Source organism: Chiloscyllium plagiosum, unplaced genomic scaffold, assembly GCF_037043375.1.
Source record: "Chiloscyllium plagiosum isolate Xiang-an unplaced genomic scaffold, Cpla_swu_hap1 HiC_scaffold_40, whole genome shotgun sequence".
Lineage (NCBI taxonomy): Eukaryota > Metazoa > Chordata > Chondrichthyes > Orectolobiformes > Hemiscylliidae > Chiloscyllium > Chiloscyllium plagiosum.
The window spans coordinates 67017076-67161254 of record NW_028270178.1 but is presented as its reverse complement, the minus strand read 5'-3'; positions in this window follow the sequence as shown (position 1 = coordinate 67161254).

The window sequence follows — 144179 nt, the reverse complement described above, 5'->3', positions numbered from 1 at the left end:
GTTCCTCATCTGAATCAGCACTCCTCCATGTTAAACAACACTTGGAGAAAGCACTGACTGTGGCAAGTGCACAAAGTGTATTCTGGCCAGGAGATTTCAAAGTCGACCATCAAGAGTGGTTTTGGCAGCAGTACGACTGATCACGCTGGTCGGCTCCGAAAGGACACAGCTACTAGATTGGAGCTGCAGCAGGTGGTGAGGGAAAGCATGAGAGGGTAAAAACAATACCTGACCAATCTACTAACTGCAGATGTATCTGTCCATGACAGTATTGGTAAAAGTGACCATCACACTGTCCTTGTGGAGACAAAGTCTATTGTCTCCAGAAACTCTATTGTGTTGTGTGGCACTATCACCATGCTAAATGGCACAGACTTTTAGCAGATCTATCAACTCAAGACTGAGCGTCCATAAGACACTGTGGACCATCAATAGCAGCAGAACTGTACTCCAGCACAATCTGTAACGTCACAGCCCAGCATGTCCCCCGCTCAATCATTACCATGAAACCAGAGGATTAACCCTGGTTCAATGGAGCATGCAGGAGGGCATGCCTGGAGCAGAACCAAGAATATATAAAGATAAAATGTTCATCTGCTGAAGCTTCCAAACAGAAGTACTTGCATGCCAGACAGCTTAAACAGCAAGGGACAGACAGAGCTTAGCGATCACAGAACCAATGCATCAGAATTAAGCTTTGCAGTCCTGCCAGTCCGATCGTGAATGGTGGCAGATGATTAAACAACCCACCGGAGTAGGAGTCTCCACAAATATCCCCAAACTCAATGATGCAAGAGCCCAGCACATCAGTGCATAATAAAAGGCTGAAGCTTTCGTTGCAATCTTCAGTCAGAAGTTTTGAGTGGAAGATCCATTCCGGCCTCCTCCGGTGGTCCCCATCATGACAGATAGCAGTCTTCAGCAAATTCGGTTAACTGATGTCAAGAAACGGTTGAAGGCACTGGATACTGCAACGGCTATGGGTCCTGATAACATGCTGGTGATAGTCCTGAAGACTTGCACTCCAGAATTTACCGCTCCCCTTGCCAAGCTGTTCCAGTATGTTTACAAACCGACAATGGGGAAAAACTACTCAAGTATGTTCGGTACATAAAACGCAGGACAATTTCGACCCGTCCAAATACAGCCTCATCAGTCTACTCTCCATCATCAGTAAAATGATGGAAGGTGTCATCAACAATGCTATCAAGCAGCACCTGCTCGGCAATAACCTGCTCAGTGACGCCCAGTTTGGGTTTTGCCAGGGTCATTCAGCTCCTGAACTCGTCACAGCATTGGTTCAACCATAGAAAAAGGAAATGAATTCCAGCCCTTGACATCAAGGCTGCATTCTGCCAAATGGAACATCAAGGAGCCCGAGCAAAAACGGTATCGCGTGCCAACACTCCATTATTGGTGTCATACCTGACAAATAGGAAGATTGCCATTGGTGTTGGAGGTCAGTCATCTCAGGTCCAGAACATCTCTGCTGTCGTCCCTTCGGATAACGTCCTAGGTCCAAACACCTTTAAGCTGCTTCAACAATGACTTTCCTTCCATCATTAGGTCAGAAGTGGGGATATTCGATGATGACTGCACAATGATCAGCACCATTCGCAAATGCTCAGGTACTGAAGCAGTCCATGCCCAAAACAGCAATATCTAGGCAATATCCAGACTTGGGCTGGCAAGTGGTAAGTAACATTTGGGCAACATAAATTCAGACAATGACTGTCATCAATAAGAAACAAAATAACCTCTTTGTATTCAGCAACATTATCATCACTAAACTCCGCCATTAGCAATATCCTGGGGTGGGGGGGGGGGGGGTGTATCATTGACCAGAAACTCAACTGGACTCACCACGTGAATATAACAGTAGATCAGAGGCGAGGAATACTGCAGGAGAAACTCACCTCCTGACTACCCAAAGCCTGTCCATTATCTACAAAGCAGAAGTCAGGAATGAGATGGAACATCCTCACTTGCCTGAATGGGTGCAGGCCCAACAACACTAAAGAAGCTTGACACAATCCAGGACAAAACAGCCCATTTGATTTGCACCACATCCACAAACATTCACTCCCTTTACCATAGTCACCAGGAGCAGCAGTGTACACAATCTACAAGACACACTGGAGGAATTCCCCCAAAGATCCTCAGACAGCTCCTTCCAATCTCACGAACACTTCCATATGGAATAACAAGTAGACTTTTGAGAACACCACCACCTTCAAATTCCCCTCCAAACGAGTCAACATCCTGATTTGGAAATGCATTGACGTTCCTTCACTGTTGCTGCCTGAAAATCCTGGAATTCCCTCTTTAATCACGAGTGGGTCACCGCACAGCGGATAGATTGCAGCAGTTCGAGAAGGCAGCTCAGCACCACCTTCTTAAGGGCAAACGGCCACGGGCAAGAAATGCTGGGTATTCCATCGATGCCCACATCCAATAAAAACTTTTTTTAAAAAAATAGTTCCAAGTTGAGCATCTCGATGGGACAGGTTATCTGATTTGAACACGAACAGGAAAGTAATGTTTCTGATAGTGAACATTTTAGACTTTCCTGTTATTAGAAGGGGGTTCAATATTTGATGACTTATTGTTGCTGAGTGCTGTAATAGATTGCACCTGATTTGTTTAAATCAACAATACTGGCGTAACAGGAACAATCCTTCTAAAATACCAGACAGAAAATGACAATCACCGTAGAGAGAATGTACTCTCGCAGATGAGACTCTCTGATAGCAGCTCATATTCAAAATATTAATGGAGTCCTGGCTGACACTGAATCCTCCCACCGTCCATATCACAGGGGTTAACATTGACCAGAACGTGAAGTCAAATCAACATACAAATACAAGGGTTACAAGAGCAGGTCAGAGACTTACAAGTCTACACTGAATAATAGATCCTATGACCTAAACGGCATGAGATATAGCAATAGATTTAGGCCATTCAGCCTATTCGTTCACTCTGATACTGTGCCATTTTGTCATTGTCTCTCTGAAAAGTGGAAATAACTTCTACATACTGACTGTATCAATCTTTGCAGTAATCCATTAGTTTCAATCAGACCCCCCAACCCCCACAATTTTTCTAAATTCCATGGAGTACAAACTGCCGCTCATGTAACAAGCCATAATCCCTAGGATGGATCACCTCCAACACCAGCAGATCTTTTTCTAGAGCTAGTGTCCAAAACAGCTCACAACTGGCCAAATGCCGTTTGTCCATAGCCCATTACATTCTCAGCAGTATGTCTCCCGTCTTGCATTCTTGCTCTCTTGAAATGAATGCGAACATTGCTTTTGCTTTCCTAACTGCCAACTGAACATGCACGTTAACCATAAGAGGGGACGAGTTGCTTCAAAATCCTTTTGTGCTTCAAATTTAATGGATCTTATTAGAACATAGTGTCTCCTCTATTCCGCCTAACAAAAGTGAATATTCTCACACGTTCCCATATTGTGTTCCATCAGCCATGTGTTTCCCCACAGTCCTAAACTGTTCAAGCCTTTCTGCAGTTCCCCACTTCCTCAATGTCATCTGGAAACTTAGCAAAACTGCCCTCAAGTCCTTTTTTCAGTTTATTCATATATAATACATTTCCTGGCTCCCGAAGGACCGTCCACCACCTACAAGGCACAACAGCCAAGGTGCTTGACTCCATTCAGGTTTAAGCAGTGACTTGACTTGAATTACACCTGTAAAGCCTTCACTCCCTGCACCACCGACTCTCAGTCAGAAGCACACCCTACCCCCTTTTGTTGTGAGTTTACTTCATTATGGCGCACAATCCCAGTCTATTGATGTCACTCCGTCTCAACACTAACTGAGTGGTGCTCACACCACCCAAGTCACTGTGTATTGATGACGAGAAAGGGAGGTCGGCGAGGGGATGTCTATGATGAATAACTATGTGATTGCCAGGCTGAAACCTGCCCCGACAGCCTCGAATGTATCTGTGCCCGCTGTCGCCGCTGCACACATGGTCAGTCTTCCTGCAGGTCAAACCAAGGAAAGCGCTGGAACTGGATAGTGTTCCCGGCTGAGCACTCAGATCCTGGGAGGACCAACTGGCAGAGATATTCACGTACACTTTCAGCATTTCCCTCCCACAAGCTGAAGTCCCAACCTGCTTCAAGAACACCACCATTTACCTTGTAAGTGATAAAGCTCATGCTTTAATGACTTAATGATTACCGCCCAGTAGCTCTAACCTCAATAAACATGGAGTGATTTGAAAGGCTGGTTATGGCCCACATCACCTCCAATCTCCCAGCCTGACTTGATCCCTTATAATATGCCGACTGATGTAACAGGTCCACAACAGATGCCATACCCCAAGCTCTGCACTCATCCCTAGGACATCTGGACAACAAAGATACCTACACGAGACTCCTGATCATTGACGATAGCTCCACCTCAAACATTATTATAACCGCCAGACTGATCTCAAAATTCCATGACCTTAGTCGTGTCTCCACCCTCTGCAACTGGATCCCACGGGTTCTGACACACAGACTACAATTAGTGAAGACAGGTCTCTGCACCTCCACCACAATAACACTCAGCACTGAAGCTCCTGAAGGATGAGTCCTCAGCCCCCTACTGCACTCCCTGTACATACACGGCTGTGTCCTAAGCCCCCTACTGTATTTCCTGTACACACACGGCTGTGTCCTCAGCCCCGATTGTACTCCCTGTACACCCACAGCTGTGCTCTCAGCCCCCTACTGTACTCCCTGTGCACACACGGCTGTGCCCTCCACCCCCGACTGTACTCCCTGTACACACACGGCTGTACCATCAGCCCCCAACTGCACTCTCTGTTCACACACGGCTGTGTCCCTCAGCCACCTACTGCACTGCCTGTACACTGAAGGCTGTGACCTCAGCACCCTACTGTATTCCCTGTACACCGATGGCTGTGTCCTCACCCTCGACTGTACTCCCTGTACATCAAGGGATATGCGTTAAGCCGCCAACTGTACTCCTTGTACACACACGGCCAGTGGTGCTCATTTAAGATGTTTCCGGAAAGATACATGAATGGGCAGGGAGCATATGGATACAGACCTTTAGAAAATAGGAGATAGGTTGAAATACAGGATTTGGAATGGTGCAGGCTTGGACCACCGAATGGCTTGTTCCTGTACCGGAATGTTCTCTGTTCTAACATTATCAAAGTCCCATCATATACCTGTAAAGATCTCCCACAACCTATTCTATCAGGCGAAAAGATACAGACGCTTGAACACACAGAGCAGCAAGTTCAGGAACAGCTTCTTCCTAGCAGTTATTAGACTGATGAATGGACTCTCTAATCTCAGATAATGCTGATTTTGTTCATATCGATCTCGCCTAGCGCACGCCCTGTGAAGCGTAACCTATATGCCTCTCAGACATGTTTTACAATCATCGTTCAGTATATCCATGCTTACCATGATCTACCTGGACATCTTGACACAGCACAAAATAACTCGTCACCTCCATATCCCCAGCTCCCTCCAGTGCTCATGCCGAGGTCTTTCCAGTCATCACCCCCAACTCTTCCCATTCCGCTGAGCTCCCCTTGACCCGAACCCCAGCTCCCTGTGACCATTGTCTCCCACAGTTTCTCTCACACTGTCGAGTTCCTTGTGTTTTCCTTTTCCCTATCGTCTGTTTCTTTCTCTGAACCTATTACCTTCCCTTCGCCCTGCACATGCGACTGTTTATTTCCTTGTTTTGTTTCCTTTCTCTCTTTGACTGACTGTCCATCTGTTTCTCTCGATGTGTTCTCTCTCACCTTCCATTTGTTTCTGTCTCTTTCTCCTTCGCTGTGATGGTGTTGGCTTCTCTATTCATTTGAAGCATGTGATGGCTCATTGCTTCGATGTTGGCAACACAATACACTCAACAAGGTTTTGGTATAGAGGACATAATTTAAAATAATCAGTTAAATTCCAGTCGTTATCAAAACTGCAGCCAGAACGTGGGTATCCATTTAACAGCCAATTGTTACATCTAAATATTTTGAAATCGCCCGTCTCCCAGTGCTCTGCACACTGGGAACTAAAAGCATTCTATTCGGGTGCATAATGACCTGACATGGTAACTGCTCTGCCCAAGACCATAAGAAACTACAGACAGTTGTGTGCACAGTCCAGATCATCACGTAAGACAACCTTGCGTCCATTTGTACTTGTCATTGCCGCAGTAAGGCTGGCAACATCAAAGATGTCTCTCCCAAAACAGTAATGATCTCCTACAACCTCTTCCAACAGGGAGGAGACACAGAGGCTTGAAAACATGGACCAGAATGCTCAGGAATACTTCCTTCCCTAACATTATTAGACTGACAAATTGACATCTCTCACTTTTCAAATAATATTAATCTTGCTAATGTCGATTTTACTTTGCACACCTCCTGTGAAGCTGTAACCTTGTATGCCTCACTCTGTCCAAGGACGCTGTGATCTCTGTTTTCTTGTTTAGGGTTATGTGCCTGCACTACAATAAAAACAAACATTTCCATTTACATTTGACTAAAATAAACGAAACCAAATCAGATCAAACACGTGGAATGCAGTGGCTCAAAGTCTTCTCAAGGGCAACTGGAAAAATGAACTAATGCTGCCCCAGTCAGAGATACCCATATCCCGTTAATGAATATAGAAGATGACCACACTCAGGGAGGACAGACAGAGGGAATCAAATCGCTTGAAACATGATCTTACATATATGCAGGTTTTCCTCAATATTTGTAAGTAGAGTGTCCTACAAAACCGTTCGCAATCTGATATGGTGTAAAGTGCAGTAGCACTGATTTATATGGGAAATATTTCGGCTTTCTTCGTAAAAGTGAACATCCTGTTCGGATTTCTTTTGGTTAGCGAAACAATGTCATAATGTAAGTCATTCGGAAAGGGAAGATACGAAAAGCGAACTTTTGAAAAGCGGGGGATACCTGTATTTACAAGGGCATGATATTCAGGAAGATGGGAAAGGCGAAAAATAAATGACGTGAATCACACATTTTATCTCCAGCCCGGCTGATCATCATTCTCTTTGTTTGCTCTTTATCTTCTATATCCCTCTTTCTCTATTGATTCCTCCTCCCCTTCAAAACAGACTTCCATGTCAACGATATTAATCACACTCCTTTCCAGCTGCTTTTAGGTCAGGAAAGTTTCCCAGCACTTTCTGTTCGTTTCTTTGCGTTTCTTTCTATAATTTGAGATTTTCAGTATCTTCCTTTATTTGATTTCACCTTCAATTTTGTTATTTCGTGGGATGTTGACATCTCTGCCAAGGGCAGCATTTGGTTATCATCATTAGTTGCCCTGACTCTTGAGGCCATTCCACAATCCAATATAAAGTTAAACATATTGTCATGGGTCTAAAGTCACACTTAACCCAGACCATGGGTAATAACATTAGATTTCTTCACCGAAGGTGATCAGTGAAAGAAGAAGGTTTCCAGTCAACATGTTGGTTTTATATTTGTTTTTCGTGAAATTCACTTTTATTCCAATTCTTATCATCTTTATTTAAGTTCTGTCATCAGCTGTTGTAGGACTTAAAACAAATCACTTGAAACAATATCTTTCATTTAATTAGCTTTGCTTCTGAATTACATCCAGTGACATTCCTACATTCATACATTGTCCAAATTATGAATTAACATCCGAGGCAAGGACAATTTTGTGATTGAAATATTTGTAATTGGAAAAGTGGTCAGAAGAGAGTTTGAAACATTAAGTCTGAATTTTACCAACGTGCGGCCAATGGATTGTTCAGCAACAGCACTGACGCAGAGATAAAGATTGAGGATTTTAGGAGCTGGGAGTGGACAGGTTTGGTGACAGAGAGAACACGGGACATAAATCATTTTATGGCAAAAATGGATCTTGAGGTTGTGCACAGTTTTGTTCGCAGATGTTTGTGAGGGAGTGGTCTGCAATTCATGGGTAATGAATGGAGACTGCAATTGAAACTGAAGACAATAGTTTCTTTCTATGACAAATATAGATAACAGAAATTGCAACGAAATTCAAACTTGTTTATGGGATTAATGCATGGAGAGAGGTAGAGAACACAACAATAGCGATAATAGGTTAGTAGCACACCCTCCCGCCCGCCGAGAATAATCATCAGCACTGCTGATATCCGATATGGTAGAAATTCCTAATAGGGCAAAATCTTGAAAAGACTCAAGGAAAACCACCTCTCAATTGTTGTAATGTTCCAGTCCGCTATTCACCGATTCAGATCAATGCAGCTATTGATCTCTGTTACTGTTGGAGCTGATGCATCTGTTACTACAGTGGGATAGCGCACTGAATGAAGCCTCTTACTAATAGGAGATGGAAAGCCTCCAGTGACACAGTTGTATTGCATGGAGACTGACATCAATCACAGTCAGAGCAAACAGTCCCAGCTTTCAATTAGCACATTCAGCTCACAATATATCTGGACTGGACTACGTGTTGACATTGTCGGCTATTGGTTACATCTCTCATCACGAATTACTCGAGTGAAGTCAGTTGTGAGGGAGAATAAGAATATTTTCTTTTCGTAGGCCACATGATTCTGCTCTGTTGTCCGTTTACCATGCTGTAACCATCTCTCCAAAAATCCCTCCATCCCTAAAAGAAATCCAATCAGGATGTTGTTACTGTGCTGATCTCTCCTCCACGGGAACAAACGCTAAAGAACAGACAGTCACTGGACACAATTGCCCTGAACATAGACAGGAAGGGTGGACTTCTCTGAATGTTCCTCTCACTGCTCTAAAATGGCAACTTTGGAACTTCCATGCAGAATATGGTACAGCAATTTATTTATATAAATTAACAGACTTCTAAATGCAGTTTTAGTTGCTGTAAACCGTATTTTTGACGCATTTTAGCCTCAGCCCAAAACCAAAAATGATAATTACAATGAGCTTATTAATTTAGACTTATGAATTAATGAGTCAGGTTCGAATGAACATGATACTGACTCGTAGATAGGGCGAAATGGGGGCAGTGGCTGTGGAGACAGCATGGGGAGTACAATGATATTCCCCAGTCATCATCACTCTTTCTGACAGACAGAATTAAATCCAATGCATATCAAGGAAACAGCCAACATTTGGGAAATGCAATGCTGAATGATAATTTGAACTAAAAGGATACTATTAAATGTGATAAAGTGAACTATATTGTATATACACACCATTTAATCATTGCGAACACAGATTGAGTAGGGTCACCACACCTGAAGCATTAACTTTGATTTCTCTTCCCAGATACTGCCAGACATGCTGAGCTTGCCCTCTAAGTTCTGTTTATCTTTTTGTTTGAGATTGACCATATTGTTCATATCTGGCAGGAAACTTGCATTTAAAAGCAGACACTAATAGCAAAATGGGAATGGCAATGGGGACAATACAAGAGATGAACTGTAGAGATAAAGTCATTCCAAGCTGGAAGAGACAATGGGCTGAATTTCTTACACTTTTGCTGTAAATAATTCTGTGATATGTAATCAAAGCCTTTGGAGAGCGGGTAGACAAGCCGGTTCAACCAAGGTCACAGAGTGCTCCACCATCAATAATCTATTCTTATTATCTCATGAAATTTCAGCTGCCTCTGAAATGTCTTTTCAAACAAAGTGCAGTTCCTGAAATTTACAGAATGTTCAGAAAAATATTCTTTTTTCCTTTGAATCTTAAAGAAGAAACTGATTTAGGTCGTAATACAGGTGCCACAGACACACCAGCTATAACAGGAGCAGGAAAGGACATTGTCCATATATAACCAAATTCAGCATGTAGCCCTGTCAAGAAACATGAATTATAGTGATACAGAAACATGAAATACAAACAGAAAATGGTGGAGAAATGCAACAGACGAGGAAGTATCTGCAGAGAGAAACAGAGTTAATATATCGTACATGATGTGACACTGTTCTGAAAAAGTCATATTGGAATCAAAGGTTAATTATGTGCATCTCTGTTCAGAGGGTGCCAGACCTGTTGAGTTTCCCTCCAACTCTTTCGATGTTTTTTTCTTTCTGAACTCTGATAAATTTACTGACTGGAAGATATAAGCAAAGCTGCTATCTCAATTGAATCTCGAGTAATTTGTAATGGACATTAAATGAAAAATCACAAAGTTCCTATGTTTGACAGGGCTCTAAATATCGATGATGTATTGCATTGTGGGACAAAATCATTGTGAGACATTGTTGAAACAAAAACCGAAGTTGCTGCAATAGGTCTACAGCCTCTGTGCAGAGAAATCAGAGTTAACGTTTCTGTTTCGGTGGCCCTTCTTCAGAGCGGATGGTAGCCCTGAAAATGTTGGTTTATATATAGCAGAGGCTGAATAGCTGTTAATGGAGACAGTTAAAAGCTAACAATAGGGGGTGAGTAATGGAAGGCGATGTGAGAACTAGGCCTGGTGTATGGGTTGGGGACGAGGATATTGGAGAGTTCTGTCGCTAAAATTATTGAACATTATTTTGAGTCTGAAGGGCTGCAAGGTCTGTCTGCAGAAAATGAGGTTTGTTCTTCCAGCTTGTGTTGAAATGTCCTGGAACACTGCAGTAAACCTGCCACAGAGATATTGGCCAGGGAACAGGATGGGCTATTAAACTGTTAGGCAACTGGAAGCTCAGGGTCTTTTGTATATGTACAACTTGGATATTGATCACATCTCCCATCACCCAGACTACTTTTAGTTTCCCCAAAGTAGAGCAGACTACATTGCGAGCAGCGAAAGTCATAGATTAGATTGTGGGAAATGTTGGTAGGATGCTACTTCTCCTGGGAGGTATGTTTGGGCCCTTTGAGAGTGAGGAGGGGGAGGTAAATGGGAAAATGTAACACCTCTGGCAGGGGAAGTAAAGCAGACCTGTGATGGGAGGTGGGGGAGATTGGGGGGAAGTTTTGGCAGTTATTAAAATGCGGACTGGGGTGTCCTGGAGGAAATGGTCCCTTCAGAAGGTGGAAACGGAAGAGGAGGCAAATATGTGCCTGTTGGTGGCATCTCGCTGGAGGTGGGGGAAATGCAGACTGATGATCTTCTGCATGTGAGCGCTGGTGGGTTGATAGGTAAAGACAAGGTGAACTCTAACGCTGTTGCAGGAAGGCAGAGGGAGGCTGAGTGTAGATGTGCAGGAAGTGGGCCAGAACTGATTGTGGCCTCTTTCGGTTGAGGAAGAAGGTGGACATTTTAGAGGCCACATTTTTGAAGTTGACATCATCAGAAGCAATGCAGTGGAGACGGAGGAACTGGGAGAATGGAATGGAGTCATTGCAGGAAACACTATGTGAGAATGTATACTCCATGTAGCTGTGGGAGTCGGTAGGTTAATACTGGATATCAGTGACCGGTCTATCCATAGAAATAGAAGCAGAGATGTCGAGGAAAGGAAGGGAGGAGTCAGAGATAGACGCGGTAAAAGTGAGGAAGGGGTGCAAATTGGAAACGATGAACTTTTCCACCCTTATTGGCACAGGCTGAATAATACATTCAGGGTTGGATCGAAGCATACAGCGTAGTCTGTTCAGAGGGTGATAGGTTGGATAGGGTGAGGGGGATGTAGAGAAATTAAAACAACCAGTGTCACATGGAGCGCTGTACACGAACAGATTGAGTTCAAGTAAACGCAAGAGAAATTAGCCCAGGTGAAGGGAGTGTTGGAGCAGGGCGAAGGGGCTATGGGATGGGGAGTGGACTCTTGCCAAAAGAAATGGACACCGAGGAGAAGACGGTGGAAGCGGAGTTCAACATTATGTCGTGCTTGAAATTCATTAAAGGGAGGGCACAGAGAGATAAAGCTGATACCTTTTCATAGTACAAAACATTCAGCATTTGAGCGTGGAAGGTTAGATGGGATGGTTAACACATGACAGCAGGTGGGCTTGGGGGAGGGGATGGACTCAGAGTGCATGACATGGGTGATGTGGCATGTCCAGAGGCTCATAGGCATCTCTGAGTTGTGGGCCTCGTATATCTGGCGAGCACGGCGAATGAACTGGAGAATGAAGTAGAATTGGGGAATGGTGCTGACTTGAGCCAGTGTGATGTGACGCTGTTGAACGAGAAAATATTGATCTCAACGGCACTGACATCGCACGATCAGTCCTCAGAAAGTAACTGATTGAAAATAATCAGAATCGTTATCTTATTGTAATACTCTGATTTCATTGGGATGACACTCAAGCAGCAAGGTCTTACTTTTCTGAGACATGAGACCAAACTGTAAAAACAGAATGAATCTTGATATTATTAATAAGACAAATCCATCCATGGTTTTCGAAGGCACTAGCAAAGGCAGCGTTTATTTGTCATCCCCAATAGCTCTATGGAAGGTGCCATTGTTTATTGAGGAAATTCCCAGCAGAGAATTGCCTCTGATTCCCATTGACCATAGTTTGCTGAGGGTCAATGATGCTACATGAGTCAAATATTACTTTGATGCAAGGGAAGTTACTCTGATCTCACCTCAAATGACATTGGAAAATCAATTAAAATAATAAAGAGCAAAACGATAGAACACGGCTTGTTCGAACAATGTGGTCAATGTGCTCACAACGTTTAGGGAAGAACTGATGCAGGGACATCTGATTCTGAGGAGAGGTTTGTCCTATTGGGATGAGGCTGTTCAGTTAGCACTGTGACACAGAGACAGAAAAAAAGTTCCACTCTGTATGGGGAACAAAACCACCCTTTTCACGTTGTATTGGACAGTGACAGACATACACCATTGTCTGTTCCTATTGGACATTGATCATTCCCAATCTTATCATTCAATGATGACCAATAGGAGCACAGAAGCCAGCAGTTCCGATCACCCCAGCTGGAAAGCAAAAAGGGAAAGGAATGGCTATTGGAAGTGGGAGTAACTAGGGAACTGATGTAACTTACAGTGGGAGTGGGAGAAGAAAGATGTGAAGAGATATCACCAGTGGAAGAGTATGTAGTAGTAGAAGAGTTAATGCAAGGGAAGTAGAAGTGTAAAAACAGAGTAGGAAGGTGGAGGAAGAATGGCTAATGAAATTTTAGTGGCTGGGAAAATACTTGCTTTAGCAGAAGTGAGCTTGGGTGAAAAACGTCAATGTTCAGGGAAATTGAGATCTAGTTCCATTGAAAATTAAGATTTGATGTACTTCTTTTTCTATCACTTGATTCTTGTTCAGATTGCACATTCACTCTGTATTTCTGTATCTCCAACAAATGCAGATGACATGTTTTTTTTCCTCTTGTATGGTGTCTCAACATTTTTGATTTTTTTTTAACAGTATGTATTTGCTTCCAATTCAAGATAGACATGAGCAAACGATTTGATCTCCTGCAGTTTGTCCATAACGTAAAATTTAATTGAGTGTTAATCCTCATCACATTAGCTGATTAAAGCAATAAGTCTGTGTCCATCCTGCAGATGAAAACTTCTTCAGTTTGACTATTGTTACCAAGAAAAGTACCACACAAAAGACTAATGTTCCAGTACAAGGTGCCAAACCCTAGTTCATCCTAAATTTGGTACACGCTTTATGAATAAGTCATGCTAAGTGGCAGAGTGTAAAAGGTGAATTCACCTCTATGTCGAAAATGCTATTTGCAGCTCCCTCATAATAGGTGTTAACTACATCACTTTGTAAATTCCTCAAAATAGGAATAGCAAGAGACTGGAATTCTTAATTCTTCTTCTGTGAATAACATCTGGAGAAAAGAAAGGAAATCAAGATTTCTTTGTGATATTCGTAACTGATGATGGTGAGAATGTGGAAGATGGATGGAAGTGGAATGATAACTAATGCTGGGGATGACACCAAGATGAGCTGGGTGGTTCACAGTGAGGAGGAAAGGGTTAGCCTCAGGACGATATAAACAGATGATTTCTCTATCCAGATTAATGGCCGATGAGTTTTAACACTGATAAATGTGAGATGATGCACATCTGAATGAACAAGACAAGTGAGTACTCAAATTGTGAAGGATGAGGGCTACATTTGCTCCTTTTTTCATTGCAGCAGGGAAGTTGAGGAAGGAACCTGGTACAGATATACAAAAGCATAAGGGGAATGGAGAGGATGAGCAGACGGCAGCTGTTTACCTTACTCGAAGGGTCAAAAACAAAGGGATACAAACTTAAAGTGAAATGCAGGAGATTGAGAGAGCATTTGTGAGTCTGTTGTGAGTCTATTTTGAACTGAGAGGGTGGCACACACATAGAATATAAAATTCCTACGGTGTGGAAATAGGCTCTCCGGCCCAACAAATCCACACTGACCCTCCAAAGAGTAACCCACCCAAACAAGTTCCTCCTATATTTATCCCTGACTAATGCACCTAACCTACACATCCTGAACACTATGGGCAATTAAGCATGGCCAATTCACCTAACCTGAACATCTTTGGATTGTGGGAGGAAACCGGAGTACCGAGAGAAAACCACGCAGACACAAGAAGATTGTACAAAATCCATACAGGCAGAGACCCGAGGCAGGAATCAAACCTGGATCCCCAGCGCTCTAAGGCAGGAGTGCTAACCAAGGAGCTTCAGTTCTTCCCCTGGTGACATGTGTCTGGAATGCATTGCCTAGGCGGGTGATTGAGCAGGTAATCACACAAACCTTTTAAAAAAGCCTTTGGATATTCACTTGGTGGTGCAGGCTTGCATTTTCATTCAATGATTCTATGTGGTGGAAGCCATGAAAACTCTGCTGTATTCTGAAGTAATTTTCTGAACCAGTAATGGTAGTTCCTGGTTTGTTCCATTGAGTGATCAGTAAGTGAGTCTCCAGTGAAGTGCTAGTGTTATCTCCCACTTTCTATTCAGGTTTTTCGGTTTCCTTGAGTTAGTAATCTAATTTCCTGTGTCGATGATGTCATTTTCTGCCCTTTCTCTCAGAGGTTGGTAGATGGAGTCAAAATTGATGTCTTTATTGATGGAGTTCCGATTGGAATGCCATGCTTCTAGGAATTCTTATTCTTGTCACTGTTTGGCCTGTCCTAGGATGGATATGGAGACCCAGACAAAGTGGCGTACTTCCTCATCAGAACGTAAGAAATTAGTGTTGGGATCATGTCTTTTGTAGCTAGTTGATGTTCATATATCCTGGTGATTAGTTTTCTGCTTGTTTTCCGTTGTAGTGTTTGTTATAGTTCTTGCAAGGCTTATCGTTCCTGGAGCAGAACAGACAAAGATGTGAATTTATTGCGGTGTTCAAAAGTATGAAAAAAGTTGCAGAGTAGAAAAAGAATGCTCTATTATTTGGTATCACATCATCAAGGACTTCTAATTTCAAGGTTGCCAGCAAAGAGTTAGGAGTGAAATAAGGAAAAATCTCCTTATTTAGAGAGTTGTTACGAATTGGAATTGACTTGTTGGGAAAGTTGTGGATGAAGATTTAAAAGAGAACTGGATATGTATTTGGAAATGATGAATGCAACGGGCAATAGAGAGCGGGCTGGCAAATGGGAGACATTTTTAGAGCTGATTCATACATATTAGCCAATGAGCTCCTCCTGTAATTTAAAGGGAGACCGTGTTAGGGAGTTGGAGCTGGGCAACACAGTGGCTCTGTTGTTAGCTCTGCTGCCTCACAGCACCAGGGACCAGGGTTCAAAACCTGCCGCGGTCTGTGTGGAGTTTGCACATTCCCCCCGTGTCTGCATGGGTTTCCTCTGGGTGCTGTGGTTTCCTCCCACAGTCCAAAGATGTGCAGGTTAGGTGAATTGGTGATGCTAAATTGCCCATAGCGTTGGGTGTGGGGGAATGGGTCTGCATGGGCTGCTCTTCAGTGGGTCAGTGCGGAGTTGTTGGGCTGAAGGGCAAGTTTCCGCACTGTAAGTAATCTAACCTAAGATGCAGTCAGGGTCATCCGAAATACTGAGAACTTCATAGATAAGTGCTTAAGTGTGGTGGCCATACCCAAGACACGCCCCTAGTTATGTTCCTTTAATGTCTGTAATATTCCAGTCTAACGTTCATCACCCTGAGTTAATTCGCTGTGTTCCTGATGAAGGACTTTTGCCCGAAACGTTGGATTTTACGGCTCCTTGGATGCTGCCTGATCTGGTGTGCTCTTCCAGCACCACTAATCCAGAATCAGGTTTCCAGCATCTGCAGTCATTGCTTTACCCAGCCTTACCTGTCAGTCCTGTTGTATTTAAATAAACACAATTTAATCCAACAGGCGTTCCTTGCTTCCTGTCGTGTTTCAGGCAGAGAGTAGAAGGGCGACCGCCAGGAATGGCAAAAGGAGAAGGCAGGGAGTGCAGGAATCTCCTGTGGCCATTCCTCTCGAAAACAAGTAGACCGTTTTGGATTGTTGAGGGTGATGACCGTTCAGGGGAAAGCAGCAGTAGCCAGGTTGGTGGTAATACCACTGGATCTGGGGCACAGCGGGAAAGAGTAAAGGTAAACAAGACGTTCAAGATAGGAGGGTCGATTGTTAAAGAGGGACGGATCAGAGATTCTGTGGCCACAAATGGGAATCCAGGATGGTGGGTTACCTCCCAGGTGCTAGGGTCCAGGATGTCTCCAAGTGGCTGCAGAACACTCCCAAAGGGGAGGGTGAGCAGCCATAAATCGTTATGTACGTTGGCACAAATGGTACCTGTAGAATAGGGACGATGTCCTACAGCGTGATTGCTGAAAGCTAGGAGAAACATTGTTGTGATGAGCTAAAATCTGTAAATGCAACAGGAATGTGTCCTCAAGCAGTTTATCGAGTGTCCTACTCGGGAAGTGACAAAACTCGAAATTTTCTGAGGAAATCGGGCAGGGCAGGTGATTGAATTAATAGTGGAGGAGCACTTTGGGACAGTAACCACTGTTCTATTAATCTTCAAATAGTATGGAGAGGGACAAAACTGGTCCACAGGTTCATGTTCAAACTTGGGGCCTGGCTCAAGTCCAGGCAGCTGCGATCAAGGGAATCCCTGGAGGTATATAAGAGATACTAGAGTCTATGGAATGAGGAAATCGGTAGGTTGAAAAAGGGGCAAGAAAGACCATTGGCTGAGAATATTAGGATGAATCCAAAAAGGTACTTGAAATATATTAAAAGAAAAACAATAGCTACGGAGAAAATAGGACCCCTCGAAGATCAAAGTGGACAAGTATGTGTGAAACCATAAGAGACGGGTGAAGTCCTCAACGAATATTTCTACTCTATGGTTACCGTGGAGAAATACATGAATACTTGGGAACTTGAGGAAGTTAGTAGTGATATCTTAGGGACAACCAATATCATGCTAGTGAAGATTTGGGACGCAATTTCTCTTTCATGTCCAATTCTTTGTAGCGCTCCACTCTCTGATGTGTCACAATCCATTGACACCCGCTCGCACCCCCCCAAATATTTCAGTGATGTAGCCTCCTCGAACTGTCTGGTCCCAACCATCACTATCCTCTGTGAGAAGGTAACACACCCCATACACATAGCTTGGCCTATTGACATGGATTGAACATATGAACAGAGCGTAAAGTGAATGGCCCTGATATCACGGCACTATATGATTGAGCAAGATGTCAAGGAGACTGATTAAAATTGAACTCGATGGGAATCAGTTGTAAACTCCCCGCTGGTGGGGTCATTCAGAACACCATGTGGCTGGTGGACATGAATACTCTCAGTCCCTGGATATCTCTGTGGGCAATCCTCAGGGTAGCTTCTTCAGCACAAACATCGTCAGTTGCTTCATCAATGTTTTTTCCCTCTGCCATACTATCAGAGGTAGGGATATTCTGTAAAGCTTATACAATGTTTATAACAATGAGTCACCTCCTCGGGTACTAAAGTATAATATCCGGACAACATTCAAGTTTGTGCTGTTAATGTATTGGTAACATTGATCAAAAGCACTGCTGGGCACTAAACAGTTCCATGGTTTTAAAAAAGGAACCCCTAGAGCAACTCTAGCTGGTTTCACAGTAATGTAATATAAGAAAGCCATTCAGCCCATCAGATCTTTGGATAAAAACAGGCTCAATGCATTCCCTCTCTCCGGCCGATCCCACAAGAAGACAATTAAAAAAAAGTAGCTATTGTAATCCAAAATAGACATACGGGAGACTGTAAGAACAGAATAAGCAAGGCAGCGTCAAGACGTTGAGAAATCAACATCTAGGATATAACCCTTCATCAGGACTGTGGTTAGGAGTAAGGGGGTCTATAGATCCCAGGTGAGGGATGAGGAGGCAGAGTGGCGAGATGGGCATAAGTGAACGCAGATAAAGGGTATCAGCCGGTTGGTGATGGGAGGACTGAATACAGTTGGTAGCTGGTTGAAGGTTTGATCAGAGGAAGGGAATGGAGGGCAAAGCCTGGGAAGGGAGTCGGAGAATTGGAAGGGACGCTATTTGAAATTGGAAAATTCAGTGTTGAGTCGCCGGGGTGGATGCTACACAGGTGACATATGAGATCTTATTCCCCTCATTTATGGTTTGGTTCATTGTGGCAATGGAGAAGGTCAAGGATGGCCATGTCAGAAAGGGATTGGTAGGGAGAATTGAAATACGAAGTGATTGGGAGGTCAGGTCAGCTCTTAGAAGCCTGACTGCAATACTCAGCAAATCATTCACTTCATTTACATTTGGTCTTCCTGATGCAATGAAGACCACATCGGGTGCACCAGATGCAGTAAACTAGGTTTGGATCCCACCACCTGGCACATCTCCCACAAGACTGTCCCCTTCGTTATCCTGCCACACTCCCCACCAATCACCGCCATCACCCTCAGATACCTTCTCCTGCAACTGCAAAAGATGCATCACCTGCTGGCACGCCACCTCCTCGTCCTCCTTATAGGGCTTCAAACAGTACTTGCAGGACAGACAGAGGTTCACCTGCCTCTCTTCCAACCGAATGTACTGCATCACGTGCTCCCAATGTGGTCTTCTCTACATCGGGGAGACCGAACATAAACTAAAGGCACATATCACCGAGCATCACAGCCGGGCCTGCAGGAGCCAACCTGACCTCTCAGTTACTGCCCATTTGAATTCCTCTTCCCAATCTCTTTCCGACATAACCACCCCTGGCCTCCTCTGTTGCCTTGGTGAGGCAGACCGTAAATTGGAGGAACAACACCTCATTTGCCTGGCAAGCCTACCACCTGGAAGTCGCAACATTGAATTATCCAATTTGAAATAAACTTACTACCCTTGCCATTACTCCTTTTTCTGCCTATAATCCTCCCTTCCATTCCAGCTAACGACCCCGCCTTCCAACTCCCAACTGGATTCATCCCTCTCATCGCCCAACCAGGTTGCATTCACCACTTGTGTCCACTTATCCGTACCTCACCATCCCACTGCTCAAAGTTTGTGTGAAGATTTGTAGCTCAGGTGCTCGTTGTTGTAGTTCTGTTCGCCGAGCTGGAAGTTTTTGTTGCAAACGTTTCGTCCCCTGTCTAGGTGACATCCTGAGTGCTTGAGAGCCTCCTCTGAAGCGCTTCTGTGGTGTCCCACTGCTCTCCACACCCCAACCACTCCCTTCCCTCTTTATCTGCACTCCCACGAACTCCCACTCCCAGTCCTGAAGAACTGTTATACATTAAATGTTGACTTTCATACCTCATGATGCTGCCTGGCTTGCTGTGTTCTTCCCGCCTCCTGTTTGTCTCCTGTAACTCAGGAAGATAGAGTCGAGTCAGCACAACATGCTGGTAAGCAGGAACCATGGGTTGCCCAATGAAGTCCTTGAACGTCTGCCCTCGGGCCAGAAGGAAGACATCTAGTCCCTCGAGACACTGATACGTGAGCAGAAGAGGCCATTCAGTCCCTCCTAAAAGTTACACTGAAATACGAGGATGTCTTTGATGCTACAACATGACAAACCAATGAAGCAGATACTGCACAGACAGATTGCTCCATGTTGTTCCCCTGGTTCCATTGCTATTGGTACACACGTGTTATGTTAACATGGTTTGCTGACCATGAGGAGGGAAAGTAATTGGTTTGTAGCAAGTCCCAAGGAGGCATTTTTCATCTTCGAGATATTATGAACTAGGCTAGATCACTCAAAACATTCTTAAGCAGGCAGCCCAGAGCATAACTTTGCAAATTGTTTCGGTAAGTGTACAATGAAAATTACCTGGAGTACTTTAGCTAGGTTGACTACAGATTTGAAAACAGACAATAACTTTCTTCATAAAATTACGCAATGAAACACAAAGAGCAGAATAAAGAACCCCGACAGAATTCAACCTATTCAGCTAGACTTAATTATATTGTTTTGGAATATACACAACTGTTCCAATCAGCAAACTCCCAATAAAAACCAGTATAAATGGAACATATGCTTCCAGGTTGAATTTGAAGGTCAGAAAAGAGAAGGAGTTTCCACATAGCTCCCTGTTGAACTTCCCAGTTCAAGACTCAGCTGAAAAGTGCTCAATTCAGCTCAGTTAGTTCAGCTAAAAGAGCTCACCACTCCCCCGTTCATCATACAATTCACTTATAAAGCACAACCAATTTGCCCTGAAGTCTCACCTGTTTATATTTTCTGTCAATAGTCCCTCGGGGTGCATATCTCCTCATCCCTCAGCATTACAGACTGAGAAGATCCTGTGTCACTTAATATTGGAACCTCCCAAACCAATTACGACTGACCTATGTGAATAAACTTTACCCTTGCATGTATATTTGTTAAGCAGATATAGCACGTCTTCCTTTATCAACCTCTGATCATCCTGTACACTCTGAGGCAGTTGTCTGACTTCCCTTGTGTTTTTTCTTATTTTCCAACAAAGCTCCCAGGTCTGGCTGGTTTTCCTACATCAGGTTTTCTCCTAGCCCACCAACACTGTGATTTTGTGTCGTCCACTTTATTACAATGAAAGCACCAGAGCTTTTGAACTTCTTTGTTCCGGACAAGAGTTTCTTTTTTGACCCTGTGGTAAATGATCCTAATGATCTTCACTGTGATCTTCTTTTCCCTTTCCACGTGAGGATATCTCTTTGCTCTAATTTGTATTCTGCATGGACTGAAATTGAGTCTAGAATTGCCTCTGGCCACTGCATTTGTTTAGCTACCTTTTCAAATGAGTTGAAAAAGATTTCCACATCCTTCTCATCAAATTAAGGCAATGCTTGCTCAGCCTTACTCTCTTCCTGACTAAGTATAACCTCAGCCTTTAACTCCAGACTTTTACGCTGACTTACCTTTTTAAGTGTCAGTGTTTTTTTGCTGTTCAAAAGCTCTGTCTTTCTTTATCCTCTGATGCTCTTTTTTCTCTCTCTTCTCCTGTTCTCTTTTGTCTCTGTTCTGCTGCTCTCTCGTTTTCCCCCACTTCTTTCTTTAATCGTAATTCAAACTGTTTCATTTCTGCTGCCCTTTCCTAGTATCTCGCCGCTAACTCATGCTGCTTCTTTTGCAATTGAACTCATGCTCGCTCTGTAGATTCTGATGGTTTCTTCAGCATGTTTATTTGATGATCTCCTGCTGTAATTATCTCTCGTTTCCTCACAGAAGCAGTCAGTTCCAATTCCAGCTTCTCTGCTAATTCTTTGAACGTGTGTTATTAACCTGTTGTAAAACTTCCAAAGTCACTGCGTCCACATCCAGAAAAACTTTTGGCGAGTGAAAGAGCCATTACTATCCCAAGCTTTGTCTACTCAACGAAACCAATTCCCGAAATAAAGGCACTAGCACCTATCACTCGCTGTTTAAAAACCCACAAAGAGCCCTCAAACTGTTCTGGACTGGACTAGACCACTTAAAACTTTCTTAAGCAGGCAGCTGCGAGCATAAATGTGCAACTTGTTTTGATAAGTTTCAATGAAAATTACCCGGAGTAAGATAGCTAGGTTGTATACTAGATTTTAAAACAAACAATACTTTTATATTCACAAAATTATACAAGAAACACAAAGAACAAATTAAAGAACCCCGACAAAATTTAACCTATCCAACTACACTTAATTTTGCTGTTCCGAATACACACAACAGTCCCAATAAGCAAATTCCCTTTAAAACCGGTAGAAATGGAACACACGCTTGCAGTTTGAAGTTGAAGAGCAGAAAAGAGAGAGAGTTTCCACACAGCTCCCTGTTGAACTTCCCAATTCAAGACTCAACTAAAAACGGCTCAGCTCTGCTCAGCTCAGCTAGTTCAGCTAAGAGCTGACCACTCCTCTTTCATTATCTCGGTCATTTAAAAGGCATGACCAATTTGGCCTGAAGTCGCACTGTTTACATATAAACAGAAGGCCTCTGGAAATCCTTTTCATCGATGTACCAAACTAGACTGACTGGAGTTAGGTCCTGTTTTATTGCCCCTCTGGAAAAAAAAACAAGGACACTGTCTCCTTGAACCAAGGAACACCTTTTATATAAAAAAAAGACTAGCTTTATGATAGAGAAGACAGGCTATTGTTCTGTATGGAGGTCAGAAGCTGGTGGGAATGGTTAACAGAATCAGAGGGTGGCGACTGACAGATTTGTGAACAACTTCACGTTCAATACAGGGGCACACATCAACTGCACTTTGAGATGATGAGAGTTCATTCAGAACAGGGAGCTCTCTCGCAACCAACATGGGGGCTCGACAGAGCTACATAAACTATCATAGTTTCATCGAATCCTACAGCATGGAGACAGGCCCTTGAGCCCAAACTGGTTCATGTGGACCAAAATGTTCATCCATGCTCACCCCGTTTCCCTGCACCTGGCCCATATCCTTCTAAACCTTTCCTATCTATATCTTGCCCAAATGTAAAGGCATGTGTCGCGCAAAACATGTTATAGTTGTTTTCGAAATAATGAATGTTGGTCCACAACGCTCAATTTTAATGCAATCAGCTTTTACGCTTTTGTAGCATTACAGATTAAGGTGTCTTCACTCTTATGCTTTAATCACTTTGCATGAAGGGCACCACACATTTACTGTGCTGATTATTACTGCTCCGTATGAATTCTGTCAGTTACTGATGGCCAAGGACATTCAGATTCTTCTCACAAAGAGAACTTCCCACTTTTTCGCCTTCTCATAAATACAAAATGAGAAGGATGGTATGTTTTGTCAATATATTTCTTTGCCTTATGAAGCAAAGCCACACGAACGGCAACATCACTGTTGCCAGTGGAGATGGTGGGAGATGCTGAGGAGGTGATGGCTGAGCTGTATTGTCTCTGGAATATTAATCCCGGGACCCAGGTGATGAAACCCACCACAGCAAATGTTGGAATTTGAATTCAATAGACTATCAGGAATTACGAATCAAATAAAACAATGAAAACATTGTCGATTGTCATACCTGGCACCCTCATTCCCTCCAGGGAACTAAATCTACCATCTTCACTTGGTCAGGCCTACGTATTACCCCAGACCCACAGCAATGTCATTAACACTCAGTTGCAGTTTGAAATGGCCAAACCAGCCACTCAGTTCTCTCACTCATATAAACTCTCAAAGAAATGAAACTAGATTGAAGTAAGCATTGACTACTCACAGTCCACAGACTGCATTGGGTCAGGAAGGCAGCTCACCAACAACTTGTCAAGGACAATAAAGAAAGGTAATTAAATACTGTCAATGCATCCGTTAATAAATAAAAGTGGATTATTACACACAGTGAAGGCAGACAAAAGGACATAACTCACTTTAAGCAGTGACTTTGATGTATACCCTGCATGGTGACGATTTTCAGCAATATGGAAACAGGAGAAAAATAAATAAGATTAATCTCTTTTTTTTAATTTCCATCCCAGCTGATTATCAACAATCCCTTTGTTTGCTTCTTTCTCTATATCTCTCTCTTTCGCTCGACCCGGGGCTGCCAAATCTGCTCAGTTTAATTAGCACTTCCACGTTCTTTTTATTTCTGAACTCAAGCATCATTCTTTGTTTTATTTAACCTTTAATGGTGTTATAAAATGGGATGTCTGCATCGCTGAAAGGGGCAGCATTCTTTGACATCACTAAATACCCGTTACTGTTTGGTCATTCTTTCAAGTAGTGTAGAGCCAAATACATTGCTGTGGGTCCGACGTCAGTCTTAAGCGAGACCAGGTAATAATGCTGGATTTCATTAGCAAAGCGCATCATTGAGATGATTAAACTTATTTACGAAGAGTTGGTGATGTTATGGTTGATATAAGTGAAATTCGCTTTTATTTCCAATTCCTGTCATTTGGATTTAGGTTCTGACGACTTCTGTGGTAGGGCGTGAAATAGTGTCTTTCTTATAAAGCCTGTGGCTCTGAATTGCATGGCCAGCGACATTAATATTCTATCACAGTGTCGCTATCATGAATTTACTTCAGAGACACGAACAAGGTTGTGATACAAATACTTTCAACTGAAAGAGTGCTTAGAAGAGAGCTTCAAGTATGAACATGAATTTAGCAAGGCATAGGTAATAGTTTATTTACTAATAGCACTAACACCAGATGGGGACTGGGGATATTATGGAGCGGGTAGGGGATATTATGGAGCGGGTAGGGGATAGATTTCGTGATGGAGTGAATACCGAGACACAAAACAATTCAGGGCAAAATAGGAAATCATGACTGTGAACTGTCTTGTTCTCAGATGTTTGTGAGGATGGAGTTTGGGGGTGCAGTGCTGGAGTTCTGATAATGAATGGAGTTTCCATTGAAACTGAAAACAATAGTTTCCGTATTTGCAAAATATAGGTAACAGAAATAGGAATGAAGTTCACCATGGTTTATGAGATTAATATTTGGAAAGAGATGGGGACACTTACCAGGAGCACCAACAATAGCGAGCATGGGATAGTAACCTGCCTGAATAATCATCAGTACACCTAATATCCGCCACGGTAATTTTGACCAATACACAGAGAGATAATAAAAGCCATTGGACAGACCCCTGTCCATTGTTGGAACATTTCAGTCTAATGTTCTCAGATTCTGATCCATTGTTGTAAAATTCCAGTTTAATGCTCTCAGATTCTGATCCATTGTTGTAAAATTCCAATCTAATGCTCTCAGATTCTGATCCATTGTTATAAAATTCCAGTCTATGGTTCTCAGATTCTGATCTCTCCTCTCCCTGTCTCTGTAGCTGTTGATCCCTGTTAGTCTCAGATTGATGCATCTGCCGCTACAATGAATACACATTGAAATAATGCCCTGACTAATTGGAGAGGGAAATCCTGCAGTGACATAATTAGAATCCATGCAGACTGACATCAATCAGTCACTGAATAAACAGTTCTAGTTAACCCCTTTAAGTATGGTAACTGGACTGGATTGAATGCTGAGATCGCTGGCGATTGGTCTCATTTCCTATCATGAATTGCTGTTATGAAGTCAGTTGTGAGGGAGAATGCTAGATTTTTTCTTATTGCAGGCTAGATAATTCTGCTGTTGTGTCTGTTTGCAATGTTGTAACAACCTGAACCCACATCCCTGCTCCCACCAAAAATAAACGCAATCAAGACGTTGTTACGATGCTGATCCCTCCTCCAGTAGACCAGGCACCAACCAATAGATTTACAGTGGGCATATTTGCATTCGAATACACAGGAGATGTGGATTTGCCTTGGCATTTCTCTTATTGCTCTAATAAGGCAATGTTGTATCTTCAACACACAATGCGTTTCAGCACTGCTTTATGTAAATTCACAAACACATTAAAGCAGTCTTACATTTTTTTGCATTCAGTCCAAAGCCAAATGTGATTTTTGGTCACAAAGCTGGTCCTTTTACAAGGTTTTATTGTAATTGATTTTTATTTTCCAGAGAAGTTTGAAACGATCCACGGTTCCAACATGCCTGAATTTTGAATATTTCATTTGTGCCCTTTTATTTATACCTAACAGATAATTCTTCAGGCAGAAGGATTTCAAGTCTTTAAAATAAACTGATACAATCAAGGGCGCGTGGCCAGCTTTTTGGCTGCACAGATCAGTTCAGTTCGGGGGTTAGTTGAGTCAGTTTCACTGTTGAAGCTGGACGCTGCCCCTTTATTCTGCCCTTTGAATTTGTAACATTGAAGTTTTTTGTGTCATTTTTACTATTTATGCTAAAGAGTTTCTTTATTGGGATTGTTGCAAGTATTTTGGAACAGTATCTTTAAGTCGGGATAGCCTGTCGATTTCAGATAGGATGAATCATTCGGTACTCTGTTCACGGTTCATTGTGTTTCATTCTGTAATTTGTAAATAAATGTTGTTTGGTTAAAACTCGGCAGCGTGACCAGCAAATTCCCTCATTGAATATGCACCATTCACCTATCTTCAAATATCACAGTTACGGTCTGGGATACGTGTTAAAAATGTTTTCAGGGGTCTGGCCTGGTCCTTAACAATGCACAAGAACCTTGTTCATTAAAACCCAAGGATTATAGAGTCAGGGATGGAACGAGTCTGATATTGGCTGGGAGGCAGAAAGGACTGGAACAAGTGGCTGAGCAGACTTGAGGGGAGTACAGTAACATCGACCAGTCACGATTATTCAACCTTCACTCTTTCTCACAAATGGAATGAACTGCAATGCAGAGTGAGAGAACAGGTGACACTTGGGAGATGGAAAGCTGAAAAACAATGTGAATAGAAAAGGCAATATTAAATGTGATGGATGGAATTATATTTCACAGACAGACTGTTTAATTACAGGCGCTACAGGTTGATAAGATTGTTTATATCTGAAGAGGATAATCAGAATTTAAAAACAAACACATAACAAAATGAGTGGGGTTACAGGGAGTTACATCAAATAAGACTGGGTATGTTGCTCATTTCGAGCTTTTAAGACTAGAAAGTAATATTTTCCTCTTTTCTGGCCAATGGCTCATCTTAATGTTCCAGGTGGACCATTTAAGCACATCATTACCCAGAACACACTGTAGCAACATTTGAACTCGAGAGAGAAAGAACTCGAATTACTTATCATTAATAAACAAAGTCTCATAGAGCTTAAAAACGACACAAACTAAGACTACTGCAACTGCCAACTCTCAAAACTTTCCAAAACTAAGCATTTTAAGTAAATGGATGGAATGGAGTGGGTTAGGGAACCACTTTGCCCGTGCTGTGATGCAGAGCACAACAAAGCAGACCTTCCAGATCGCCACCATCTTGGATTTCCCCATAACATTTCATCGATATCATCATTTCATTTTGCATTGTATTCCTGGATGTGCTGAAGCAGTGTGATTTTTTTTTTACCACTGTCAGCATTCCCCCAACACTGCACAATCCTGCCATTCCCCAATAATCCTTGACTCTGTTATTCTTTATGAACCTTCTGTCCATGCCTCAAACATATTCAATATCTCTGCCTCTATGATCTGCGGGGAAGAGAGTTCCAAATACTCTCACCACTGAGAAAACAAAAAAATAAGCTCATCTGTGTGAGAGATTATTTTTGCCTCCTTACCTGAGAAAAGATATAATTAAATTGGAAGCAGTTCGGAGATGTTTCACTTCATGTATTCCAGGAATGATGGTCTTATATTATGAATGCTTTAATAGGTTACTCTTGGAATGAGAGGTGATCTTACTGAAACATACAAAACCTAGAGGAGAGTGGATCAGATAGATACCCACTGGGTGTTTGTATCGTCCAAACTTCTTGTTGTTCTTATAGAATCTCTACAGTGTGGAAGCAGGACATTCCGTCCGTCAAGTCCACATTGACCCTCGGAACAGTATCCCCCCGGACCTGTCCCCCTACTCAATCCATTTAACCCTGCATTTCCCATGACTAACCTATCTAACCTCCACGTCCCTTGGCACCATGGACAATTTAGCATGGCCAATCCGCTCTAAGCTGCATATCCATGGAAGATGGGAGGAAAGTAGAACACTGGGAGGAAATCCACACAGGCATGGGGAGAATGTTCAAAACCCACATAGAGGGTTGCCCGAAGTTGGAACTGAACGCAGCTACTTGGTGACGGGAGGTATCAGTGCTAACCACAGATCCACCATGCTCATCCGTTAGTTCTCTTAGTTACTTGTGGCTAACTAAAGAAATCTGCCTGACTTATTCCTGTCACTGAACCTGACTCAGCCTGAGAACTTTATCATCGGCCGTATCACCAACCTGGTTACATTTAAAATTTAGTGTGAGCAATGGAGGAATGGGACGAGAAAGGAAACAATGACACCCTCCAACATCCGTCAGAGCAGGAATTAGGAGTGCTCCACAAAGTGGGATTTCAGTCAAGTGGGAATTCTCTTTCCTAGAAGTTTGGGATGGCTGGACCTTTATATTATATCGAAGCTGGCTTTGTCTTATTTTCCATGGACAGGTGAATCAGGGATAATGCTGCATGGAAAGAAAAGTGCAGCTGGGATCACAATGAGATTAGCCATGACCTTATTTACTGGTGGGGTAGTGTGAAAGGGCCGAATGGCCCACTTGTGTCTCTCAGCCCAATGTTCTGATGTTCCATTCAGCCCTCGGACATGCTAAACAGGGACAGATCGAGGCCACTCCGATGGTTAGGTGTAGTTTTGGAAATGTACTTGGAAAATCCAGGCTGGATCAGGAAGTGACAACCATCCCCACCCCCCAGTCCCTGTTTCCAGGCTTCCCCGTCACTGTAACTTCTGCTCCAGATGTGGGTCATGTTGCAGACCCAGATACGCTGAGAATACAGCCACATACCCCACCCAGGGTTAAAACAACAACTCCTCTGCTCTCCCTGAATGCAACATTTTACAATATGATTTCCAGCAAAATAACCTGTTACTTTCCAAAAGCAAAACATGTGAAATTAATAAGTAGGAACAAGATTAGGTCAATCGGCCCCTCAAGCTAACCCTGTCATTTAATAAGAACATGGCTGACCTACTCCAGGGCTAAACTCCACTCTTTTGCCGACTCCTTGTATCCCTCCACACCTCTCTGGGTTAGGTAATTCCAGACATTCACTACCTTTCGAAGAGAAGCCATGACTCTGCATCTCAGATTGAAATCGATGTTCCTTATTCGGTATCTATATCATCGAGTTCGACACCTTGCACAAGAATGGAAAGAAACTTCTCAACATCTACCTTCTCCAACCCTTTCTGTGTCTTGTAGGTTTCAGCAGAATCACTCCTCATTCATTTAAACCCCAATGCATTATCGCCTCACCATCTTAGACATTCTCAATAACACAACCCTTACTTCCCAGGAAACCGCCTAATGTACCAACCAAGTTACTTGTTGCATCAGCATGCTGACTTTATGTTTAATACACAGGAAGACTCCAATGCCTTTACTGTTCCTTTTCTGGAAGTCCTCTCCATTAAATAACAGCCTGCCTTTTGATTCTCAATGTCATCCGCAAACTCGGATGTATATTGCACTCAGCTCCCTCCTTCAGGCTGTCAGCATAGATTGGGAATACCTGATGCCATCAGACTGATATTTGTGGTACTCCAGCAGATACACCTTTATCATAAAGATCCATTAATCCCGACTCTCCGATTTCTGTGTTAACTCATCACCATCCCATGTTAATACAGTATGCGACGTCCTGGAGCTTCTGTTTTGTGTAAGAACTTTTGTTTTGTAAAACCTTGTGGAAAATCTCTGGAAAGCCTCGTGTCCACCAGATCACCTTTATCAAGTCCGTTGTTACATTTTCAGGCATCTCCTGAAATACTTTGCATGATTTTACAGGGCAAAATATCATTTCCCTTTCACAAAACCACACTGATTCTGAGTGAAGCTTTTCTAAATGACTATGCTTGCCAGGTTTTCCAAACTATACTAGTCATATCTGTTTTCATTAGGTCCATGCGCCTGTCAATGTTTCCCATTCATATGTTTGTCCAAATGAGTTTTAAATCTTGTAGCTGTCCTTGCATCTCCCACTCTTCCTCTGGAAGCTCATTCCATACCCACACCGACCTCTGTGTAAAAAAGCTGCCCCTTAGTCCCTTTTAAATCTACCCTCTTTCACCTTAAATCTATTCCCTCTGTGTTTGTGTTCCCCTACCCTTTGGAAAAGACCTTGGCTATTCACCCTATCCAAACCTCTCATGATTTTATAAGTTTCTATAATGTCACTCCTCAACATCCTACACTCCATCTGAAGCTAACTTCAAGAACAAACGTTTAAAGATAAGCACGGCAAAATTGAAACAATATTAAAAATGACAGGTAACCAACACTCAGCCCAAACGTCATACTGTGATTTGTTTTTCTCCATATTACAATACTAAAGCAGCATGAAACGCTTACTAGTGCCAATAAGAAGTCAAGCATCTGAATTCCTTTATCTAAAGGGGGTGATGATCACGACAGTGAAAACGTATCTGTGGCCAGATCTATATAATACCACATGGTCAACATTCTCCCTCCTGTCCTCCGTATAACTTTGTGTGGTTGTGTCTTTTTTATCTTGCATTCAATAGACAGAACCCCTTTCCCCCATTCACACCTTAAATTCGACCCTTTAGACAGAATCTTCTCATTCACCACTTCTAAAAGACTGTTTATCTTTTGCCACACCCTCTTTTCCCTGCCACCCATCCTCCACCTCTGGCAAAGGATTAAACGACCATTTGCAATTGTATTCAGTTTTGAAGAATTGTCACACTGGACTGGAAACACTAACTCTGTTTCTCTTTCTCTGCAGATGTTGACAGACCTGCTGAGTTTCTCCAGAAATGAATAGTCGCAGAACATTTTTTTCAATTAAATAAATAATTATGGATGCTGGAAATAAAAATAAAAACAACTTTATAGAAGGTTCACTGGACCTGAAAGTTTAACTCTGCATTCACTCCAGAAAATTCTGCAACAGCGGCACGGTGGGCACAGCAGTTAGCACTGCTGCCTCACAGCGCCAGAGAACTGGGTTCAATTCCCGCCTCAGGCGACTGACTGTGTGGAGTTTGCACGTTCTCCCCGTGTCTGTGTGGGTTTCCTCCCACAGTCCAAAGATGTGCAGGTCAGGTGAATTGGCCATGCTAAATTGCCAGTAGTGTTAGGTAAGGTGTAACTGGAGGGGTTTAGGTGGGTTGCGCTTCGGCGGGTCGGTGTGGACTTGTTGGGCCGAAGGGCCTGTTTCCACACTGTAATGTAATCTAATCTAATCTTTCACAATTTCTGTTTATGAACAATTTCCAACGACATATTATCAAAGATGCCCAAACATCCTGACAACATGGAGCGCCGTACACTGGGAACTGAATCGTTACGCATGGTGACAAGTTCCTTGACTCTGAAACTGCAGACGGTTGTCACCACTGATACTGCAGAGCTCTGAATCATGGTCAGGGAGAAAAACAGAAGGAAACACATTCACTTCAAATACAGAATATGACATTACTGAAATGAAAAGATTCAGATTAGTACCTTAACTGGATATTGTTTATGTAACAAATTGGAGGCGTGACGGCAAGGAAAGACTTCCAGCAGAATGAGAATATGAAAATAGAAGTGTTTCCGCATCAGAAATCAGAGTAGGCCACTGAATACAGGGCTGATGGGTGAATAGGTCTCGGTGTGAACTGGGGGGATTGGGGGGGGGGGGGGGGGGCAGTCAGTAGAATTGAATTGTGAATTGTAGATATTGCAGCTAAAACTGAGTTATCATCTGATACTGTAGATTTCAATGACAATCTGTAACTTTTCCCCCAGGATAGTCCGTCCATCTACCATTTCCATCAAGCCGATCCATGGGTCAGTGACGAGTGTGGGTGAACATGGTCGGGTCGGAATCACGTGCACCTACACCTATGACAATCCATTAAAGCTACCGCACTTGACTGGTTACACTACGAAAAGCAGGACTGACATCTGATACAGAGAGAGAGATGATCCCAAGACTAACAAATCAGATATAAGCTCTCTCGTCCTGTCAAATCCATGCATAAAAGTCGATGGACCATTAAACAACTTACTGGAGGAGAGGACTCCACAAATATCCCCATCCTAAACAATGGAACAGCCCTGTGCATCCATGTAAAAGATGCAGTATCTGCACCATCCTCAGCCAGAAGTGTTGAATCGATTACCCACCTCACCCTCACTATGATACCCTCAGAATCACAGATGCCCGTCTTCAACCAATTCAATTCACTGCATGTGACATGAAGCAACAGCTGGACACTGTAGATACGACAAAGGCATTTGGCCCTGACACCATTCCTGCAATAGGACTGAGGACTTTTGCTACAAAACAAGCCGTGTCCCTGAGGAAGCTGTTTCATTCCAGCTCCAACTCTGGCAACTCACTGGCAATGTGGGTAATTAGCAACTGCAGACCTCACTTTCTCCGAACGTGGGTAATTACTCAACTATGTCCCATACCCTAAGAAGGGAATAATTACAATCGGACCAATTACCACGCCCTCAGACCCATCACGATAGTCATATTGGTTGGGGTTATTTTTGATAGAGCTGTCACACAGCACAGAAATAATCGGTTCAGTGTGGTTTCCGATAGGCCCCCATGTGGAGATGGTGCTGTTGTGGAATTGTCATTGGATTGCTAATCCAGACCAGAATAATTCTCTGACAACTGGTGCAAGTTAAAAACAATTAATAAAATATCGAAATCTAACACCTGGTGTCAGTAATAGTGATCGTGTGTTCAATGTCGATTATAGATGTCCATCTCCTTCCCCAGTGTATTTTCAGGAAGTGAATCCCCCATGCTTTCCTATCTGGCCTAAAAGTGACTCCAGATACACAGACATGTGATACACTCTTCAATGGTCTCTGAAACGGCCAAGCAAGCCACTCAATTGTATCAAACTGCTCCGAGGTCTTAAAGGATAAACCCGGAGAGAACAGCCGGCACCAGCCTCGTTATCAGAAAAGGGAACGGGAAACACAATCCTGTCAAGCCTGAAGAGACCTCCTTCCTAACTGCTGAGAGCTTGTGACAACATTTACAGAGCTTTCCCACACACCGCAGAGAAACATCGGCAAAGGAATACTTCATACAACACATTGAGCTTTCCCTATTCTAGTTAATGGCCGAACATCTCCTCAACGCAGTTTTCCCCATACAATATTCATATCCTTAATATGTTTAAACATTGTGAAACATAAAATGAGAACTGCTGTAGTCCATTCAGCCCATCAGTTTTGCGCCTCCATTCTATGTACAGGCAGTTCACTGATAACGCATATTGATTAAATACAATTTGGCTGCAATGCAATTCATGAACCTTTTTCTATAAAGTGAACTGGCGTTCACTGTCGGGCACCAGCTGAACAGCAAATCCTGCCCCGGAAACCCTCGACCGACAAAAGGTACAATCAATGTGTTCAGCAAGAACAGGAGTGCAATTGGCTCTGCAGGCCTTGAATCTGAGCGGGAAACTGGGAATTGTAGTCTATATTTTAAAGAACTTTATTTCATACTGTGGGGAGAATCTTGGAGAGAACTGGAATTCGGTATCGTCATCACATGGTCAGTTAGTCCCCGCGCGCTTTCTGGTGAAGATTGTGGTGAAAGGTACACTGCTCCAGTGAGGGACTGTAGTGTGAAAGCGTTACATTTACAGCACTGTTCCATTACAACATGAAATTTGAAGATTTATTTAGACTGTTCTATTGTGAGTTAGATCAAATTTAATTTTTGGTTTTTACTGATATTTTTGGGGGTTCGCCACTTACCCTCTTTTTTCCATAGACCCCATTATTAATGTTGCACGATTTTGTACAACACAGTGTTGCACAGGAACACAGTTATTGCGTTATTGGAGAACAACCTGGAATGGCAGCTGATTTTCTGTCTTCATACCATACTCCTGCTCTCTCCCTATCCCTTTCGCTTCCAGAAATCCTTATTTAGAATCAGCCCCTTGACTTCCACAGCCTGATCTGGGAGAGAGTACCCCTGGTTCGCCAGTCTCCGAGTGCAGGCATTTATTCTCATCTCAATGCAAAGTGGCCTGTTTTTACCTAATATTGTGGCCCCTTGTTTTAGACGTCCCAGCCAGGGGAATTACCATCCCCGCTTCTAATCTGTCTCACCCTGTCAGAGTGTTATATATTTCACTGAGATTTCCACTCATTTTCCTAAACCCCATTGAACACAGGTCCAGTTTCCCCAAACTCTGCTCCCACAACAAGTCTGTCATCCCAGAGATTAGTCTGTTAGGAAAAGAGACCAAACCTGCACACAATCCCGCACAATGTTCGAGAGGGTGTCGCACCAAGGCCCTGTACAGCTGCAGTAAGATACATTTACTCCTGTACTCAATTCCCCCTGAAATGAAGGTGAATAAAGCATTTATCTTCCTTCCTGCTTTCTGCTCCTGCAATATTGCTTTAAGTGATTGGTGAACAAGGGACATCCAGATTCCTTTCAAAGGTACAGTTCCCCACGTGCTGGGCCTACATACAATGGTCAGCGTGCCAATGCCATTCCCAGTATTGACTTCTGGCTTCAGAACTCACTGCCACACATGGACTCGGAGGGCTACGCAGAAATAAACAAAAATGCAGCTTAAGTTCATTTATAGTGCAACATTTTTCAACCACTCCTTTTTCAAATGAGAGGCTGCCAATCCATTGTTCCCATCAAAGTACACAACATCTCATCTCCCCCATTACTCTCCATCTGCCAGGTATTTGCCCAGTCACTCCACTTGTCTCAATCACCTTGGAACTTTTTTACATCCTCCTCATCCACTCACAGGCTGAAATCGTTTAGTGCTGTCAGCAGACTTGGGAATATTGCATTTGCGCCCCTCACCCAAAGATATGATGTGTATTGGGAATAGCTGGAGCCCAAGACACGATCCTTACAATATCCTCCAAGCCTTCCATCTAAAAATAAAACATTGTTTTATGCCTACTCACTGTTTCCGGCCAGCTCTCCTATTCTAAATCTATGCCCATATATTAGCCCGAGTCCCATAGGATTCGAATTTGCACAATAGGCTTGGGGCTTTAACAAAATCTTTCTGATAATCTACTTGCATGGCATTATACTTCCTACATAATTTTACTAAAAGCCACGTTCTCAAATATGATTCTCATTTCATAAATCTCTGTTGACTTTGTCTATGCCCATTAATTTCAGTCCAATACTTTCTCGAACCTGTTTAGTTGCTATTTTCATTCTCTTCCCTTTTTCTCACAAGACTAAAGTTCCCTAGTATTTCTAGAAAATTTTCTGTTTTGTTTTGTTTTCTTCTGTGAAGGCATACCTAAAGTATTTGCTCCATAGTTCTGCTATTTCCCGGTCCTCAATTATCTGGTATCAAACTGTAAGAAATCTGCAACTTTTTTCTCTTAATTTTGCCATTGACATATTTCCAGAAAATATTACAAGTTCTCTCTTATCAACTTTGTTAAGATAATCTTCAGAAACCCATCAATTCCTACCTTAAGTTACCCAATGATTGACCTTCCACAGCCATACAATCACAGAAGCACAGACTTTGTACTACCAGAAATACAGCAGTCTACATTCGGCCCACTTTCCAAAACATGACCGAAGCCGTGAATCTTAAAGCATTTGAAGTGCACAACCGTGTCGTTTCTAATGGTTTGAGGTTACCATGACAACTCCACTCTCAAGAAGTGCATTCCAGACCCCAACACGCTCTGGTTAAAAAACAATTCTCAAATCTTCATTAAACCGCAAATCCTTCACTTTTAAAGTGTGGCCTTTTGAGTAACAGCAACAGCTGCTGTCTATCCACCATGTCCATGTACCTCGTAATCCTATCCTCTGAATCACAGACCTCGCAGCCTTCTCTCCTCCAAACTAAATAACCTGAGGTTATCCAGCCTCTCTCCATAGGTGATATGCTCCATCCAGGGAACATCTCTGCACCCCCTTCACTACAATCACATCCTTCCTGTAGTGTTGCTCTCAGACCTACACACAGTATTCCATCTTGCCCTCACCAAAGTTCCGCATAGTTCTTATAATCTATGCCTCGATTAATAAAGGCTATGTTTACATTCCCCTAACCTTTCCCAGATTGGGTCGTAACCTGTGCAGTCACATTCAGCAATGTCTGGAGAACAGCCTCTGAGCTTTCTAGTGTGCTTCCATTCATTGAGTACTTCCCTGAAACTATTGTTCACTACCCTCCAGTCACACAAACAGCCTTCTACCACTACCCTCTTTCTCCTACTACTAAAGTTGATTTGGATGCAACTTGGCAAGTCACTAATGAGTCCTACGTGTTCACTGTTTATTCTGATCCGCTTGACACACTTGTAGGTTATCTGGGATTCTCTGTAATCTTGTCCATAAGACCATAAGACCATAAGACATAGGAGTGGAAGTAAGGCCATTAGGCCCATCGAGTCCACTCCGCCATTCAATCATGGCTGATTGCATTTCAACTCCACTTACCCGCATTCTCCCCGTAGCCCTTAATTCCTTGTGACATCAAGAATTTATCAATTTCTGCCTTGAATACATTTAGCGTCCCAGCCTCCACTGCATTCTGCGGCAATGAATTCCACAGGCCCACCACTCTCTGGCTGAAGAAATGTCTCCGCATTTCTGTTCTGAATTTACCCCCTCTAATTCTAAGGCTGTGTTCCGTTTCGCCTAACGGAAACAATTTCTAGCGTCCACTCTCTCCAAGCCATGTATTATCTTGTAAGTTTCTATTTGCTATCCCCTTAATCTTCTAAACTCCAATGAATACAATCCCAGGATCCTCAGCCGTTCCTCATATGTTAGACCTATCATTCCAGGGATCATCCGTGTGAATCTCCGCTGGACACACTCCAGTGCCAGTATGTCCTTCCTGAGGCGTGGGGACCAAAACTGGACACAGTACTCCAAATGGGGCCTAACCAGAGCCCCATAAAGTCTCAGTAGTACAAAAGTGCTTTTATATTCCAACCCTCTTGAGATAATTGACAACATTGCATTCGCTTTCTTAATCACGGACACAAACTGCATGTTTACCTTTAGAGAATCCTCAACTAGCACTCCCAGATCCCTCTGTACTTTGGCTTTATGAATTTTCTCACCGTTTAGAAAGTAGTCCATGCTTGTATTATTTTTTCTTTATTTCTTTTGTCCTGCCTTGTCCCTGTGTTAGTCAGTCCCCTCCACGTGCAGAATTTCCTCCTTATTGCAGTCTTCAATGATCTGTCCTTATCCTGCCATTATTTGCATGTGGATTAGACAGCCTCATAAACATCCTGTTAATTTCCAACTTATCGTATGTTTTGTGAGTTTTATAAAGTTCACAGTTACCCACCGCTGATTCGTTGAAACTCGAGAGAACATAGGCCGAATTTCCTCGTCACGCAATCTCGCCATCTGAGGGATTTATCTGGATAATGTCCATTACACTTCCTCTGTGGTCAGTATATTCTTTCTTAGATTTGGTCACCAAAACTGTTCTCATTACTCCAGGTACAGTCTCACCAACACTCTGTGAAACTGCTTCAACATGTCTTTACAAATATATTCTGACTCCCTGAAAGGAAGGCAAATCAAACTTTAACTTACCACTTACATATATTCGTCCAAATACCCTTCACATCATTGCATTTTCGAACTCACTGTTAATTAATGTGCATTTATCTACATCAGCTTCCAGACTCTGCAGAATGTCGAGGAAAATAGAACGCAGTCATCGACAATGCAATCAATACTGCTATTTGTGATTTATTTCTGAAGATTTTGGTATGAAGTACATCTGGTTTGTCAAGCTTTGCAATGTTCAATCCAGGTGCATGATCAATATTGCCTTGTTACTGATTTTATGTCTTTACTTCCACAAGTCCTATATGATCACTTCGTATTTCTGGGTGTTTTTCTGGATCTTAATCCATTAAGACAAATGTAAAGTAGCTGGTCATTTGCTTTGCCATTTCCCTGTTAACCACCATAAACTCGTCTCTCCCGATTGCAAATTTCCACATTTGACAATTTTTTTTTCTTTTGAAATATAGATCATAGATTTTTGCAGTCTTTCTGTTTCTGTTTATTTGCATGAATGTTCGCTTTTTGATTTCCTGATCAGTTTCATGGCCCTCTTTTTCTGGATTGCAATTTTCTGAGAATTCTTAGGATTCCACAACGTCTGGAATTCTTCTGATGTCACTTCCTGTGATTAATATATTCTTTAATTTGTTATGTTAATTATCATTGAGTCACTTAATCACTCTTCGGTGTTTTCACCTGAAATAAGTAGACATATCTTTCACACTATGCAGTATTTCTATAAATCTCCTGGTCCTGATTCTATAAATCTTCAGGAACACTGCAGGAGGACAGAAACGTATTAGTGGGTGCCCTGGTTGGTACTTGTGTATCATCAGTAACCAGCGGGGGAGGTCCCGGAGGACTGGAGGGCAGCGAATGCTGTGCCCTTATTCAAGAAGAGCTACAAAGAAAAACTGGGACCTATAGATCAGTAAACCTAACATCTCTAGTAGGTCGGTTTCTTGAGAAAATTCTGAGAGAGAAGATATACATGTATTTGGAAAGGCAGGGTGTGATTATGAGCAGTCAACACGTCTTTGTGCATGGGGGATTATGGCTCAAAAATTTGTTTTTGAGTACTTTGGTGAAATGACCAGTAACTTTGACAAGGGCATGCTGGTGTACGTAGTGTATATGGATTTCAGTAAGGCTTCAGTAAGGTTCCACATGGTAGGCTGCTCTGGAAATTTAGATCATATGGAATTGAGGGGGAGCTGGCAAATCAGATCCAAAATTTGCTTGATGGTAGGAAACATCGAGGAATAGTGGAAGGATGCTTGTCGGACTGGAGGCCTGTGAAGAGTGGAATGCCTCAGGAGTCGGTTCTGGGACTATTACAGTTTGTTTTATGCATGAATATTGTATATATATATTTACATATTACACACATCTATGGTTTAGCTGAGAATGTACAGGCGTGAATTATAAGTTTTAGGTGACACTAAAATAAGCGGTATCATGGACAGTGAGGAAGATTATCAGAAATTTCAGAAATTACAGCAGTGCATTGATCAGGTGAGGAAGTGGGCCGAGAATGGCAAATGGAGTTTAATACAGATAAGTGTCAGTTTTTGCATTTTAGAACGGCAAGTCAAGGTAGGAGTTTCATGATGATTGGCAGGGTCTTAAGGAGTGTATTAAGACAAAGTGACGTTGGGATTCAGGTTCAAGATTCCCTGAATGTGGGATCACAGGTAGATAGGGCAGTGAAAAAGGCATTTGGCACACTGGCCTTCATCAGTCAGAGTAATGAGTATCGAAATTAGGGAGTTATGTTGCAGTAATACAGGATGCTGGTGAGGCAATATTGGCAAGCTAGGAGTTTTTACTTTAGAGTGTATGAGACTGAGGGGGATCTGATAGAAGTGTATAAGATCATGGGAAGCATGGATAGAGTGAATGCACTCAGTCTTTTTTTCCACAGGATTGAGCAACCCACGGACTAGCGTGTATCAATTTAAGATCCGAGGGGAAAGAGTAAAAGGGAACCTGAGGGGCCATCTCTTTTACACACAGGGTGGTATGCACATGGAATGAGCTGCCAGCAGAGGTGCTTGAGGCGGGTACATTCACAAAATTTAAAATGCATTTGGACAAATACATGGATAGTAAAGAATAAGAAGGATATGGGGCAAGGGCAGGGATATCGGGTTAATATGAATGGACATTTTGTTCGGAATGAACCAGTTTGGGCTGAAGGGCCTTTCTCCGTGCTGTCGGACTCTTTGACTCTCACAATCATTGCTTCTCCCATTGAATGTTACATTATACTTCCCTAATTCATTGGAGCGTACTTGACCCTCTTGCCTCCGGGCTTTCAATTGTTTGACCAGAATGTTCAAACATTCGATATTGTATTCAGAAGCCGTGTAAAAATGCAACATATTGATGTCCCTATTCCTCCAAAGCTGCTTCAGAGCAAGGTTATTAATTAGTCCTCCTGACCACACAACACCAAATCTGAAATAACCTGCACTCTAGTTTGGTTCACAACAAACTGTTCAACCTACATAATACGCACTTATGGAAGTTATCCTTCACAGCATTAGTAGTCACATAGTTAATGTAGTTTCGGTGCAACTTGAGACAATCCATTATTACTGCAGCACCCCCGATTATTTGTTACTCATTCGCATGATGAGGGCGTCGCTGGATAACCAGTATTTATTGCCCATGCCAGAGGGCAGTTAAGAGTCAGCAGCGTTGTCTTAAGTCTGGAGTCACTTGCAGGCCACACCAGGTAAGGCCAGCAGTATCCTTCCCTCAAGGACACCAGTGAACCAGATGCGTTTTTCCAACAATAGACAATGGATTCCTGGTCATCATAAACCCTTGATTCCAGATACATATTGAATTCAAATTCCACCATGGCAGGATTTTAATTCATGTCCCCAAAATATTATCTGGGTCTCTGGGTTAAGAGCCCAGCGATAATATCACTGTGTCATTGCTCCCCCTTGCATATATTTGCATACCTAGTTTCCAGAGCATATGATGTAAAGTATTTATGTGACAGATTTGGTTTTGATATATAACACATTAATGTTTGCTTCACCTTGCTATTTGGAAGTCCCACCCAAAACGATTCTGTGGGAAATGATGGAAAGGGTATGTGGCGTTATTACCAATAGACTTGGACAAGACGTTCAGGGAGACTCACATCAACGCTGAGATGATCTGAAGAATTGGTCAGCAATACAGGACAAGCATCAATATTCTTCCCCCCCCCCCCCCCACTTTGCCAGGATAAGTGTCACCATATTCTTCTGCTTCCTCGCACTCACTGTATATCTGTTATAACACCTACACCCGAACAAGGCTAACACTCTATCTCCAAATAAGGCTCAAGCACGACCACACTCACTGTTGAATTCAGCACCTTCCTTCCCCTACTTTTTCTGAGCCTGACGCAATAGCCCCGTACACTGATACCACTGCATGGATACAACACTGTGGTCAGACTCCATCCGGACACCTCACCCTTCCCCCTTCCCCTATACCAGCATTAACAGCAGGGACACCCACTCCCACCCTCACTCCGTCCCTACTCTTCTCCCATTCCAGGAGAAACATCCTGGAATAGGATATAAAGGGCCAAGCCGGGTTTTAGAGTGCCCGATATCCGTTCCCTCACCCTCTACCTCGAGGTGTGGGGAGGATCCTGGAAAGAGCCAGAGAGGACCAGGACACCTTGTGTGGAGATTCTGAAACATCGACGTCCCACCAACCAAGTAAGCAGCAATGTTCAGTAAAGAGCAATTCTCAATTTAAACTCGCTGGCATTTCCAATCTCATCTCTCTCACTTTTCAAGCTTAGTTAAAAGCATGAATGAACGACAAAAAATAAAAATAATGTTTATTCTCTTCAGTAAAAATGATAAAAAGAAAGAAATTAACGATACAAGTTCATGACGAAAAATCTAAACCATGACGTTCATTCAAAATTATGGGCAATCTTCATAAATACTCGACATCATTTCTCTCACTAAATCTTCTTATGAGTGTTTGTATTCTAGCATCTGCTTCTTTAATTTCAACGGAATATCGTGCCCAGCTATCAGATGCTCATAATAAATGTCCCTTCCCCTCTGAACTTTTCGGAAACTGTCAATATATTTCCAAATAACTGGATGTTCCACATCAAATTCGCTTTGTCATCTCCTGTGGGCAGCTTCTGCATTATTGTTTGTTCTGTCCTCATTGTTTAAAGTTCTTTCATATAAATTCCACATTCCAACTGGGAAAAGCGGTGAATGCCCACCATTTCCTCCGTGTAATCTTCTACCTCCATAGTTATCATCGAACCAGTCGAGCAGCGGCTGCAGTTCATCTGGAAGCGCATCAGTCAAATGTTCAATAGCTTCAGGAATGTTTTCAATGTGAATAAATGCAAGGCCAATTATCATTTTAGCTCTGAAAGGAAACTCTGAGTCAATGTTATACTTACTCAAGTGTCTTTTTAACATTTTTACTGAAGGGAATAAACATTATTTTTATTTTTATTGCTTTGATTAATACTTTTATCGAAGCCTGAAAAGGAATAACTATGAGCTGCGCTGAAACAGTTCTGCCCTAAATGGGTCTGCGGCAAAATGGGCTGCACCAAACAGGCCGCATCAAACAGAATGAAGTACTCAGTAAATTACACAGCACAGGGGAACGTCATATAACCATCCCAGGCTGTTATGCAGAAGCAGCGGCGCCCTGGGTAGCTGTCAGGAAATGCAGAGTAGAGATTAATACTCATTTTGTGTTTCGAAAGCTGTAACGAGTGGAATTCTTCAAGGATCTGTGTGAGCTAATCAACAAATTACAATCTATTGGAATGAACCGGATGAAAGAGATGGAGCTCAGTTTGCTCATGCACCAGGATAGTCATTCAATAAGATGTCAAGTGGAGTCAGAGCTTCTGCAATGTCATACAGACAGGGGGAGGGCAGAGCGTCTGCAATGGGATACAGACAGAGGGATTGCAGAGCGTCTGCAATGGGATAGAGACAGGAGGAGGGCAGTGCGTCTACAATGGGATACAGACAGTGGAGAGAAGGCTGTCTACAGTGGGATACCGATGGGGGAGAGAATAGTGTCTGCAATGGGATACTGATGGGTGAGGGCAGAGCGTCTGCAATGGGATACAGACGGGGGAGGGGAGTGCGTCTTCACTGGGATCAAACGAGGGAGGGCATAGGATCTGCAATGTAATACGGACAGGGGGAGGGCAGAGTGTCTGCAATGAGATACAGACAGGGGGAAGGGCAGACCGTCTGCAATGGGATGCTGATTTGTGAGGGCAGAGCGTCTGCTATTGGATACAGATGGGAAGGGCAGAATGTCTGCAGTGGGATACAGACGAGGGCAGAGCGTCTGTAGTGGGATGCAGATGGAGAAGGCAGAGAGTCTGCAATTGATTCTGCAATAACACACTGACCTGGAGTCGAGAATGTGATGGAGCTGAGGGTAGTGCGTCTGCAATGAGATACAGCCAGGGGAAGGCAAAGCGTCTGCAATGGGATACAGACGGGGGTGGGCAGAGCGTCTGCAATGAGATACAGACAGGAGGAAGGCAGAGCGTCTGCAACGAGATACAGACAAGGGGAAGGCAGAGCGTCTGCAATGAGATACAGATGGGGGAGGGCAGAGCGTCTGTAATGGGATACAGACGGGGGAGGGCAGAGCGTCTGCAATGAGATACAGACAGGAGGAAGGCAGAGCGTCTGCAACGAGATACAGACAAGGGGAAGGCAGAGCGTCTGCAATGAGATACAGATGGGGGAGGGCAGAGCGTCTGTAATGGGATACAGACGGGGGAGGGCAGAATGTCTGCAATGGGATACAGACTGGGGGAGGGCAGAGCGTCTGTAATGGGATACAGACGGGGGAGGGCAGAATGTCTGCAATGGGATACAGACTGGGGGAGAGTAGACCGTCTGCAATGGGATACAGACAGGGGGAAGGCAGAGCGTCTGCAATGGGATACAGACGGGGAAGGGCAGATTGTCTGCAATGGCATACAGACTGGGGGAGGGCACAGCAATAAGGAATGGCATACAGATAGAGGATGGCTGTGAGCAAAGCTTCGCAGAGAAAAAGAAACAGTACAATTATATATGTGATGGAAATTTTCTGTTTTGGGGAAAAAACAAAACAGCAGAAATTTATTTAAATCCAAGAAGAATGCAGAACTCAGTGTTACAGAGGGAATTGTGTCTCTTAGTACATGAATCACATCAAATTAATCTGAAGATGTTGCAAATGATTTGGAAGGTAAATGTAGTGATTTTGTTTCGTGCAAGGGGTGTTGGGTATGATCTGAGCGATGTTTTCTGCATCAGTACAGGGCATTGCTGAGATTACATCTGCTGTATTATGTGTACTTATAATTGCCTAAACTGAATTAAAAAAACAAAATTTCCTTCGAAACATTTCAAAGATGTTTCTCTTTACTCATTCTTGGGATGAAGGCATTACGTTATGAAGAATTAACAGTTCGGCCTGAGAATGATGGATGTTTTATTGACCATACAACATCTTGAGAAGAGTGTAGTTGGTGATTACCGGATGGATATTTCTTCTTGTGTGGGAGAATAAAATTGGGGAAATACTTTAAGAATAAGTCAGGTTCAAAGGAAAGGTCATTGAACTGAAATATTGAAATGTGAATTTTGTTCCGACATGCTGACAGATAGGCTGAGCTTTTTCCAACAATTACGATATATGTTTAAGAATATTCATTTTAACACAGATATTGTGAAGACATGAAACGCTTATTTTTACATTATGCAAGCACATATTAGCACATCTTCAAAACAAGTTGGACCATTTATTGTTAATGAATTGATTCTGCAATAACACGCTGACCTGGAGTCGAGAATGTGATGGAGTCATATAGTTCGGACAATGTTCAAGAAGAGCTCACAGAGTCCAGTGTGAGACTGATAACGTTACTGATTTAACTTACAGATGGAAAATGTAGCCTATCTGTGGAGAAACATTCTATTGCTCCCTTTCTGTTTCCCTGTCGCTCATCACAGCAATGTGTGCGAGTGAAAAAAAAGTCCAGTCTCTTTCCCACTAATGGAGGATTCCTGATAGGATTCATTGGAATCTCCCCATTGCCTGAAGCAAAACAATTCAGCCAAATTCAACTGTTTCAAGAAGAAATCCCATTGTCAGAAGGCTGTGCAAGCAGAATAACTACAGACATAATTGACCAACCCGATAGTGAGGGGAACAGACAGGAGATTCTGAGGCTGCAAATGGGAATCCGGAATGGTGTGTAGCCTCCCACATGCCAAGAACCGGAATGTCTGCGTCTGCAGAACGTTCTCACCGTGGGTGGGAATGGGGGTGGTGGGGGAGGGAGGGGGGGGGGGAGGGTGGGAGGAAGCAGCCAGAAGTCATTGTGCACATTAGTAAAAAGGACAGAGTGACACAGATAGAAATAGTGATGACATCCTGCAGAGTGATTGTAGAGAGCTAGGGAAAAGAATAAAAGACAAGACCATTACAGTAGTAATATCCAGTTTACTTCCCGTGCTCCGTGCTAATGAGGGTAAGAACTGGAGGATATGGCAGATGAACGGGTGGCTCAAGAATTGGTGCAGGGGGCAGAGATCTTTGAATTACTGGGATGTTATGTGGGGCAAGGTGACGTGTTCAAGAAGGACGGGTTGTACCTTAACTGGAAGGGGACCAATATCCTGGCAGGCAGCTTTGAAACTGCTGCAAGGGATGTTTTCAACTAGATTGGCTGGGGTTGGGGAGGGGTGGGATCCTCAACGGCAGGGAGGCAAGTGCGAGGCTGGAAGGGGATACAGTAATCAGAAACAGTAAAGTGAAGAGACAGGTCAGGCTAGACAATGACAGGGAGCAAGGGATGCCAGTTGGATTAAATTGCAACTGTTTCAATGCAAGATGGCTGACAGGTAAGGCTAATCAACTCAGAACATGGATCGGTACGTGGGACTGGGATATTATAGCCATTACATATACATGGCTAATGGAGAGACAGCACTGACAGCTTAATATGCCAGCGTACAAGTACTTTATGCGGGACAGAGATGGTGGAAAGAGGGGATGGGGAGTTTATTTTTGATTAAGGCGAGTATCACAGCAGTGATCAGAGATAAAATAACTGATGGATCTTCCTGTGAGCATTTGTCTGGGGAGCTAAGAAATAAGAAGGGAACGGTAATAGTATTTGGATTGTACTATAGGCCCCCAAATAGTAAACGAGGAATTAGGGGAACAAAAATATGTAGACAGACTGGGGACACTTGCAGGGCTAATAGGATTTCATTAGTAGGAGGTTTTAATTTTCCTAACATGGACAGGGAATAACATAAATTAAGGACAGAGATGGGGTGTATCTATTAATTGTGTTCAGAATCGTTTCCTCAAGCAGTAAGTAGAGGGTGCAACTCGGGAAGGGACGAAACTTAACCTACCCTAAGATCTAGGGCAGGACACGTGACGGAGGTGACGGGGGGAGCACTCTGGGAACAGTGACCATAGTGCTATTAATTTTTAAATAGTTATGGAGAAGGACAAAACTGCTCCACATTTTCAAGTTCAAAATTTGGGCAAGGCGAACTTTGATGGAATTAAACAGGAGCTTGTAGGGGTTGGTTGGAGGAGTTTGTTTGCAGGCGATGGGACCTCCTGCAAGTGGGAGGTCTTTAAAAGTGAAATGTCTTCATTTTAAGGTCTATATGTTACTGTGAGGGTAAAAGGCAAGGTTGGTAGGAAGAGGGAATTTTGAGGCTTTGAACAACAAAGTGGAGGCGTGGCTCGGGTCCAGGCAGCTGGGATCGAGGTAATACCTTGAGGTATACAGGGGATACAGTAGTATACTGAAGAAGAAAATCAGGAGGGCGAAAAGGGGGCACAAGATAGCTTTGGATGAGAAGATTAGGGTGAATGCAAAGAGGTTATTTAAGTATATTAATGTAAAAGGAATAACTAAATGAGAGTATGACCCCTCAAATTCCAAAGTGGACATGCATGTCTCGGACTGTAGGAGATTTGCGAGATTCTCAATGGATATGTCTCTTCTGTCTTTATCGTGGAGAAATACATGAAGACTTGGAAGGTTAACAAAGGTTATGGTGTTATCTTGGGGTGAGTCAATATCACAGGAGAAGATGTGTTGGATGCATTAGAATGTATGAAGGTGGAGAAATCTCCTGGTCCTAAACAGATGCATCCAAGAACACTGCAAGAGGCTACAGAAGAATCTATGGGGACCCTGGTTGATATTTTTGCATCATCGTTAGCTACAGTTTCGGTTCCAGAATATTGGAGATTAGCAAATGTTGTGCCATTATTCAAGAAGGGAAGCATAGAAAAATCAGGGAACTAAGGTCCAGGAAACCTAACATCTGTGGTAGGTAGGTTACTTGAGAAAACTCTGAGGGATGAGATATACATGCATTTGGAAAGATAAGGTTTTTTTTAAGGAATAGCCTTTTTGACAGATTCCCTACAGTATGGAAACAGGATATTTGGCCCAACAAGACCACACCGACCCTCCAAACAGTACCCCATCCAGTCCTATTCCCCTACCCTGTATTTACCTCTGACGAATGCACATAACACTATGGGTAACTGAGCATGGCCAATTCACCTGGCCTATGCATCTTTGGATTGTGGAAGGAAAATGGAGCACCCAGAGGAAACACACACAAATACAGTTTACTGTGTGCAAACTCCACACAGAGAGTCACCTGAAGCTGGAAGCAAACCCGGATCCATGGCACTATGAGGCAGCAGTACTAGCCACTGAACCACCATGCCATCTTTTCATTTTTCAACACAGTTCAATGACACAGGTACAAAATCTATTCTGCCCTTCACCCATGATACACGTTCCAATATCACATACCATAGATAATTTATTCTTCACTGAAAATGTGATATTATTATTATTTATTCGTTTGTTATTATTAATTTTAATAATTATTATTAATAGTTGTTTTTAGACTGGAAAGATTGAATGGCTTTGTGAGTGGGAGATCATGCCTCTCAAATTTGTTTGATTTCATTGATGAAGTGACCAGGAATGTTGAGGAGGACAGGGCAGTGGACATAGCCTGTATGGTTTTCAATAAGGCCTTTGGGAAGATTACCATTGATAGGCTGGTATGGAAGGTTAGAATCGCGTGGAATCCAGAGGGGGCTGGCAAAAGTGGACACACCATTGGCTTCATGGTAGTAAGCAGAGGGTAATAGTGGAAGGATCTCTCGGACTGGAGGCCTGTGACACATGAAGTGCCTCAGGGGTCGCTGCTGGGCCCATTGTTGTTTGTTATCTTTCACAATGATATTCTTGCGAATATGCAAGGCATGATTAGGAAATTTGAAGATGACACTAAAATAGGTGATATCGTGGACAGTGAGGAAGTATATCAGAAATTGCAGCAAGACCTTGATCAAACTGGAGAAGTGGGCCAAGGAATGTTTTGGCAACGGTAGATCAAGGTAGGAGTTTCGTTAGATCAAGGTAGGAGATCAAGGCGATTGGTAGGACTTTAAGGAGTGTAGATGAGTAGAGGGACCATGGAGTTTAGGTCCAGCGTTCTCTGAAAGTTACGTCATAGTTAGACATGTTAGTGAAGAAGGCTTTTGCCACACTAGCATGCATCGGTCAGGACATGGAGGAGAGCAGTTGGGAAGTTATGTTGCAGTTACATAGGATGTTGGTGAGGCTGCACTTGTAGTGCTATGTTCAGTTTTAGTCACATTGCGATCGGCAGGATGTTTTTAATTTGGAATATATGCAGATGGGATTTACAAAAAGGTTGCCAGGACTCAACAGTATGAATTATAGGGAGAGGTTGGACAAGCGAGGACGTTTTTCTTTACAGAATAGAAGACCGAGAGGGATCTTACCGAAGTTTACATGGATAGAGTGAATGGATGCAGCCTTTTTTTCCTAGAGTTAGGGAATCGAGAAGGAGAGGGCAATATTTTAAGGTGAGAGAGGAATGAATAAAAGGGAAACTGATGGAAAATGTTTTCCACAGAGAGTGATACACAAAAGGAATGAGCTGCCAATGGAAGTGGTTGAAGCATTTTTATTAAAGATATTTAAACGGCATTTGGGCAAATATATGGACAGAAAGGACGAGAATGCTATGGGCCAAGTGCTGGGAAATGAGGTTAATGTGGTTGGATATTTGGATCAGTATGGACGGGTTTGGGCCAAAGGGACTCTCTGCCTCTCTCCATCCTGTAGGACTTGATGACTCTACAAATAGAACAGCATTTGGGTCAAGCTCTCATTTATTCTTTGGTCATGAGTTCGAAATATATTTGGACAATGTTCTCTCAAGTTAACTTTGCACATATTTTGCTTTTCAGTTTGTTATCGACAATACGTGTGTGTGTGCGTGTGTGTGTTTCTGTGTCTGTGTGTCTGTGTGTGATACTCAGTATTTTTTAAAGGAAAATATCAATGTACATATTTGCAATATCCTCTCGTCATTCCTCTTTCCATCATAGATTGAGCAACTTTGTTTTGGTCATAAACGAGTTGTTTTTGCAGATTAAAGATATCTGCCTGACTTGTTCCTAACACTGACCCTGACACACTCTGAGAACTATATCATTTGCTATATTGCCAACATAGTTATAATTATTTATTGTGGCCAGTGGAGGAGTGGGGCTAGAAAAGGGAGCAGTAAGCCAAAACAACACAGGGAATTATCGACTCAATCAGCCAACGTCAGTGTCGAGGAGTTCATTGGAGGGGATTCTGAGGGATATGATTTACATCTATTTAAAAAGACAAGGACTGATTAGGGATAATCAATATGGATTTTTGTGATGGAAATCATGTCTAATTAATGTGATTGAGTATTATGAAGAGGTGACAAAGAAGATTGAAAAAGATACTGTGGTATACATTGTTTACACAGACTTCAGCAAGATATTTAATACGGTACATCGTAGACAGATTACTAAAATTAGATTATATGTAATCTAGGAAAAAACTAACCAATTGGATACAAAATTGCATTGAAGGTAATGGTTTGTTTTCCAGAATGAAGCCCTGTGGCCAGCGGTGTGCTGAAAGAATCAGTGCTGAGCTCACTGTTTTTCATCATCGATTTAAAAAAAAAACTTTGATGTGATTATCGGGAGGCATAGTTAGTAAGTTTACAGATAACATCACCAAAGTGACAATGAAGAAGATTATCTCAGAATATAACGGGATCTTTGAGATCAATGAGCCAAGGACTGGCAGATGGAGTTTAATTTAGATATTTGTGAGGTTTTGCATTTTGGTAAGTTAAAGCAGGGAATGAACAAAGAGGCCTACGGGTGAAGATTCATAGTTCCTTGAACGTGGAGTTTAGGTCGATAGAATGGTGAGGAACGTCGTTGGCATGCTTGCCTTCATCAGTCAGAACATTGAGTATAGGAGCAGGAGTAGCGTGTTGCACTTGTACAGGACGTAGGTGAGGCCACTTTAAGAATATTGCGTACACGTCACTTGACTCTGCTAAAGGATGGATGTTGTTCAGCTTGAAAGGGGCAGAAAAGATTTACAAGGATTTTCTGGACCCTGAGGGTTTGAGCTACAGGGAGATGATGAACAGGTTGAGGCTTTTTCTTCGGACTGTCAGAGGCTGAATGGTGACATGACAGAGGTTTAGAAAAAGTCCTGAGGGGCATGGATAGTCTGAATGGGCAAGATCTGTTCCCAGTGTAGGGGCGTCCAGAACTGACGGAATAGGATGAAGGTGCAGGGCAAAGACTTAGAAGGGACCTGAGGGGAAACTTTTTCATACAGAGGTTGCTGGGTGCACTGTCAGAGGAAGTGGTGAAAGCGGGTGCAATTACACGTTTAAAATGTATCTGTATATAGGTACATAAATAGGAATGGTTCAGAGGGTTGTGGGCAAATGCTGACAAGTGGGACGAGATCTGATTCAGATGCCAGATTGGCATAGACAATTTGGACAAAAGGATCTGTTTTCACGCTGAATGACTCACTTATTCTCACAACAGGATGAGGGAAAATTCTGAAAGGGCCATTTGAATGGCAATTCTCTTCCCCAGAAGTTTGTGGTGCTTCTCTGATTACAAGTATTCACAGCTAAGTTAGTTAAAGATTTGACAGAGAAGTGTGTCACGGATAATGGGACACAGGCAGGAAATGAGGCTCAGACCACAATTTGATCAGTGACAATCTTAATACCTGGTGGAGAATGCTCAAATTCTCTAATGACCCACTCCTGCTCCTCAGTCCCATGTTTCTGTGTTCCATTCCAGCTCTCTAACCTGCTAGACAGGAGCAGTTAGAGTCCACTTACTGTTATAGCATGGTGCACAGAAATAGAGGAAACAATTTGGTCCTTCGAGACTGTCCCACTCGGTTTGAGAGATTTGGAAAATGTAATTGGAAAACCCAGGCTGGATATAGAAGAGGTTGCTCATTTCTCTTTACAGAGATTCCCCTCTCTGCATCTTGTGCTTCATTTGTTGATCATATTGTAAACCCAAATTCACTGTGAATACAGCCCCAAATCTCACCCAGTGATGGCTCACAAAATCCACGGGTCTTCCGGATTGCAACATTCCATAAAAGACCTTCCAGGAAAATAAAACCAACTAACTTTCCAATAACTGAACGGGAGAACATCAGAAATAGGGGCAGGTCATTCACATCCCAAGCCTGCCTTACCTTCACGAAGATCAAAGCTGACCTGCTCCAAGTCTCACATCTTCCTTAATGTCCAAGTCTTCTGAGCATTTCCATAGAGTACAGATCAAAAAATAGTACTGATTTGGAGATGCCGGTGTTGGACTGGGGTGTATAAAGTTAACAATCACACAACACCAAATTATAGTCCCAACACCTTTAATTGGAAGCACACTAGCTTTCTGAGCGTCACTCCTTCATCAGGTGATAGTGGAGGGCTCAATCCTAACACAGAATTTATAGCAGAAATTTGCAGTGTGATGTAACTGAAATTATACATTGAAAAAATGATTATTCAGCCTTTCATCTGTTAGAGTACCATGATAGTTTCACTGCTTTCATATGTAAATCACAAAACTTTTTTTTAAAAGTTGCATTCTCAGGTTAGCTGTAAAAAATGGTGGTTGCTAGACAATATGGTGAAGGTGTTGCCCCCTGTGTTCTTTGTCTATGCTATAATGCTTAGATTGATTCTAATCTAAAAAGTGAGATAACGCAGTTTTACATGAATTCATGCAGTGTTTGAGCTCAGAGTTCTACATGAAGGCATGCAATTAGGACCTTCAACCCTCGACCTTGTGCCGTTTATCCTACTCCAAGATCAGACAAACCTACATGCTTCCGTTCACTTTGTTCAATGTGCCTATCCAAGAATCTCTTAAGTTTCCCTCAGACATTTGACTCTATTACCACCACTGGCAGTGCATTCGATACACCCAACACTCTCTGTGTAAAGAATCTACCGCTGATATCTCCCCTAAACCTTCCTCCAGTTACCTTAAAATTATGCCACCTAGTCATAGACATTTCTGCCCTGGGAAAATGCTTCTGGCTAATCACATTTCTCTATGCCTCTCATCATCTTGTACACCTCCAGTGAGAAAAGCCCTCGCTCCCTCATGGTTTCTTCATAAGACGTGCCTTCCAGTCCAGGTAGCATCTTGTTAAATCTCCTCCTAGTAAATCGCACTTAATGAGAATTAGTTATGACCTCTACACTTTTTTGAGTCATTCACGGCACAAGGGAAGATGATTATCATAGGTGGGCATCAATCATCTCAGCCGTGGGACACATCTGCAGGAGATCCTCAGCGTAGCTTCCTCAGCCCAGGCATCTCCAGTTTGTCATCATAGAATCCCTACAGTGTGGAAAGAGGCGATTCAGCCCTTTCAGTCCAAACTGAGCAGATTAGATTCCCTACAGTGTGGAAACAGGCACTTCGGCCCATCCAGTCCATACTGACCTTCCGAAGAGTAACCCACCAGGCACATTTCCCTCTGACTAATGCACCTAACATAATGGACAATTTAGCATGGCCAATTCACCTGGCCTGAACATCTTCGGACTGTGGGAGGAAACCGGAGCACCCGGAGGAAACTCATGCAGACAAGTGGGGAATGTGCAAACTCCACACAGACAGTTGTCCAAGGCTGGAATCGAACCTGGGACCCTGGTGCTGTCAAGCAGCAGTGTAAGCTACTGAGCCACCGTGCGTGTAGAAGAGGGGGCATTCACTGAAGTTTACAAAATTTTCAGGACAAGTTGTCCCTCTTCAGCTCTTGAAACAGTCTGTGACCATGTACAGCAAGACCTGGACAACATTCAAGACCGTGCTGTTAAAGTCTGGGTAACATTTATGTAACAGCACAGTACATTTCCACAGTAAAAGGAGGAGTTCATTCAGCACCTCAATCTGGTTTCATAAAAATGTGGGGAAGCCATTCATCCCATCAAAACTACTGGGCAAGAAGAAGGATAGCCCATTCAGTCCCTCCTGCCCATTGCACATGAAGAAAGGGAGTCTCCTTTCTCCCACATGTAACATACATGGGATCAGAAAGAGCCATTTCACACCCGGAGTAACTTACAAAGGAACAGGAAGAGGTTATTCAGCTTGGCAAGTCACAAACGCAAGAACAGGAAAGTGTCAGAGATGCTCCAACATCACAAACAAATGGAACAGGGACTGCACAGACAGACTGCTCCAAATTGATCCACATGGCTTAATTACTCATGGTACATATGTATTACTTTAACATGGGTTATCTGGCAGTCGGAATGAAGCCAACATTGTTTAGCCATTTTCCAAGTTATCTTCCATCTCCAAGAAGGCATACACATGGTCTCCGTGGAGGTCAGAAGCCATTGGGAAATAACTAATTGTTTCAGAATGACGGTATTTTGGCTGATGACAGGATTGTGTACAAAGTGACATTCAATGCAGTGTCACACAGTAACTGTGCATTAAAGTGTTCAGAGTTCATTCAGAGCCTGTGCCTCTCCGTCAATCGACATGGGGGCTCTGCAGATGCATGTAAATTGTCGTGAATCAAACATCTAATGAAAAGTATGGAATTTTCACCCTATTCAGCTGTTTCGGACATAATGAGTTTCTGGCCATACCCATCAAGCTTCAACTTCTTATTCTCTCACAGCGCGACAGATTAAACACATAGTTACTGCACTCTCTCCTCATGGTAACATCATGCCAGTGTTTAGTCTGGTCAATCTACTTTGCACTCTCTCAGTGACAAAGCGATCATTGTTTATAAAGCAGACCAAACCTTTACACAATGCACCAAATACTCTCTCAAAAAACACGATCAGTGGGAAAGATATTCTAACATTTGTACTTCAATCATTTTGCATGAAGAACCACATAGAATTTACTTCCTGCCCCCGTATGAATTCTGTCAGTGACTTATGACCAAGCACATCCAGGTCCTTTTCAACAAAAGCAATCGCCAACCTCTCTACCATTAAATAAATATAAATGTACATGATGTTATTTGTTGTTCACATCTGAATTATTTTTATACTTTGTAAACAGCTATTGCCCAAACACTGATCCTGCTGCCGTCCATCAATCCTTCAGTCCAGAGAGAAACAGTATTCTTCTCGTAGCTCCATTCCTCAATGTTTAATCCATGTGGCATATATTCCACCCCTACCTACCCATGGGCCCTAACATTGCCCATTCATCTGTATTCAAACATGTCAAGCGTCTTCTAAAAATACAAATACTCCACTCCCATTGGTTCTCAACTGTCGATGTCACAACGGACAATCTCCACACACAGGTTTATCAAAGATCATTTCCCTTTCCTGAATCTAGGCCGAATGTACCAAATCATATCATTATTCTCCAAGTATCTAGTTGAGAAACGTACCTTATAAAACGACAGGTTATCCTGAAGGAGGGGATACAGCTCAGTGACAACCTCAATTTTGAGACAAGCTGGTTTTACACTTTACACCTGAATGGGTGCAGCTTAGACAAATGTTCCTGGAAATCTCAGAGAGTATGTACAGTGCCCTGCTCCTCAAAGTTTACACAGCTTCCCTTATTTGTAGTCTCAGCTCCATTTGTTTACCATGGACCCAGACACACTGAAAATGCCATATTCACAGTGGGGTCCCCAGACCCTCGGGGCTCCCTGAATGAACACAGTAGCTGACATCACAATCCTGAGAACACCATCCACAGAGCCTCCACTGACTTTCTAGATGACAGCAGCAAGTCAATTCCCCACACCCATAGTGCATCTATTCAGTGTTTAAAATGCCTCAGTTTCCTCAGTTTCTCTTCCTGGCTGAGAAAGCTATTTCATCTCCACACAATCGCACAGTAACAGTTCCTCTCTCCAAAGAAGCAGCTGACAATGGAACATTACGTTTCTGTATATCTCAGCGACTATACGTATTACTGATGGAGTTGATCGCCACACTCAGAGACGAGAGATAGAGGAATATAACTCACGGTAAGCAGGGACATCCCGTAATAAATATGATATTCAGGAATATGTGAAAAGGGGAAATGTTAGAATAACTTCCCATTCTGTTTTCCATCCAGTCCATCATCAGCAATCATTTTTCTTGCTTTTCCTCTCTCTCTCTCTCTCTCTCTCTCTCTCTCTCTCTCTCTCTCTCTCTCTCTCTCTCTCTCTCTCTTGCTGGACATCATCCACTCAACACAAACCGCCCGCTCACCCTTCCAACCATCCCTGATATAATAATATTATTTCTCAGTTGCATTCAGTTTCGATAGGTTCACTGACAGACTGCCATACCTTCTGTTTCTTCCGACAGACTGCCATACCGGCTGAGATTCTCCAACATTCTTTCAGACGGTGAGAATTTTATTTCAGATCGCCAGCATCCGCATTTCCTTGGTTATTTCACTTTTAATGTTGTTGTTTCGCGGGATGACAGCATCACTAGCAAGGGCAGCATTTGTTGTGCATCCTAACTGCCCTTGACCACGCGGCCATTTGTCAAGGCAATATGGAGACAACCATATTGTTGTGGATCTGAGGTTACACTTAGTTCAGACAGGGAAAAAGTGTTCGGCTTCTTTACCAAAGGTTACTAATAAAATAATAAAAGAAATCCTGATGGTTTATTGTTGCCATGATTGAAATTAGGTTTCATTCCAAATGTTGTCATTGGAATTGAAATTTCGTCATCGGGTGTGGTAGGATTTCAGACAATGGTTTGAGAGTCATAATGTGCGCTTCTGAATTACAGTCAGTGACATTGTTACTCTGTTTAAGAGTCCATGTCGTGAATGAACTGTAGAGACAAGAACAAGTTTGTGGTCAAACTATTTGTAACTGGAAGAGAGGTCAGGAGAGAACTGGAGCCATAAAATCTGTCATTAATGAAGGGGTAGCTGATGGCGAATTCAGCAACAGAACTCAGGCAGAGCTGGAGATTGGGGATATTATGAAGGTGGATGTCAGCAGGTTTGATAACATAGAGAATATGGAGACATAAAACAGTTCACGATAAAAAGGGACACAAGGTTCCAAACAGTCTTATTCCTTCGCCGATGTTTATGAGTAAGTAGTTTGGAAATGCATGAGAACGAAGTGGCGTTTGTGACTGAAAGTTCATGCATTTGTTAAATATAATCAACCAGAATAGCAATAACATTCAGCATCATTTATAGAATTGCCAGAGATAGACTTACCCGGAAACCAATAATAGCGAGGATGGGATAGTACCCAGCTTGAATAATCATCAGTACGGCTAGTATCCGCAACTCTAAATATGGCCAATCCAGAGAAAGCCAATAAAGACCCAAGGATAAACTCCTGTCCATTGTTGGAACGTTCCAGTCTAATGTTCTCAGATTCTGATCCATTGTTGGAACATTCCAGTCTGATGTTCTCAGATTCTGATCCATTGTTGGAACATTCCAGTCTAATGTTCTCAGATTTTGATCCATTGTTGGAACATTCCAATCTAATGTTCTCAGATTCTGATCCATTGTTGGAACATTCCAGTCTAATATTCTCAGATTCTGATCCATTGTTGTAAGATTCCAGCCTAATGTTCTCAGATTGAAATCCATTGTTGGACCATTCTAATGTTCTCAGATTCAGATTTCTCTCTCTTTCTCTGTCGCTGCTGATCCCAATATTGTTGAGTTTGACTCTGCCCCGAATATTATGGCATAACAAGTTGAAAGAAGGTCCTAATTATGGAAGAGGGAAAGCCTCCAGTGACCCAGTTAGGTCCAGGAAGACTGATATTAATCACAGTCACTGAACAAACAGCTCCAGTTAACCCATTTTACAGCAACTCTGATATATCACAAAAATAATTGGTGTGGCTGGGATTTTGATATCGCTGATTATTGGGCTCATGGCATGTCTCCAGTTGTAAACATAGAGGTGAGGGAGAGAGATAATTCTTTCTGTTCACAAGCTCGATGACTCTGCTGTGTTTTGGCAGTATGGAAATTGCTGGGCTCCCGAAGCCGTCTGTGTCTAATCACCAGGCCTGCTGCATCTTTTCGTTTTATTTATTTATGTTTAACTTTGTCTTTTGTCTGTCCAGCATTTAACGGCTTAGGTGGGTTTAGGCATTTTTGAGAGACACCTACAGAGCCATAGACGATGCAGATACAGTCCAGTCCTTGTGTTCTTGCAGCCACGGCCTGGTCCTGTGGAGTGATGGTCAAACTCTCAGAGGACCAGGATTCTTAGTTTTACATTTCTTCCGTTAAGACTGGGATCTCTGCAGAGTTTGAAAGCAGGAAATCTCAACCCGCTTCTACACATTCTCTCTGTGATTTCTCTCGGAACTATCTTTTGATTGGATTGGAGAACTGCATGTGAGACAATCTGTTTCCTGCATTTGTTTTTTGACATTTGTGTGCTTATTGGATGATACCATATTGGAGCAGTTACTGTATACCTGTTAAATAAATTATTATTCTGCTAAGTGTTCCAATACAATTAAGTTATTGCAAATTCCTCTTCCTTTTGTTGTCTTTTATCGACAGTATTCGAATAAATAGTGTTTTGCTTCATGACGAATATTTTGACCAAGTAAATTCTATCTCAAACACAGCACCTCACATTTACCAGCGGAATGGGCCGAGCTGCAGGAGTGATAATCATGTCAGGAATTACATCGGATACTCAATCCACCTCTCAGATCCAGCCCGGATACGTATAAGCCCAGATGAGTTACCTGCTCAGCATGAAGTACTGCATAGACCATGCTAGTGTACTGCTCAGCAATCCTCCCAGGATCGAACACTGTTTAGAGCTCACCAGTCTACTACGTATCTGTCCAACAGTGCACTGATCTATGAATAGGACTCGATGATCGGTTCAGCAGAAGGAGCTGTTCAGAACACACAAAGGCATTGTTCTATACACACGGACTGGATATCCGTGCAGCATTGGGAGCTGTGCAGTGAATAGCAATGAATTTATCCATTAATCTGGAGAAGTTACCTTCCCAGTATAGACAGCTGTGTGCACCAATCACTGCATTACTGAGTAACACTGTATCAGATCACTGCCCAGCGTGGGGAAACTTGCAGATCATGATGGAAGTGACAGGATGTGCAGCTCCCTCCATTTACAGCTCCATATCTCCATTGTGGCATGGCACTGGGGTGCTGTGGGTGTGAAACTCACTGTCAGAGAGAGATGGCGGGGGAATCAGTTTAAATACCAACACATGGGAGGAGTTTGGTTAAAAGAGAGGGGGAGATTGAGAGAGAATTTCAGAGAAAGATCTGATGGTAGGTTTAAAAATTGTGAAATGAAAACATTCCAAAGCAGCTTGCAATATAGGCCACTGTTTACAGGAATGGTGGTTGAGCAGGATATTGGTGTAAGTTAAGATGATGGAGAGTTTTGGATAAGTATTTGTCCTGCAGCGTTGTAACTGGGAGTAGGATCAGCAGAGCCTTCGATTCATTGGGCTGAAAAGAAGAATAATTTGTCTCAGTGCCATTTTCATTGAATGTGACAGAAGGAATGTCTGCACGAGGCAGAGCTAGTTTCCTGGTGTTATCTTATCGAACTCACCTCATTAACAATAAGTTCCTGAAGAAGGGCTTATGCCCGAAACGTCGATTCTCCTGTTCCCTGGATGCTGCCTGACCTGCTGCGCTTTTCTAGCAACACATTTTCAGCTCATTAACAATCCACCCCACTCCATGATATCCCTCTCATTCAATACCAGCCCGAATCTCCCACCCATCATGGCTGGAGGTACACACCATCCCCCGGATGCCCCTGATAGTCAGTGATCCCTGGTACTGTTGCCATCATTAAAAGGCCAATGGGCACACGGTTGAGCTTTCTCAGTTTGGAGCTGCCCTGCACAGTTTACCCGAGCATGCCAGATAAGGAGCAATTACACCACGGTTTGTCGACAGGGGCACGGACGGCCTGGTGAATAGTCTAGTACAGAGGAAGACCATTCTCTTTCCAGAGGGAGCCGCACCACCAGACCAACCGAGCATGGGATGAGCTCCCCACCCAGCTCAGTGCAGTATCTGCGGTTCAACGAAAAATCTAGAAATACAAAAAAAGCATCAATAACCTTCCCCGCTCTGCCAGGATAAGGGTCACCGTATTCTCTCTACTCTCTCACACTCACTGTATATCTGTTAGCGCCTTCCCCAGAATAAGGTTCCATCACTCTCACCACTGCAGTGCAGCTCTCTCTCGCTCTCTCTCTCTCTCTCTCTCTCTCTCTCTCTCTCTCTCTCACGTACGCAATACTCCCACATGGTTATAAAATGTCCTTAAGAGTGCAATTTCTAGAATTCTCTGGATGATGTCGTTTGTACAATGTTCCAGATAATTTTCAAAATAATTCAACTTTTGCAAAATGTTCATCCCCCGGTATGTGACACATCAGAGGAAGGAGCAGAGTTTTACTTTTTTTAACATCACTCAGGATGAAAGTGCATCATGAGGCCATTAAGCCGCTCAAATATGCTCCACTACTCAGACAAAGGGAGCACCTAAACACTTGAAGACTCACTCCCATCTTGAAGAAAAACGCCACATTGGAGTTTCGCCAGTTTCACTGGAACACTCCTTTAATCCCGATAGTTGTGGAATATTTCACAAAGTGTCACCAGTCACTCTGTAACCACTTCTATCAAAGCAAGCTATGAATTGCTGATGAGTTGTTTACCCTTGGTCTTTTATGTTTGAGAAAAGCCTTATTCGTTTTGTTAGAAACAGTGCAAAACTTTCATCTGACTACAATTTTGTTTATAATATTGAAACTCTTTGTGCCTTCCCCTGTGATGAACGATGTAAAATTCTGTTTTAAATTCTCTGCCTGTTCCCTGAAACCAGTTGCCCAGTCACATCCTCCCGGTGACCCACATATTCTTTCCTGCCTTCCTTCCAAGGGTCACACACACATTATGAACGTTTTATTCGATATGGGAAAACTCTTGCGGTTAGTTTCTTTTCATATTTCTTGCCAGTTTTGAAATGTTTTTCTTTGTATTTTGTTTTACGCAAACTTCCCAAATGTGGCCGACGCTAGTGCTCGCCAATCTGAATTCTTTAGTTTGTAATTGATTAGTATCTTTCACAGACTTTGTGCATCATTTGGGGAGGGGGGGGGGGGGTTCATCTTCACATCTTCATGACATCTTCGTTATGACCAGAGTCAATCATTACTGAGAGTTATTAAGCAGTACCTGCTTAAATGTTACCACCCCCCTCCCCCCATACACACACATCTGCTGACCTTCACCTGTGTCTATTTTCACACTCGATATTTGACCAGATATATGACATAAATCTGCATTTGAAATGCCTGGCTCTTTTCAATCATAAAGGGGGAACCTACATATGTGGCTGAACACATGATCAACTGAGGGTGACTCCATTCTCCCAGTTTCCCTGGCTCTGTCATTTCTGTTCAATGATGCCACACTCCATTGGGAAGCTTCCTACATGTCATACTTTTCTCTCAAACGAGAAATCCTCTCACTTTGATGGACTGACCCTTCAGCTGTGACTGTCCCGTCTCCCTCACTTCTGCCCTCACTCCACCCCTCCATCCCAGAACAATGATAGATCTGCCCTTGCCCTCACTTCCTACTGCACTAGAATCAGCATTCACAGAATCATCCTCCCCCACTTCCACCACCTCCAGCAGGACAGCACCATCAAACACATCTTCCCCTCCCGTCTATTGTCAGTATTTCACAGGGACTATTCCCTCTGTGACACTCTCCATCATCCTGAACACTTCCCCACACCCCCATGGCACCTTCTCATGTAAATGCAGAAGCTGCAAAATTTGCCCATTCACCTCTTCACTCCTCACTGTCCACGGCCCTAAACACACCTTCCAGGTAAACCAGCATTTCACTTGTACACTTTCAATCCAGGATCCTGTCATTGCTGCTCACAATGCAGTCTCCTTTACACTAGTGAGCCAATCTGAGCTTGCTTTTGAGGAACATCTCCATTCTGTCTGTAGAAATGACCCTGGCCTTCTGATTGCTCCCCATTTCAATAACCTACATTGCTCTCACGATTATGAGAATTCTTTGAGGAGTTAATGCCGGGTTGGACCAGAGAGCGTTACCTATCTGAACATCCAGAAGGCCTCTGATATGGTACCGCCCAGGAGGCCACAGAGTAAGATAAGGACCCATGGTGTCAGAGGCCCAGTACTAGCATGGATAAAAGGTTGGCTGTCTGGCAGGATGCAGAGGGAGGATAAAATTGTCCCTCTCAGGATGGCAGCCGGTGACTACCAGTGTTCCAGAAGAGCCAATCTTGGGACCACAACATTTCACTTTATAGGTTAACGATCTGAGTGGCGGGGCAGAAGGCATTCTGGCTACGTTTGCAGATGATGCAAATATAGGTGGAGGGGCATGTAGTATTGAGGAGGCAGGGAGCCTGCAGAAAGATTTCGAGAGTTTAGGAGAGTGGGAAAAGGAGTAGCAGATGGAATACAATGTGGGAAAGTTTGAGATCATGCACTTTGGTGTGAAGAATACAGGCATGGACTATTTACTAAATGGGAAAAAAAAAATCAGAAATCTGAGTAACACAGGGACATGGATTCCAAGCGCAGGATTCGCCTTCGATACACTTGCTAGTTGAGTCAGTTAAGAAGGCAGATACAATGTTGTCATTCATCTCGAGAGCAGTAGGATATAATGGTGGGGATTCTGAGGCTTTCTAAGGCTCTGGTCAGACCATATTTCCTGTATTTTGTGCCTCATACCTCAGGAAGGATGTATTAGCCTTGGTGTCTGTCAAGAGAAGGTTCAGCAGAAATGAAAAACTTAACATATTAGGAACGTTGGAGGACTCTGGGTTTATACTCGATGGAGAATAGAAGGATTGGGGGGATCCAATTGAAACTTATAGAATACTGAATGACCTGGATACAGACAAAATTGGGAGGCAGTTTGCACTGGCAGGAGGGCTCAGGCTTCGAGCAAAGGGAAAATCCATTAGAACAGAGATAAGATGAAATGCCTTCAGCCAGAGTGGTGAAATTGTGGAATTCCTTACCACAGAAGGCTGTGGAAACCAGATCATTTGGCACCAACGATACAGCCAGGAAAGGGACTGAGGATCTGAAAAGTGACTACAGAGAGTTAGTTTGGAAGCAGAAGACCACGACGAGTAGAGTAGTGATCTTAGGTTTGCTACCAGTGCCACGAGCTAGTGAGATGAGGAACAGTTAGTGAATGCAGCTTTACACGTGGCTGCGAGGCTGGTGCAGGAAAGAGGGCTTTAGACACCTAGACCATCGGGATATCCTCTGGGTAAGGTGGGACCTGTACATGAAGGACGGGTTGCACCTAAACTGGAGGGCCCCAAATGTCCTGATTGGGAGGTTTGCTTGTGTGATTCTGGCGGGTTAAAACTAGTTTGGCAGGGAGGGGTAGGAATCAGACCACATGTCTGAGAGGGCGTTAGTTGCAGACGGGACAGTGACAGGGTATATTGAACCTATCAGGAATTTTTCTCACGCGATGAAACAAAAAGATCAAGTAAAGCGCGTCTGCTTTAATGCAAGGAATGTCTGAAATAAGAGTGATGAACTTAGAGCTTGGATTAGTACTTGGGGCTATGGTGTGGCCATAACGGAGACGTATGTTTCACAGGGACAGGGATGGTTGCTTGATGTTCCAGGGTTTAGAACGTTTAAAAATCTTTAGGGGCAGCGCGGTGGCACAGTGGTTAGTACTGCTGCCTCACAGCGCCAGACAACCGGGTTCAATTCCCACCTCAAGGAACAGTCTGTGTGGATTTTGCCATTTTCCCCATGGGTTTCATCTGGGCGCTCCTGTTTCCTGCCATAATCCAAAAATGTGCAGATTGGGTGAAGATGTCGTGTTAGATGAAGGGGTAAATGCAGGGGTGGGTTGCTCTATGGAAGGTTGGTGTGGACTTGTTGGGCCGAAGGCCTGTTTCCACACTGTAAGTAATCTAATCTAAAAAAGAACAGGGTGGGTGGAAAATGGGGAGCTGGTGAAGCATTGCTTATCAGAGAGTGTGTCACAGCTACAGAAATGAAGGTTGTTGAGGAAGATTTGTCTACTGAGTCAGTACGGGTGGAAGTTAGGAACAGCAAGGGAACAGTCACCGCATTTGGGGATTTTCTACAGACCACCTAATAACAGTAGAGAGACTGAAGATCTCATAGGCGGGCAGAGTCTGGAAAAATGCAAAAGAAGCAGGATTATTGTTATAGGTGATTTCAACTGGAACCTTCTAAGGTGCAGATGGTGTGGATAAAGCTGTTTTTGTCAGGTGTTTTCAAGAGGGTTTCCTTACTCAGTATGTAGACAGACTGACGAGGGGAGAGGCTATTTTGGATTTGGTGCTCAGCAATGACAGGTGTCAGAACTCAGGGTGGGAGAGCACTTTGGTGAAAATGATCATAAATGCCTCACATGTAGCATAGTCTGCGAGAGTGAAAGGAGCAGTTTCCGAGGGACGATATTTAATTAGGGAAAAGGAAATTATGATGCTATCAGACAGGAGTTGGGAAGTACAGACTGGGAGCAATTGTTCCACAGAAAGGGCACACCAGACATGTGAAGACTGTTTAAGGAGTAGTTGTTGCGAGTGATACACAACTGCGTTCCTCTGAGACAGGTAAGAAGGGGTAAGATTAAGGAAACTTGGATGACGAGAACAGAGGAACGTCTCGACAAAAGAAAGCAGGCAGCTTACGCAAGATGGGGGAAGCAAGGATCTAGCACAGCTTTAGAGGATTGCAGGCTTGCTAGAAAGGAACTCAGAAATGGACTAAGGCGAGCCATGATGGGGCACGAAAAAGGCTTGGCAAGAAGGATTAGGGAGAATCCAAAGGCATTTTTCTCATACATGAGGAATTAGAGAATAATCAGGGAGTAGGTAGGGCCAATCAGGGATAGCGTAGGGAACGTATTCGTGGAGTCTGAGTAGATCGGGAAGCCCTAAATGAGTTTATTGCTTCGGTTTTCACCAAGCAAAGGGAACTTGTAAATGAAAACTTAGAGGAGCTGGGCCAGATCAGTCTTGACCAGGTCAAGATTGATGAAGTTGATGTGCTAGAAATTTTGGAAAACATTATGATGGATACGTCCCCAGGGCCACATTTATCCTAGTCTGCTCCGGGAATCGAGAAAGGCGTTTGCTAAGCTGCTTTTGAGGATATTTGCCTCCTCACTCTCCACAGGAGTGGTACCAGAGGATTGGAAGGAGGCGAATGTTGTTCCTTATTTCAAGAAGGGTAATAGGGAAATCCCTGGCAATTGCAGACCAGTCAGTCTTATTTCTGTGGTCAGCAAAGTTTGGAAAAAATTCTGAGGGATAGGATTTATGACTATTTGGCAAAGCATTATGTGATTAAAGCAGTCAGCATGGTTTTGTGAGGGGCAGGTCATGCCTCACAAATCTTATTGATTTCTTTGAGGAGGTGTCAAGACAGGTCGACAGCGGTCGAGCAGTGGATGTGGTGCATGTGAACGTCAGCAAGGCATTTGATAGGGTTCCCCATGTAAGGCTCATTCATAAAGTCAGGAAGTATGGGATACAGGGAGATTTCGCTATCTGGATTCAGAATTGGCTGGCTGGCTGGCAGAAGGCAGTGGTTGTAGATGGAAAGTATTCTTGGAGGACAGTTTTGAGAGGGATCCCACAGGGCTATGTCTTTGGGCCTCTGCTTTTTGTAGTTTTTATAAATAACTTGGATGAGGAGGTTATGGGGTGGGTTAGTAAATTTGTTGATGACACAAAGGTTGGAGGTGTCGTCGATAGAATAGAGGGCTTGTGTCGGCTGCAGCGCGACATAGACAGGATGCAGAGATGGGCTGAGAAATGGCGGATGGAGTTCAATCTGGGTAAATGCGAAGTGATGCATTTTGGAAGGTCAAATTCCAATCCTGAATATAGCATTAAATACAGGATTCTTGGGAGTGTGGAGGAACAGAGGGATCTGGGTGCGCAAGTTCAAAGTTGCCACCCAAGTGGATAGGGTGTCAAGAAAGCATATGGTGTTTTGGTTTTCATTAACAGGGGGATTGAGTTTAAGAGCCGCGAAGTTTTGCTGCAGCTTTACAAGTCCCTGGTGAGACCACACTTGGAATATTGTGTCCAGTTGTGGACACCCTACTGTAGGAAAGATACAGAGGCTTTGGAGAGGGTGCAAAGAAGGTTTACCAGAATGCTGCCTGGACTGGAGGGTTTGCTTTATGAAGAAAGGTTGAACAAGCTTGGACCTTTCTTTCTGGAGACAAGGAGGAGAGAGGGAGATCTGATCCAGGTGTACAAAATAATGAAAGGAATGGATAGAGTCAATACACAGAGACTTTTCCTCACGGTAGGATTGACTACTACGAGAAGTCATAGTTTGAAGATATTAGGAGGAAGGTAAAAGGGAGACGTCTGAGGTAGGTTCTTTACACTGAGAGTTGTGAATGCATGGAATGCATTGCCAGGTCTGTTTGTGGAAGCAGAGTCATTGGGGACATTAAGCGACTGCTGGATATGCACATGGATAGCAGTTAGTTGAGGAGTGCGTAGGTTAAATTACTACATTTTACATTAGGATTAAACCTCAGGACAACATCGTGGCCTAAAGGGCCTGTTCTGTGCTGTACTGTTCTATGTTCTATTTAGTATATTTAAAACGGACTCAGATAAGTTTTGATTGACAAGGGGATCAAAGGTTACTGAGAGGAAGCAGGAAAATGGGGCTGAAAATCTGTCAGTCATGATCGAATGGCGGAGCAGACTTGATGGTTCGAATGGCTTCATTTCTGCTCGTATAGAGTTGTGGCCTTATAATATTTCGGTCCTGGATGGCACGGTGGCTCAGTGATTTGCACTGCTGCCTCACAGCATCAGGGAACTGGGTTCGATTTCCTCTGGGTGTTCTAGTTTCCTGTCACAGTTCAAAGTTGTGCAGGTTAGGTGAACTGGCCATGCTGAATTGCCGATTGTGTTCAGGGATGCTGATGTTAGGTGCAATAGTCAATGGTCTATGTATAGATTTAGGGTTGAGAATGGGATTGGTTCGCATACTCTTTGGATGGTCAGTATAAACCTGTTGGGCTGAAGGGCCTGTTTCCTCACTGTAGAGATTCTGTGAAAATGCAGGCTGCTGCAAGGTTCCAATGGAGCACAACCCAAGCACGAGTAACACCTCACTTTACACTTTGGTACGTTACAGTCTGTAGGAGTTAATATTCAATTCCATAAATTCACAGCCTGAACCCATTATGGCTGTTCTCCATTTTCTGTCCACTGTCCCTCCTGGGCTCCCTAAGTTCGTGTCTTGTTTATGTTGCATTCAACAGAGAAAATCAATTTCTAATATTTGCACATTAATTTACACCCATTATATATCTGTGTCTCTTTCACCACAATTTCAAGCCCATTTGTCTTTCACACTAGGCTTCCAAACACACTTTCCCACCTCTGCCAAGATACTAAAGCGCTCATTTTCCAATCCTTTACACGTCTGAAGAAGATTTACACTGGCTTGAAACAGTAACATTGTTTCTCTGACCCACTAATTTCCTTCAAAAATGAAAAGTTACAGAATACATTTTCAATATAGTAAAGATCATTGGATACAGGAAATCTGAAACAAAAACAAAAATGGTTGGACTTACAGGATGCTTTGAGGAACAGTCACCGAACCCGAAAGATTAACTCTGCTTTCACTCCACAGATGCTGTCAGACTTGTCAGTGTCTTCAGCAATTTCTGTTTTTGAACAAGTTTCAAATATGTGTATCAAAGCTGCTCACACTCCTGAACAACATGGAGCGCCATACACTGGGAAGTGAATGATAATGCAAGGTATACAAATTCATTTGTTCTGTAACTACATAAGGCTGTCATCACCGACACTACAGAGCTCTTAATCATGGTCATGGAGAGAAACAGGGAAATGCATTTGCCTTAAACAGAAGATGGCATTACTGGAGGGGAAAATATTCAGGTGAAAACGTTAAATGCTTTTGAGGAATGCGACAAATTGGAAGCATGGCATCATGAAGATATCCTAACAGGATGAGATTTTTTTTCTTAAAAAAAAGGAAGCGTTCCCACATCAGAAACCAGGATAGGGAACTGCGTACAGGGGGGAAAGGTGACCGGGTCCCCGTGCGAATTGAGGACAGGCAGCAGAATTGTATTGCAGATATTGCAGCTCAAACTGGGCATTCATGTGATGATGCAAATCATAATAGCTGTAGTAGCAGCAGCAGCAGTAGAATTATATTCAACCACAATATAATCTCTGAGTCTACCATTACCATGAAGCCGATCTACTGTTCAGTGATGAGTGTGGGTGAACCTGCCACGGTCAGGACCGTGTGAACCTAAACCTGATGGCAACCCATCCAAGCTACCGCACTTACTGCTTACATTAACAAACAGCAGAACTGACATCTGATAGAGAGGGTGCAATGACTCCAAGACTGTGACCACTTCTTTTAAAACCAGCTGTGAATTACTGCTGGCCTGTCTACTCTTGCTCTTATCTGTTAGAAAAATCCTTGTTCCTTTTGTTAGAGACTGTTCAATAACTCCCCTCCTATTACCATTTTGTTTACATCATTATAATACTTACTGTGCCTTCCCCTGTGAGGAAAGATGGAAAACACGGGTGTAAATTATCTGTCTGTTCCCTGTTGCCAATTCTTCAGTCACACCCTCCAATTATACTCAATATACTTTCCTGACTTAATTTCTACCTAAGGTCACAAGCTCATTTTGAACTTTTTTTTATATGCTCGAAAAAGCTTGTGCTGCTTGTTTTTGTATTTCTTGCCAATTGACTACATCATGTCTTTTCTCTCCTTTTCCTCGCTTTCTAGATTCATACAGTCATATAGCGCTCAAACAGACCCTTTGTCTAACTTGTCCATGCTGACCAGGTTTTCCAAACTAAACTAGTCCCATCTGATTTCATTTTGTCCATGTGCCTCTAAACTTTTTCCATTCATATGTTTGTCATAATGAATTTTAAATGTTGTAGCTGTACTTGCATCTCCCACTCTTCCTCTGACAACTCATTCCATATGCACACATCACTCTCTGTGTGAAAACATTGACCCTTCGTCCGTTTCAAATCTTCCCTCTTTCACCTTAAACCTATACCTTCTCTGGTTGAACTCCCCCATCCCGTGGAAAAGATCTTGGCTTGTACTCTATTCATACCTCTCATGATTTTATGAACTTCTACAATGTCATCCCTCAACCTCCTACACGTCATCTGACACTAACTTTACGAACAGGCATTTAAAGATAAGCACTGCAAATTTGAAACAGTATTCAAATGACAGGTAAATAACACCCAGCCCAAGCTTCATACTGTGATTTGTTTTTCTCTATGTTATAATACTAAGGGAGCTTGATGCTACTGCTGAGTAGGTAGACTAGATCAAACAGCTTCAGGTGAAGTGGGTAGGGACCATAATGTGAGAGAATGTACTCTGTAATTTGAGAGGAAGAACCTAGAATCAGGAAGGGGAGACGAGCAGGGAAGAGGATGGAGTAGCAATGGCAGTGTTTTCTAGGGAGTAAATCAGGAAGCACAGCTGATATTCATGCCTAACATCAGCTTATGGTCCCTGAAATAAACATTACAAACCTGGCCATCCACTAATGCTCATCAAGAGTACCCTTGAGAGCTTTTGTCAACCTGATTATCGAGTTCTTCTTTTGAACAGAAACAATAATTACTGAGCAGTTTGGGATATCTGCTTGAATGTCTGCTCACGAATAGTCACTGACCTTCCTCTTTTTCACATTTCGCTTCAGACGGGATGTGAGGCAGAAATCCTTAATTTACATGCCTGGTTCTTTTCAATCATTCAGGAGGAACTTCTGCATGTGGCTGAACACATTATCAGCAGAGGCTGACTCCATTCTCCAAGTTTGTCCATCTCTGTTATTTCTGTTTGATGATGCCACATTCCTGTGAGCTGCGTCTAACGTGACCTCATTTTCCTTCAAACCAAAAATCCCCTAATTCTGGTGGCCAGGGACTTCTGCTGTCACTGTCATGTTTCCCACGGTGCTGCACACAATCCGTCCCCTCCATCCCAAAACAATGATAGATTCCTCCTTGTCCGCACTTCCTCCTGCACTAGAATCCACATTCACATAATCATCTTATGCCATTTTCACCATCTCCAGCAGGACAGCACCATCAAACACATTTTCCCTTCCCACCCACTGTCAGTGTTTCACAGCGACCGTTCCCTCTGTGTCACACTCTATCACCCTGAACGTTTCCCCACTTCCCCATGGCACCTTCCCATGCAATTGCAGAAGCTGCAACATTTGTCCATTCATCACTTCCCTCCTCACTGTGCAAGGCCCAAACATACCTTCCAGGTGAAGCAGAATTTCACTTGTAAACTTTCAATCTGGTCTCCTATCATTGCTTCTCACAATGCAGTCTCTCTTTATTGGCGAGACCAAACATAGATTGCTTTGAGGAACTCTCCCACTCTGTCTGTAGAAATAACCCTGACCTTCTAATTGCTTCCCATTTCAATAACCTACCTTGCTCTCATGCCAGAATTTCGGCCCTGGGCTGCTGCAATGTTCCAAGGAAGCAGAACCCAAGCTCGAGTAACAACTCACTTTACACTTTCGTACGTTACAGCCTTTAGGAGTTAATGTTCAATTTCATAACTTCACAGTCTGACCCCATTATAATTGTTCTCCAGTTTCCGTACAATCTCCCTCCTGGCCTCCCGATGATCTTGTGTGGTTGTATCTTCTTTACTTTTCACTCAATAGAGAGAACCCCTTTTCCCCATTCACATCTTAATTTTAGGCAAATTCACGTGATCTTCTCGTTCACCACTACAAAAAACATGTTTATCTTTTGCCTCACCCTCTTTTACCCGTCAACCCACTCCCAACATCTGTCAAGGGGTTATAAAACTAATTTTCCAATCCTTTTTGGTTCTGAAGAAGTGTCACGCTGGACTTGAAACGCTAACTCTGTTTCTCTGTCTCTGCAGATGATGCCAGACTGTTGAGTTTCTCGGGAAATGACTAGGCTCTGAAAAAAATGTCAATTAAACAAATAACTATGGATTCCGGATACAAAAACGCAAAACTTGCTAGAGAAAATGGGAGCTTTGTAGAAGGGTCACTGGCCCTAAAAGATTAACTTAGTTTTCACTCCACAAGATACTGCCAGAACTGCTGAGTGTCGTCAGCAATTTCTGTTTTTGAACAAGTTCCACAGTTAAAGCTGCTCAAACGCCCTGTCTATCATGGAACGCCGTGCACTGGGAAGTGACCGATAATGCAAGGTGCACAAATTCTTTGATCTGAAACGTCTTAAGGCTGGCACCACTGACGCTGCAGAGCTCTTAATCATGGTTAGGGAGGGAAACAGAGGAGAACACTTTCACATCAAACACAGAAGATGGCATTGGGGGAATGGAAAAGATTCAGATGCATATGTTACAGGGTTTGAGTAAAGTAAAACATTGGAGGCGTGACACCAGGTAGAGACCCCCAGCAGAATGAGATTAGGAAAATGGAAGTGTTACCACATCAGAAACCAGTTTAAGACAATGAGTACATGGCTGATGGTGAATGGGTCTTGGTGTGAACTCGGGGACAGTCAGTAGAATTGAATTGTACATATTGGAGCTCAAACTGGGCATTCATGTGGTGCGGTAGAATCACAGCAGCAGCAGAATTGTACTCAAGTACAATCTGTAACATTTTCCCCAGGATAATCCTCATCCTACCATTACCATCAAGCTGATCTATGGTTCAGCGACGTGTGCGGGTGAACATGATAGGGTCGGTACCATGTGTACCTAAACCTGATGACAACCCATTTAAGCTACCGCACTTGACTGGTTACATTCGAAACAGCAGAACTAACATCTGATACAGAGGGCTAAATGATCCCAAGACTAACAGATCAGATCGATGTTCTGCAGTGCTGCCACCTCCAGACATAAATGTGGATGGACTATTAAACAACTCACTGGAGGAGAGGACTCCATAAATAGCGCCATCCTAAATAACTGGACAGCCCTGTACATCAGTGTAAAATACATGTTTGTATTATCTGCACCATCCTCAGCCAGAAGTGTTGAGTTGATGATCCACCTGACCCTCGCCATGCTGCTCGCAGAATCACACATGCCAGTCTTTAATCGATATGGTTCACTGCACGTGACATGAAGAAACAGCTGAACACAGTAGATACGACAAAGGCAATGGGCCCTGACCCCATTCCTGCGATAGGACTGGAAACTTGTGCTGCACATCAAACCTATCCCTGGGGAAGCTGCTTCATTCCAGCTCCAAATCTGACATCTTCTTGCCAATGTGGAAAATTACTCAACTATGTTCAATCCCATAACAAAGTAATAACTACAGTCTGACCATTTACCACGCCCTGAGTCCAGTCATGATAGTCACATTGGTGGGAGTTCCATTTGACAGAGCTGTCAAGCAGCAAAGAAATAACCTGCTCAGTGTGGTTTCAGATAGGTCTCCATGTGGAGATGGTGCTGTTGTGGAAATGTCACTGGATTACTAATCCAGACCAGGCCAATGTTCTGGCAGCTGGTGGAAGTTATAATTAATAAAATATCGAGATGTAAAACCTGGTGTCAGTCATAGTGACTCGGAATTCAATGTCGATTGTAAACACCAATTTCCTTCCTCAAAGCACTTTCAGGAATTGAATCCCGGGTGTTTTCCTGGTCTGGCCTAAAAGTGACTCCAGATACACAGATATGTGGAAAACTCTACAATGGTCTCGGAAACGGCCAAGCAAGACACTCACTCTATTGTATCAAACTGCTCCGAGGTCTTAAAGGATAAAGCCGTACAGATCACCCGGCACCAGCCTCAGTATTGGAAAGGGAAACACTATCTTATTGACCCTGCAGAGCTCTCCTTCCTAACATCTGAGAGCAGGTGGCAGGATTTACAGAGCTTTTCCACAGATTGCACAGAAACATCGGGAAAAGAGTAGGTCATTCAACACACTGAGCATCTTCCATTTTAGTTCATAGTGAAAATCTCCTCAATTCAGTTTTCCCCACACAGTGTTCATATCCTTTAGTATGTTTAAACATCGGAACATATAAAATAGGAACTACTGTATTCGCTTTGGTCCATAAATTTTGATCCTCCATTCAATATACAGGCAGTTATCTAATAAGGTGTGTTTATTAAACGCAATTTCGCTGCAACACAATTAGTGAATTGGGCCCCTTTCTTTATAAAGCGAGCTCCCGTTAACTGTTGTGGGAGTCCGTCTCTGGCACCAGCTGAACAGCAAATCCCAGCCTCAGGATCCCTCTGTTTCCCAAATTCACCCTCAGTGTGTTCAGATAAAGTAGGAATGTAATCCGCTCTGCAAGCCTTGAAACTGAGCCTGAATGTGGGATTTGTGGTCTACATTTAGAAGGAATTTTATTTCAAACCGGGAGGGGAATATCCTGGAGAGAACTGGAATGCCGCATTGGCATCACGTGGTCAGTCAGTTCGCGCGATTTCTGGTGAAGATCTTGGTGAAAGATACAATGCTGTAGTCAGTGTCTGTCGTGTTAAAGTGTGACATTTACTGTACTAACTCCTTACAATACACAGTTTAAATATTTATGTGCTAAGGGTGTCTTACTGCAGCTGTACAGGCCCTCAGTGAGACCCCATCTTGAACGTTGTGCAATATTGTGTGCAGTTTTGGTCTCCTTAGCCTGTGCTATTGTTTGTGTTGGCTGACTATTATTTTTGTTTTGATTTTACTGGTAATTTTGGGTGTTCGCACCGAAGCCTCTTTTTCCCATTGCCCCATTATTGATATTGCACCGTTTTCTATAATACGGTATTCCACAGGAACACAGCTGTAACAGTATTGGATCACTGCGTGTAATTATTACTGATTCTATTCGTCCAAAACCAAACTCCTGCACTGTTCCTCCCCCCCCCCCCCCCCCCCCCCATTTCTGTGTCTTGAAATCCTTATTTATATTCAGTTCCTTAGCTTTCACAGCCTGATCAGGGAAAGAATTGCCCAAGTTCACCAGTCTCTGAGTGCAGACATTTAGTCTCATCTCAACGCAATTTGGCCTGTCTGTACCCAACACTGTGAGCCCATGTTTTGGACATCTCACCCAGGGGAATTATCATCCCTGCTTCCAATCTATCTCGCCATGTCAGAGTTTAATATAGTTCATCCATTTTCCTAAACCTCATGGAATTTCAGGAACAGTCGCCCAAACTCTGTTCCCACAACAAGCCTGTCATCCCAGAGATCAGTCTGGTCATCCTTCGCTGCTCTCCCTCAATGTCAGGTTTGTCCTTTATTAGGTAAGGAGACCAAAACTGCACACAATACTGCACAGTGTTCAAGATGGGGTCTCACCAAGGGCCTGTACAGCTGCAGTAAGACACCCTTACTCCTGTACTCAAAACATCCTGAAATGAAGGTCAGCACACCATTCATTTTCAACAAAATTGTGTATTCCCGTGACAGCTGAGCCTGCTCTAACCTGAGTGGGAACCTTACAACAAGCTCGTAAAGTGTGGCTGCTGCTGTACAGGGTCTTAGTGAGATCACATCTGGAGTAATGTGCACACATTTAATCTTCACACTAAGAAAGGGTATTGGTATTAACTCAGATATTATTCCCTCAACTGACTTCTGCAATGAAGGTGTTAATCATAGAATCCCGATAGTGTGGAAGCAGACCATTTGACCCATCGACTCCACGCTGATCCTCTGAAGGCCATACCATGCAAACCCCACTCCCTAACCCCCTTCCCAACCCAATCTCTGCAACCTAATATTTTCCATGACTAATGCACCGAGCTGGCACATCTTGGGACTTTGGGAGGAAACTGCAGTACCCGACAGGCATCCTTTGCAGGCACAGGGGGAATGTGCATAATCCACACAAACAGTGACCCGAGGCTGAAACTGAACCAGATCACTGGTGCTGGGAGGCAGCAGTGCTAACCATTGAGCTACCCACTGTGGACAACGCAACCTGCCTGCTCAATGCAACACTCAAAACGTGGCATAACAGCAGGGAGATTGCATAAGTCTCCTAAATTGTCATTGTGCAACAGGATGAGGACAATGATATCTTTAGTGGCTTGGTCAGGAACAGGCGCAGGACATGCAAAACATCGAAGCTATAGTATAGGAACACCAGGAGGACATTCAGCCAATCGTGTGTGTAAAGCAGGAACAGAATGAGTCCAATCAGCTACCAATGCCCCTTACACAACAATTGGAGCGGATCTTTCACAGCCTCGTGCCTATTTCACAGGAATTCAAACGGACTGTCGAGATTATGGAAAGGGAAGAACTTAGAATAACCAACTTCACTCGGGAGTGGAAAGGTATGAACAAACGATTGGGACTGAAGGCAAATTGTTCAAATCTATTATTAAGGAATTAACAACAGGAGACTTTGAGAGCCAAACCACAATCCATCAAAGTCGACATGATTGTATGAAGGATAAATCATGCTTGAATGATTTTCCTAACTTTTTCGTATTAAGAAGTGTGACAAACAAGTTGAATAAGGGGGATCTGAAAGATGTATTATATCTGGACTTCAAAAAGGCAATGCATAACATGCTTGACGAAAGATTAATATGCAAGACAAGAGCACATGTGGTTGGGACAATTTATTTGCTTGGAGAGAAAATTGGCTAACCAATAAAAACCATGATATGGAAGTGCTAGCTTTGGACTGGGTTGATAAGGTCAATAATCGCAGGGCACCAGGTTATAGACTGACGGCTTAATTTGAAAACACAAGCTTTCATTGTCCTGCTCCTTCGTCAGGTGTTAGAGAGAGAAGACCTTAGGCACAAAAATTATTAGGAAAAGATGAATTGAACACATCTAAGATGGCTGCTAAATCTTAATTCGGTTAGAATGGAGATGCAGGTTTTGATTGATGAATATGCAAATTCCAGAGTTCCTTTCAACTCCTGCCTGGAGATCCATCAGGTATTATCAATGTAAAGGAGGTGACCCTTCCATTAAGACAACGTATTTTAGGCATGCAGTCTTGTTTGGGGCCTGTATGTGTCTTCAAATGGAATCAGACTGGGTTTATTTCCAAAGTAGGAGTTCATAAAATATCACATTGACTGACTGTCCACAAAGTGTATATTTTTTGAGAAAATATAATGCATCTGGAAATAAAAGCCCACAAATGAAAATTCATCTTACATATTAGATGTGTGTATGTGCGTGTCGATGTGTCTGTGTGTTTGTGTGCACGTGCATGTGCGTGTTTGGAAAGAATTTGGAGTGTCTGTGGGATGGAGAGAGAGTGTGTGTGTTTGTGAGAGAGTGAGGGTGTGCATTAGAGTATTTGGGAGGGAGAGAGAGGGTGTGCGTGTGTGTGAGAGGGGGGAGTGTGTGTATGTGCATGTGAGAGAGGGCGAGTCTGTTTGTGTGCGGGGAGGAGAGGGTGCATTTGCATGGGTGTAGTTAAAGGGGAGAGGGAAAGGATGTGTGTCTCCTCGTTACAACACAGGCAGATTTAGCAGATCCATTTCCCCACACACACTCTGTGGTTTCAGAGCTTCCCGTCTCTGCAGTCTCTGCTCCATTTGTTGTCCATGTTGTAGATGCAGATGCTGTAACAACACTCCCCATGCTCCATCCAGAGTTGGATCATCAAATCCTCAGGTCTCCCTGAATATCTGAGGCAGCTCACAGTACAACCTCCAGAAAACCATCCCCAGCCCCTCCACTAACCTTTCCATAACAGGAGTCAGTCAGAAGCCCCTCATTTCCAAGTAAGAGACATGTTACTTGAGAATATTACTCGAGGGATTTCCTCGTGTGATGAACCGCACAATCATGTAAGAGGGCCAAACACAGGCTTTAAGTGGCCAGGCACAGACCAAGTTTCAAAGACGTGTCTCAATACTGCTGGGACCCCCTTTTCAACTTTGAGAAACAGCCCGCCACACGCCATTTCATTGTTTCTGAGCTTCACAGTGGCAGCACTCGATACACTCGGGAGCCAAAAAAATAACACCAGGGAAAGGTACAGAAAAACAAACAATTAATTAACTGATAACATGTTGTGAAAATATGGATAAGGAGACAGGGGAGTGCGAGTAACTGGAGAAGTGAGAAAATGGTGGGTCCAATCACAAGAATGAGAGTATTCAATAAAATTATTGCCAGATCAGTTGAATTGGTTAGTTACATCAAATTGTGAATCTGCCTCACAGAACCATCCAAGACACCAGAAACTGGGACAAGGGACTAGCCAGAATGGCAAGCTATGCACACCATGCTCGTGGACTACTCTATAAACTGTTCTACCTGCCCAGCATGGGGACCATTGCAAATCTTTGCCAGTATATTGCTACTATACTTGCACTACAGAAATGTCTTGCACGGGAAGATTTGTAACCCATGCAGTGAGTGACAGTAAATGGGCTCCCACAAATGTATGGCTCTGTGTCTCCACTGCCGAAATATAAGGCAAGAGATTGTTTGTGTGTGTGCGTGTGTTGGTGGCAGTAGATTTGTAAATTGCTATTTGAGAGAGAATAGACATAGAGGAAATCAGCTTAAATGTGAAAAACTGACAGGGCTTTTTGTCATTAACAGAGGGAGACTGAGGACCGTGTCATAGACAGAGGTGACGACGCGCTTGTGAATATTAAAGGAAAGGCTTTGCCAGACCCAGCAACAATATAAAGCAATCCGTACGGGAATGATGGGATTTTGGTCTGCGTTTTGATAAAAGCCATGGAATACCGACTCAGATTTGGTTAAGCAGCAGCAGATCATTGGCTTTATTAAGACTGTGTTTCATAGCTGAAGGTTCAAACAGCAGATGGGATGAACCAGTGAAGTATAATCTGCAGTTGTCAATAGTTAAAATAAGGAATGGTCAGGATATAGTGTCAGTAATCAGCTTGTGGTCAAAGGGACCACCGTAGTTGTGACTCGTCTGGTTCAGCCTCAGTTATTGGCCAGGAATGAGATGGAGTCAGAGGAAGGAGATGGAGTTTGCATCCAGAACAGAAGACAGTGACCTCCAAGCTCTCAATATTTAAATAGCAAGGGCAGTGATGCAATGAATCCTAGTTCATACTGAAAGTGAGTATGTCAAACAACATGGCCCAGTGCCAGAACTAAAGAAGGAGAGAAAGAATGAACAAGTTCACTGTTGTTTGTTGTGGTTTGGAGCGTGAATACTTACAGAGTAGATTAAATGAAAAGAACAGTAATACAGTCGCACATGGTTAATGCAAAAAATTAAATCGACAGTGAAACTTACCAGGGACACCAACAATAGCCAGGATTGGATAATAAAAACATTGGATAATGTAAAGTGCATATTTGATCCGCGATGTTAACGCCCACCAATAATATGTGGAAAGAATCCAAACATAATAGGATAGCCTCCTGTCCATTGTTGGAACATTCCAGTCTATTGTTCTCAGATTCTGATCCACTGTTGGAACTGTCCAGTCGAATGTTCTCAGATTCTGATCCACTGTTGGAACTTTCTACTCTAATGTTGTCAGTTTCTGATCCCTCCCTCTCTCTGGAGCAGCCGATCCCTGTTAGTGCTATCGGTGATGCTCCCGCCCATATCATGGGATAACATATTGAGCCCTTTTATCATGAAAAGATGGAAACCCTCCACTGGGATAATTAGAATCCATGGAGGCTGACATTTGTCACAGTCACCAAACAAACAGTTTCAGTTAACCAGTAACTTACATCATTTTACATAACACAATAAAAGGGAACATTTACTTGGTTTGGATGGAATGGATGAGGGTTGCTGAGGGACAGACCATAAATCTTTCAATCTTTATAATCTGTCTTCCCTGCACTGTTATATACGTTTCACCCTGTTTATAAAAGGAGACAGGAATAAAATAACAGCTGCATAAAATGTTTGGTGGAGACGTTTCTAGATATCGTTGTGTAATGCTGCTAAAAGTTTGAAATTCCCTGTTATCAAGTCCTTTCTTAACCTTGTGACATCATTCAGAGCATTGAAACTGCTGTTCAGGAACAGGGAGATACAGGAGGTAGTCACTCAACTGCTCAAGACTGGGAAACAGGGACAGGAGGTAGTCACTTAACTCTCGAGACTGGGACACAAGAACATGAGGCAGTCTTTCAACTGTTCGAGACTGGGACACAGGGACAGGAGACATTCTTTCAACTGTTCGAGACTGGGACACAGCACAGGAGGTAGACACTCAACTGCTCGAGACCGGAACACAGGAACAGGAGGCAGTCACTCAATTGTTCGAGACTGGGATACAGGGAAATCTGGAGGCTAGTGAGGCCTCAGATTTCTGTTCCCCAGGAACAGGAGGAGGCGACTCACTACCCACCAGTCTGGGACACTGGGAGAAAAGGGAAATTGGCTTGTTACTAACAGGAATATCTGAATAAGTTGCATCAGCGATCCATTCAATCCTGCTCCAACATTCTTCAAAACCATGGCTGATCTGATTGTAATTCCCTCATCCCATTTTACAGAGATTCCCCTCTCTGCAGCCTCCTCTCTATTTGATGGTCATGTTGCAGATCCAGATGCTGTAACTACAGTCACCATGTTTGATCTAGAGTTGGGTCACGAAAGCCGCTGGTCTTCCTGACTTTCCACTGCAGCCTCCAAGAAACCAGCCCCAGCATTTCCACGAACGTACAAAAACTAGAGTTAAGTCAAATGTCAGTCAAATGCAAGTGAGAAGCCTGATCTAAATCACTAACATGTTACTGAGCACATGAGCAGCAGAGAGTGATTAACACAGGCTTTCAATGGTTCGGCACAGAGCAAGTTACAAAGGTGTGACTCAAAACTGCTAAAACCCCACTATCCAACATGGAGCACAGGACAGGACACTAGGAAGTCAAAGAAAATGCAAGCAATGCTTTTTGAACATTGTTTCTAAGCTTCTTAGTGTTGGAAGCTGATGCTCTTGAGTGAGCAACATTCAAGGGCAGGAAAAGATATAGGACAGTTATTCACATTAAACTGGACAATTAAAACTGGATGGCGGGGAAGCAGTTTAAACACCAACAAATGGGAGGGATTTGGGAAATAGACAGAGGGAGAGAGACTCTGAGTCAGTGTTATGGAAGGATGTGTTTGCAGGCTTCAGAATGCTGAAATGAAGACATTTCGATCATATCTAGCAATATAGGTTAGTATGTCCGGGAATGACGAATTAATACGATATTGGTGCAAGGTCAGATAGAGTCAGAGTCTCGGAGGTGTACAACATGGAATAAGACGCTTCAGACTAACTCGTCTATGCTGATGGGATATCCCAAATTAAACTAACCACATTTGCCAGCATTTGGCCAATATCGATGTAAACCCTTCCTCTTAATGTACCCATCCAAATTCCATTTCGAAGTCGTAATTGTAAAAGCCTCCACCACCTCCTCTGGCATCTCATTCCAAACATGCACCACCCTCTGTGGGAATAAATTGCTCCTTAGGTCATTTTAAAATCTTTTCCCTCTCATCGGAAATCGATGCCCTCTAGTTTTGGGGAAAAAGTCCTTGGCGATACATCCTATACATGCTCTTCACGCCACAGGAATAAAAGATTCGCACGCTCTCTATAGCTCCAATCCTGGCAACATCCTTGTATATCTTTACTGACTCTCTTCAATTTTCACAATATATTTCCAAAAGGAGGGAGACCAGAATTGAATGCAGTACTCCAAAAGTGGCCAAAGTAATGTGCTGTACAGCAGCAACATAACCACCCAATTCAAATAGTCAAAGTACTGCCAATAAAGGCAAGCATACCAAATGCCTTCTTCACTATCCGATCTACCTGAGATTCCACTTTCAAGAAGCTATGAACCCGCATTCTAAGGTCTCTTTGTTCAGCAACACTCCCCAGGACCTTACCATTAAGTGTATATGTCCTGTCCTGATTTGCATTTCCAAAATGCAGCACCTCCCATTTATCTAAATTAAAAACCATCTGCCAATTCTTAGCCCATCTGCCCATCTGCCCATCTGATCAAGTTTCCATTGTACTCTGAGGTAAACCTTCTTTTCTCTCCATCAATTTTGGTTTCAGCTGCAAACTTAGCAACTATTGCTGCAATTTTCACATCCAAATGATTTATGTGAATAGTGAAAAGTAGTGAAATAGTGAAAAACAATCCTTCACCACCACCCTCTGTCTCCTGCCTTCGGGCTAATTATGTATACCTATGGCTAGTTCTCCCTGTATTCCATATGAACTAAACTTGTTAATCTACCTACCATGCAGAAAGTTGCCAAATGCCTTACTGAAGTCCATATCAACAATATACACCTCTGCCTCAATGAATCCTCTTAGTCAGTTCTTCAAACATACTCAGTCAATTTAGTGAGACACAACTTTCCATGCTTCGAGCCATGTTGCCTATCACTTATCATTCTTTGCTTTTCAAAATCCATGCAAATCTTGTGACTCATAATCCTTCCAACAACTTGCCCTCCACTGAAGTCAGGCTCACTAGCTTTTCCTTACCATCCTTCTGAAACATTGTCAGTAATCGCACCAAGTTCGCAAGCCTCCTATCTTACAGCATCTCATCTGTGACAATTGACGATACAAATATCTCAGCAATGGGCCCATCAATCACTTCACTCGCTTCCCACAGAGTTCTAGGGCACATCTGATCAGGTCCTGGAGATTTTCCCACCTTTACGTGCTTTACGAACTCCAGCATCTCCTTCGCTGTAATACAGGCACTTCTCAACATGTCACGCTTTATTTCCAAAGTTCTTTAGCTTCCATATCCTTCTGCACAGCCAATACTGACGCACGATGCTTGTTTAGTATCACCTCCATCTCCTGCGGTTTTGCACATCGGCAACCTTGCTGATCTTTAAGTGGCCCAAAACTCTCCTGAGTTACTCTTTTGTCCTTAATATATGTGTAGAGTCCCTTTGGATTCTCCTTAACCCTATTTGCCAGAACTATCTCATGTCCCCTTTATGGCCTCCGGATTTCCCTCTTATGTATACTCCTACTGGTTTTAGACCCTTCTCGACAGTCACTTTAAATCTAGAATTAAGAGCCAAATGACGATGATGAATCCATTTTCGATTTTTGGAAAAACCCATCAGGTTCGCTGATGGCCTTGAAGGAAGCAAACTGCCTCCTTACCAGGCCTGGGTTACATGTGACTCCAGACCGACAACAACGTGTTTGTTTTGGGTAATGAATGCAGGCCCAACTAGCGATACCCTCATCCCATGAATGAGTCCTGAAAAAAAACCTTGACTCCTGCTCTCTCTCTCTCTCTCTCTCTACCTGACATATGCTTCCCTCTTATTTGCAACCTCACACTCAATTTCTCCAGTCCTCCAGCTTTCCTTACACACCAGCCTTACCCTTCACTCTAACAGGAACAGACTGTCTCTGTGATTTTGACATCTCATTTTTGAAGGTTTCCCTTTCTCAGCTGTCCCCGTAACTGCGAATATCTGTTCCAAACCCTTTCGGAAGTTCGTGCTAATATCATCAAAATTGGCCTTCCTCCAATTTAGAGCATTATCTTTTAAACCCAGTTCGTCCTTTTCCATCTCTATTTTAAAACTAGTAGAATTATGATTATGTGTCCAAAAGTGCTTCCTCACTGATACCTCAGTGTCCTGCCCTGCCATATTTCCCAAGCGGAAGGTGACATTGAGTTCCTTCTCTGTGATGGAGAGCATTGGTCAAGCAGCTGCAGCGTTGTAACTGGGATTGGGGTCAACATTGTCTTCGTCTCATTGGGCTGAATCGAACCATAATTTATCTCATTTTCATTGAGTGTGACAGAGGGATTGTCTGCACAAGGTCGAACTACTTTCCTGGTGCTACCTTATCGAACTCACCTCATTACCTACCTACCCCACCCCATGGTGCCCCTCTCATTCAATGCCAGCCCTATTCTCCCACCCATCACGGCTGGAGGTACTCACCATCGCACTGATGCCCCTGGGTATTCCGTGATCCCTGGCACTGGTGCCAACTTTAAAAGGCCAGTGGGCATACAGTTCTGCTTTTTTGATGTCGGAGCTGGTTTGTACAGTTTACCCCGAGCATGGCAGATAAGGGGCAATTACACCACGGTTTGTCGGCAGGGGCACGAAGGTACTGGTGGATAGGCTAGTACGGGGGGACCATTCTCTTCCCAGAGGGGGCTGACACTATCAGATTCACCTGGCATGGTCTGATATCACCACCCAGCTCAGTGCAGTATCTGCGGTCTGAAGAAATGCCCAGCAATACAGCACAAACATCAATAACCTGCCCCGTTCTTTCAGGATAAGGGTCATCGTATTCTCTCTGCTCCTTCACACTCACTGTATATCTGTTGCAACAGCGACCCAGAACAACGTTCATGCTCCACCACTCTCACTGCTGCTTGCAACACCTCACCCCCCCCCCCCCCTCTCTCTCTCTCTCTCTCCCCATTATCCTCCCCGCCCCCAACACGCACACACTAATTTCATTGCATGGATACGCCACTGTGGACTGACTCCGTCCATATCTCCCCCCACCTACACCAGCACTAACAACAGGGGTACCCACTCCCACCCTCCCTCCCTCCCTCCCTTTCTCCCATTCCAGGAGAAACAGCCTGGAAACCATCCACGTCCTACCTACTGAATAAGGAGCAATATTCAGTGAAGAGCAATTCTCACTTTAAACTCACCGTCAGTTCCGTTTCCCCCCGGCACAATTCGAAGCCGTGGCCCTGATGCCATCTCCCTTTTGTGTCGAGCTGGTACAAATGGAATCCCCACGGTCTCGATAGGCAGGAAGGTGGACTCACATCACATCGTCTCCATCACATCTCAGGAAGGGAACATGGAAGCTCCCTCGTACACATCCTCCTGTAAACAGCTCAGATGCTAAAACTAATCTGTGAGATTTACTGCACACCCCACCTGTCCTGACATCTTCAATAATCTGTTCTCATATATACCCCGGGCCCTCTGTTCCTGCACCGCCTTTATAATGGTACAACCTGTTTTATATTGTCTTTCAATGTCCTTCCTACTAAAGAGCATCACCTGCGCTGCTTTGATCCTCATCTGCCATACACCTGAACACTGCACCAACATATAACTTTGCTGTTGGAGTTCCACACCGTCCTCAACAAACTTTACAATTCTTTCAGGTATCTGCACATATTGAAATTGCCCTACAGTCACACTCCACCCAAAAATAATGACACACACCAGACAAAACGAGTGAAATATTGACACACTCTCCATGTCTGTATTACTGTAAATATATAGTGAGTGCCTCTATGTGTCTGTATTCGTGTGTGTATCTGTTTGGGGCGGGTCCGGCAGTCTCTGTGGTGTTTAAAGTGATGTAATATCCCCCGATATGAGTTCTGAGTAAGAGTCAATAGATCCATAACGTCAACTTTCATTTTTGTCCAAAGATGCTTCCAGAGCTGTCAATCTCTGTTGCACCCCCACCCCGATGCCCCACCCCACTGTAGGCGTGGTGCTGAAGTGTGTAAACGACCAGGGATTCAGTCTGAGAGGGAGAGAGGGAGGGTAGCAGATCACATGACAATCCAACCTGAATTTTGATTGCACCAAACACACACGCACGCGCAAACACGCGCGCTCGAAAATACATACACGCACATGCACACACTAGGTTGGTTTGGAGAGGATTGTCATTGCACTTAGGCCCTCAGAGTGGAACACGATCATGTGGAGAAATGTCTGCTCTCTTTCTGCAATGTGGAAATGGTTAGTCACTGGGTAGTATTTCCAACACACAGTGTACACATTAAAGCATATTTCCATTCAATTATAACCAAGCAATTCCGAGTAAGCCATTTTCCAAGGCGATGAGATTAATTTTAATGCACTTCCTTTAACCTGGAATTATTAATGTTATACTCTTACAAGTAATCTTACCTTTGAGAAAGAATTGAAAAGACTAAACCAGACAGGCAGATTGCGGGCTTGTATCACTTTAAAGAAAATAGGGAAAGGGAGAGGAAGGGAGAGTGGTTTTGATCCCGTTTCAGTGATTCACAACAAAAACAAGAAGAGTTCCCATTGCACAGAGATGCAGAGATAGAGATCCACACACTAACGCAGGAACACATGTAACTAGCACAGAGGGATAGACATGCACACAGTGGTTGACAGAGACATTTCTAGACACACAGGAATAGACAAACACGAACAGAAATATGCAGATACATACTTGGACATACAAACACACATAGACTCATCGAGTTATACAGGGTATTGACAAACAGGCCTATCGGCCCATAAGTCCATGCTGACTATAATCCCAAACTAAACCAGTCCCACCTGCCTGTGCTTGGCCCAAATTTGTCCAAATGTTCTCTTATTCTTATGCTTAAACAAATACGTTTTAAATGCTATAACGTCACCCACAATCTATCACTTCCTCAGGAAGTTAATTCCCTTCACGAACGACATGCTGTGTAAAAAATGAATCACCTCACAGGTCCTGATCAGGTGGACCCAAGACATTCGTAGGAAGCTAAGGAAGTGATTGCTGGGACCCTTGCTGAGATGTTGTCATCATCAATAGCCACAGGTGAGATGCTGGAAGTCATGAGTTTGACTAATAAGGCTGTTAAACAAAATAGAAAGAAAAAGTCAAGAACTATAGATTGGGGAGCCTGACATCAGTGGTGGGCACTGTGTTTGAGGGAATCATGAGCTACAGGATTTAAATTCATTTGGAAAGGCAAGGACTGATTAGGGATAGGCAAAAGTGAGGATTGCAGATGCTGGAGATCAGAGTATAGATGAAAGTGGTACTGGAAAAGCACCGCAGGTCAGGCAGCATCTGACGAACAGGAAAATCGACGAGCTGGACAAAAGCCCTTTATTTGGATAATGAAATGGGGGTGTGCGTGGATAATCATTTCTCACTAATTTGATTTTGTCTTTGTTGAGAAGTCACGGACAGGATTGATGACGGCAGAGCGCTGGATGCGATCTATATGGACTTCAGTAAGGCATTAGACATAGCTCCCCATGGAGAATGGTTAGCAATATTCGATCACATGGAATACAGGGAGAATTACCCAGTTGGATACAAAACTGGCTCAAAGGTAGAGAACAGAGAGTGTTGGTGTAGGGTTGTTTTGCAGACTGGGGGCCTGTGACCAGTGGAGTGCCACAAGGATCGGTGCTTGGTCCGTTACCTTTCGTCATTTATATACATGATTTCGATATGAACATAGGACAGTTAGTAAGTTTGCATATGACATAAAAATTGGAAGTATAGTGGCCAGCAAAGAAGGTTACTTCAGATTACGACGGAATCTTGATCAGATGGGCCAATGGACCGAGGAGTGGCAGTGTTTAATTTAGATAAATGTGACATGCTGCATATTGGAAAGGCATATCAGGGCAGGACTTATACACTTACTAGTAAAGTCCTGGGGAGTGTTGCTGATCAAAATGATCTCAGAGTACAGGTTTATACTTCCTTGAAAGTGGATTTGCAGGTAAATAGGACAGTGAAGAATGTATTTGATATGTTATTGGTCAAGTGCATTGTGTATATGCGTTAGGAGACTGGATTGCGACTGTACAGGACATTGGTTCGGCCACTTTTGGAATTCTGTATGCAATTCTGATCTCCCTGCTCTGTAGGAAGGATGTTGTGAAACTTGAAAGGGTTCAAGAAGGGTTTACACTGAGGTTGCCATGTTTGGAGGATTTGAGTTACGGGAGAATCTGAATAGGCTGAGCTTGTTTTCCCTGGAGAATTAGAGGATGAGGGTTGATGTTAGAGGTTAGTAAAATCATGGGTGCAATGGCTAGATTGAAAAGCCAAAGTCTTTTCCCTAGGGTAGTGCCGTCAAAACCTAGAATGCAAAGGTTTAAGGTGGGATGGGAAAGACAAAAAAGGGCTCTAATGGGCAACATCGTCATGTAGAGAATGGTCCGTGTGTAATGAGCTGCCAGAGGAAGGTATTGAGGCTGGCACAATTACAACATTTAACAGGCATCTGGATGGACAGATATATGGGAAGGTTTTAGATGGAAATTGACCAAATGCTGGCAAATGGAAGGAGAATAATTTTGGCTCTCTAGTTGGCATGGACACGTTGGACCAAAGGGTCTGTTTCCATGCTATTCAGCTCTATGACGCTCTGTCTTTTAAGAGACTTCCTCCTCTTATCTCAAAACAATCCCCCACTCGAGTGAAAAGACACCTACCATTCAACATTACCGATACCTCTCATGATATTATAAACCTCTACAAGGTTACCTCTCAGCCTCCTATGCTGCAGTAAAAAGTGTCCGAGTCTGTTGAGCCTGTCCTTATAATTCAAACAGTCCATTCCCAGCAACATCCTGATAAATCGTTTTGAACTCTCCCCAACTTGATAATATTCTCGATAAAACAGGGGGACCAGAACTGCACACAGTCCTCCAGGACATGCCTCATGAATGTCCTGTGCAACCTGAACGTACCGCCCCAACTCCTGTACTCAAAGGACTGTCCACTGCTATGCGTCATTTATATAAATGATTTTGATGTGAACATAGGAGATATAGCTACTAAATTTGCAGATGACACCAAAATTGGAGGTGTAGTGAACAGTTAAGAACGTTACCACAGAGTAAAATGGAATCTTGTTCAGGTGGGCCAATGGACTGAGGAGTGGCAGATGGAGATATATTTCGAGAAATGAGAGGTGCTACATTTTGGAAAAGCAAATCGGAGCAGGACTTATACACTTAATGATAAAGTCCTGGAGAGTGTTGCTGAACAAAGAGCCCTTGGTGTACAGGGTCATATTTCCTTGAAAGTAGTGTTGCAGGTAGAAAGGATAGTGAAGTAAGTGTTTAATATGCTTTCCTTTATTATTCAAACCACTGAGTACAAGAGTTGGGAGGTCATGTTGCGGCAGTACAGGACATTGGTAAGGCCACTTTTGCAATATTGTGTACAATTCTGGTCTCATTCCTATCGGAAAGATATTGTGAAACTTGGAAGGCTCAGAAAAGATTTACAAAGATGCTGCCAGGACTGGAGGATTTGAACTGCAGGGAGAGCCGGAATAGGCTGAGGCTGCTTTCTCTGAATCATTAGCGGCTGAAAGGTAAATTATAGAGGTTTATAAAATCATGAGAGGCATGCATTTTGTAAATAGACAATGTCTTTTTCCCGGGGTGGGCGAGACCACAATTAGAGGGCAAAGGTTTAAAGTGAGAGGGGAAAGATTTAAAAGGAACCACAGTGGCAATTTTTATGCATAGGGGGTTGCATGTGTATGGAATGAGTTGCAATAGGCTGGTAAAATTGAAGTATTTAAAAAACATCTGGATTTAGTATATAAATAGGAAGGGTTCAGAGGGATATGGGGAAGTGTTGGCAAAATTGACAAGATTAGGTTAGGGAATCAGGTCGACATGGACAAGTTGAACCAGAGGGTCCGTTTCCGTGCAGTACATCTCTATGAATCTATGTCTATATAATGAAGGGCATCAAGTGAAACACCTTCATAACCGCCCTGTCTATATATGAAGAAAACTTCAAAGAATTATGCATGAAACCCTAGGTTGCTCCGTTCTACAACACTACTAATGGCTCAACATTTAATTATATATGTGTTTTTTTTTAAGAGAAAGTGAGGACTGCAGATGATGGAGAACAGAGCTGAAAATGTCCCCCCACCTTGTCTCAGTCCCAACCCTCGGACTCAGCACCACCTTCCTAACCTGCAGTCTTCTTCCTGACTTCTCTGCCCCCATCCCCACTCCGGCCTATCACCCTAATCTTATCACCCTCACCTTAACCTTCTTCCACCTATCGCATTTCCAACGCCCCTCCCCCAAGTCCCTCCTCCCTACCTTTTATCTTAGCCTGCTTGGCACACTTTCCTCATTCCTGAAGAAGGGCTCATGCCTGAAACGTCAATTCTCCTGCTCCTTGGATGCTGCCTGACCTGCTGCGCTTTTCCAGCCACACATTATCAGCTATGCGTTTTTTTAGTTTGTTTTACCAAAGTACAATATCTTGCATTTATCAACATTAAACTGCATCTGCAATTCTTTAGCCCGAAGAGTGATAATAATGGGGAAGAAAGGCTGGAAAGTAATCAGTTGCCTTGTATCATTTAATGGTTTTAGGAAGAGGGAAGTCACACGTTAGAGATGGGAAACAGCGATCGGCGTTTCAGGCCAGAAAGTATGCTCAGTCTTTGTCTCTGATGTTCAGTATTGCTATCTATTCGAGATCCTTCATAGTGCAGTGTGTGTCTGCAGGATTTCATTCCCTCATATTGCAGATTACAAACAATAGCCATTTAAACTGGGAATAATAGCCAAGTATTTAAAGATGTTCATAGTTTATCTCGAAGGCAGAGCACATAAACTCGATATCCTACAGTTGAGGCAAGTACCTTGCATTTTTTAACAACGTTATTATTTTTACTGGGTAATTCAGTAAAGTGAACCAGATTTCAATAAATGCATACCGATCTGAAAGCTGGCATTTAATGTTAAACATTTGGGCATGGTTTAGATCTTGTGTAGTCGGTAGTATCCCTGCCTCTGAGGCAGAGCTCTGGATTCTATTCCAATTCCTGAACTTGTGTAGGAGTGTCCCTAGCTCGAGACCAGATTGTCTGGATTCAGGTGCAGCATGTCAGAACAGGCTGATGAATGAACACACAGGAGAATAATGTTGCAACTTTTGGGGCTATTGTGGAGTGGTGGTAGTGTCCCTACCTCTGGCCCACTAAGTTCTAATCCTACTAGAGGTGTTTGATAATATGTCTGAACGCGTTGATTAAAATGATTTTAAAATCGTGGTTTGATCGAGATGGAAGAGGTGTCAGTATTGAATTTCAGAATTTAAGCGCCGGATGACTGAAAGCATAGACCCTGGCTGGGAGGCTCATTTGCGCCATCTAGAGGTTTATAAATTGATGAAGTGCTTGGATAGGGGATGAGTAGTCAAGATCTTTACCCCATGCTTAGAAGTCCAAAATTAGAAGGCATAGGTTTAATCTGAGAGAGTAAATATTTGAAAGTGACGTCGGGCAACTTTTTCACTCAGAAAGTGGAGCGTGTAACTAATGAACTGCCAGAAGAAGTTTTCGAGGTTGGTATAATTACAACATTTAAAAGGCGCCCAGATGGGTATATTAATAGGAAGGATAGAGAATGATATGCTCCAATTGCTGGCAAATAGATTAGATTCCCTACAGTGTAGCAAAAGTCCACATCAACTCTCTGAAGGGTTACCCACCCAGAACCATCTCACCACATTTCCCTCCTGACTAATGCACATGGCATTATGTGCAACTTAGCATGGCCAATACCCATAACCGGCACAACTTTGGACTGTGGGAGGAAACCCACTCAGACACAGCAGACTCAGCTCAGCCAGCAACCAAACCCAGGTTCCTGGTACTGTGATGCAGTAGTGCTAACCACTGAGCCTCTACAGCACCCCAAGTAGGGCACGATTATTTTCAGAAATCAGGTTGGCATGGACGAGTTAGTTAAAAGCGTTTGCTTCGGTGCTGTACAACTCTTAAGATTCATCAAGCCATTTGATTTAGGTCCCTATGCAACCTTCATTGTCCACTATATAGCCAAACTTGGTTTCATCCACAATCTTTCTAACCACGCCTTCTATAATTCTCATCTGAATCAGTTGCATAAATGTCAAAGAAAAATGGATTGAGCACAAGTCCCTGTGGAACACGACTGTGCACAGTGTCACAAAGCTGGTACCTTTACTCTAAAAGCTTCCTTTTCTCAAAGATACTGCGTCCTTTTTTTTCAGAGGGGTCGTAAATAGTTCCCGGCTCCAAGGTGACTGGTTTGGTACAGAGATTAAACGGTTTTTTGATTAAAGGTATATTAAAAGGGGAGTGGTTAGCTTTCGCGGTAAGCAGTTCAGTTCTGAATCAGTTTGGAGTTCAGCTGTGTGGACAGTCTCTCTCTCTCTCTCTCTCTATCTATCTGTCTCTCTCTCTGTCTATCTCTCTCTCTCCTTCTGCCCTTCTAACTTCAACCTGAAAGCATTTGTTCCATTTTAACTGTGCTTAAGGAGGGTTGCTTATTGGAATGTTTGTGTACTTCCAGAACAGCTAATTAAGTCTAGTTTGAATAGATTGAGTTCTGTAGGGTTTCTTTGTTCTGTTCTTTGTGTTTCATTGCGTAGTTTTGTGTGAATATTTTTTGTCTATTTGAAAACCTGATAATTTTCACTGTGCACTTACTCAAACAAATTTCAAAGTTATGGTCAGCGCTGCCTGACTAAGAATATTTTGAGTGGTCTGGCCTAGTCCATAACAACAAGCCTCCAGTCTGAAAAACAACCCTGCTCGTTAATGCTGTCTCCTGCTATTAGGTAAACTCACACACACATACACTGACACGTACACAGACATACTCACGCACACATACACACACACCCAGACACACACCCAGAGACACACACAAACGCACAGATGCACATACACAGATACACACACGCTCAGATACACACACAGAGGCAGACACGTGCATGCGCATACCGCACACACACATCTTAGCGTCTTTAGGATATAACTCGACAAGTTATGATTAAAGATGGGCTCAAGGCTTGTTATGAGAGGGTAGTAGAACTGGTTTAAAAAACATGTCAGCCATGATCAATAGTTCAGTAAACTGGATGGGCCAAATGGCCTTTTTTCTTCTCTAATTTTGTACGCTGTATGGTACGTGCATTTGTCTGTGCTGATGTGTGTATTTGCTTCTGCATGTGTGTCTGTGTGTTCATGTTTTTATGTGTCTGTGTTTTTGTGAGGTTGAGTGTGACTGTGTGTGCACTTCTGTGTGTGCGTGTTTGAGTGTGTCTGTGTGTGCATGTCTGTTTATGTGTCTACATATGTTTGTGCTCATCAATATTTTTAGAAATGGAAATATCAATGTATATTTTTGTAATTGTTATACTGTTTGTCATTCATCTTTTCATCATAGCTTGAGGAACATTGTTTTCGTCATGAATTTATTATTTTAACAGACGAAGGAAATCTACATGACTTCTGCCTATGACAACACGGACCCAATGTGAGGCCTATATCATAGGCCATATCATCAAACTGGTTACACCGATAATTTGCTGTGACCATTGGAGAAGTGACATTAGAAAAGAAAACAGTTACTCAACAACCCATGGAACTCTGGATTGGTGAGCATGACATCAGTGGTGGGTCATTGGAGGGGATTCAGAGGGATAGCCAATTGCATGCATTTTCAAAGGCAAGGATTGATTGGGGATAGTCACCATGGCTTTCTGCATGAGAGTTCGTGTCACAATAACTTGAATGGATGTGTTAAAGAAGTGACAAAGCAGATTGATGAAGGCAATGTTGTAGATGCTTTCCATATGGACTGGAGCATGTTCTTCGATAAGATTCTGCATATTAGGCAAATTAGTAAGGTTAGGTCATATGGGAACCAGCGCACCCAAGCCAATTGAATACAAAATTAGATTGATGGGAGACGACAGAGGTTAGAAGAGGATTGCTTTTCAGACTGGAGGTCTGTGAACAGCAGTGTGCCTCAAGGATCAGTGCTGAAGCCACTGTTTTTCTTCATTTATATAAATGAAGTGGATGTGACCATAAGTGGTAACGGTAGCAAGTTTGCAGATTACACCAAAATTGTTGGTGTTGTGGGTAATGAAGAAAATGTTCTCAGAGTGCAATGACACCTCGATCAGATGTGCCAATGGGCTGACGAATAGCAGATGGTGTTTAATTCAGATAAATGTGGAGTGCTGCATTTTGGAAAGCAAATCCGGGTACTTAATGGAAATTTCTTGGAGGGTGTTGCTGAGCAACGAGAGAGAGAGAGATGCAGGTGCAACGCTTCATCAAAGTGAACAGGATAGTGAACAAGGTGTTTGGCATGTTTGACTTCATTGGTCAGAGCATTGAGTTTCAGAGTTGGGATGTCATGTTACAGCTGTACAGGATGTCAGTGAGGCCACAGTTTGGAATACTGTGTGCAGTTCTGATCTCCCTGCTGTACGAAGGTTGCTGTGAAACTTGAAACACCCTCCTCTAGCTTATCTCTCCACGCTTCAGGCTCTCTGCCTTTATTCCTGATGAAGGGCTTTTGCCCGAAACGTCGATTTTGCCTGTCCTCGGATGCTGCCTGAATTGCTGTGCTCTTCCAGCACCACTGATCCAGAATGTTCATGTAAAGTAATGCCTATGCTCGCTCTGCAATGAGGAAGTGGTTTGTCTGAAGATTATTCATGACACAGAGTGCACAAATTAGAAAGTATTTCCACCACAAATGCTTCCAAGCAAGGTTGACGCAACCAGTTGTAGATTGATGCAATGAATATATTGTACGTTCATTATCTTGAAATGTTTTATGATACACTCCTCGCAAATGATAATTGAGACAAGATTGAAAAGTCCTGAAACTGACCCAGTGGTTGTGGTAATATTTCAGGAACGATATCGCAAGGTATCAGATGAAACTGCTCTGTGCTTCCAAAGACGTTAGTTGAAAAACCAAACAGCCATGCAATGTGAGAGATTGACAATACTTGATGTCCTCTGAAAGCAACAAAAAAACTGACACTAGTGCAAAGGCATGGGGAGGCGAACAGAGGGTGGCATTGTATAACTATAAACTTAACAGGGACAGATGTAGAGGTGTGGGTGGTGAGGGGTTGATCGCAATTTGAATGGATTTACTCCTAAAAACGGCAAGACCTCATCTCACGGAGATACACACAAACATACACAGACATGTTAGTTCTTTAAGATAGAGATGAATAAACTTCTCATTACTTCAGGAATCAATGATCATTTGGCGACGACAGGAGAATGTAGGTGAGAAATATTTCAGCTGTAATCCAATGGCACAGCAGATCCAATGGGATAAGTGGCCTGATACTGCTCCATTTTCCCATTTTCAGGAGAGAGTCGCTTTCAAAGGTTAAAGGTAGGATACTTGGCAGTGTGGAGGAACAAAGGGATCTTGGGGTCCATGTCCGTAGATTCCTCAAAGTTGCCAAAGCCCTCAAGGTGATAGGGCTGTTAAGAATGTGTATGATGTATTGGCTTTCATAAACTGGGGGATTGAGTTAAGAGCTATGAGGTTATGCTGCATTTCCATAGAGGCCTGGTTAGTCCACACTTGGAATATTGTGTTGAGATCTGTTCGCCCCATTAAAGGAAGGATATGGAAGCTTTAGAGAGCGTGCAGATGGGAGTTAGCAGAATGTTGCCTGTTCTGTAGGGCATGTCTTATGAAGAAGGGATGAGGGAGCTTTAGCTTTTCTCATTAGAGAAAAGAAGGATGAACGGTGACTTAATAGAGGTGTGCAAGATGATGAGAGGCACAGATAGAATGGATAAATAGAGTCTTTTTTCATAGGATGGAAATGGCTAACACGAGGGAAACATAATTTTAATGTGATTGGAGGAAAGTTTTGGGGAGATGTCAGAGGCAGGTTGTTTACACAGGTAGTGATAGATGCGTGGAATGCACTGCCAGCAGTGGTAGTAGAATCAGCTACATTCGGAATATTCAAGTAACTCTTGGATAGGCACATAGATGATAATAGGATAAAGACTCTGTAGTTTAGTTTAATCTTAGAGTAGGATAAAGGCCGGCACACCATTGAGGGTTGAAGGGCTCTTACTGAGCTGTACTGTTCAATGTTCGCTGTTCTAATTTCTTGAACTCTTGTGAACATGTTGTACCTGGAATTCCCTTAACTTCAGTGGAGGTTAATCTGGTCAGTGTTTTTTTGTAGAGGGTTAATGGAAATTTGGGGAGGTTTGAGGGGCTGAATGATCTATATCTGTTCCTAACCGTTGTGTCCTTGTGACAAAAGAATGATGATTGGTTTGAGGGGATCTCATTTTGACAATAAGGGCATTCCTATTTAAAGGGATGTTCCTTTCTCTTTAGGATTGTGTGGTCTGTGTCTTCTCATGCCCAAGGAGCAGTGAAGACTGGGTTACTGTAAACACTCAAGGCAGAGTTATATAGATCTTTGATGAACTAGAGAATCAATATTTAGTGGGAACAGACAAGAAATGGATGGTTAGTAACAATCACATCAACAATGAACATTCTGAATTGTGCAGCAGGCTTGAGGGGCTGAATGGCCACCTGCTGCTCTTGTTTCATGTGCTGTTCGCTCACTTAACCCCTCGATGCTGTCACAGAAAGTGAGGAAGATCGCACTCAGTCATTCAGGATCGATTCAATGAGACACGAGGAGACCTTTCTGCCCTTCTAAGGATTTACAACGGATTAGGATGAAGTTCTTCAGCCATTTCAGTACATTACGCAGCACAAGAGGAGGTCACACCTACTTCCTAGGTTGCTACACAGGAACAGGGAGCCCTGTGTAACTATCAGAAAATAGATAGTCGGGAGAAATATTTATTTTCGGGTTGGAAATCTTTAACTTGGTGAAGTGCCTCAGAGATCAGTGCAACATCAAAAGCTATGTAGAATCTGTCAATGATTTGCGTGTGGGAACTGATTGGATGGAACTCAGTTGGCTCAACCACTAAAACAGTCATTCGATAAGATGTCAAGTGAAGGTAGAGAGTCTGTAATGTGATATAGATAGGGAAGGTTAGTGTGCAAACATTCAGCAGAAACAGGATAACAAGGGCTACCGAAGTTTGTGCTGTGGCAGAAGGGTAAAACAACAGTAAACTAATTAAAAGAAGAGAGAGAACAAAACTCAGTTGTACAAAGACATTTGTTCACCCTGGAACATACATCACACGGGGTTAGTATGCAGATGCAGCAAGTAATTAGGAAGATATATTGAATGATTACTCCATGAAAAGGCTATCAGGATGTTTTACTGCATCTGTACAGGAGATTTATGAGTCAACATCTGATGTATTGTGGGCTGTGATGATTCCATGAACTGAAAAATAAATATACTCAATAGCTTTAGAAGATTTGCGAAGATGTTTCACTGTACTTGCTCTTGGAAAGAAGGCCTTATTCTGTCATACAGCACGGAAACAGACCCTTCGGTGCACCATGTCCATGCTGACCAGGTGTCCTAAATTAATCAAGTTGCATTTGCCAGCACTTGGCCTATATCCCATAAAACCTTCGTGCTCACTCAAATGGCTTTATTCAAATAGCTTTAAATACGTAGCTGTCCCAGCCTCCAACGTTTCCTCTGGAAGTTCATTCCATGCACTCTGTGGAAAGTTACCACTTTTGTCCCTTGTAAATCTTTCTCCCCTCACCTCCAATCTATGTGCTCTAGTTTTGGACTGCCCTAAGCTAGGAAAATGTTCTTGGATCTTCACTATTTCCTTGCTCCTCATGATGTTACAAACCTCTATAAGGCAAGAGGACTTCAGGGTTGAGAATGAGAGGCGTTCGTATTGAACCGCATAAGATATTGAGGAGAGTGTATCTGGTGCATAGCCTATGGACATTTTCTCTGGTATGGGAGTCTAGAACTGAGGATTCAAATTTAAGAAAACAACATGTATATGTTATATAATCTTTTCATAGTATAAGAAAACAAATACTATGAAGACATGATTTTATTGGACAAAAATATGATGACAAATACAAACGTATCTTTATTAAAACTCCTACATGGAGCAGAGAACAGGGACGATGTCATACAGTTCTCAGAATGTTCAAGGAGGCCTGACGTGGTCCAGTTTCATAGTCAGATAACATTACTGTATATTACTGTTGAGATAGTGAGAAAATGCAACATGCTGGAGAAGCCACTGCTTATTGCGCCCTCTCTTTCCTTGTTCCTTCTCGCAGCAATGTATGAGAGTAAAAACCGATCAATCATCGTTACCATTCATGTAGGATTAATGTTGTGGAATCATTGGCATCTCCCCACTGCCTAAAATCAAAGGTAATTCAGCCAATCCGACTGTTCCAGGAATAAATCCTGCTTGTGTGAGCAGAACAACCTCTGAGGCAGAATAACATTTAATCATTTTACTTTTGTCTTGAGTTTAACTATTGCTTGGACAAAGCTCTTTCAAGCTGATATTTTGCAGAGTTTTTTTTTCCTGCTTGTCTTTAGGCATGTGTATGCATGTGTCTGTGTGCACGTGTGTGTGTGATACTGTGTGTGTCTTAGTGTGTGTGTCTATGTGTATGCACAGACTGCATCTCAGAATGCATTGAAAGATAAATATTAATGTACATATTTGTCCAAACTATTTGCCATGTATTTTTTCATATTAGCTTTGAGTAACTTTGCTTTGGTGTATTATTTTTGCAAATGTAAGATATCGAACTGACTTTTTCCCAGCAATGAATCTGACCTAGTCTGAGACCTATATCATTGGTCATATCATCAACCTGGTTACATTTAAAATTTATCATGATCAATGAAGGAACGGGACTAGAAAATGTAACAGTGATCCGTCCAAACCCCAGTCTGAACACGGAAGAGGATACTTTCACAAAAGATTGTTTGCGTGGGAATGCTCTTCCCCAGAAGTTTGTGGTGCCTGTGTGTTTGCATTTAGTTAAAGCTATGGTGGTTAAATATTGGACAGTAAAGGACAATGAACTACAGATATGGAAGTGGGGCTGGGAACACAGCCAGGTCAGCCACGATCTTACTGCCTAGTTGAGAGGGTTTAAAGTGTCTAATGACACACTCCTACTCCTCAGCCCTACGTCCCTATGCTCCATTGAGTTCCTCAAAACTGCAAGACAGGAGGGTTTGGAGTTCATTTACTCCGATAACCTGGTGCACAGAAACAGAGGAGACCATTCACTGACTGAAGACTCGAGAGTATAGCGCTGTAAAAGCACAGCATGTCAGGCAGCATCCAAGGAGCAGGAGAATCGCCGTTTCTGAGCATATATTTCTGCGCTAAACGTGGTTTCAACAAATTACAAGGACGCCATTCAATCCATTGAAACTATTGGATAAGAGTAGGGATAGCCCATTCAGACCCTCCTGCCTATTACAAAAGGAGGGAAGGAGTGTAGTCAGCACATCAATACGTTAAACAGGAATCGGAGTCGCCAAGTCAGGTCCTTGAGCTGCTTCCAGATGACCAGGACGTGGCCATTCAGCCTATCGAACCATGTGTACAGAAATAGGAAGATCTCTTTGATGCCACAACACGACAAAGAGTGAAGCAGAGTCTACACAGATAGACTGCTCTATGTTGTTCCTCCTGGTTCCTTTGCTCGTGGTACATATGTGTCACTTTAACTTGGTTTGCTGAACGTGAGAGGGAAAAGTGAGAAGTGAAAAGTTTGTGCGAAGTCTCAAGGAAATGCCTTCTATCTCCGAGAAGACATTATTGTACTATGAACAGTGCAGAGACACACACCAAACACACATTGAGACGGTGAGAATTCATTCAGAGCCTGGAGCTCCCTCTCAACCAACATGGGGTCTCCACACTGGTACATGAACTACTGGGAATTACATTTCATGGGGAAAATGCAATTTCTCACAAAATCACCATCTTTTTTCTGGACTAATAAATGTTAGTCCATAATCTTCAAGTTTAAATGTAATCGCTTGTTATTCTCTTGCAGTGCTGCGGATTTCGCTGGATTATACTCTCATACCTTTTATCAGTTAATTATCGCTTATACAATGCAATTCAATAATTTGCTTGCAAAGGTGCAAACATCTTATTGCACAGTTTGTATGCCTTTTCTTTTTTAGATTTGTTGTAGCCTTAGCCCAAAAGTAAATGTTTTGCTTACTGAACAGCCTTGGGCAACTGTCTGTGTGGCGTTTGCACATTGTCACCGTGTCTGCGTGGGTTTCCTCCGGGTGTTAAGGTTTCCTCCCACAGTCCAAAGATATGCAGGTTAGGTGAATTGGCCATACTAAATTGCCCATAGTGTCAGGGGTGTATAGAGGGTAGAGGAATGGATCTGGGTGGGTTACAGTTCGGAGGGTCAATGTGGACTTGTTGAGCCGAAGGGCTTGTTTCTATACTGTAGGAATCTAAAAAAAACAACCTGTTTATCGGGATTCAAGGGTCAGACACAGTATGTATTTTTCATGGGCTAAGAAACAAAAAGGAATAGAAGACAGTGACTGTGGAGACTGATGACGAGTAAAGTGACATCCCCAAATCCCAAATGTCTTCTTGACAGACAGAATAAAATCAAATGTAGAGAAAGGAACAGATATATTTGGAAGAAAGAATAGCAAGTGACAGTTTAAATAAAACATTGAAATGGAATGGCTGAACAATGATTGATCAGTGTGTGTATGAGTGTGTGTGTGTGTGTGTGTGTGTGTCAGTGTGTGTGTGAGTGTGTGTGTGTCTGCGTGTGTGTGAGTATGTGTGTGTCTGTGTGTGTGCGTCTGTGTGAGTGTGTGCGTGTTTGTGTGTGTGTCTGAGTTTGAGAGAGTGTGTGTCTGTGTGTGTGTGTGTGTCTGTGTGTGTGAATGAGTGTGTGTGTCTGTTTGTGTGTGCGTGTGTGAGTGTGTGTCTCTGTTTGTGTCTGTGTCTGTGTGTGTGAATGTGTGTGTGTGTGTTTGTGTGTGTATCTGTTTGTGTGAATGTGTGTGTGCCTGTGTGTGTGAGTGTGTCTGTCTGTGTGTGTCTGTGAGTGTGTGTGTGTCTGTATGTTTGCCTGTGTTTGAGAGAGTGTGTGTGTCTGTGTATGTGTGAGTGCGTGTGTGTGTGTCTCTGTGTGTGTGAGTGTGTGTTTCGGTGTGGGTGTGTGCCTGTGTGTGTGTCTGTGTGTGTGTGTGGGTGTGAGTGTGTGTATGTGTGAGTGTGTGTATATGAGTATCTGTGTGGGTGTCTGTGTGAGTGTGTGTGTCTGTGTGAGTGTGTGTGTGTGTGAATGTCTGTATGTGTGTGTCTGTGTGGGTGGGTGTCTGTGTCTATGTGTGTCTGCGTGTGTGTCTGTGTGTGGCTGTGTGATTGTGTGTGTCTGTGTCTGTGTGAGTGTGTGTGTGTGTCTGTGTGAGTCTGTGTGTGTCTGTGTAAGTGTGTGTGTGTTGTGTCTGTGTGTATCTTTATATGTGTCTGTGCCTGTGTGTGTCTGTGTGAATGTGTGTGTGAGTGTGTGTGTGTAGATAGATAAGATTGTTCATATGTGTGCACCATATTCAGAATGAACAAGAGAGACATAGTTAACAAAAATGATGCATGCAATGTACAAAATTTATAAAACGTTAACATGTTATTTAGTCTTCAGCTGAGATGTTATGTTCCCATTCTCTCAACGTACCCTCTGCCTCCTGCCTCTTCCTTGTATTCCTAGACCTAATCTCTAATTCTTATCAGGATGTATGTTATAAATTCCTGTTTCTGGTGTCCCAATTTATATCAGTTAATCCATTTTCTACCGGGAAACATATCCATTGGCCTGCTGGGCTCTGTCAACAGCTGTTGCCTGTCATATTGATGGAGATAAAAGTTCTGGCATCAGACCCACATTTCAACATATTAATCTGTTGCACATACATTAGATTACATTACAGTGTGGAAACAGGCCCTTCGGCCCAACAAGTCCACACCGACCCACCGAAGCGCAACCCACCCATTCCCCTACATTTACCCCTTTACCTAACACTACGGGCAATTTAGCATGGCCAATTCACCTGACCTGCACATCTTTGGACTGTGGGAGGAAACCGGAGCACCCAGAGGAAACCCACGCAGACATGGGGAGAATGTGCAAATTCCACTCAGTCAGTAGCCTGAGGCGGGAATTGAACCCGGGTCTCCGGCGCTGTGAGGCAGCAGTGTTAAACACCGTGCCGCCCACACTGTACAAAGGACCACAACACACAGGAATTGTCAAACCAAGTACAGAAGTACACCTATATCTATCTGTCATGTAGACTTCTCTATTTTTATATTTTCATGTCGATATTCTCTCTCTGTCTCTCTTGATCTCTCTTTTAATCTAATTGATGAATTATCCAATCGTTCTTCCTGTCCCATGCCTCAGACGTCCCTCCTTCTGTTTACATCTATTGCTCACTTTTGGATGTGATGTCTTATAGTTGAGTAATGTAACTACAAGTCATGAGGGAGCGGTTGGCCAGAGTCAGTTAGAAGGGAAGCTGAGCCTGTGGAAGATGGTGAATCAGCAATGACAGGAGTTTCTGGAGATAATTCAGCCGCACATCAGAACCTCATCCCAAGTAAGAAGACAAGCAGTTGTACGAACTCAGGGAAAGCATAAAAACTAAAGGAAATGCACACAATGTGGTGAAGATTATTGGGAATCCAAAGGATTACGAAACCTACAAATTTCAGCACGGATAACTAATAACAGCAAATGGGAGGAGAGGGTGAAATACAATATTACGCTTCTTAATCATGTAAAATAATATGGAAAGCAATTTTTCGATATATAACAAGGAAGACAGGGATTAAAAAACAAACAAAATACTGTTGGAAAATGAGGTTTGAGTAGTTATGGGAAGCAATGGAATGGCAGAGGAATTGAATAGATACTTTACATCAGTCTTCACAGTGAAGACACCAGCAAAATGCCAGAACTTCAAGACAGTCAGGGTATAGAGGTGTGTATACTGCCCTCAGTAAGGAGAAGGCGCTGGGGAAGGTGAAGTTGGATCAATCAGCGAGACCAGTTGGACAACACCCCGTAGTTCTAAAGAGATGCCAAAGGTGATTGTGGAGACATTGCTGGTGATCTTTCAGGAAACTTTGGAGTGAGGGAGGACTGGTAAATGTAACCTCCCCGTTTAAGGAGAGAGGGACACAGAAGACAGGAAATTATAGAAGGACTTATTGGATCTTTGGATTGATGAATAGATGTGTGGAGTATAAGAACAAGGAAGTTGTGAAGCATATTGGAAATGGTGTGATTAAGCTACATCATAACAAGAGTTACAATCACAATGCCATTGCGAACAGCAGTGATGAAAGTATGGTTAAAACAAAGGAAATCAGTTCGAAGCAGACAGGAGCGTTAGTGACAAAAAGACTGTTTCCTAGATCCTGCAGTGAGAATGTTGAGATAAGCTTGTCAGTAAACAGACAAGGAATGTATAAAAAGCAAAATAAAATATGTTGCTGATAAGGACTCAACGTGCAACTATGTAGCCAATACATATGAAGCTGAAAAAGCACAGCAGGTGAGACAGCATCCTAGGAACAGGAAGGTCAACGTTTCAGTCTGAAAGACTTCATCAGGATTGGGGTGGGGGAAGGGGAGCCGGGAAGTAAATAGAGGGAGGGGCGAGGAGCTGGTGGAAGGGTAAGTGGGATGGCGATAGAGGGATGCAGGCAGGGAATTATTGTGATTGGTCAGTGGGAAGGGTGCAACAGATATGCAAATGAAAAAATGCACAGCTTTGGTGAGGTCAGGGAAAGGGGACATGGGGTAAGGCTGTGGGTCGAGAGATTTTGAAGCCAGTGAAGACAATATTGAGACCATTGAGCTGTAAGGTCTCCAGCTGAAATATCAAGTTGTGTTCCCCAGTTTCTGTTTGACCTCACTCTGACAGTGGAGGAGGCCTGTTGCCGGATGAGCATGGTGAGGGGAGTGATTGAAATGGATGGCAACTGGAATGCTGAGTTTGTTGAAGCGTGTAGAGAGCAGATGCTCCATGAATATGTCCCTAAGTCTCCCTTTGGTCTCCACAACGTACAAGAGACCACGTTGGGAGTTGGAGATGAACTCGGTGGGCCAGGATCAGGCTCTGTGTGGAGCATTAGTGCTCTGCACGAAACAACCAACTCGACTTTCCACTTACCATTCAGTTTAATTTCCAGTCCCACTCGCCCGGCGACATGCCCATCCTTAGCCTGTCCACTGTCAGACGACCACCACCTGAGAGTTTACCTTTGAAGCTGATAGCCCAATGGCCTCAATATTGACTGAAGCCGCTTCAAAACCCTCCTGCTGCCGCCTTATCCCATGTCCCCTTTCCCAGACCAGACCCAACTGTATCTGCTCCACCCTTCTCACTGACCAATCATAGTAACCTCATACCTGCATGTACCTACCACCACCATACCTACCCGCAGCCCTTCCATATCCCATCACTCCATTTCTGGTCTCCCCTCCCCCTCACCAGTCCTGACGAAAGGTCCAAGATCAAAATATTGCCTTTGCTGCTTCTCTGATTCTGTCTGGTCTGCTGTGTTTATCCAGATCCAAGTTTATTAACGCTGGCCTCCCGCACCTATAGTACTTACTATTTCCAAGCTGTGGAACTAGGTGGTCAACATATAAGAAGAAATAAATTTGGACGTTTGAAAAGATCGCGAACACATTCGTTATTTCTTAACAACACAATACACACCTTCTCGATGAAGCAGCATTTCATTTGTACTCTTTCAATCCAGTCTCCTGTCATTGCTGCTCACAATGCAGTCTCCTTTATATTGGGGAGACCAAATAGAAACTGTTTTGGGGAACACTCCCACTCTGTCTGTGAGAATAACCCTAATCTTCTCATTGCTTCCCATTTCAATAACGTACCTTGCTCTCATGCAAACATTGCAGTCCTGGGTTGCTGTAATGCTCCAATGAAGCAAAACCGAAGCTCGAGTAACACCTCACTTTAGACCTCGGTACGTTCTATCCTGAAGGAATTTTTATTCAATTCCATACTTCCACAGCCTGACCGCATTATGGCTGTTCTCCATTCTTCACACATTCTTTCTCCTGGTCTCCCAATGAACTTGCCCTGTTTGTGAATCGTTTGTCTTGCATTTAATTAAGGAACCCAGCTCCCCCCTTCACAATCTAATTAATACTCATTTTACATTTGATTCTCTTTTACCAGAAATAAAAGTCAATTTGTCAGTGGGATTGCTCCTCCACACCATCTTGTTTCCCGTCACCCCTCCTCTACCTCGGTGAAGGGATTTAAAAACCCATTTTCCAATCCTTTTCTGTTCTCAAGAGGAGTCACACTGGACTTGAAACACTAACTATGTTTCTCTCTCTCCGCAGATGCTGCCAGATCTGGTGTGTTTCTCCAGAAATAAAAAAAAACACATTTTCAATAAAACAAATAACTCTGGATGTTTGAAAACTGAAACGAGAACAAAAAAAAAAAACTGTAAGCCTTGAAGAATGGTCACTGGACCCAAATGATGAAGTCTGCTTTCACTCCACTGAAGCTGCCAGAACTGCTTAATTTCTCTAGCAATTTCTGCTTTTCACCACGTTTCAAAGACATGTGTCAACGTGGCTCAAACGTCCTGTTCAACCTGGAGCGCCATATACCGGGAAGTGAAAGATAACACAAGGTACACAATTTCCGTGCCTCTGAAACGACATAAAGCTGGCATCACTGACACTACAGAGTTCTCACTGTTAGTCAGGGAGAGAAACAGAGGGACATGCATTCACTCTAAATACAGAAGGTAGCACATATTGGAAAGGAAAGGATTCAGATGATTATGTTAAAAGGTGTTGGGCAATGAGACAAATTGTAAGAGTGACACCATGGAGAGACCCACAGTAGGATGAGAATATAAAATTGGAAGTGTGCCACAACAGAAACCAGACTAGGTCACGGACTACAGGGTTGATGGGTAAATGGGACTTGGTGTGACCTGGGGGACAGGCAGGAGGACTATATTGGAGATATTGCAGCTCAACCTGTGTGTTCCATGTGATGTTGTAGGTCACAACAGCAGCAGAAGCAAAATTATATTCAACGATAATCTGTAACTTTTTGCACGGGATAATCCCTCAGTCTACCATTACCAATAAGCGGATATATGCTTCGGCTACGAGTGTGGTAAACATGCCAGGGCAGAACTAGGTGTACCTAAAACTGATGGAAAACCATAAAGCTACTACACTTGACTGTTTACGTTCCAAACAGCAGAAGTACCATCTGACAGGGAGGGCGGAATGATTGCAAGACCACAAGATCAGTTCGAAGCTCTACAGCCCTGCCACATCCAGTCATAAATGGATTAAACAACTCACTGCAGGAGAGGGCCCAACACATGTCCCCCTCCTTAATAATGGAACAGCTCTGCACATCAGTGCAAAAGGCAAGCATATAGTTATCTGCGCCATACTCAGCCAGAAGTGTTGAGTCAATGATTTACCTCACCTTGTCAGGATGCCCACAGAATTACAGATGGCAGTTTACAAACAATTGATTCGCTCTATGTGAGAAAAAGAAACATCTGAACGCAATAGATATCACAAAGTCAATGTACAACAACCCGTGACCCTGAGGAAGCTGTTTCATTCCAGTTCCAACTATGACATCTATATGGCAATGTGGAAAATTACTCAACTATGACAAGTCCCTTAAGAGGATAATAATTACAGTATGACCAACATCACCCCCTCACTTCCATCATGAGAGTCAAATTGTTGGGGGTAGTTTTGATAAAATTATCAGGCAGCACAGAAGTGAACTGCTCAGTGTGGTTTGCGATAGGTCTCTATTTGGAAATGGAAATGCCACTGAATTACTAATACAGACCAGGCTAATGCTCTGACAGCTGGTGGAAGTTAATAACAATTAATAAAATATCTATATCAAAAAGCTTGTGTCAGTAATAATGACCTTCAACCCAATGTCAATTACATACACCAATTTGCTTCCTCAATGTGCTTTCAAGAAGTGAATCTCCCGCGTTGTCTTGGTCTAGCCAAAACGTGACCTCAGACACACAGGCATGTGATAAACTCTTCAATGGTCTCTGAAACAGCAAAGCCAGGCACTCAATTGTATCAAACTGCTTCAAGGTTTTAAAGTATAAAACCGGACAGAACACCTGGCACCAGCTTCTGCATCGGAAAAGGGAAACACAGGCCTGTCAACCATGCAGAGACTTCCTTCCTAACATCTGAGAGCTTGTGACAACATTGACAGAGCTTTCCCACAGACTGCATAGAAACATTGGGAAAGGAGTAGGTAATTCAACACAGTGAGCTTCCCACGTTCTCATCATGGCCGAGAATCTCCTCAATACATTTCTCCTACAGCAGACTGAGATATATTGCAATTGATTCCGTCAACCAACTGTTTGAGATGTTTGCGAATAGCTGAGACCCAAGGACATATTCCTGAGATACTCCACGAGCTTTCATCTCCAATCGAAGGATCATTTTATTCCTGTGTTTCCGGTCCAAGGGCTCCTTTGCTGGAGCTTTTACACTCTGACCTGCTTTATTTTTTCTTATTTTCTCCTCCACTTTTCTTTCTGTAATTTACTGACTTCAAGCTGGACTCAGGGTTGGACCTCAAGGTGAGCCCAGTGTGGAGGAGAGTAAGTCTTTACTTACTTTTCTGGACCAAGCACATGACCTGGAATTGGCAGCTGCAACATCAGCAGAGGCAACATGAGTGAGATAGGGCCCAGCAGCAAAAGGCAATGCCTGAGGATTGGAGACTTGTTGTTGATTGGGTCCTGCACTGGTGGTGATGAAGCGGATAGTGGATGGCCATTATGGTAACATCGATGACGTGGGCCCAGCAGTAAGTGACATGTCTCTGACATTGGAATGGCCTGGTACAGGGAGCAATGAGCTGGTGATGGAGTTGTATCTTCCCAATGGCAAAGATGGTGCCTGAGAATTAGCAACTTCAATGTTGCTGGGGTCTGATGTAGATAGGAATGAAGCTGTAATGGAGGGATTGGGCTGCAGGAGAGGTCGATGGTGAGGAGCCGTCTCACAACCCATAAACTCTCTTCAGGCTGTAGCATCTGTTTATTCCATTGTCTTAAATTATTCAAAATGACACCACTTTGTGGCAACAAGTGAAAGCTTTTCACTGTATTTTTATTGTATTTCTCCTGTAAAATACACCTGGTCATTAAACCAAAATTAAAAACTTCTACTCACTCTTTCCTGCCAGCTGTCCAATTCTGAAACCTTGTCCAAATATTTGCCACAATCCCTTAATATTTGATTTTGTACACTGGGCTTGGGATTTCAGCAAAAGTCCTTGGATGCTGCCAGACCGACTGTGCTTTTCCTGAACTACACTTCTTGATTCTGATCTCAAACATCTGCAGCCCTCACTTTTTCCCTAAACTAGTAACCTGTGCAGTCACATTCAGAGATGTGTGGTGAATCTGAATCTGAATCTGAAACACCCTCTCAGCTTCCTAGTACGCTGCCATTAATTGTATACCCCCTTTTTTGGTTCCTTCTTCCAAAGTACATCACCACAAGTATACCAGGGTTACATTCCATCTGACCATCGGACCATTCTATCTGTATCTTCCTGTAACATAAAGCCTTCTTCCTCACTGTCAACCACCCAGCCAATCTTTGTGACAAACACAAACTTAATTATCACACTCCCCCCACCCCCCTTCACATTCACATCTATCTAGATCATTAATGAATGCCACAAATAATAAGATACACTGCACCAGCAGACACTCGTCTCCAGTCACACAAACAACCTTCCACCACCACCCTCTGTCTCCTGCCACTAAGACAATGTTTGATGTAATTCATCAAGTTACTCTTGATATAATGACTTTTTAAAAATCAGTTTCCCATATGAGGCTTTGTCAAAAGCCTTGCTCAAAAACGATATAAACAACATGCTCGAAAATATACAATAAATTTCATTTGGTAAGACTTCCTCCTGATGACGTCATGCTGACTATTCCTGATCAACCTTTGCCTCTCTAAACGGAGGTCAATTTTCTCCTTTCCTATTTCCTCCAATACTTCCCCTAACACTGATCTACTAGTCATTGGACTACAATTCCCCAGTCTATTTCCATCACCCTTCCCATAAAGTGAGACTACATGCGTTGTTCTCCAGTTATCTGGCATCTTCAATTCCACTTAAACATTTGAGTCAGGGCCTTTTGTCCTTTGTCTCCAACAGCAGCCTGTGATACAACTCATTTAGACCTGGCAAGTTTATACCAGCCAAAGCCTCCAATCCCTGCTCGCATCTTATATCAATCTGTTCAAGAGCTGCCCAAACCATCTTCTTGAATTCTGTCCCTGCAACCTCCTTCTCCCAAGTAAAACAGATAGAAGCTTTCATGTAACAATCGATCAATGTTCTCCAGCTTCACCCACAGCGTGCTCCCTTGGTCTCAAATGGGCCCCAGTTGTGTCCTGGTTATTCTGTTCAGATTGATGTACGTGGATAACATCTTGGGATTCTCCCTAACCTTGCCTGGCAGCACTTCTCCATGCCCCTGTGTCAGTCCATCTCTCTGTGTGAACTTTCTAAGCTTCACTGCGAACTCCTTTCTTTTTGTCAATCATTGGAGAACACAAACTGAGTTTCACCGTCAGTTAATCTTGCCTCTAATAAGATTAACATGAAAATAACTGTTTAGTTTCTCTGTAATTTTCTAGTTCTCGCAAGGGATTATCTTGTGTGGTATTCACCATTCCGCACGTGTCCTTGCCTTCACTTTCCCATCAAGTATCGAGAGACGCATTTGGTCATCCTAATGTTTCTTGTTCGTTTGCATTTTTTAAAAATTTCCTTATCAGTTCATTGGTCCTCAAATGTCTCTGATTCCATGTCTTACCACAATATCTAACAATTCTATCTGACTGCTTCTGAATGAAGAGGCTGCGGCTGCTTCCATGACATTGGGTATTCACCAACGTGAGGTACTGTGCATGGACACACTGTAACGTTAATGAGGCGAGAGTTCCTTCAGTTCCTCTAACTCTCGTTACCGATATTGGTGCCCCACAGAGCCATGTACGTCATCGGAATCCTGCTATACTGGGAAAACATGGGTACACCTGGAATCTCCTTACTAAGGGAGAAAATATTAACCTCATCCAGCATATATATCCTTCGTCACTGAATGGTGACATTGATGCTGAAATAATGGGAGATGATGGATATGTCACCCGCTCCTGCCCGGAAAGTTCCAGAACATAGAAGCTGAATGAAACTGTCACCCTAACAGCAACTGGCAGCACCGTCCTCCCCCTGGTGTGAAGCTGCAGGTCGTGTTGATGGAGGTGACACTGCTGTGATCAGCTCCTTGTTCAATCAGGGTCCCCTCACACTCTGCTCCTGGGTTAAGTGGAGCTTGGGAAGCTGTTCCTAGAAAACCCGAGCGGATACAGCAGATCCCTTCCCCCACCCACACTCACTCCATGGTTTCAGAACTTGCCCCCTCTGTGGCCTCTGCTCTATTTGTTGTTCTCGTTACACACCCAGATGCTGTAACTACAGTCCCCATGCTCCATCCAGAGCCAGGTCTCCAAATCCTCAGGTCTCCCTGAATGTCTGAGGCAACTCACAGCAAAACCTCCAGGAAACCATCCCCAGCCTCTCGACTAACTTTTAAATAACAGGAGACAATCAGAAGCCTCTCAGCTACAAGTGTTATGGGCCAGGCCAGACCACCACAAAATATTTTAAGAAAACAACCCCGACCCTAGCTTTTCCTTATTATAAACATAGACGTGAACTGTGTGTTCCAGATGTGTTGCGACTGGTCAGCTCTCTCAACATTAAACAAAATACAGTCCATTCAAATGCTCTAATCAAAACACAACCAAAGAGAAGATCAAGTTGGGATAGCTTCTCTATTGGAACAAACAATAGATACACTGCATTTTACTAATAAACTGTGCTAAAATAGGATCATCCCATAAACGTGATTCTTGGCAAAAAGGTAAATTCAAACACAAAATCTTACGTGCAGCACTCCAATCCAGGAGGAAGCAACTTCAAGAGAGTTTTCAAATAGAATAGCTGTTGGGGGTTATATATTGAAACTTCCAACCTTTCTGGGACACCGAGCAACTTCTGAATGCTGCAGCTAAAAACAAAATGACAAGACCTAATCTGGGAGAGCTTACCACTACCCTTCCATTATTCCAAACGTTTTAATAAAACATAAAGGCAGCCTCAGTTATTTACTTCAGCCGTATTCAGGCGGCAGATCAGCATCTCAGCCTTTAAGATATCTCTTCAAAAACAACTCAAGAGAATATATTATTTTCAAAATGACAGTATCGTCACACACACAGGCTTTGAAAAAAAGAACCATCAATACACAAAGGTAGTTTCATTTTAAACCCATTATTCTTACTGTTTTAGTAGACTATAATATTTATATATGACATTGACAATAAGCATGCAAATATTCACAACTCCATTCTATTTCAGTCAGTTTACTCCTGCCACAGAACGCCTCTGTTTTTCTTCATCCAAGTCTCGATAACTTCTCAGCAAGTACAGCTTCTCATCCAGTCACCTGTATAACTTCCAAATTGAACAGACTAGAAGTTTTCTCTCTAAATTTCTCCAAAACGTTTCGGCGTTATGATCAGTATATAGATTCGTCTCAGACACGTTATTGGCAATTTAAATTCTGAAATGTTGTAACACCAACACCAAACTCAAAGTCTCTTTCCCAATTGTGAAATATTTCTGTTGATGGATTCATCGGACACTCCAACCAAACGTTACATAATGAAGCACTCCTCATGTCTCCAATAGTCCTTCTAAGTGGCATGTTTCCTCTTAATGCTGTAACCTCTTTACCTGCTACTCCTAGCCTATGCCAGTAAACCTTACTCTTACAGGTATATATTATAAGAAGATCTCACACACTCTTCTCAATCCCTCATGAAATCCAAACTTTGATTTATGGGTAAACTCAAAATCATCACCCATTTCAGCTTCTAACCTTGCCATTGTCACTCTCTGCTCTGCTACACGAGTTCTCACTATTGCAGGAAGTGAATTTTTGAACTCCTTCGAAATAAGAATTTCTCTAAGAGTGTCATTGGTTTGGTCTGTTTGCATATCCTTATCCACCTTTCAAAGTTACTTTGTTTGATTCTTTCAAATTCAATGCACGTTTAACCAGGGATCTTTTTTAGATTCCTGAAACACTGTCTGTAAGCTTCTGGCACAAGCTCATATGGCTTTCTTCTCCTTCTTATACTCTTCAGATACCTCCTCCGATAAACAGCCAGACATACACCCCACTGTCCAGGGAGCACCACATGGGACATACCGGGAAGTGAACAACAACACGACACACACCCCACTGCCCATGGAGCGCCACATGGAACACAACGGGAAGTGAACAACAGCCTGATACACACCATGTCATTGTTTCTGAGCTTCACAATGCCAGCGGTGATACACTAGGGAGCCAGAAACCAAGGCACAGAAAGGTATAGAGGGTCAGAGAGATTCACATTAAAGACAGAAACAGATAGCAAAGTACCTGTGAACATGTGGGAATATGGAGAAAAAGACAGGGCAGTGGGACTAACTGGAGGAGTGAATCCTTCGAGAGCAAAATTACAAGATTGAGAATATTGAATAAAGGTGTTTTCAGATGAGCTGAAATGGTTTCGTCAATCAAATTCTGAATCTGCTTCACAAAACTCTTCAAACATCATAAGCTGGGACAAGATAACAAACCAACACGGAGAGCTGTGCAGATTATGCTAGTGTATTGGTCAGTAAACTGCACTATCTGCCCAGCATGAGGAGTATTGCAAGACTTTACTATCATATAGGAACGATACACACATCAGATTACTGTCTATAAGAGGAGGATTTCTATCTCCATTTGACCAGTGTAAGGGAAGGTGTGTATGTGTTTGTGCGCGTGTGTGTATGTGTTTGTGTGTGTGTGTGTGTGTCTGCATTTCACGTGGTTGAATGCAAAAATCATTGTGTGAGAGAAAGTACACGTGAAGGAAACCAGGTTAAATGTGAACCACTGTCAGGGATTTGGATAATCGACACAGAGATACTGAGGGACGTTTCATGAACAGATGAGTTAAGGTGTTTGAGAATATTAAAATAGAGGCATTTTCAGACACAATAGCGATATAGATCAGCGTACACAGGAATGTCAGAGGGATGGGATTTTGGTCTGAGTTCGAATCAGATTTGTTTCTGCAGTTTTCAAGCTGAGAGTGTCAGCAGCAGATTGTTGCCATCATTAAGTCTGTATTTCACAGCTCAAGGTTCAAACAACAGATGAGTCAAGCCACTGAAGTATATTCTGGAACAGTGAGTAGTTAAAGCTAATAATTGTCAGGGCATGGTGTCAGAAATCAGCTCATGGCCAAAGGGATCACCAAAGTTATGATTCGACTGTTTCACACACTACCTGCAAGTTCCCCTCCAAGTCACTCACTACCCTGACTTGGAAATATCCTGCTGTTCTTTCACAATCGTTGGGTCAAAATCCTGGAATTCCCTCCCTACCGGCATTATGAGTCAACCGACAAGTAGTTGACTGCAGCAATTCAAGAAGGCATCTTACCACCGCTTTCTCAAGAGTAAATAGACATGGGCAATCAATGCTGGCCAGCCAGCGATGCCCAAGTGCAAGAAATGAATGAAAATAAAGTATATTGGCCAGGGATGAGATGGAATCCCAGGAAGGAAATTAAGTTTGTAAACATAATAGACTACAATGACCTCCAAGCTCCCAATATTTGTATAACAAGGACAATGAGTGACAACGGTTCACATCTGCAACTGAGTAGGTCAACGTAGAGACCCATGAGTAACACAGTCAGATGCAAGGAGGGAGACAGGAATTGAACTGGATTCAAAGTCTCAACAGGAACAATGTTGGTGGCAAGAGGTGTAGCCTATATGAAGGAAAAGAAATGCAGTCGTAACTGGTTTATAGAAAAAATATCTGGACAGTGAGACTTACCAGGGACACCAACGGTAGCCAGGAAAGGATAATAAAAAATTTGAATGATGCGAAGTGCATAGTAGATCCGCCGTGGTAATGACAACCAATCAAAATTGGTCGAAAGAAACCAATCAAAATTGGATAAACCCCTGTCCATTGTTGTAACATTCCAGTCTAATGTTCTCAGATTCTGATCCATTGTTGTAACATTCCAGTCTAATGTTCTCAGATTGTGATCCATTGTTGGAAAAGTCCAGTCTAATGTTCTCAGATTCTGATCTCTCCTCGCCCTTTCTCTGGAGCCACTGATCCCTGTTCGTGCTGTTAGTGATGCTCCCACTCATCCTGTGTGATAACACATTGAACGGAGCCCATTTATGATTAGAAGATGGAAACACTCCACTGGGATAATTGCAATCTATGGAGACTCACATTAATCACAGTCACTGAACAAACAGGTTCGGTTAACCACTTCCTTACATCACATTTCATATCACAATAAAAGGGACTATTTACTCAGTCTGAATGGAATGGATGAGGGTTATTGATGAATGGACTATAAATCTTTCAATTGTAAAATATTTTTCCTTGAATGTATGGATAATTGTAAGAGAACTGCAGGATCACACATTTCTCACTCTGTTTATAAAAGGAGACAGGGATAAAATATCAGACTAACTGTAAGATGTCTGGTGGGGGAAAATGGCAACAGAAGTGTTTCAGATGGGAAAGAAAGCAAATGGAACACTGGCCTTCATCGGTCACAATGGTGGGGATAGTGGCTTGCATTCGATGTTGGAATTGTATTAAACCTTTGTCAGCAGAGGGCATAAAATCCCAGTAAGGGCTCACCCATTTAAGATGTGCACGAGGAGGAATGTCTTCACTCAGAGGGTAGTGACTCTGTGGGAATTCCTGACTACAGGGAGCTGTCGAGGCTGGGTCATTAAGAATATTTACAGCAGAGATGGTCAGATTTCAATGAATCAGAGAAACAAGGGTTTTGTAGAAATGGCAGGAAAGTAGAGTTGAGGATCCTCAGGTCAGCTATGATCTGATTGAAGGGAAAAGCATATTCAATGGGCCAACTGGCCTCATTCTGCTCTGACATCTCATGGTGTGAACTCAAACTCAGTATCTACGTTATAACATTATGGGTCTCTGCTCACAAAACTCCTTTATAATGGGATTATTACATATTTATTATTTCACAGCATTTCATCTGCAATAGACAATTTTGTTGATGGGTCATGGTGTGATGTTATAGAAATCCATCTCGTATACAATCCAGGATTCAAACCATTACAGCACTGATACTCATTAGTTATCCAATCAGGATGGAGACCACTGTCACACACAGTTACTGCACTGCCCTTGCTACAAGTATATTCGGTGTCCTGATGTAACCATTGTGACATTACCATCACTGCCTGGTGCCTATAAAAGAATTCCTGTTAAAGGTTGCTACTTGTTTATTCTCAATTCCATCCAAATAGACTCCAAATTGTGATCTTCATATCCAGATGACTGTCTCATTAATGCATTAATCTCATCCTTTCGTCATAACTGGTTGCCTTTTTGCCTAGTCTGCTTAGATCCCTACAATCCTTCAATGTTCCATTCCCAGCGATGGTCATTCTGCAGCTAAATCTCTGGAATAACGGGTCCATCATATCTGTTCACTGTCATTCCATCTGCCTTATGGCGAATGCAGGGAATCATTCCTCAGGAGTGGTGGAGGTGGGGTGGGGGGGGGGATGTTAAACAGATGCATAGAGGTCACAGAGATAGGGAGGCTTACATGGGCTTGAGGATGTTAGAATTAAATAGAGTTACATCTGGTCAAGAATGTCAGTGGGACAAAGGGGTTTGGGGATTGGAGGGACTTACAGAGATAGAGGTAGCTGGGTTAGATTCTGGAGATAGGGATGGATGTAGGGAGAGGCAGGTAGACTAAGAGGCACAGACAGCGGCTGTTTCAGGGAGAAGGGTATTGTGTGTACTAACAGAGATATGGAAGATTGTTGTGACTGAAAATGTTTACAGATAGAAGGCTCTGGAGGCTACAGAGATAGGAAGGCAATGGAGAATGCCAGGTTGCTGGGTTGGAGACAGGTACACAAATGGGGAGGGGTGCACAAACGGAACATGGTTCCTGTGGTCGGGAGGGTTGGGGGGATCGAGAGTGAGGTTTAAATAGATTAAGATCGACGAATTGTAGACGGATAATTAGGTTACAGACGGATGTCGGGACTGGATGAGTTGGATCTGGAGAGCCACAAAAATTGGGGTTGGTGCTAAGATTGGGATTTTGCCAGGGACATCAAGAGATTACCCAGCAAGAGAAGATTAAAGGGGCTCCATAGATTGGGGGTGTTGTCAGGACTGGAAGAAGCTACACAGAAAGAACAGGCTTCAGGGCTGCAGGGTTTATGGATATAGTGGAGGGGTTAGAGTAGTTTACAGTGACGTGTAAGCTTTATAGGACAGTACTATGATACATAGGTTTTAGTTAATGCAAGAATGGGAAGCTTAATGGGACTGGAGGACCGAAGAAGGGTAGACAGTTGTGGTGGCTGCAGATTTTTTCGGATTATAGAGAGACTTGCAGATTAGAGAGACTGTGGGTTTCAGGTTCTGACAGACATTGTAGGAACTGAAGTAATATTGGCAAATGGGGAGTTTGCAGTTATAGAAGGTGTTGAAGGGACTGAAAGTGGTAAAATATGTAGGGAGTGTTGTGGAGGCAGTTAGTGGTTAGCGATAGGGAGGACTGCAGAGACTGCCGGGGATAATAGACAGGGGGGTGCTAAGAGCAGGGGAAAGAAACAGAAATAGAGAAAGTGCAGTGCCTGAAGAGGGTTAAGCAATTAGGGGGTTTCAAAAGGACCATACAAAGATAGGGAGGCCTTTCAAATCTGTAGGATAGTATGTTACAGAAATGGGGAGAGTTTCACAACTAAAGGGAGTTAGAAAGATCAGGATGATTTGAGGTTAATTCGGAGCAGCTTTGACTGTAAAGTTTCTACAGAGATGGGGAGAGATGCGGAGACTGTAACAGGTGACATAGATAGGGAAAGTTTTATGAATAAGGGGACTTTTCAGAGAAACGAATGGATGTAGGGATGGGACATGATGAGAGTCACAATGAGAATTACGGCAGCTCATGAAGGTAACGGAAATAGTGTCATCATATGGGAAGAACGTTAAAGGTACAAAGATTTGTAGTGACTGAAGGAAATTACATGCCCAGGGGAGGAAGTAGGGACCTGCAAAGTTTACAGCGATTGAGTCGGTTTTCGAGAGGAAGAGTTTATCATCATTATTAGGATTGTAGAGACTAAATTCCATGATATGGACAGTAGAACTGGATGGTATCGACAGCCATGGAAAATGTTAACTGGTGGAAGGGATTCCTAAGGTCAGGTGTTCCTTGGGAGTTTTCACAGATAGTGAGATTCTCAGGTAGGAGCCTGACATAGTTACAAAGACAGGGAGGTATTTCAGGTCTGGAAGTGATTACACAGATCTGGACAGCTCAATCGACTGATGAATGTTTCACAGATAAAGAAGGGTTGTAGGAGCTGGATAAGTTTACCCAGATAGGGACAGATGGAGAGGTTAAAGGCAAATATATTGACGTGGAGGGTGGTGTTGGTAGGAGGAACTTACAGGGATAGACAGGACTGTCGTGTTTACAGGGATGAAGGAATTTAGTATCTACTGGAGAAGTTTAGGGATTAGGGTGTTAGGGATTGGAGAACCTGACAGAGACAGAGAGCATTATGTGGACTATAGGAGGTTCCAAACAGCAGAAGGATCATCGGGACTGGAGAATATTACATAGATCACTAATGCAGCATAGGCCAGGATTGATACCTGGGATCCCCTGTGCTGTCTCAGCAGAGGTGAAAGCAGGACCCTCACAAGATTGTGGGAATGAAGTATAGAATGTAGCTGTTCCTTGACCAGCACTATATCTATGTCCTGTCTTCCAGGCCTGAATACAGAAGGCCACTAACCCCACCCTGTGCTGTTTACTGTGAATGATCTTACCGGCTGCAGGATTTACTGAAGGCTCCAGATCACCCTCTCCTCCTCTCTCTAGCTGACTAAGCATATTCAATGAGGTGATGGATGAGACAGGAGTTAGGAATATCGTGATTATCTGCATGAGACAGAGAAATAAACAGAATGGGAAATTAGACTGACGCAGTGAGGATAACTCAATAGAGTCGCACTGAGTCTTGCAGAGATCTCTAAACTCCCAGTCTCCATCCATGGCCTGTGCTGCTGCGTCTCTCTGGAGTGGAGAATTCTGTTGGCTAGGAGTAGCTGCAAGAGTGAGCGGCGCTGACAGGGGCAGAAATTAGACCCACACAGTGAGAGATAAAACATAGAGAGGGATTGAGTGATATCACCAGAGTGCAGGAAGGTATCAGGATCAAACTTTGGTTTGAAATGGTTCTGATGCAGTGCGCACTGCTACCAGTACTCAGGGAGGAGTCAGCCATTGTAATGGGATGGTACAGTGTTGTAACCAGTGCCCTCGTCAATCATATGACCAGATTATGTAGAGTTCTTTAAACTGACACAAGGAAGGACACGGCTCAGTTGAAAGAAAATTCCCAGTTTCATAGAGAAAGGTTCAAATATTGAAACATGGGGCTGTGGCTGAGGATAAACAGAAAGAAACTGAGTTTGACTAAAATTGTACATTAGCAGATATGTTTGTGACAGGAAATTGGGATTTAAAAAGTAAATTACTGTTTGTTATTTCGAATATATGAAGTGTTTGCAATAAGGGATATGCTTGTGTGACTTGTGATTTCTATTTAATCACCATCACGGAGACATGGTCACTGGGTGAACAAAACGGTGGGGCATTAATGTTGACGGCTACACAACATTGTGGAAAGCCAGGCAGGATGGGAACACTCATCGTTAGGGATAACAATGGGATTATCAGGAAAATATGTGGCCTCAAATTATCAATCATTAGGAGACTAAATTCTGTGGAACAAGGGTCAGAACACTGAAGTGGAAGGGCTGTGTTAAGGCCCCTTTACAGCATGACATTGTGAGACACTGCATTAACAGGGGATTATTGGAATTGTAACAAAGGCACTGGGATAATTGTGACTGAATTCAACCTTCCTATCTTACCATCTCATTGGTGATGGGTCACAGATGATGCTTACTTTCTCCCACTCTCAGGGGGAGTCTATAGTTGGCTGTACAGACCGATGTGGCCTTCCACAGACTCTGTTACACTTGGGTCAGAAGGTGGTCATGGGAAAAGGGTGGGTGGGGCATTGGTGTGACAGCGCGTTCTTTGTATTGTTTTCTCCTGGATTCCCTTTTTTCCCCGCAACAAGTCTCGAGGTGATCGACCCCTTCCCAATGCTCCTCCCCCACTTTGGACGGTCTTAGCCCAGTGATTCCCAGGATTTACCAGATTTGATTAAGAGATGCTCAGAAGATTAAAAAAAAACTAACAATTCTGAAGAAGCCAATGCTTTAGAAATATGGAAGTATTTGCTAAAGGGATCACTAGGGGTCTACTAGCAGGAGGAGTGCACCAGGAAGAGGAAATATTCTCAGGGTTTAATGAGATGATAGGAACAGGGAGACCTGAAGATGCTGGAGGTGGTGAGAGTGTAACAGGGAGGAGTAAGGGCCCGAACAATGTTACAATGGAAGTACGAATTCAGAACCAGTTGGTCCCGTGAAGAGTGAATAGCAAAGGCAGCAAGTCCCACGAATACTGGTCAAGTGATATTGTGAGTTGATAAAGAAAATACAATGCAATATAAACAGGTGAAGCCCTTCAAAAGTATAGAGTGCAAAGGGTTTCTTAAAAATGAGCGTCAAACAATTGCCATGAAATGTTCTTGGCAAATACTATTAAGGAAAAGCCACAAGGTATGTTATCAGCATCGTTAGAGTAAGAGGATTCCCAGCTAAGGAATGGGGTCTGTTGGAAGCCATAGGGACAATCAGTGCATGGAGCCAGAGGAAGTAGGTGAGGTCTTCAATGAATACTTCCCATCTGTATTCACACAGGAGAAAGACATTGTAGCCAGGAATTTCAGTTGGGACAGCGAGGTTATGGAACATGTTAAGATAAATAAGGAGGAGGTACTAAATGTTTCCTCAGGCATAAAGGTGATGAAATCCCTAATGACCAGTGAAATGTATCCCAAGCTGCTATGGGAGGTAAGGGAGCAGATTGCTGGGGCCCTGGAGGATATATTTATTACTTTGCTGGCCACAGGTGAAGTGCTGAATGACTGGAGGATCGATAATGTGGTTCCTTTGTTCAAGAAGGGCAGCAGGGATAGGCCAGGTAATTACAGAGCAGATAGTCTGATAAACAAGAACTTATCGATCTGTTTTGACTATACTCAATGATCTCACTTCCACAGCCTTCTGTGACAATGACGTGCACAGATTCACCACTCTCTGAGTGAAGAGGTTTCTCCTTATCTCATTTCTAAACAGGCTTCCATTCACTCTATGCTGGTGCCCTTCGGATCTTAATCTCTCCTGTCAGTGAATCATCTTCCAAATGTCCACTCTACCATGCGAATTTACCACTGCTATACTAACTGCTGTAAGATTGAGGAAGGTATGGATATGCTGTACTCCACCACTTACACTCTGGAGATGGAACATCCCGAGGCTCTGTTTATTGTAACTTTCAAATTTAATCGAGTCAGTCTGAGGAAGGTGTTGCCCAATTATCGCCAGGACATTACCTGTCCATCAGGGGCCCGCACTTTTTAGACTACTGCTACACCACTTTGAAAGATGCCGACCACTCCACCTCCACCATCATTTTGGGAACTCCGACCACAATGTCATGTTTCTTCTCCCGGTTTACAGGCAAAAGCTCAAGTAGGAGACCTCTTCGCGGATACAGGTCCAGTGCTGGTCGGAGGAGGCAGTGGATCAACTTCGGTGCTGTCTGGAATCGGCTGATTGGACCATATTCAAACAGGCCGCAGGTACCTTGGACGAGTACGCCACTCCCGTCACAGACTTTTATCTGCCCGGACAATCACAAAGGTCAACCTCCCATCTGTAGAATCCATCTATCAGGCCCACTGTCAAGGAAACACCACCAGCATTCTCAAAGATCCATCCCAACCTGGAAATATTTTTCTACAATCTCTCTCATCGGGGAGAAGGTACATAAGTCTGTACACACACCAGCCGGTTTTGTAACAGTTTCTACCCTACTGTTTTTCGGATACAGAATGGACGCACAAAATCTTAACATTCATCAGTACCTGTGTTTTTGTTTTTGCCGCTGTTTACCTATTATTTACTATCTATGCTACTTAACTCTGTGACCTGCCTGTATTGCTCGCAAGGCAAAGTTTTTCACTGTGCTTCAGTACACAGGGCATTCCATTCCATTCAATGCAATTCACTCTGCCGAAGCCGTGCAGTATTCTGTAAGATTCAACTGCAACCCTCCTCATCCTTCTAAACTTCATCGTGTATAGACTCAGAGTTCTCAAACTTCTGTTTAAAGTCTCAGAAATACATCCCTACCTTAATGTTCTAGTCTTCTCAAGATGAAGGAGAACATTGCATTTGCCTTCCTAATTACTGATTCAATCTGCAAGTTTACCCTAAGGGAATCCTGGACTGGACTCCCTTTGCACTTCAGATTTCTGAATTTTCCACCCATTTAGAAAATAACTCGCGCCTCAATTTAACCGACCGAAGTACATGACCTCACAATTTAGCACGATGTATTCCGCCTGCTGCATCTTTACACACTTTCCTAACTTGTCTAAATCTTCCTGCAATCTTCCTGCCTCCTTAGTTCTTCGTGCCCCTTGTCTTATCTTTGTATCATCTACAAACGTTGCCATAATGCCCTCAGTTCCTTCATCCAGATCAATCATTTCTCAGGTGAAACGCTGTTATCCCAACAATGACCCGTGTGAACCAACTCTGGTCAACAGCTTCAATCCTGAAATTGACTCTTTTATCTCTACTCTCTGTCTCCTGCCAGACAGCCAAGTTTCTATCCCTGCTAGGATCTGGCTTCTAACACCATGGGCCCTTACCTTACTCAGCAACTTCTTGTGAGGCACCTTATCAAAGACCTTATGGAAATCCAGATAGAAAACATCCATTGGTTCTCCTTGGTCTAACCTGCCCATTAACGTCTCTAAGAATTCGAACAGATATGTCAGGTATAACCTCCCCTTGTTGAAATCATGCTGACGTTGCCTTATTTTACCACGCACTTGCAAGTTTTCTCCTCTTTCTGCAATTCCTTACTGTAGGGCTGTTGAGGCTAGGTCATTGAGTGTATTTACAACTGAGATGGTCAGATTCTAATCAACCAGGGGAACAAGAGTCAAGTGGAAAAGGCAGGAATGTAGAGGTGAGGATTATTGGATCAGCCATGGTCTCACTGTACGGTGGAACATAAACGATGGGACAAAAGGCCTAATTCTGGTTGCACATTGCATGGTTTTCACTAAATCAGTTTCAAACACAGTAAAAGACTGAACAACATTATGCTTATGGAAAGAAAGAAATCCTTGCTCCAATCAGAATAACCCGTAATTCAAATTATAACATGCTTCAGGATCCACAACCCATTCTCAGTCCCGTTCTGCAGATTCTATGAATGCCGCTACCTCTAACCTCCTGCAGGATCCATGTCCCTTCCTACATTAGCATCATGCTCCAGGTTCTGCAACCTTTCCTACATTCTTAACATGGCCTGAACTCGACAACTCTTCCTTTTGCTGCAATGTTCCCCAGAAGAGCACTGGAGGAGGGTGGGGCTTACAGGGATATGGAGGGATATCAGGACCGGAGGATTTTGCAGACATTAGGAGGCTTGCAGTGCCAAAAGGAGGCGTCAGTAATTGTGAGGGTTCATGGTGGTGAAAGTGTTTGAGCAGGGAGGGAGGGAGGATGGTGGGGTCATGAGAGGTTTCAGAGTTTGGGTATTTTGTTCCGACTACCGGAGGTTACTGAGTTGGGGAGGATTTATGCACTGTAGGACTTTACATAAACATGGTGGGATTGCAATGACAGGAAGAGGATTCAATAAGCTGGAGAGTATGGGTCTGAACGAGGTTACACAAATGGGAAGAGTTGTCAGGAGTAGAGGAGCTTACGGAGACAGTAATTGTCTGATCAGGAGAAGACGACCCAGGTTGGCAGGGATGTGTGAACTGGAGGTGCTTTCACAGGGAGAGAGGACCTTAGACCCACAAAAGGTCATAGTAATGTGGAGAGCTATAGGGATGACAGGGGCTCATGGAGATGGGGATGTTGTGGTGGTGGAGCAGTTTACAGGGATGAGGATGTTTGTAGGACAGGGCTGGATCACAGAGAGGGAGTGTTTTAGGGAGCTGAGCAGATTACAGAGATAAAGATGTTTGTATCGACTGGAAGAACAACAGAGATTTGGGGGGTTGCCGTGACTGAAGATGTTTATAGATATAGATATAGGATTCCTGAAGAAGGGCTTATGCCCGAAACGTCGATTCTCATGTTCCCTGGATGCTGCCTGACCTGCTGCGCTTTTCCAGCAACACATTTTCAGCATAGATATAGAAAGGCTTAGGTTCTGGAGTTATTTAGAAATGGAGGCTGTGGAATCTGGATTCTTTTTCAGGGATTGGGGTAGAAATTTTGTTTGGAGACAGTTTCACAGATAAGGGAGCGTTGCAAAAACAGTAGGAAGTTCTTGCCGTAGGGAGGGTTGGGGAGGGTGATGTTTACACAGATAGGGATGTAAGAGCTGGAGAAGGTTATGGAGATGGTAGGTGTTGGAGAGACTGGAGAAGCTTGCATTGACAGGGTGGGTGATAGCGATTGGAAGTGTGTTAAATAGATAGTGGGTCTGGTAGGAACTCGATCGGGAGAGGCACAGGCATTGGACTGGGTCCTACAGTTCTTCAGGGACCTGAGAGGATTACACAGATAAGGATACTGGTCGGGTCTCCACGGACTGAAGGTGTTTTAAGGACTGGAGGAGGTTATGTAGATAGGGAGGGCTGTAACAGCGGCAGAAGCTTATGAAGAGTTAAAGAGTTGAAGCAGTTTACAGAGGGAAGTTTCTCAGACAGGAGTAGGTTACAGATAGTGAGGGTTGTGTGGCCTGAGTAAGTTAAAGTGAGGGGAGGTTTTGGGTCTGGAAGAGATTACACTCACGGGGTAGTTGAAGAGAGTGATGCAAAAATGCATTGAGAAGGGTACATCGATAGTGAGGGATGCAGGGACTGAAGGTGAATAAACAGACATGGAGGGTTGTATTGTTAGATGGAGCTGAGAGAGATAGGGACTGGTGTAGGAATTTACACAGGTAGGGAAAGTTGTGGTTTTGGAGAAGGTTACACTGATACAGTGTTAGGGAGTGTTTAGTGGACTACAGAGGAGCTCAGAGAGAATGTATTATGGGGATTGGAGGAGATTACAGACACACAGATGACTGTCAGGTTGAAAAGAGCTTCGACAGATCCTCAGTGCCGTAAGGCTGGAGGGAGGTTATAACAGTGAGTGTTGCCAAGACTTAATTACTTCATTGATATAGTGCAAGTCACACTGTGTAACTGTCAAAAGGAAGTTCTGACAGTCCAGATGAGCTTTCAGTGAGACAAATGTTTATGGGAGTTTCAAGAGGAAACAGTGATTGGGAGTTCTGTAACAAATGGTAGTAATTATAGGGAGGGTTCTAAAAGCAGGAAGAGGGGACAGTCATACCGATCTTTGTAAGGACTGGAGAAGCTCACATAGGCAAGGAGTGTTTTAGAGTCTGGAGGAGATTACAGTGTTAAGGAGAATACTGGAAATGAGGCAAGGTTCAAGAGACAGGCATGGTTGACAGGGCTGGACATTAACCTGAATAGAATCTCCACATTGCGGAACCAGGCCATTCGGCCCAACAAGTCCATTCCAAACCTCTGTAGAGCATCTGACACAGACCCACACCTCTACCTGAACATTAAACCCTGCATTGCTTGTGGTGAACTTACTTAGACCACACATTCCTGAGTACTGCAATCAATTTATGATGGCCAATCCAATGATCGTTCAAATCGTGGATGGTGGGAGGAAACCAGAGCACCCGGAAGAAACCCACACAGTCAGGAGGGGGAGAACATGCAAAGTCCACACAGACAGTCGTCAAGGCTGGAACTGAAGCCAGGTCTCTGACGCTGTGAGGCTGCAGTGCTAACCACTGAGCGACCCTTGTATCTGATTATACAGAGCACTGTACACATTAGACCAGGTCCCAACGTTCACAGGGATTATTGGTACAGGAGGAGAATATAGTCAGGAACAGGAGAAGGTTCCGTAGGTGTTATCCATGAGAGGGACTGGAGGAGGTTACGCAATTGGAGGAGGGTTGTGGATTCTCTAGACAATTAGAGGTAGGGACGATTGGGGAGACTGGATGAAGTTAGTCATACTCAGAGATGTACACACTGGGTGAGGTTCCCAAGTTAGCAAGAATTGTACGGAACGGCTGAGGTTATAGACAGAGGCAGTTGTGGGAATGAAAGTTGTTACAACAATTGAGAGGAGGTTTTAGGTACATAGATGATTTTAGTGGCTGCAAGATGTTCGAGAGCTCGGAAGGCTAGTACTAACTGGAGGTGATCAGAAGTAAGGAACAATGTCGAGATAGGACGAAGTCACAGAGATAGAGAGGTATGGAGAGAGAGGGCAAGGTTACAGATCTCGGGAGTGTTCAAGTGGCTTCAGAACGTTACGCAAAGTGAGGTTTGGCAGGAAACTGTAGGAACTGATGGCCTTTGCCCAGACAGTGGGGTGAAATGGATGGTGGAAGGTTAGAGGTACTGAGGGACTGTAGAAAAGGATGGATGAGTGTTGTCAGGACTGGAGAAGGTTAGACTGACATCATGTGCTAGAGAGGCTGGAGGAGGGTACACAGATGGGGAGGTCAGTAAGGACTGGATGTTACAGACAGGGCTGTAGGTGCTGGACAAGATGACAAAGATTTTTGTAGCGTTTTGGTGATAGTGGTCTAAGCACGAGGTTTCAAATTCATTTTGGAAAAAGGATAATGCAGAAATGAAGAGTCCAAATATGGGGAAGCCCTCTAATCGTTAGAATATCACTGTCACTGGGGGCAGCACAGTGACCCAGTGGTTAACACCGCTGCCTCACAGCACCAATTCTGGTTCCTGGTTCAATTCCAGCCTCGGGTGACTGTCTGTTTGGAGTTTTCACATTCTCCCTGTGTCTGCGTTGGATTCCCCCGGGTGTTCCGGTTTCCTCCCACAGTCTAAAGATGTGCAATTCAGGTGAATTCGCCATGCTAAGTTGCCCATAGTGTTAGGTGCATTAGTTAGAGGGAAATGGGTCTGGGTGGGTGACTCTTCGGATGGTCGGTATGGACCGTTGGGCCAAAGGGCCCGTTTCTACACTGTAGTGAATGTAATCTAATCATTATCACTATCAGGAGACTGGGTCTGGCAAATGCAGTCTGGGAGCAACTATTTGCAATTGGATTCATATTCGGAAAGAGGAAGAATGTTAAAAAGTGAAATGGGGAGAATTCAGGGCCAGTGTGCTCCCCGAAGAGTGAATGAAAAAGGCAGTAACTCCAGTGAACATTGTTCAAGCGATATCGTGAACTGGATAAAGAAAGTACAGTGTGATGGAAATAGACAAAGCCCTTCAATAGTATAGACAGCGCAAGGGGTTTCTTAAAAATGACAGGCAAAGAATGGGCATGAAATATCCTCGTTAAAATACTGTTAAGGAAAGGTCACAAGGTATTTTATCAGTATAGTTAGAGGAAGAGGATTCCCAGCTAAAGAGCGAGGCCTTTTAGAAACCAAAGGGACAATCTGTGCATGGAGCCAGAGGAAGGAGGTGAGGTCTTCAATGAATACTTCCCATCTGTATTCACACAGGAGAGAGACATTGGATTTCAGTCGGGATGGTGAGGTTCCAGAACATGTTAAGATCAATAAGGAGGCGGCATTAAATGTTTTCACAGGCATAAAGGTGGAGAAATCCCCACTGCCAATAAAATATATCCCAGGCTACTATGGGAGGTAAGGGACGAGATTGCTGGGGCCCTGTTGGATATATGTAATTCTTTGCTGGCCACAGGTGAAGTGCCGAATGACCGGAGGATCGCTAATGTAGTTCATTTTTTTCAATAAGGGCAGCAGGGATAGGGCAGATAATGACAGAGCAGATAGTCTGACAGCAGGGGGAGGGAAAGTATTGGAATCAATTGTGAGAATGAATCAACACTTGCAAAGGCAAGGATCAACTCGGCTGAGTCATCACGGATTTGGCAGAGGAAGATACTGTCTGAGTAATTCAGTTAAGTTTTTTGAAATGGTGTCTAAAATTATTGTTGAAGGCAGTGCAGATGATGTGGGTTACATGGACTTGAATAAGGCCTTTGTCATGGGAGGTTGGACCAAAGGTAAAGAGCCACTGGGCTCCAAGGCAAGTTGGCAAATTAGATTAAAAAAGTAGATAGGCTTCTTCGTGTTTGAAGTTCTTTCACCAGCGGGTGTACCAGCGGAATGTGTGCAGGAACCACTGTTGTTTATTATGTACATTAATGACTTGGATGTGAAAGCAGAAGGTATCATTAGTAGGTTTGCAGATGACACGAAAGGTGAGGGTGTTGTCCACAGTGAGGAGGATGGTCTCAGGCTAAAGTCTGATGTCAAACAGATGATAATCTGAGCAGAGTTTTGTTCTGATCAGTGTGAGGTAATAACTTGTGGGAGGTATGATAAGTGAAGGATAGACATAATGAATAATCGGTCCTTGTGGAGTACGGAGGAACACAGGGACATTCATGGACAACTCCATAGATCCCTGAAGTTCTCAGCACAGGTTGACAGGGTGGGGAAGACACCTGAACTGGGAGCAGGACTGCGACCCATATCCTGGTGGGACGAATTGTAACAGCTGCTTGAGAGGATACAAACTAGTCTGGCAAGGTGTTGCACATTAAACAGTCATAAGGCCAGAAAGAAGATTGAGGCTGGTACACAAGTTAAAGAGAGTGATTTCAAAAGACAAGGCAGACAAGAACATAGCAGGGAATGGTAGAAAACTGATGATTAAACTTCACTTATTTCAATAAAAGGGGCCTGACACCTAAGGAAGATGAACTCTGGGCATGAATTGGAACATGGGACTGGGATATTATAGTTATGACAGAAACAAAGCTGAGGGAAGGGCAGTACTGGCAGCTCATTGTTTCAAGGTAGAGATGCTGCAGGAAGCATCAAAGAGGAGGCAAGAGCGGACGTGTGATGTTGGTGGGTTTTGATTGCATGAATCATCACAGCAGTACTTAGAGAGGATATTCCTGTGGGATCGCCCAGTGAAGCTATGTTAGTGGAACAAAGAAATAAGAATGGGTCATCACTTCAATACGATTGTCCTACTGACCCCGAATAATCAGTGGCAGACTGAGGAACAAATACATCGGGACATCTCAAATATCAGTCAAAATAATAGGGCAGTTATGGTAGGGGTTTTTAAACTTTCCAAACCTAGACTGGGACTGCCAATATTCAGCGTTTGCAAGGGAGGAATTTGGTAATTGTGTTCCAGAAAACTCCCAATCAATGTGTAAATGGCTTGAAAAGAGAAATGGGCAAAACCTGACCTCCCCTTGGGAAACAAGGCAGGGAAAGGGACTGCGGTGTGAGTGGGACAGCATTTTGCCAAAGTCACTACAGTTCTACTAGTTTAAAAATAGCAAAGGAAAAGGACAGGCCAGGTCCACAAGTTCGAGTTATAAAATGGGGGCAGACCAATCTTAATCGTATCAGCCAGGAACTTTCAAAAGATGATCGGGGAGTCTATTTGCAGGGAAAGTGAGAACAATTGAGTATTCAGCGTCAGCATGTTCCTGATCGTGTGCAGGTCAATATTGACAACATTCAGAAACACTGGCTGTCTATTGAGGGTCTGGTCAAGGAAAAGGGGGCACATGTCAGGTATAGCCAGCTGGATCAAGGGAATACCTGAGGAGCATAGGGGCTGTAGGAATACACTTTGGGTGGAAATCAGGAATGTAGAAAGGGTACATTAAATAGCCTTAACAGAGAAGGATAAGGAGAATCCAAAAGTGTGTGTATGAATATATTAAGAGTAAAAGAGTAACTCGAGAAAAAATAGGGACCTTTAGATATCAACGAGGCTATTGATAAGTGGAACTGCAGGATATTTGTTGAGGCCCTAAACATTTTTTTTTTCACTCCAGAACTTACTGTGGACAAAGACTGGGAAACTCAGGAAAAAAGAGTCATACGTTAGACCACAATTGGAGTTCTCTGCAATTCCAGTCTCCCTGCTACGGGAAGGATGTTGTGAAATTTGCAAGTGCTCAGAAAAGATTGATAAAACGTTGCCAGTGTTGTGGCTGAATAGCTTGAGTTATTTTCCCTAAAGCATCGTAAACTGAGGGGTGACCTGACAGAGGTTTATATAAACATGACGGGCATGGATAGTGTAAACATTCAAGGTCTTTTCCCAGGGGTTGGGGAGTCCAAATCGAGAGGGCATAGGTTTAAGGTTAAAAGAAAAAGGTTTAAAGGGTCCAAAGGGACAGCTTTTTCATGCATACGGTGATATATGTGTGGAATGAGCTGAGAGAGAAAGTAATGGAGACTGATACTATGACAACATTTAAAAGGTATCTGGATGGGTATGTGAATTTTAATGGTTTAGAGGTCAATGGGCGAAATGCTGGTAAATGGGATGGGTTTATTTAGATCTTCTGGTCAGCATAGATGAGTTCAATCAAAGGGTCTGTTTCCATGTGCACATCTCTATGACTTGAAAAGAGTGCATGTTATAGAAGAGGTGGTGCTGGAGGTTTTAAAACACAAAGCTATGGAAAGCTCCAGGACAGATTAAGTGTATCACAGGACATTGTGGGATGCGAGAGAAGAAATTGATGAGCTCCGAGCAAAGGTATCTGTACCATTGACAGTCATGTGTGATGGGCTGGAAGGCGGAAGGATGGCATAATGGGCAGGGAAGGAGGTTTTCTAAGATTACAAAGGGATCTTGATGACATGGGTGAATGGGCTGAAAAACTGCAGATGGAATTCAATCTGAATAAATGCAAGGTAATGCATTTTGCAAAATGAACAAGGGTTGAGCTTATACAATTAATTTTCGGGCCTCGGTTAGTGTTTTAGAGCAGAGGGACCTTCATGTTCAGGAACCTAATTCTTGAAGTTTGCATCACAGGATGGATAAGACAGTGCTTGGAATGCTTGTCGGTTGCTGAGTCCTTTGAGTGGAGGATTTGGGACGTCATGTTGAGATTGTACGGACATTAGTGAGAGCTGCTTTCAATACTCTGCCCAGTTCTGGTCGCCCAGTTATAGGGAGGATATTATTAAGCTGCAGGGCATTCAGAAGAGGTTTACCAGGATGTTGCTGGGTATGGAAGGCTTCAGTTCTGAAAAATAGCTGGAGCCTGGAGGTTGAGAGGTGACCTTATTGTAATGATTTTAAAAAATTGATGGATATAGACAGAGTTAATGGCATGTGCTGTTTCCCCAGGATCAAGGAGTCGCAAGAGGATGGGCCACTTTTTTTTTAGGTTACAGGAGAGAGATGCTCAAAAAGAAAACATGCAGAGGAAATTGTTGTATAGAGGGTGGTTCGAGTGTGGAATGAACTTCCTGAGGAAGGGGTGGATGTCGGTACAATTACAATGTTTAAAAGACATTTTGATAAGCACGGGAATAGGGATGGGTTGGAGAGATATGGGCCAGTAACAGGCAGCTGGGAAGAGTTTAGTTTGAGATTACGGTTGGTACCAACTGAAGGTTCTGTTCCCATGCTGAATAACTATGAAAAGAATATAGTTTTGTTCGATTATTTAAGAAAGGTGTGATGGAAAGCCAGGGAACTAAAGACCAATTAGCCAACGTCAGTGGTCGGTAAGTCATGAAAGTGATTCTCCCAGACAGGAGTCTCATTTATTTGTAAAGGCAAGGATTGATGAATGGTAGTCAGCACGGGCTTTGTGCATTCAAAGTCAGGTCTCACTAACTTGATTGCTTTTGTTGAAGTGGTTACTATCTATTGCCTACATTCCTCTCAAAAGGGCCTTCGACAGGATTTAGCATGATATGCTGGTTCGTAAGATTAGATCACATGGGATCAGGGAGAGCTAGCCAACTGGATACGAAATTGGCTTGACAGTAGGAGACAGAGAGAGGTGGGAGAGGATTGTTTTTCAGACTGGAGGCCTGAGACCAGCGGTGTGCTATAAGGATCAGGGCTGGGACCACTGATGTGTATCATCTACAAAAACGATTTGTTTTAGAACATTGGAGTCATTGTTAGTAAGTTTGTAGATGATCAAATTAATGGTGTAGTGGGCAATGAATATGGTTATCAAAGGGAATCCTGACCAACTGGGCCATTAGACCAAGGAATAAAAGATGGGGTTTAATTCAGGTGTTTGAGTTTGTTAAGACAAACCAGGAAGGACTAACACAGTTAATGGGAGGGCTCTGGCCAGTGTTGTTGAATAGAGAGAGTGACCAAGGGATTCAGTTACATTGCTCCTTGGAAGTGGTATCACAGGTGGACAGGGTGGGGAAAACGGTGTTTGGTAAACTTGCCGTCATTGGCTGGTGCTTTGTTACACACGTTGGAGATATTTGTAACATTGTCCTAAATATTTGCCTTGGGCAGAGGAGACTACAAGGAGACCTTACAAAGTTTTACGAAACCATGCGGTGCCTAAGAATGGTGAATAGCCATGGGTAAGTGAGTCCAAATCCAGAAGGTATTAACGGGAGGTAAGAGAGCAAGGATTTAAAGAGGAAGCTGAGGGGCAACATTATCCGCAGAGAATGGTGCATGCATGGAACAGGCTTCCAGGGGCACATGGGAGAAACGTGTACAATTACAACATGTAAAAGACATTTGGGCAGGTACATGCAGAGGAGAAGGTTTGAAGAGATAAGGGCCAAACGCAGGTAAATGAAACTCGTTCAGTATAGGGGCAGCATTGATGAGTTGGAACACAGGTTCTGTTTCCGTGCTGTATCTCTCTGTATCCAGCTAAAGGGGATTAGAGTACCAAAATAAAGCGTGTTATAGACACTAAAATATTTACAGCGACAGGGATGTTAATCTGGAATGCAGTACGTTTCAAATATGTGGAGGGAGTATCAGGTAGGGAGGAAGTGACAGGGACAGGAACTGTTATACGAGTTACAAATTATTGAAGACATTGGTGCATAAGCCATGTCACTGATGCTCACCAAGGAAGCATAGGCCTGGATTGATAACTCTGAACTCCCGAAGCTGTCTCAGTACAACGCAAGTTAAAGTAGACGTGGTGATTGAGCCTGAGGTGTGTCTGTGCTGTCCTCCCCCTCCAGCACTGTTTCTGTGTCATGTCTTGTTAGCCGATGTTTGGAGCCATCCCATTGCTCTCTGCTCTATGCACTGTGAGTGATTTAACCTCGCACCAGGATTTATTGAATGCTCCACATCTCCCTTCCCTTTGTCTCTCTGGCTGACCAACCATCTTCACTGAGGTGATGGATGAGCCACCCAGCAGTTGGGAAGTCTATTGAGTCAAAACCTTCCTGAGTACGTACAGGAGACAGAAAAATAGACAGAATGAGAAATTAGACTGATCCAGTGAGGATTACACATGGAGAATGGCACTGAGTCCGACTGATATTTGGAAAATCCCAAACTCCATCCCTGCCCTGTGTTGTTGCGTCTCTCTGGAGTGGAGAATTATGTTTACTCGAGATCTAGAGTAACTGCAAGAGCGAGAAGTGCTTACAGAGACAGCGATTAGACCCACACAGTGAAGGATACCACATGGAGACAGACTGAGTGATATCACCAGAGTATTTGAAGACTTCAAGATCACACAATCATGTTGGAAGAATGGATTTATCTTCATGATGCATGGTATCAGTATTCAGGGATGAGCAACCTGTGAACAGGCGAAGTGATGCCCTAGTGGTATTATTGTTAGAGCATATATCCCAAACGTCAGCTGATGTTCAGGGGAGGCAGCTTTGAATCCCACCATCAGAAATGGTGGAATTTGAAATCAATAACTTTAAAAATAATAATTAACAATCCATAAATAAGTATGAAACCATTGCTGATGGACAAAAATCCCAAAGACTTGCCCTTTAGAAGAGGACATCTGTCCATCCTCACGTGGTCTATACGACATAGCCACAGCAAACTGTTTGCCTCTCAATGACCCTCTGAAATTGGTAAAAACAATGACTGAAGATGTTGGAAACCAGAGTCTAGATTAGAGTGGTGCTGGAAACGCACAGCACTTCAGGCAGCATCCGAGGAGCAATAAAATCGACGCTTCGGGTAAAAACCCTTAATCAGGAATACAGGCAGAAAATCTCTCCACCCTTCAGGTTTTCTGCCTGTATTCCTGATGAAGGGATTTTGCCCGAAACGTCGATTTTACTGCTCCTCGAATGCTGTCTGAACTGCTGTGCTTTTCCAGCACCAATTTAATTTAGACCATCTGAAATGGCCAAGCAAGTTAGTCAGTTCAAGGGCTGGGCAAGAAAGGCTGGTCGGCCAGAGACATCCACATCCCATGCCTGATTAAAAAAAAAATAATCCATTACGATGGCTCCGCTGGAACTGTGCTGGGACCAGTGTCCTGGCCAATCATGTCGGTAAGTTTATGGACAGGGCTTTAAACTGACAGAGAGGATGCAGGTACAGGGTTCAGGTGAAAGGAGCTTTCCAAATCCAAAAAGAAAAGGTGATGCATCAGAACAGCATGGGAATGTGACTGAAGACAAGCAGAAATGAACAGGATGGGACAAATTTTAACGAAAACTGTATATCAGGGCATCGGTTTATGATAGGAAATTGTGGGAAAGAGTAAATAATGTTTTTTTTTGGAATGGATATATCTCTTCAATAAGGTAGATTCATGGGTGACACAGAGATAAAAGAGATTTAGACACCAGAGAGACGTGGTTACAGGACGAAAAAAAGTTAGACATAAATATTCAATGGTTCACAACCTTGCGGAAACCCAGGCAAAATGGGTAACGCTAACAATAATGGATAACAAAAGCATTACAGAGAAATCATTTGGCCTCAGATCATGAAATAGAGTCAGTATGAATGTAAATTCTGGTTACAACTTGCCAAGGACACGAGCAGCAGAACGGTTTTAGCCACTGAACCGCATTTCATTGCTCATCACTGCATTAAACAGGAACTCATTTGAATTTTGTAACGAACACATTGTGATAATTTTGGGAAGCTTCAATATTCACATAATCTGGGACAGTCACACTGGCAACAGTGATATTGGAAGAGGAGTTCAGAGAATTTTTTTCAGTGTTTCTTTATATAACAAATTGTGCAACTAACTATCTCAGAGCGACCGTTGTGTGATGAAACTTAGTGAAAGAGTAATGTCACCTGGAGAGATCCTCTGGGAAATTGTGATAAAGTGCAGTTTAAAGAAATATAAAGTTTTGAAGTGAATCACAGAAAGGACAAGCTAAAACTAGAAACAAAAACAGCCAATTACATGGTTTTGTGATGAGAACTGACCAAGGTAAATAGGCGAAACAGACTGAAATATGTGCCTGTAAGTGAAGAGTGGAAATCATTTGAAGGAACAGTGTAAATCACTCAACAAAAGAACATTCCATTGAAACAGACAAAACCTCAGCAAGAAATTCCCACCGGCCCGTCTCTCAGGACAAAATGTATCATATTAGATTATCAGGCTGAGAGGATCACAACAAAGTACTTAAAATCCTGAAGTAAGAGAGTGTTTTAGGAGTAAGTTTTAAAGGGATTGCAAAGCGTCTGCTAGTAGGAGGAGGGCAGTGGGAAGGGGAATCATTGTTCAGTTTAATGACACGACAGGAACAGGGAGAGGTGAAGGTGCTGGAGGTGGTGAGCGTGTTACAGAGAGTGGTCAGGACCTGAACGGTGTACCAAAGCCAGTATGAATTGCTGCAGCTGGAGGTGTTTGCAGAGGTAGGGAGGGACATATGTATTTTTATTTATTCATTCGTGCGATGTGGGTGTCACCATTCTCTCTGACTCTGACAGGTTCTCCAATCCCTAACATCCTAATCCCTAAACTTCTCCAGTAGATCCCTGTAAACCCTGACAATCCTGTCTATTCCTGTAAGCTCCTCCTACCAATACCACCCTCCATGTCAATGTGTTTTGTCTCAAACCTCTCCATCCATCCCTATCTCCAGCTCCTACAACCCTTCCTTATCTGTGAAAAAATCGTAACATTCTTATCGTTCTCAAATTCTTCACCCTCTCCCCACCAACCCGCCTGACCACAGAAACCTCTTTCACTTTGTTCCACCCTCCCCATTTGTGTAACTGTCACCAACCCAGCAACCTGGCATTCTCCATTGCCTTCCTATCGATGTAGCCTCCAGAACCTCGAAGCCTTCTTACATCTTAAACATCTTCTGTCACTACAATCTTCCATATCTCTGTTATTATAACAATACTCTTCTCTTGGAAACACCCCCTGTTTCTGCATCTCAGACTGCCTGATTCTCCCGACATCCATCCTTATCCCTATCTCCAGAATTTAATCCAGCTCCCTCTATCTCTGTAAATTCATCCAATCCCCAAACCCCTTTGTCCCACTGACATTCCTGACCAGATGTAACTCTGTTTAACTCTAACATCTTCGAGCCCCTGTAAGCCTCCCTATCTCTGGAACATCTATCCATCTGTTCAACCCCCACTACTGCGGAATGACTCCCTGCATTTGCCATAAGGCAGACGGAATGTTAGTGAACAGATATGACGGAACTGTTATTCCGAAGATGTAGCTGCAGAATGACCATCGCTGGGAAAGGAATATTGAAGGTTTGTTGGGATCTAGGCAGGACAGGCAAAAAGCCAACAAGTTGTGAAGAAAAGATGAGATTAATGCATTAATGAGATAGCCACGTGGAACAGAAATCCAAACTTTGGAGGCTATTTGGATGGAGCTGGAAATAAACAATCATCAGCGTCGATTAGCAGGAATTCTTTTATAGGAAGCAACCAGTGATGGGAATGCAAATATGGTTACAGTCAGGACACATATTTGCAGAAAGGGCAGTGCAGTAACTGTGTGTGCCAGTGGTCTCTATCCCGACTGGATAACGAATGAGTATCAGGGCTGTAATGGATGGAATCCTGGATTGTATACGAGAAGGATTTCTATAACATTATATCAAGGAGCCATCAACAAAGTTGTCTACTGGAGATCAAATGCTGTGTAATAATAAATATCTAACAATCCCATTATAAAGGAGTTTTGTGAGCAGAGACCCACAATGTTATGCAGGACATATTGAGTGTGAGTTCGGACCATGAGATGTTGAAGCAGAATTAGACCATTTCGCCCATTGAGTATGCTCTGCCCCACAATCAGATCACGGCTGATCTGATGATCCTCAACTCTACTTTCCTGCCTTTTCCAAAAACCCTTGTTTCCCTGATTCATTAAAATCTGACCATCTCTGCTGTAAATATTCTTAATACCCAGCCTCGACAGCCCCCTCCAGTCAGGAATTCCCACAGAGTCACTGCCCTCTGAGAGAAGACATTCCTCCTCAGCTCCATCTTCAATGGGTGAGCCCTTGTTGGGATTTTATGCCCTCTGGTTACAGATTCTCACACAATTGACACGAAAGGAAGTGACAGACATAATTATTGCAGGTGACATGAAAATTGGTGGACTTGGGGTTAATGAGCAAGGAGATCCAAGGTTGCAGGAGGTTACAGGTCAGTTGGCAAATGGCAAATACAGTTTAATCTGGACAATTTAAGATGAAATTTAGGATACTGAGGGACATTGATAAACAAAAGGATCTTGGTGCACGTTAGTAACTCACTGAAAATGGCAACAGAAGTGTTTCAGATGGGAAAGAAAGCAAATGGAATACTGGCCTTCATCAGTCACAACGTTGGGTACAGTGGTTTGCATCTGATGTTGTAATTGTATAAAACGTTTGTTTGTCCACATTTGGAGTACTGTGTTCAGTTCTCATCTCCACATAATAGGAAGGATGGGAATGCTTTGGAGAGGATATAAAAGGGGTTTATCAGCACGTTGTCTGTGTTAAGGTTTTTAAGGGTGCGTTAGGTGTAAGAGGAAATTAAACAAAGTTGAATTGTTTTGTGAGAGTATCAGACGTTGACAGGCGAACAAATACAGGGATATAACATTGGGAGGGGGATAGATAATGTGGGTAGGTGCAATCTCTTTTCCAATGTATCAGTATCAAATACTAGCGCACAGAGGTGTAAGCTGAGAAAGAGTAAGTTTAAACGAGATGTGTGAGACAAGTCTTTTTTTACAGAGAGAGTGCATGTTATCGGGGGAGATCAAAGAAACAGAAATGTGAGTAAAGTTTTGAAGTGGCATTTAGACAGAAAGATGAACAGGCAGAGAATTGATGGATATGGACCATGTGCAGGCAGATGGTATGAGTTTGAATAGTATCATGGACAGCACAGATAGGGTGGGCCGAAGGGTCTGCTTCTGAGCTGTACTGTTCTATTTTATAACTTGCCAGCATATGCCCAATCAGTCCCCCTCAGAATCCTTCACGTTTCAATCAATTATTCAATTTCTCTCTCATTTTCCAAATTTCAATGGGTTCAATCTCAATCTACTCCACTTCTTCCCATTAGGAACTCCCTCCGTTCCCAGGATCAGCCGAGTGACCTTTCTCTGAACTGCCTCCAATGTGACAATATATTTCCTTCGGGCACTCGCACTGTTTATTATAATCTAGGTGTGGTCCGACTTGTACCTTGCAGAGTTTGAGCTAGACCTCCATGTTTTTAGAATCCATTTCCTCTGTAATAAATGGCAGCATTTGATTTGCCTTCTTTATTACCTGCTGACCCTGTAAGCTACCTTTTTCAGATTGATAAACAAGAACTCCCTCAAACCTTTCTGGTGTCGGTCTGAAACCAAATAGTGTTAGCCTGACAGTAAGTCGGGAGCATACTGAAATTATTAGAATTGGTGTGTCAATATACAATAACTGGCCACTTAGAAACACATTTGATATAAGATAATTTGTTTTTGAGCCTGTTGGATTTAATTTGTTGGTGTGAATATAAATGGCAGAATTGTAAGTGTGTAGGAGGGGTGTAGTGGTAAAGGGGATATGGTGTATTTGATTTTTCAGAAGCCTTTACACAAGTTTCAATAAGGGCTAAAGAGTAACTTATTAGAGAATAGGGCCCCCTAAAAACCAATAAGGTCGCCTATGTCTGGAACCCGAGGAGATGGGTGAGATATTAGACAAAACAGTCTTGTCAATATTTACTGTCGAGAAAGACATGGAACCTCAGGAACTTGGGGAAATAAGTAGTGATGTCTTGGAAAGAATCCTCAACAGAGAAGAGAAAGTGCTGGAATCTTAAAACAAATAAAGCTACATTAATCCTCGGTAGCTCATTAGGTCTATGCTGCAATATTGTGGGAAGCTATGGAAGATATTGCAGTGTCGCTTACAGAGATATTTACATTATCAACAGACACAGTGAGGACCGGAGGGTGGCTAATTCTGTTCCATCACTTAAGGGCTGCAGGGAAAAGCCAGGAAATTACAATCCCGTGAGCCCAGTGATGGGGAAGTTGTTAGAGGAGATTCTGAGAGAAAGGAGCTCCTTATATTTAGAAGGAAAGGGCTGATTCGAGATGGTCAGCATGACTTTGTGAGTGGGAAACCATGTTTCACAAACCGGATTGACTCTTCGAGGAGGTGGCCAAAGATAGATGAAGGCAGAGCATTGAACATTGTCCACGTGGACTTTAGCATCTAGTCAAGAGGAAGAAGGTAGCTTATTTAAGGTTGAGGAAGCAATGATCAGATAGGTTTCTTGAGGGTAATGTGGAGCAGCATGATGGCTCAGTGGTTAGCACTGCTCCCACATAGCACCACGGACTCCATTTCGATTACAGCCTCAGGCGACTGTCTGTGGGGAGTTTGTGCATTCTCCCAGTGTCTGCATGGGTTTCCTCCAGGAGTTCCAGTTTCCCCCCATAGACCAAAGATGTGCAGATTATGTGACTCAGCCACGCTAAATTACCCATAGTGTTCATGGATGTGTAGGTTTGGCGCATTAGTCAGGGCAAAAGGAGAGTAATAGGGTGGGGGAATGGGACTGGGTTGGATACTGTTTAGAGGGTTGATATGGAGATGTTGGGTCAAATGGCCCATTTCCACACTGTAGGGATTCACTGAAGGTACCAGGAAGGAAATGAAGAATGGACTTTGGGCACATAGAAGGGGGCATGAAAAAGCTATGTTGGGAAGGATTAATGAAAACCGTAAGGCATTCTTCCACTTATGTGAGGAACAAGAGCATGGCCAGAGTGAGGGTAGGGCCGATCGGGGATAGTGGAGGGAACTTGTGTCTGAAATCGGAGGAGGTAAGGGAGGTCCTTAATGGATACTATGTCTCAGTATTCACTACTGAGAGGGACCTTGTCATTTGTGAGGACAGTGTGAAACAGGCTGATATATGTGGACAGGAGGACGCTAGGAAGTAGGCTGTGCTGAGAAGTTTGTTAAAGATAAGGATAGATAAGTCCGCTGGATGCGCCCAAAGTTACTACGGAAAGCGAGAGAAGAGATTGCTGCGCACCTGGCGATGACCTTTGCACCCTCACTATCCACTGGAGTCGTACTAGATGATTGGAGGCAAGAAGTTATTATTCCCTTGTTCAGGAAAGGAAATAGGGATAATCCTGGGAATTACACACCTGTCAATCTTATGTCTGTGGTGTGCAGATTATTGGAGAGGACTCTGAGAGACAGGATTTATTGTTCCTTGGAAAACCATAGTTTGATTAGAGATAGTCAGCATGGTTTTGTCAGCGGCAGGTCATGCCTCACAAATCTTATTGAATCTTTTGAGAATGTGACAAAACACCTTTATGGCTCATTCAGAAAGTACGGAGGCATGTGATACAGGGAAACCTGTCTCTCTGGATACGGGATTACTGGCCCACAGAAGACAGAGGGTGATGATAGATAGAAACCATTCATACTGGAGCTCAGTGGCCTATGGTTTTCTGCAGGGAGTGGTTACAGGACCCCTGCTCTTTGTGATTTTATAAATTACTTGGAGGTGTGAGTGGAAGAGTTGGTTCGTACGTTTGCCAATGGCACGAAGGTTGGTGGAGTGGTTGATAGTGTGGAGGGCTGTTGTAGGTTGCAACGGGACAATGGCAGGATGCAGAGCTGGCTGAGAAATGGCAGATGGAGTTCAATCTGGAAAAGTGTGAAGTCATTCATTTTGAAGATTGAATTTGAAAGCAGAATACAGGGGAAAAGGCAGGATCTTTGGCAGTGTGGAGGAACAGAGTAATCTTGTGTTCCAAGTCCATAGATCCATCAAAGTTGCCCCCCAAGCGGATAGGCTTGTTAAGAAGAAATATATTTTGTTGGATTTCATTAGTTTGGGGATTGAGTTTTAAAGCCATGAGCTTATGCTGCAACTCTATAGAGCCCTAGTTAGACCCCACTTGGAATATTCTGTTCAGTTCTGGTCCATTCATTACAGGAAGGATGTTTGAGCTTCAGAGAGGGTAAAGAGGAGATTTACCAGAATGCTGCCTATACTGGAGAGCATGCCTTATGAAGAAAGGTTGAGGGAGGTAAGACTTTTCTCATTCGAGTGAAGAAGGGTGACGTGCGACTTGGCAGAGGTGAATAAGGTGATGAGAGGCATACATAGAGTGAATAATAAGTGATATTTTTTACCCTGACATAAATAGCTATTACAAGGGGGTATACCTTTCGGGTGATTAGCGGATGGTTTAGGGGAGATTTCAGAGGTAGATTAATTACATACCGAGTGCTGGCTGAGTGGAATGCACTGCCAGCAGTGACAGTAAAATTAGATGCATTAAGGACAATTAATATACATCTGGATAGGCACATGGATGATAATAAAATGAAGGGTATGGAAGTTAGAGTCATAGAGATGTACAGCATGGAAACAGACCCTTCAGTTCAACCTGTCCATGCCGACCAGATATCCCAACCCATCTAGTCCCACCTGCCGGCACCCGGTCCATATCGGTCCAAACCCTTCCTATTCATATACCCATCCAAATGCCTCTTAAATGTTGCAATTGTACCAGCCTCCACCACTTCCTCTGGCAGCTCATTCCATACACGTACCACCCACTGTGTTAAAAAGGTGCCCCTTAGGTCTCTTTTATATGTCTACCCTCTCACCCTAAACCTATGCCCTCTCGTTCTGGACTCCCCAATGCCAGGGAAAAGACGTTGTCTATTTACGAATTCCATGCCCCTCATAATTTTGTAAGCCTCTATAAAGTCACCCCTCATCCTCTGACGCACCAAGGAAAACAGCGCCAGCGTGTTCCGCCTCTCCCTAGAGCTCAAAGCCTCCAAGCCTGGCAAAATCCTTGCAAATCTTTTCTGAACACTTTCACGTTTCCCACAATCTTTCCAACAGTGGCCTAACCAATGTGCTGCACAGTCGCAACATGACCTCCCAACTCCTATACTCAATACTCTGACCAATAAACGAAAGCATACCAAACGCCTTCTTCACTATCCTAACTACCCGCGACTCCACTTTCAAGGAGCTATGAACCTGCACTCCAAGGTCGCTTGGTTCAGCCACACTCCGTCGGACCTTACCATTAACTGTATAAATCCTGCTTAAATTTGCTTTCCCAAAATGCAGCACCTTGCATTTATCTGAATTAAACTCTATCTGTCACTTTTTTTTTATCTTACAGTCGGATAAAAGATTGGCATGTCATCATGGCCGATGGGTCTTGTTCTGTACTGTTCTGTGTTCTACGTGTCGTATGGTAAACTGGGTAATAAGCTCAGATCAGTGCAAAAGGACATGGCATTCAGGAAGAGCTGGTCAACTGGACAGAAAATTGGCTGGATGGTAGGAGACAGAGGGTAGATATGTTGTTTTTCTGACTGGAGACATGTGACCAGCGGTGGAGTGGGTCCACTGTTGTTTATCATTTGGATAAATGGTTTGGATGGGAATATTGGTTTCCTGGTAAGTAAGTTTTTTGGGTGACACTGGACTTGATGGTAAAGTGGACAGTGAAGAAGGTTATCTGTGACACAACAGGAAGAACAGTTCCGCTGGGATAGTGAGCTGAAGAATAGAAGATGGAGTTTAATTAAATAAATGTGAAGTGTGCCATTTTGGTGAAACAAACCAGGGTGGGACTTGTACAGTTAATGTTCGGGCCCTAGGTAGTGTTGTCAATCAGTGATCAAGGGATGCAGGTACACAGTTCTTTGAAAGTGGTGTCAGAGGTAGACAGGCTGGTGAAGCAGGCATTTGGGGTGGTTACCTTCATTGGGCAGAGCATTGAGAGTAGGAGTTGGGACGTGATGTTGTATCTGTACAGGACATTGGCCAGGCCACTATAAAAGCATTGTTGATCAGTGGGAAGAGCCCATCTGGTTCACTTACCACCTTTAGGGAAGGACATCTGACATTCTAACCTGGTCTGGCTAACATGTGACTCCAGACCCCCTGCAATATGGCTGACTCTGAGTTGTCCTCTGGGTAATTAGCACTGACACCCACATCACAAGAATGAATAAATAAAAATACGTATGTCCCTCCCTACCTCTGCAAACACCTCCAGCAGCAGCAATTCATACTGGCTTTGTAACACTGTTCAGGTCCTGACCACTCTCTGTAACACTCTCATCACCTCCAGCACCTTCACATCTCCCTGTTCCTATCATCTGATGAAACCCTGACAATTTTTCCTCTTCCTACTGCACTCCTCCTGCTATTAGATCTCTAGTGATTCCTTTAACAAATACTTCCATATTTCTAAAGCATTGTTAGGATTTCCTTTGTCTTCTGAGCATCTATTAATCAAATCTGGTAAATCCTGGGAATTACGGGGCCAACAGCGTCCAAAATGGTGGAGGAGCATTGGGAAGGTGTCGAGCACCTCGAGACTTACTGTGGGGAAAAGGGGAATCCAGGAGAAAACAGCAAAAGGAGCTCGTTGCCACACCAACGCCTCACCCAACCCCTTACCACGGCCACCTTCTGTCCCAAGTGTAACAGAGACTGTGGAAGGGTACATCGGTCTGTACAGTCACGTACAGTCTCCCCGAGAGTAGGAGAGATCCAGCCTCGTCTGTGACTTACCTTAATTAGAGGATGTGATAGGAAGATTTAATTCCCTCAGAATTATCCTAGTGTCTTTGTCACAAATTCCAATCATTCCCTGTCAATGCAGTGTCTAACAATGTAATGCTGTAAAGGGGCTTTAACACTGTCCTTCCACTTCTGTATTCTGACCCTTATTAGCTAGAATTTGGATTCAGACTTCCTCATAATCTGAGGCCACATATTTTCTTGGTAATCCCAATGCTACCCCAAACGATGAGCGTTTCCAATCCTACTTCCCATTCTGCCTTACTTCCAACAATACTGTGCAGCTGAGAATATTGATGCCCCATCTTTTTGTTCATCCTGTGACCACGTCTCCCTGATGGTGATTAGTTAGAAATCACAGTCAAAAGTCCGTATCCCGTATTGTAAATGCTTCATGCATTCAAATTAAGAAAGAGTAATTTACCTGTTTACCAACATTTCCTGTCACAAACCTATTTGCTGGTGTACAATTTTAATTAATCTCAGTCTCTTCCCTGTTTCTTTCTGTTTATTTTCCTCAGTAACATCCCCATGTTTCAATGTTTCAACCTTTCTCTATGGAACTGGGAATTTCCTTTCAGCTGAGCCCTGTCTCTCCTCATCTGTGTCAGTTTAGAGCACTCTGCATAATCCTGGTCATATGATTGACCAGGGCATTGGTCCCAGCACAGTACCATCCCATTACAATAGCTGACCCCTCCCTGAATACTGGTAGCAGTGCCCACTGCATCAGAATCACTTCTTCTGACACCATGGTTTCATCCTGAAATCTTTCTGCACTTTGGTGATATCACTCAGTATCTCTGCATGTGGTATCCCTCACTGTGTGGGTCTAATTGCTGCCTCTGTCAATGCCTCTCGCTCTTAAGCTGGTCTGAAATCCTGGGCCAACAGAATCCTCCAATATCAGAGAAACAAGGCAGCACAGACCAGGGACAGAGACTGGGATTTTCAAGATCTCTGTGGTACTCAGTGCTACTATACATGAGTCATCCTCACTGCATCATTCTAATTTCCCATTCTGTCTGTTTCTGTCTCATGCAGGTAATCAGGACGTTCCTAACTCCTGTCTAATCCATTACCTCACTGAACACGCTTGGTCAGCCAGAGAGAGATGGAGAGGGAGATCTGGAGCCTTCAGTAAATCCTGCAGCCGGTAGGATGACTCACATTAAACACCACAGTGAGGAGTTAGTGGCCTTCTGTATTCAGACCTTGCGGACAGGACATAGGTACAGAGCTGGGAAGGGAACAGCAACATTCTAGGCTTCATCCCCACTATCTTGTGAGGGTCCTGCTCTCACCTCTGCTCTACTGGTCCTCAATCAGACAATACAGGGGATCCCAAGCATCACTCTTGGCCCATGCTGTATTAGTGATATTTGTAATATCCTCAAGTCGCAGTAATCCTTCCGCTGTTTGGAATCTCCTCAAGTCCACACCATGGTGGTCCGGGCCTGAACAATGTTACACAGCTAGTACAAATTCTGCAGCTAGAGCTGCAGAGGTAGGTACGGACATATGTATTTTCATTGATTCAGTAATGGGCGGAGGATGTCATCGGTTGGACCAGCATACATTACCCCACTGCTAATTGTCCAGAGTCAGCCATATTGTTGCGGGTCTGGAGTCACATGTGAGCCAGACAAGATTAGAATGTCAGATGTCCTTCCCTCAAGGACACAAGTGAACCAGTTGAGATTTTCCACAAAATCAACAATGTTTTTACGGTGGCCACATTAATGTCTTGTACAAAAACAACATTACATCCCAATTCCTATTCTCAATGATCTGACCAATGAAGGTAACCATCCCAAATGCCTGCTTTACCAGCCTGTCTACCTGTGCCACCATTTTCAAAGAACTGTGTACCTGCATCCCTGGGTTTCTGAGTGACAACACTACCCAGGGCCCGAACATTAATTGTACAAGTCCTTCCCTGATTGGCCTTAGCAAAAATGCAACGTTGTGTATTTCTTCACCTGTCATTCCAAACCTCACTGGCCCAGCAGTACTGTTGATCCCATTGTACTCTTCGATAACTCTCTTCACTGTACACTTTCCCACCAATTTCAGCGTCACTCGCAAACTTGCTAACCACGACTCCTGTATTCTCATCCAAATCGTTTATATAAATGATGCACAACAGTGACCCAGCACCGATCCCCATGACACACCGTTGGTCACAGGCCTGCAGTTTAAGCAGTTACCCTCTGTGAACAGACTCTGTCTCCCACGGTCAAACCAATTGAATCCAGTTGGTGAGCTCTTCCTGGTAATTTGTTATCTAAACTTGTTAGGCAGTCTGCCATACAGACCCTTGTCAAAGGGCTTCCTAAAGTCCATGGAGAGATCACCAACTGCTCTGCCTTGATCTATGATTTGTCTACCTTCACAGTCAGGTTTGTGAGACATCATCGTCCACACACAAAGCCATGCTGATTATCGCTAATCATTCCTTGTCTTGCCTGATAAGGTCCTGGGAAATTTCCACGTTTATGCGTCTCAAGATATTCACCACCTCCTCCTCTGTAATATGGAGATTTTTCAAAATGACACCATCTATTTCCCAACATTCTATATCTTCCATGCCCATCTCTACAGTAAACACTGATGCAAAATACTTCTTTAGTATCTTCCCCATCTCCTGCAGCTCCACATGCAGGCTAACTTGCTGATCTCCCTAGTTACTCTTTTGTCCTGTATATATTTGTAAAAACCCTTTGGATTATCCTTAACCCAATTTGCCAAAGCTATCTCATGTCCCCTTTTCACCCTCATTATTTCCCTCTTAAGTATGCTCCTACTGCCCTTATACTCTCAGGATTCACACGATCTCTCCTGTCTGTAGCCGACATACGTTTACTTCTTTTTCTTAACTAAAACCTCAATTTGTCTCCTCATTCAGCATTCCGTACACCTACCGGTCTTTCCTTTCATCCTAACAGGATTATGTCACTTGTGTCTGTACTGCTGTGCACATTTTTAAAGGCTTCCCAATTTCCAGTGATAAAGGTTTCATTCTCTCAACATGGAAACTCCCCAATTCCTGTATCTCGAGAAACTGTCTCTTGAAGATAATTACAAAATAAAGAACTTTCTAAAGGAAAGTTGACGTGGTGAGTTCTGGTCAGTAACGTAGATGTGAAGGTTACCAGATGCAGGGAGTTTGCTTTGTACCAGAGCAGCACCAGGTCAGTGTCAGGCACACAGACAGAATGTGCAAGTACATTCACATTTGAACTCACATCTCCCAGCCTGCGAACCTGAAGCGCGCACAGCCATTCTGGAGTTATGCAGATATAAGGAGCATTGCTGTGGTAAAAGAGGTTTCAGTAATTTTGAGGGAAGATGCTAATAAAGGAGGTTACAGAGGTAAGGAGGATTGTTGGGAATTGAAGAGGTTTCCCAGTTTACGAGTGTTGTCGGGATTGGAGGAAGTTACCAAGACAGGGAGGATTTAAGATTGAAGGATTCCACAG